This window comes from Dipteris shenzhenensis, chromosome 15 (genome assembly GCF_047967505.1).
Source record: "Dipteris shenzhenensis isolate YYH24624 ecotype China chromosome 15, Dip_SZ_1.0, whole genome shotgun sequence".
Taxonomy (NCBI): Eukaryota; Viridiplantae; Streptophyta; class Polypodiopsida; order Gleicheniales; family Dipteridaceae; genus Dipteris; species Dipteris shenzhenensis.
In genome coordinates this window covers 5,517,652-5,661,830 of record NC_141610.1, presented here as the reverse complement: position 1 = coordinate 5,661,830, position 144,179 = coordinate 5,517,652, and the positions used below count along the sequence as shown (strand labels likewise).

Sequence of the window (144,179 nt, the reverse complement as noted above, 5' to 3'; positions counted from 1 at the left end):
TATGCATCCATATGAGCAAATCTGGCCCAAAAGAAAATGCCAATAAGTGCCAAATGACTCAAGCATAAACACCATCCACTGGCATATGCATCAATAATATCTCATCCAAGAGAGCATAGCACTATAAGTGCATCACCTGCAATGTGTCAAAGCTGTCCCTCAGCATAAAATAGCATCCATGTGCAAAGCGTCCATAAAAAATAGCATCCCATAAGGCAATTTGGGCCTATCAGCGCATCCAACAAGGACCGCAATGCATCCAAATGGCCTATAAATCACCCACTGCAACCCAATGCATACCACGAATGAGTGCACACTGCTCAAACTGCAACCAGAGTGATCTGCATAAGGTATGCTCAAGAAATCATAGTCCCACGGTAATGACTGCTACTGAAAATAGAACCTGAGATGCCTCAAAACATGGGCGCCATTGCATAATCGGACTCAGCAAGAAAATCTGCAAATATCTCTCTTCTGCCGGAACTCCAAAATCCCAACCGATGAGTGAGAAATGGGAGTCAACAGTTATCCACTGCCATGTGGCATAAATCTAAGGTTTCAAAACCTTAGAATGAAAAATGCATAACAGAGAGACGAAATCGAATACATAGAGATCTATAACTATGAAAATCCTCCACCAAATCGCACAAGAACTGATAGGTAGGGGTTTTTGGGCATCCGGAACGCAATGGGACAGACGGTTTTGGAAACCGTGGTCTCAATCACTAGGTCCAACACACGGACTGAAAAACGTTTTTGGAAACAGAGCTATTTGTAAACTCCACCGGAGTGCGAATGATGAGCAAGATAGAAGTTTTAGGACCTCCTGAGTCCATCGGAAGTGACAAATCTGCAAATGGTTGCTCCAAACTTGAGTTCCAACACCCGAGCAAAAAATGCAGAAACTGACACAGTGAGTCAGAAATCCAATGAAATGATCCCAGATTCAAGAATGAAGGTGTTTCCAAGCTCCTGAAGTGAAGTGGACACCAAAAGCAAGCAATAGTTGCCTCTACAGGTCAATATGGAGTCTCTGTCATCGAACGGAACAGGGAAAAGCTCAAAAAACTACTTTTTCTTTGAAAACACTTAACAGGCTCTCAAAAACCACTTTGCAAAACCAAAGTGACTTTTCCAAAGGTTCCTCCAAGGTCTCTGCACACTCGAATGCAAGTAAAGTCACCCGCAAAGCTTCCCACAGAGCTGCTGAGCTTCAAGCATTCACGCACGCTCAGCTAGATCACCCGGGCTCTGATACCAGTTGAGAGTGCTCTCAACGGAAGCAAGAATGGAAGAAGGAGAGAGAGAGAGAGAGAGAGAGAGAGACAGAGAGACAGAGACAGAGAGAGAGAGAGACAAAGAGAGAGAGAGCCACAAGTTTTGGTGGGTGCAAAACCACCCTAATCTTCTTTTTCATTCATTTATATATGTGTTTGAGTATTGTACATAACCGAGGTAAAGGCACAGTGACCTTTAACCCCCACAGTATTCACATCTTGGCCAATCACCCTAGATATTCCCATGGTATGGGACGTGGGAATGGAGGCCAAGAATGCAAATGATTAGTCATGATTTGACTAATCAACTATGAAATGGTAGGTCACATCAATTTAGTGATGGTGATAGGAACAGTGTGTGGTTAGCTACCCCATTGTTCAAGAAATCCATGGGAAGTCATGTAGTTGTGCAAACAAAGCCTAGGGCCTTCACCTGATGACATTACTATGTCATTTGGGTAAACCTTTCAATCATCTAGGTTATCCTGGAGTGGGAACTCACTCAGATGATAGCTGAGTTGAAAGGAAACTTCTTAAACTCAGTTTATCCAATGCTTTAGATTAAGCATAGGATTGAAACATTGAGTACCATTCAATTTTGAAATCTTGTTCCCTTTAGTTGGATTTGGCAGGAAGGATACATGGAATTTTCGCCACACAAAGGATCAAGTCATCACATCTGGCTAGACCTGGGTATACTTTCCTATTGTAGAAGCAAGTTAAGAAGAGGCTTCCTAGCTAAGGATCTCTTCGGGTGGCACAAAGGTAACTCTAGCAAGAGTAAACCTTATGGATAGAGTCACTCATCTCTGAAGGACGTGAAAAGAAGTTGAGTCTCCCTTCATGGCCATGGTATGTTGATACAAGTTTGGGATCCCTTATGTTTATCTTTAAGTGAGGGAGAGAGGATAAAATTTGAAGTCATTTTCTAGAATCTAATAATAGATTCACTAATCTTGGAAAGGATTTCTATAGACCTTGATTTGGACTTGGACCCTACGAAGGTCTACGCTTGATGATCCAATAGGTCAATCTGAGGAATGGTCTGTATTGTACTATTTTTGGATGCATCATAATTCCTTAGTGCCAAAAAATTAGAACCATCACCAATGGTCCTAATAATTAGTATAAGTTTCAAACTTTGACCAGCACGAGTGAAGATGATCACTTTAGTAACAGCTAATGAAGTTATGGTTGAGAACTTGTACTACCTTTACATGTACCACCACGCCTACCAATGCTTGGGCAGGAGAATGAGCAACCAATGGTAACAAACAAGTGGGGCCATATTTAATGCCATAGGCTTGGTGTGTAACAAGCTATGGACAATTTCCCCTGGCTGCTCTACAAATTTACACTAACAAAACTGGCGGTGTGTAAAGAGTGTGTCCCAAACTAGGTGCCCCATTTTTCCCTGTGCACTTGTACATGTGTAAGGGTTGTGAACATGTGCCAACACACCGCACAAAAAGTGCATGCCCATCAAATAGGCACACACGAGGCATGCCCATTCGCGGTGTGTACCCAGTCGTAGTAGACCCATATAAATATAAATATTGGAAAAATTTTATCAATATGTTTTTGTAAGTTTCACAATATTGGTAGAATGTAGTGCATTTTCATATATTTTCTTTTTAATTATGAAGAAAAAATAGTAAATCCTATGAAAACTTTAAAATTTTGCATAAAACTTTCAAATCCTGGGCGAATGTTTTAAACATCTGTTTTTATTAGGGCATACAAACTTTTGACACCAATAAGAAAGTTTAGCTTCTTAACAAAACTAACTTGAAAAAATCATCCATGCTTGATAGGCAATGCATCACTCAAAATGAAAACCGTAAAGGACTAGCCATGCCTAAGATATGTCAATCAAAGCCCATATTTAATAGCAACACATTAAAAAAATTCTTGATTTTCATATGCAAAATGGCATGTTCACCTTTTGGTTTCTATTTATGTATACAATATCTTTGCAATTACTAGTAAACTCAAATTTTCTTACATGCACGTTGAGAAATGGAAAGAATATTCAACAACAATGGAAGAAAACATTTCCTAGGCATTGTTACCCCATATGAATCAGAGATTTTCAAAATTTATTTGATGATGTGGGTTCATCATTCAAATCAGGAACACATTTCTATTGGACACCCCTTTCATGCCTGCCTATGTAGTCAGTTTGCATCCATCAAACATCCTTTGTTACACGTCTGATTGCCTTCCTGCTTCAACCTTTCCAAAATGCCTAGGGTGAGAGGAAGAGAGCGCTTTCCATGCATATGTAGTTAGATATATGGTTTCATCTATAAGATATATTCTATGAGAGCATATAATATGTCCCTCTCAAGCTCACCTCACTTAAACATCACTTTTGAGTCTTCCCTCCATTTAACGGTTTCAAATCGCTATGCAGCATAGAGGGAGATAAATGTCAAAGAAAATCTCATCCATGGAGTCATAGTAGAGAGATTTTCAGCTTTCAACAAAAATGAGTGTGGTGTTCTCAGGTGCTGATTCTGATGTTGCAGTTGCAGGGGGCATCAATAGACCTCGAAGGAGGTATGCAATCTCATGTAAAGGAAATATTAGGCAAACTCTTGAAACGGTCAGAGCTCGATGAGAACGAGCAAGATGATTATGCTTTTAATTTTCTCATTTGAGGTGGACTTTCGCCTGAAGAAGCAGAATGGGTATTTGTTATTTGGCCTTTTGTTTTTTCGTATTGTTGATTTAGGCCCTTTACACACCAAAGAGTGCCTACCTATCATAAATGGGGGGAGCCAATCGGGATGCTCCATTGGTGTGGATGGGTGCCCCCCCCTTTACACACAGCAAAAATTTAGGGGAGTCCAAAAGCTGAGTCAGCTCTGCCACCTCGTGCCCATGATAAGAGATTTCTTGGGTAGGCAACTTTGGCTACCCAAGTTTGGGCACCCATTTTTCAACCAATCAGATTCAAGTACATGATCATTTCCCATTAAATGCTCCCTTTTTATCAGGATTCTTGCTTGGGCAGTGTGTAACCCCCCTGCCCATTGAGACTCTCCAAAGCTTTTCTTGGCTGCCCACAAGTTGGGCAACTTTAGGGCACCCTTTGGCTGTGTGTAACCACCCTTATTTCTCACATTTCCCATATTGTTTATCATCTGTGATGTGGGAGTCTTCTTGACAAAATATGAAGAGGGGGCCAAATTAGCAAAATACTTGTCAATTCTGCTATACCAAATTCTGGGTGCTTGCTTTAAGCTGTAGAGACTTTTCTTGAGATGGCAAACCTTTTTCTCCTTTCCTGGTTCAACATAACCTGCTGGTTGTTGCATGTAGACTTCCTCGTCTAGATAACCATTGAGAAATGCATTCTTAACATCAAGCTGATACACATTCCATCTACTGAGTGTCGCTAGGGATATCAAGAACCGTATGGAATCCATCTTTGCTACTGGAGCATAAGTCTCATCATAGTCCTGACCATATTGTTGTGCAAATCCTTTTGCAACTAGTTTGGCTTTGTATCTTTGAATATTGCCATTTGGATTGTACCTCATTTTGTATACCCATTTGTTTGCTATGGCCTTCTTTCCTAGTGGAAGATCGCATAATTCCTAAGTATTATTCTTATACAAAGCATCCATTTCTTCATTCATAGCAGTTTGCCATTCTGGCTTGTCTACTGCGTCTTCTACACTGGCTCTTCTGTAGCCATGATGGTAGTCATAAGAGCATAGTTGGTGGTTTCCACCTGAATTGCTTTGCCTTTCTGAGCATATGTCAATCTCGCTAGAGGTATGCTTTCCCTAGTAGACCGTCTGAGCTGTTGTGGCTCTACTTGGGGTGTTGCTGTGGCAATTCTTGCTCTTCTTCATCAACCTGTTCTGTAGATGACTATAAAGTCGATGCTTCTATCTCCTGTGTAGGTGAGGTTTTCCATTCTGATTCCTCATCAAAGATTACATCTCTGGAGATAATGACCTTGCGGTTGATGGGATCATACAACTTGTATGCTTTGCTTTCTTCACTGTAGCTAACCATGATGCATTTGCGTGACTTCGCATCCAATTTTCTGCGATGATCATCATGTATGTGGGCACATGCTATGCAACCAAATATGCAAAGATGCCCAATGTGTGGCTTGTGTCTAGTGAATGCTTCATAAGGAGTCATACCCTGCATCAGTTCGGTAGGAAGCCGATTAAGCAAATAGTTTGTAGTGGCTATTGCTTCTGCCCAATACTGATTTGGAAGATGCTTTTCACTAAGCATTTCTCTAGCACTGTCTGCTAAAGTCCCATTCTTCCTTTCAGCTCTTGCATTCTGCTGAGGAGTATCTGCACATGTCAATTGTCTTCCTATGCCATGACTTTTGCAAAAGTTCATGAATGCTGAAGACAGGTATTCACCTCCTCGATCTGATCTCATGACTTTGATCTTTCTGCCTGTCTAGTTTTCTACCATGGCTTTGAATTCTTGAAATCTAGAAAACACTTCAGATTTCTCTTTCAAAAAGTAGACCCAACAATATCTCTTGTAGTCATCGAAAAGTCAAGTAGTAAAGTGAACCATTGATGCTTCGACTCTGGGCATAACCCCATACATCTGTATGTATCAAATCAAGAATACCTCGTGCACGAGAGGTACTTCTAACAAAGTTGGTTCGCTTTTGTTTGCCAAAGCAGCATGCTTCACAAACTTTTCCAAGAAACTGTAGCTTCAGAATCCTAATTGCCATATTCTGATTCCTGAGATCTAACAAGTACTTGAAGTTGACATGACCATATCTCTTGTGCCATTTTGCAGATAGTGGCACCTGTTGTGGTTGATCTGACATGGCATGCTTATCTGCAAGTACTGTAGCTATCATTCTGTGTAAGCGTCCTTCCTTGACACCTTTTGCTACTAGCTGACACCTTTTGGATTTGTCTTTGATAGTGCATTCATCATCGTTGAAGATGACTCGATAATTGTGTTCTGTCATTTGACCTACTGATGACAAGAGGTTCTTGCTGAGCTTCGGAACATAGAGCACATCTTTCACCAATCCTTTCATACTAGTGAAATTGTTCATAGGGATAACACCTGTCCCTTGAACTAGATTCGGTGTATTGTGTCTGTTGTGTAGATGACATTTTTCTGACCTTCTAATGGCTTCATTTTTGTGCACCATTCTTGATGATTTGTCATGTGAGATGATGCACCACTATCGATGTACCAAGGATCCTATTCCACTTTGTCGACTTGATAGCTAAAATCCTCTTTGGGATTGTAATCAGTGTCTGGGTACACAGTATCAGTATGATGCATTTCCTCGCTTGCAAGAAACATATTCCCATGTTCATTTGCAAAATGAATGTGACTAGAATGTCCACCACAATGATTTCCTCTACCTCAAAAATTTCCTCGATTACTACTGGATTGACTACCTTGGTCGTACTGCTTCTTGCAGCAATCTCTTTCATAGTGTCCAAACTTGTGACAGTAGTTGCACTGAATGTTTGACATGTTGGTGGATGCATTCCCTCATCCTTGAAATCTTCCTCGGTTGGAATGAGTTCCTCTTTTGCTAATTCTAATGCTGCTGAGGATGATGCTAATGTTGATGTTGATTTTGATTTTGTTGTTGATGATGACCATTTTTTTTATATGACCAAGTAGGACTGACTGAAGTTCTTCCAGTGTCGCAATTTGCCGTTGGATGGCAATACCTCGGACTAGATTCTCGTATCCCTCTCTTAGTCCATTCAGGATTACTTGAACCATTTCTGCGAGGTTCATAGTTTCTCATGCTGCTACTGCAAGTTGATTGTTGTAGTCTTTTATGCGGAGTACATAAGCATGACCGGTTTCGCTGCTATTGTGGAAACTTTGGTTGATCCCGTTTCTCAGGGTGAGAATCCTGGATCTGTTCTTTAACTCGTAGAGAGCTGCGAACATATCCCATGCTTCTTTCGATGTCTTGACTGTGTTGAGCTGTCATAGCATGACATCTTGCACATTCTGCTTGATCAAATAATAGGCATACTTGTCTCTTTCTTATACCATTCTGCCTGACGGGCAATGGCAGGATCTGCTACTGGTGCGAAAACTATTTGTGGAGCTGTAGTTCCCATTGTAGATCCCGTTGCTAGTGCTGTGACAACAGATGGAGTAGAGCTACTTGTGGCTGGATCGTCCAATGATCTAGGTGTAGACCCATCGACATACTCCCATTTGTCCTGAAGTACAAGAATGGTCTCCATTCGGTATTTCCATGCACCATAATTAGAGTTGTCTAACTTAGCAGATGCCTCTAGATTGAGGTTGCTAGTCATAGACATGGTGTAAGAAATGTACTCAAAAGTGTCGTGAAAATCTCTATTTGAATCAACTGCAAATACACTGACTATGCCAAGTGAAATCTCTGAACCGTCGGAGAAGATAGAACTGCAATATATAAAATCTGATTTGTATTACAAGGCTTGTGGCAATGTTGCCGAGAATAGCCAAGAGGCTTTACAAGGCTAAAATGATGTACACGATGCCGTGAGAGAGCCGAAAAAGCTTTACAATGGTGGCATGTGTGTGTGAAATCAAATGCTATCTGCCCACTGAAACAATCTGCAATGCCTCTGTACTCTCTGAAGTCTACTCACTGAACTGATGAACGTATGGTTTCAGGTAATGTAATGATGTGAAACCGTATGTGAGCATATGGATTGACTCCGAGTAGGTCCTAGTTGAGAATTTCGGGCATGGCTTAGATTGGCAACTTGAAGAAATTCAAAGTGTCCCCTCTATGGCGATCTAGTCTACTGTGATCTAGATCTATACCAACCGTTGATCGATGAAAGAATAGCAAATAATTCCTTTTCTTTTGTTCTTTTTAAGTGCTGGGTCAGATGCATCGATGTAGAGGTGAATGTGTGTGAAGGAAGTGGTTTTGTCAGTGGGCGAAGCTCAAATGTGAGTGTAACTTGTTCCAAAATGTGCGCGTGATATGATGAGCACGTAGAGCATAAAAAATTGAGTGACTTTCCTTTTTGGAGGGCCCTCAAATTCTTCCTGGATCAAGAGATACGACTTTATCTAGGTGGAGGGGCAAAAGGAGTGCAAATGGTGCTCAATGATGATGTGTCACTGTGGGTCACATGCAGTGATGATGTGGCACTGTGCCTAACAAGAGGTGTGCCAATGGAGCCCTATGCTGAGGTGGCAAGAGTGGTCACATGCAGTGATTGTGAAGAGGTAACTGTGCCTGTAGGGGTCAGTGCTGACTGGACAACTGAGGTGGCATAGATGATGATGTCAGCAAATGACATGGTAATGATGATGTGGCACTGATGATGTGTCATTGATGACATGGCATAGGTGATGTGGTAGATGACATGGCATAGGTGACATGGTAGATAAGGTATTGATGTGGCAACAAGATAGGGTTTGCTGACTTGGAAGTCGACTGACATGGTAGATAAGGTGTCACGTGGCCAGATAGGAGTGCTTGATGATGTGGCCAGTGGATAAGTGACACGTGGCTGATTGTAGTGTACCAGAATCTAGGATGATTCCGATGAAATCTTTGAGATTTCATCGTCTTCTCTGTCGATTGAGGAATTGGAGAGGCTTGGAAATGATGCCTTGGAGCTTGTTGCTTGTAGAAGACTATTGGAGGTCGAGAGCGTCGGTTGGCTTGCTCATGGAGATAGCTGCCGCTGAGAGGCTTGTGTCTTGGAGCTCGTAGGAGGTGGTGCCATTTGTAGATGGTTGAAGATGTGCAGCTGCTGCACATGTTGACTGCTTTGGAGCATCGACGGCCTTGGAGAAGCTCAACGTACAGGGTGAACCGTCATTGCGTATGAAGAGCAGGCTGAAGGGAAGCTCGTGTCGCATCGTCTACTAGTTGTAGAGCTAGAAGAAGGCCGAGAGAGAGGTTTTCTAGCCCATAGCTTTGGAGCTACGTTGCATGGGCATTTGGATGTCTTAGGCCTTTGGAGCCTTCGGGGGTGCATTGCTCCTAACAGCGAGCCTTCCTTGGTTTATGCAAGGGCTCATAGAAGTCTTCCGGTGAGCTGCAAGGTGGAGCTAGGAGGGCTCTAGTCAGAGACGAAGCTTGGAGCCTATAGGGATGCATTGTGGTTGGAGGCTGGTTGTTTGAAGAGGTCGCCCAGCCGCTTTGAGGTCACAACCAAGTCGTGAGCCCTTGGTGCTTGCTATGTTTTGGTTGGAGTAGCGCTATTTGAGGGAGCTTTGATAGGCATCTATTTGAAGAAGGCAGTTGAGCAGCTTTTGTCATTGAAGGAGTCGAGCTTCGTTGAAGGATAAGTGCGGTTATGGAGCTATCACACGAGAATTGTGAGGCAGCCGTTTGGTGAGCTTGCATCTTCATTCGGGTCACCTTTGCTGTAGATGGGCGCTGCTTGGAACTTGGCATGCCTTAGTCCATTTCTTCTATTGGAAATGGCCCATCGGTCATTGTAGGTGCGCCGTTGCAGAGTTGAGTGAGCTTGCAAATTTGCCCTTGACTGAAGGTTGTGGATGGAGTCTTTGAGCCAGCGGGCTGGATTCATTGTTGAAGGCGGCTATATGGAGCCTGGAGCTTGCAATTGAGTGAGCTCTCTCTCTATTCTCTCTCATAGATGAGGGATATCTTTCTCAAGATAACTTGCTCTCAATGAAGCCTATCTTTCTCTCACACAATGAAATCTCTCAAAGAAGAAATGAAATGAACAGAATTCTCAAATGAATTGGATGGAAATCTCTCAAGAACAATGATGGAGACTTCTTTCAATGGACAGAATTTTCTCTCAACGGAAGAGAAAACTCGATCTCAATCTCTCAATCACTATCTCATTCTCACAAGGAGGATGGTGCCTCAACGGAAGGCAGAAATATGCTCTGATACCATGACAAAATATGAAGAGGGGAGAGGAGAAGAGTGGAGATGAGGAGAGAGGGCACAGCTAGAGAGCACACCACAAATGACTAACTGTACACTAGATTTAGTTGAAAAAATAGAATATATACAAACCCATTTAGGGTTAGGGTTAGGGGATCTAACCCTTTCCTTTATAGCACTCTATAAGGTTAGTGCTATGCACATATGATCACATGATGGTGCTATGCACACATGATCACATGATGTTGAGCGTGAACTCTCAACACCTCTCTTTTTGTATCTCCAATTGCAGAGAGACTTGTATAACCACCACATTCCCACACTTCTCATCTTTTGATCATTCGATGCAAATATGGTGTTCCTCCACCTTATGCTTCAAGTGTTCTTGCAGTAAAGTCTGTATTCTTGTAAACAATGTGTTGCTAACATAATCGAGCATGTAGATTTTTCCCATTGTGAGTCTCAAGCATCCGTCTCCTATGACTGAGAACAACCCAAATTTATGTGACCATATATCAAGAGATTGTAATCAAATTTTTTCCTTCTCAACTTCCAATCTGACAAATTCTATAATGAAAAGTACCTACTCATGCCTACGAACTCCCTCACTATGTCAATGTAATTGCATGCCACGATTGGGGCTCATTACTAGCCGGCCAGGGGCTAGGCGAGGTTTTATCTACCCCCCATCACCTCATATCTATTGATGATGCCAGGCTCATTGCCTACTAGCCTAACTGCCAACTGGCTAAAGCAAACCCTTGCTGCTCTATTGCCTCACCTACATGCCCTCAAAATTGCCCTCCCCTACATGTTGCTCCTTCTTTGCCCCCACTGATTGCGTTTCAGGGACAATAGTCTACGTTTTGCCTTTGCCTCCTTTGACTTGCAGCCTACCACTGTTGCATCTTAGCCTACCTTACTAGCCCATTCAAAGCCCTATTGGTTATCTACATCTGGCTATTGAGGTGCTATCTCTCAGGTACCATTGCTACCATCTACAACCACTTCACGCCATTGACCTACTACCCCGACTACTACCCATTTCGGAGTGCCACCATTGTCATTGATGTGAGCCTCTGTACTACACTGAGCTACTGATTCAACATCCATCTTTGCACTACTTTGACATCAGTCTTTGCCCTCCTCCTACCTACCACTCAAGGTTGCCTTTGGGCTTACATTAGTCTCACACCAACTCGTTGTACTCAATCTCTACATAACATTATCATTGGGTCATCATGCACCTACACCGCCCTCTATGCTATACTTTGGCTTTGATCGCTCTGTTAGGCTTCTTTCATCCTTGTGTTCTCACATGTATCAAAGCAATTGCAAGTATGGGATTGAAGACCTCTAGAGTTACACATACAATAGAGCACCAAGCACCTCCATGCTTCTATAATACAATGAGGATAAACCCTCTTCACTAATCATCAAGGGTTTCCCACTTACCAAGAAAAACCAGATGATGGCTCTGCCTATAAGTTCCATGGCCCAGTATGTGGCTTGACCTTGGCAAGTTACTAGCTTGTCCACACAAACTTGGAGTCTACTCTGACAAGTGTCTACTTTGAGTCAAATAGACTAGCCTATCAAAAGATACTCTTGTACAGCTCTAAATTGGGGCTGAAGATGGGGTCCATCATGGCCTTCTTTTGGGAAGCTCGCTACAAGTATTCAAGTTTTCTAAGGAGGTGTCAGGGGTATATTTACCCCCCACCTCAATCATCCCATGTAGATAGTGGAGGATTACCCCAAGTAGATCATGGAGGGTTACAAGAGGATTACAAGCAAATCATCCTCATTCAGGCACAACACAATCCAAAAAAATAGATCATGTTCTAATCTAGGCATCAAATCACACACATCTCTAGGCATAGCTCAGCCCCACATCAGATTGCATCCTAATTTGGGCATCAGATCGCATCCATCTCCATACAATGGGGCAGTGCATCCCTCATCACCTCTTTACTATAGATTGTAGCCTTCTTGCATCAGTGATTGCTTAGGCCTCTGATCGTTCTCTATAAGAGTTAGTGAACACACGCATAAAATGCACAATTGGTGCTCTATCGTCATTTTGTTCCCATGCTTGATAGCTTGAAGTAGCTTCAAGCATTTATGGATGCATGCAAACTTTTCAGGGAGCTTTACATGTGAGATATGTCCATCTTTGATTGGCTCACCCATCAACCTTCATACCTCTGTAGGAGCATTCAAGCAGCTACAACCCATTGTTAGCGTCAGATGTCCTTGTTGGATTGGTCGCTGCTACTACAGGTGAAACAAAGCACTGGTGCTTGAAATGGCACATTTTAAAACTTAGGTGCAAAAATATGCCACCAGAGGTGCTTCACCCTTGCCTCAATTTTTGTGAAGGCCTCAAAATCATGTGACCAATGCCGCATGGAGACTTAAGATTGAATTCTATTGTATGCACATGGGATTTAATGAATCCATGGCAAAATTTGTCAACAAAATCAAAAGCATTATGACCCAACTAGAAGGCATTAATGCAAAAGTAGGGGAAAAAGATGCACTTGCAATTATCCTTAAAAGCATGCCTGCAGAGTATAACTCACTGATAGCCACTTTGAAGAATTTGCCAGATCCAAAGTTTGATGAATGTGTATCATCTCTTCTTGAAAAAGAAAGAGAGTTGAAGGCATCAACTTTGACATCGACATCGACATCTACATCAACACACAACAGCTATAATGAAGAACAAGCATTGTTCAGTAAAACATCAACGAAATGCTACCATCGTGGAAGGATGGGTCACTATCAAAGTGACTGCAGGCAGACTGAAGAACAAACTAAAGTGTCACCATTGCAAGAAGTTGGGACACAAGGAAGAAGATTACAGATTGAAGAAGTAACAGGTCAACTACATGGAGTCATCATCAAGCCATGAGCAGAATGACAAGAACAACATGTATTGAGAAGCAACATCCTTGCCACCTTTAACCCATATGTTTGTAAATCAAACCTGACCACCTGAGAGTAGCCATGTATGCACCCAGGGGAAGATTTGATCTTGTAACTCACATCTAACCACCTTGCAGTAGCCAAAGGATCATGGCACCAAGGGGAGGTGTTGAGAGTTATGATGCCATGAGCACATAATTAGAGGGCTAAGGTTTGGTATAGGAAAGAATCAAAGTAGCCACCCTAGGATCATAGGATGTGGACTACATGATGTGGAGATGTGGATTGAGGATATCCACAAGGAGAGATGTGGATGAGAGGATCCCACACGGTTTGACTATTCTAAAGGCTCTCTCTATATAAGAAGCCTATCACGTATTGTTGATTACAGACATTGCAATAGATTGAGTGTTTGCTACCCTATGTCTCTCTTGTGGTGGTTTGATCCTCCTTGATCCCTCACTTTTCATTGTCAATGAATGATTACTTTGCATTTGACTACTATAACATTGCTTTCTATCTATATTGTGACTACTACAACACTACTTTCTATCTTCATTGTGAAGCCACAACTTGTGCCTCTATGCATGCTTTCTACATGCTTTATGATTGCCTTGCATGTTGTTTGTGACTACTTTTGCAATGCTTTTGTGGTAGAGGCTAGTGGGCTCCAAGCTGTTGAGATAGCCAAGAAGCTGGAACTAGAGCTGCAGTAGACCCAAGAGGCACTGGCTATAGAGTGATCTTGCAGAGACACCCTCTATGAAGATTTTGAGGCATTGCAGAGACAAGCCACAATGGATGAACAACATGCCCAAGTCACAGAGAAGAAAAGAGTGCTCAAATTTCAAGTGCAACAGCAGGCTGCACTGATTGAGCAGCTGCATGCAGCCACCCAACAATGGTAACAACAAGTCTTGGCACTCCAGGTGGACCTGCAAGCAACCAGATCTTCATCCCCTCTAGAACAAGCACCAAATCTTCTCCATGAGAGGTTGTAGGATATGTCATCCTCATGTGCCTCCACACTCTATTTCACGTCACTCATCATGATTCATGACACCTACACTTACTTCTTGTACACACACTAGCCACCACCCTTCTTCCACACAATATCCTTTTTTAAAACACTCTCACACTATATGACCTCAATGAGGCCTTCTACCACACAACCATCCAAGCCCATCCACTCATAGTAATGGTGTATTTTCATGAAGATATAGTTTTGGAAGTCGACATGGATATCCTGAACCTCTATTACCACCCCATTACATATAATTTCATGGCATGGACTAGAGTGCTTCAAGAATCCATCAACTTCTGAATGACTACGCCTCTCCTCAAGCTTATCAAGCCCTTTGCCTTATAGGACCTACCTTGCAATCTTGAAATTCTCTAGTGCAGTCTTGAATGGATGCAAGGGTACGATCAAAATGATGCCGAGCTCATTTTCCATCGACTATTTAGGGCAGCAAGTGAGAGATATCCCCCTATCGGCATCATTGTATTATATAGTTATATAGTCCAAGCCCTACAAAACATGATTCAAACTGGCATAAGTTAGTTTGATGATTCACATGTGTGCTACCGTACCAAAGTCTAGCCTAATGATATGGACCTGGCCTAGGATATTTTTTCTACTTTCCCACAACCACCCCCATCCACACACCCCGACTTAGCACCTACCAAGCTCCATAATCACAGGCACCCACATGAGCACACATCCAACTGCATAGCCTTCCACCTCATAGCATGGCACCATAGACATGTATCAATAACCTATTGAAGGAGAGGGGCACAAAGACATGGGCACCAAGCAATGGTACATCCTTAAACCCATGCTCTTCTCCGGACCTAGAGGGACCCTATGAAGAGGAGCTTGAAGAAGAAGTAGCCTAACACCCACCAAATGAAGAAGATCAGCAACTGCTAGAATCCACTCTCGCCAACCATGATACCTGGTATAAAGCAATCACTTCATTCAGGATGTAAATAGATGGAAAGGAAAGCTACAAAGCTTCATCTCACCCGCAAGGACATAATGCAGGAGAGAGCTCTCATTGAGCTCATATGATGTAGCTTCTGTAAATGGCCATGGGAGCATGATCGGCAAACATGGGGTGGATATAGCGGGCCTGCATACAACTATGTACCCCGAGCAATGGTGATGCTTGGTCTCCAACCTCAATGTGGCGGGTTACATTTTTGAAACATGCAGCATTTTGGAGATCCTACTACTATGTGGGGCTTGAACAGCAAATTTACCCTACATACATGCCACTATGCCAACGTTGGACTTGGCCAAATTTTGATAAGCTGAGGGAAGCAGACCCAAATATTGCATACAACTTCCCTCATTTTTGACTTCCTAGAACTGGACACGTTCGTAGCTCTGGCCACCCAAATGGAGGAGTTATATGCTACATTCGCCAAACAGTCCCTAATCAAGCAGTTGTGGCCACTATGCATTTTTTTCGATTGCTTATCATTTTGCTTCAGGACCTAACCACTCTTGATCTACTGGTGGAAGAACATTACCAATGACTGCACACTGAAATTGAATTTGACTTAAATGAGGGCCCTTTATTCCCTCAAGTGATGCACTTGTATGTGTGTGACCAAAATCTTTACGATCATCTCACCTAGACCTTCAAGGACATATTTGAGACACATTTTTAGAAGCTGCTACATTCATTTTGTCACATCTCCCATAGAACATTTGACCACTACATAATCATGAACAATACCCTCAAATCAAACATCATGCACTGAACACAATCCATGGATGGATTGTGAACAAGAAGGGGGCATGTTAATGGCCACAATGGTTAATAGTTCATGTACCATGATAAGAATGTGAAAATGTAGAGAGAACGCGAGGAGTAGTAGATGATAATTCCCTTGGAACTGGTCCCAAGTTGGTTGTAAAATGAGGAATGAGAGGTACATGAGAGTACAAGGGTTAGCCCTCCCTTCAAAATGTGTATATGTATATAAGGCCAAAAGTGTGACTTTGGTCTTCATTGTGTACTTACAAGATGGAATAGAAGTTCTCTTCTTCTCCTCGTTCTCTTGCATTGAGTCTTCTGGCTCTCTCTTGTTAAGTTTCCTTGTGATCGCCACTCATCCCTTCCCTTGATCTTCTCTCCCTCCTGCTCTCATTTCCCTCTCCCTCCTTCCTTCCTTCTCTTCTCTTCCTTCATTGAATCTTGCACGGTAGAGAGTAGCAACAAACTTTTGAAGAGAATCCTAAAGTTCACAGTTTCCAAATTTAGGAAAGATTGAGACACAAAATTGGATTCTTTGTTGTGGGTGTAGCATTCAAACTTCATTCATCCATGACTCCACTCCAATTAGTGTATGGATTAGAAGTAATGGTTCCAATGGGTTTCATTTCATCCAATATTATGGATTGCATTGAAAAATATATGTCTAGAAGAGTTGGTAGAATTCTAATAACAAGTAGATGAAGATCGATAGTTGTAGCAAAGGACTCTAGAGTCGGTGAAATTATGATGATATCTAGATGAAGACCGATTGTTTAGTCAATACACAACTAGGAGAAAATGAAGGCTTGGGTGAGCCAAAATATTAATCTTAAAAATTCCAAGGAAAGCAAATAGACTAGGAAGATTTTTGGGCAAACTAGAAATTTGATACAATGGACCATTTTAGATTATGCAAAATTTTGGATAGGTAACATTCTAGGTCATGGGTCTTCATGCAAATATGTCGAAAAAGCCAATTAGTAGGTGTTTCTTGAAACCATACATTGAGATACAAGGAAACATAATCTAGTTGGCTCCAATAGTTGAATGTGTGTTTGGGATTAAACAAGGTGATTTTTGCTAGATTTTGTTGAATGACCACTTACACATCTGGATATTTCAAATCAGACACTTGAGTTCTCATGTCACTCAAATCTATCATCAGCTTTAATTTTTTAATGTCCTTGCCTCTAAACTCCCTATGCAAGCTTTTGCTTCTACTTTCCCTCAATCCAACATGAGAGGCACAATCAATCAAGTACCAATTGAAGAGAACCTATGAGAGGGGACTACTAGTATCAGTTTGTCTAGTATCCAACTTGTTTCCTACTCCAAAGTAGAGTCTACCATGATGGGAAAGAGAAAGGTTTCCTTCTTTGCTCACAAGAGTCTCCATAGTCAAACCGATCAACTACACAGTGATGAGAAATATTCTATAGAGTTGGCTGAGCAATCATCTAAAACGTTGGAACATGACATCTCTACTCAATTTTATGTAGCACTTGGAAGAATCTATCACACAAAAAGAATTTGGCTAGAAAAATTGGGTCTTTATGAGTACCAAAAGTAGCCTTGGTGGATGTGGGCTATGAATATGCATGTAGTGGAACAATTCCATTATTTGTAGGAGAGACAATGTTTTTTGACACCATAGATGCCTATTACAATCCAATTAGTGTCACATATGTTTAAATTATGTTTAAATCCTTACTCCATTTAAAGCCCCATCTCATTGCCCTGATGGGTTAATGATCTAGGAGTTTGCAAAGTCAATGCACAAGATAGGTATTTCATGATCAAACATTGTAGAAAGGATCAATGTAATTAGTATCTTTAGTTTTTGGAGAGAGTATTGTTGTTGGATAGAATATGACTGTATGTCCAAAGACAATTAATCACTCTTGTATTTTGTAGAGCAAGTGAAAATTTCTACTAGGAAGGTCTTGTACATGACAAAATCATGGATGAAATTTTAGGCATAGACAAAAGATGCAATCTCCACCATTCCAAGATGAAATCTATTCTATTTGTCTTATTCTCTTTAGTATAGACTATCAATCAATGCAAGAAAGGGTTGATAATTTCATAGAATGAAGATATTGAAGATAAAGATGCTTTGGTTGAGGGGTATAACAGAGCTAAAACTATAAGAGCTCTTATGGACTATGGATCCTAAAGAGCTCTTTTTTTAAAAGTAGAGAAAGAAAAGTGTTAATGCACCAATCGTACCCATGGAAATAGACACACATCGAACTAAGTCTACGCCTAAGAAAAGCATTAAGATAAGATTGAAAAAGAGGAGCTTCCTCTAAAATTGTTGAGGAAGAGAAACCAAAGCTGTAGGTCACTAAAAAGGTGGGATCCAATGCCTATCACTGAAAAAGAAGTTGAATTGGTAAATTGCATAGATCCAATGCCTAGCTTAGATATAGTATAAGACAGAGAGCCCTGAAATAGAGTAGGCTAAAATAGAGCATGTATTACAATTAAAGAAAATTGAAGAAACTTATTTCTCAAATGCTGCTAGAGCTATTCAACTTCTTAGAAAACTCAAAGATCAGCAAAATAGTAAGCAACTATAGATATATATATATAAATTCATATGGAGTGGCAAGTATTGAAATAGAAGAATAAGCAAAAGAACAAATCACTTAGTAGGAGTTAGAATTAAAGATGTAGAAAACAAGAGTTGTAGTACAACAATCAAAAGCATAGAAGTAAGGGATAGAATCGCATGCCTTGAAATTGAAAGAGACTTGAACAAAGGAAAAATATGGAATCATAGACCCATCATAGATTACTACATGGCTATCTAAAACGAAGAAGGATTTCTTTCGTTAGCTAGAAGAAATTGCATTGACAAATGGCAAAGTAGTAGGGGAGAATGTTTTTAAAAAGAAAAAGGAGTAGATTTGTCAATTATTGAATAGCAAATTAGATCCATGGTGGATAAGGATTCAATTGACCTTGTTGGAAGTTTTGTTAGCAACACAGAGCTAGTTGAGATGCGAGGTCAATTGTTTGAATATATCTAGCAACTGTGCCTAAATTGCAAGACAAATTGTTGCATTTTTAAAATAATCAATTTTAGATGTATGCATCAAGTATACCATATGATGGACGAGTGGATGGGGCCACAGGGCATGGAAATGTGGCTCGCTCATGGTGCTTCTACATATTTTCAACTTGGCTTCTCTCCACCAGTGAAGCTAGAATCAACACTATCAGTGATCCGCTTGCCACCAGATTGTATTCACACAGCCCCACGACTGGACACTTCAGTAGTAGGCCAATAGTTTTGGCATATGCATTTACTTTGTGTAGTATTGAGCATGGAGGGTCAGGATTGAGCCAGTGGTGACCCTGGTTCGTTGATGCATGGATATAGACTACTCTCCCTCCAAACCTCTGGCAAAGTCACTGAAGTTTGATTTTCTAGAGTGGGCTCCCAGCATAGGTGAGCCCTATTCGTTGTTGCAGCCCCTTCCCCATGAGCTTGATAGTGGTAAGTTGGAACATGCATGGGCTTCGTGACCGTGCACATAGTCAGCTGTAATATTTGATTCTCTGTCAAGAATTGCAGCAGCGAGCTTTGGTAATTAGACTAGTTGACTTCCTCTTGATTTAAGAGCACATGTTCTAAATAGCAGACATCACACACCGACACCATCCCCTTTCTGGGAGGGCCTCATAGGTTTGGTCCCCCACAATTGGTAGGAGCAGAGGGGTATGATATCAGCATCCCAGGCAGTGGCCCTAGAGGTACTTGCACAAGGCAGGCTCATACTAGTTCATGTAGGATGGATGGATCTTCCGGTAGGAGTGGCCTAAATTGTTATCATGAATGTGTATGCACCCACTTGCAGGCAGCACCAGCCAGCTTTTTGGCGGCAGCTCACAAATTGCCTACCGAAGATGGACTCATGGATTGTGACGGTGACCAACAACCTTGAGTTCATGGAGGATAAGCAAGGAGGAGCCTCTTTCGCAGAGATGCCAATTGGGGAGAGTAGTACCTGGGAGCATTTTATTTTTGCGATCAATGAGACAGGTATCCATGGCACAAGCCTAAGTTTACTAGGCTTTCAGGCAGCCTGCATACTCCTTTGGATAGCACCACCATGACGGGACCACCTAGGTAGATTCTACATAGGGGACTGGGCTCTACCTTGAGGCACTCCACTAGCATTCTAGTAGGTACCACAATGTTGGACCACTCTTTAGCAGTCCTTCACCTGGAGAAACCCCATCGCAGACCCCTTAAAAGGGGGTCCACATACTAGATGATCTTCTATAGGAGGTGGAGGTACAACATGCAATAATGGAGCTCTAGAAACAAGACCCCTTAAGGAGTGGGCAGTATGGGTGGATGAAAGGATTCAGCTTAGCAGTCAAGAGCTGCAGTGCTAGGCTTTTAGATGGAGAGCTACACTTCAGAAGCGGGAGAGAGCATTTCGGTGAGACCTAGCATCTATCAAGCAACTCGGGGAGCAGGATATAGGCTCCTAGTGGCTTAGGGACCGCTTAGAGTGCGTACGATGGGAGCTATAAGATTTGGAGGTCTACAGAGCAAAGTTCTCTCATCACTCTTCCTGGGTTAGATGGGTCCACCAGGGTGACAGGATGACCAAACAGCTCTTCCCGATCAAAGGAATGGCTTGCAGGGATCTAGCTCTAGCGACTCAGAGACTCACAGGAGCATACACACACTAACCCTTAAGAGATCCTCTAGATAACCATGGTCTATTATTGTCAACTCTTTCAATCAAAGGAGGCTTCGCCACCACTCTTCTGGCTAGAGAGGCGGTATGGGAGAAGGGCCCCCTCAGTTGTTTGCGGAGAGTCTTAGCAAATGTTTGGAGGCTCCCTTTACTGATGAGGAGCTTTGGGAGACCACTCTTTTGGCTAGAGAGGCGGTATGGGAGAACGGCCCCCTTGCTTATTACGGAGAGTCTTAGCAAATGTTTGGAGGCGCCCTTTACTAATGAGGAGCTTTGGGAGGCCTTAGAGGCTCTTCTAGTCCAAAAGTACCTCGGAGAGGACGGCCTCACTCTAAGCTTTTTTTGGTGCTTTTGGGAGTATATCTCTACCCCACTCAAGTTAGCATGCTAGGAGATCTTCAACTCTGAATCCCTCCCATATTCCTTGAGTAGGATATGGATATGCCTAATTCTGAAGGGCGGAGATAGGTCAAACATCTACTAGTGAAGGGTCGATCATCGTTCTTGATGCGACTTAGAAGATTTTGGCCAAGGTCTTGAGCTTGCGTTTGAGACCCCACTTACCAGACATCATTCACAAGACGTAGACCAAATTTGTCCAGGAACGTAGCATCTTGGATAACATCAAGTCACTTTATGGGAGGCATTGGATTGTGGTCCAGGGAGGGGTCGCAACCTGTCACCATCCTTCTGGATTTTGAGAAGGCATATGATGGAGTGGAGTGGTCCTTTTTGGAGCATACCATGTAGAGACTTGGCTTCTCGGAGAGATGGATCGGCTCTTTATGCAAGCAGCTCCACCTAAGGGTTTCAGCTCTTTATGTGAGTAGCTCTAGCTAGGTGACTATTGAGGGACACATAGGAAAGGCCTTCCCTCTTTCTTGTTCAGTGAGATAGGGTTGTCCTTTGGGCCCCTATCTATTCCTTTTTGTAGTGGAGGCCCTCAGTTACTTTCTACACTCTCAAGCACTTGGCCTTACGAGGATGAGGCTTCAGATCCAGCAAGAGGAGGAGCTAGCAAATGATACAGCTCTCTATGTGGACAGCTCAGCATCTAGTCCAGAGAGGACTTGAGGCGCCATGTCCATTTATTGTGAGGCCTTGGGCGCTTGCATAAATTAGACCAAATCTATTGGTTTCTTCACAAGCCCACAGGAGATCCAAGAGGTGTTAGATTGGGGAGCTGGCTTTGGCTTTGGGTGGATCTCAAGAGGGATCTTAAGAGGGAAGACAAAGACGTACCTAGGCTTTGGCTTTGGGTGGGATCTCAAGAGGGGAGACAAAGAGGTACCTGGGCTGCCAGGGTGGCATTGACATCTCAGCAGAGCAGTAATTCAGCCCAGTCCTAGAGAGTGTTCGGCGTAAGCTATTGTACTGGAGCTCAACCAAACTCTCGCTTGTAGGTTGGGCATTAGTGGTTAACCAAGTCCTTCTTGGCACAACCTAGTATATTGCCTCTTGCTAGTTTTTCCATTGGTTACATGGGATAGCTACAATGCTTGGTGTGGAACTTCCTTTGGTTAGGATCGAATGGAACGCGGAACATCAGAGCCAGAGTGGTTTGGCAAACTATGATTTTACCTCAGGCATAGGGTGGACTAGGCATTATTGATCCAGAGATGCAGAGCAGAGCCCTCTTGGGCAAGCTGGTAGTGAGAGGCCTCACCCTAGGAGCTGAACCCTAGAAGCTCCTCCTACAGCGAGGGCGTCTTGGGAACACTCCTCGCACATGAGGTTAATTGCAGTAGTCCTACAGGTGGATCTTCTCCGAGGCTCCCTTGGCAGAGAAGGGTTCTCCATTGATGAGGAGTCCTTACAGAGTGTGCCAGAGATTGGCGAGAGGACTCGTTTGGGCTAGGCTCTCATGCACAAAGGATTTTGAGAGATAGCCACTCATTTGGCACCTGAAGGTCAGAGATTCGAAGGGGCGCATGTTAGGTTAGCTGACTCACATTGGTTGGGCATAGTGGGACAGTGGCCTTAGGATAATCTCCATCGGGTAGATTTTGTCTTTTGTGCAAAGCTCTTGAGCTGGACGTGGAGATGGGGTCCATCATCAGGCCCTCTCCTTCCCAACGATGCTTGAGCATCATACCCCATTTTCCATATCCCACTCAAGGTGATCGAATTCCATTCACCTTGGCCCCTCGCACTACTCCCTGACATCGCGGACCCTACGCCAGTTCCAACAATGAATGCATAGGCTTGCAAACACCTTCCTCCAAAAGAAAAACGCTCCACGCTCGACCTGCACTGAGAGAACTACGCTTAGAAATATAGGTACCACACAGTCTTTGGTTCATACTTGAAACAACAGCTGGCTATGAAAGGTTCGTAACTTGCCTAGGGCGTAGCCTCCATACAAGGATACAAAGCCTCCATAAACGATGCACTACATTGTGCGACACCTTGCACGCGAAAACCTGCAGCAGCTCTAGTTTTCAGCCGTTCTCCAAAATAGCTAAGCTTCTTGTAGCTTCCAAATACCTCCTGCTTCGCCCCCATTTTGCAAAAAATTCATGCGCTTTTTCCTACGCCTCCACGCGAGGGGCTACAATAGCTGGCCATGGGACGGGGGCTACAACAGCACCTACATTGAGTGCAAGAGCTACTCTTGTGCAGCTTTTGTGTTTGAAGACAATACAAGAGCGTGCTTTGGCATTCCCAAGCCCCCTTATGGAAGCAAGCTGACGTTCGTGAGATTGGATGATGCCTAATCAAAACGTGTATGTGAGAACAAGCTCAAGAAGCTCCAGCTCGTTGTCGGGCATGGCGCAGTCTCCAATCCCTTACCTTGTTCCTTAAGGACAGAAGGTGATATCTTAGTCCGTTGCTCCAACGCAAGTGAAGGTGCTCAACGGTGCTATACTCCAACGAAGGATCTTGCACCTGGTGGAACAGCTCACCACAGAGCTGGAGCAACCACGCAGCTTGAGGAAGAGACAAAAGACCTGGAGCGTGGAGGAAGTGGAATTGGAGAATATCGAAGGTATTGAAGGTACTCGATGGCATCAGGGAGGAGCTTCTAGGGTAGAAAGTTGAAACAAAATGTTGTTAACGTGAAAACGATAAACGTTATGGGGAAGGTTTCGTTCCTGACTCCGTAGAGTCTATGAGGGTCCCATGCAAAGCTACAAGTCCACGTTGGAAGGTAGGAGGAAGAGGCAAAGGGGGGTCGATGGAGCATATCGTGAGGCCGCCATGACAAGATACAGACGGATACAAGTCGACAGAGAAAACGGGTATAATTGTAGATGCAACTTGTCGACTTCCAAAATTTACGATCCTGATCCCGACACGGGTCAACTTGTTGTCAAGCTCAAAGAACATGATCATTTGTCATTTTTTTGGAGACCATTTTTTTGCAGATTACGCGTTTACGTTTTGTTGTTTGATTTGGCATTCCACACGCGTTATAAACACGTATCAACTACGCGTTTGCCTTTATCCTTTTGTTTCTCTCTCTCTCGATATATCATGTAAAGTATGCCCCTCCTAATAGGCTACTAGTAGGGGACCCGCCCCGCGCGTTGTTGCGGCACATTATAACAATTCACGATAACGGGGGGTTGAATTTGTAGAGTATGCATACAAACATGGGTTGTGTGTGCAGCACATTCTGATAATGTGAGGCGAGGACTAAATGATGAGGCAGCAACAAGCAACAGATTATTAGGACAACGTGATGAGGAAACAAATGCAACCTTGGCGTAGAAGGTTTCTTCCGATTTGGAAGAGTCCTCCATTCGGGTCCGCGCATCTTGCTTTTCGAATCGTCTCCAATTTCAATTCCCTACCTTCAAATTATCCCCTAGTTGCACCACAGTCTTCCTGCATTCGACGTAAGCATCGATTTTTGTTGATACCTTGATATAAATCCGAAATCGTTGCAGTTCATCGATTTCTATCGACCTACATGAAGAAATCGGAAACCGTTGCAGCTCACCAAAATCCCACGTCCTATCAGTAATTTGATCGTTTTCTATAATTTACGTTGATCAATTTTTGTAAGCATCCATTTTCGTCGATCATGAAATCGACTTTTGTCGATCGTACATTTTCTCTTTAATCCATCACTAGTGTTAAACCCGTGGCTTTGCCACGAGACACACAGCTATGAAGCATCAATGCTCAATCTCGAGATACCGATGTTTATGAATGAAAAATACATGAAAGCAGATGCAGACTTGGACTGAAAAGGTTCGATCAGATAGTACATCTTGTGGAGCATTCAAACTAATATAAGGCGTAGCCAACAACGACCAACGTCCAGGGTTCGGACCTGGACACAAAACACAAACAAATCAAAAAATTTAGCAACGACCATCGTCCGAGGCTCGTACCTGGATGCAAAACACAAACAAAGCCAAAAATTTAGCAACAACCATATGAAACTCTACGTTTAGAACCTGTTGATCAGACCTGGCACTGGCGATTCCGGAATTCGGACTACGAACTCTGCCCAAACATTCAGTTTGCAACAGGCAATAATTCGTCATGGATGATGGATGATGGGCTTTTGCATTTGTGCGGCGTGCCACTTCTATGGCTCTCTTCTACTCGTCAGTCCTGCAGTCTTGCGACATCAGTTTTGATGAGTGGCGATTCATAAGTCGCAACTGAAAGTTTCGACAATCCAAGGAGATATATAGATCATAGGAGCATTTGGACATTGGAGACTTAGAGATCACGCCCTCCAAGCCGTCATCCTTCACCATTCCCACGCACACACGATGCAAACTGCAGTGTGCCTGGTGGTGACGAAATGTAGTGTGCCTAGTGGTGGCTATGAGGGAGGAGACGGAAATTGATTGCGAGGAGGGAAGAGACGTGAAGGAGATTGGACATTGAGACAAAGGTGGAAGTTGGAACTGACTTGTGCTTATCCAACACTCCATATTTCTTCTATGATCCAATGTACACAATCTCTCCAATCGTCCTCCCAAACCTCTCCTTAATAAGAGAAGTTTGATCCAATGTACACAATATCTCCAATCGTCCTCCCAAACCTCTCCTTAGTAGAGACAAGATATATGATAGCGATCCTTTGATGAAGAGATCCCCATCATTGTCGCCCCTTCAAAGTATGTCCCCCTCACATTGAAAAATGGGAAATTCCTATCAACTAGTTGTGGAAAAAATAGGAGGCATGAAAAGAAAGAGGGCAAGGCCATGATTGAACTAAGGGATACAGGGGAGGGAAGGAGTTCCAATTGAAGAATAATGGTCCAAGGTACCGAGCATTAAAGAGGAAGCTTCTTTAGATTGGGGGAGGGGGGAGAGGGATCGCTTATGAAGGGGGCATTAAAGAGAAACTCATAGCCTATTACCATGGTAGCTCAGGACGTTTCCACTCCTCTAGCTACTAGCTCAGTCTCTTTCGACTCTGCCATTGCAAATTGCCATAATGCAAGGATTGTAACTCCAAAACATAATCCAATAGCCACAGCAAACACACAAACCGACTCTACCATTGCAAACTGCCATTGCATAATGAGGCTATGCAAGGACCGTAACTCTAAAACCTAGTCAAGTAGCCACGACAGATGTTTGAATTCAACTTTTCCATTTTTTTTCTCCTATCCAATTGATGATAGCTTTGCATGACTTGGGTGTGCTCTCATTGATCAAATGTGGCATATAAAATGTTATGAAAAGCATTCATCTATCCATTATGTTGCATACTTCTCATAATGCAATAGCACACCAAAGAAGTAGTCCTATGCTCATCAAGGTTCGCTAAATTCAGCCCATTAGGTTCGCTAAATTTTTAAATGAATCTAGCATGGCAAGCTCGGGTGAAATGCTCCTTGAGAGCTCATTCTAAAAGAGTATAAAAGTAGAGCATTTACCCAAGCTCCTAGGGATGGCAACACTAAAAAAATTATTGGAAAGGTTTAGGTTCCGCAATCCATTTAGAAGTCCAATCTCAGTTGGGATGTTTCCAACAAGTTGATTGGAGTCAATATCCAAGAGCTATAATTGAAAGTATTCACCAACTTAGATGGAAAAACACTTGACAACTTAGTGTTGACAATGTTTACTAGAATGTCCAATTGTGATCATGCTACAGCTCAGCCTTTCTTTGGCATTCTCCCTTATAAGTAGGCTAGTAGGGGCAAAATGTAGAACTTGTGAGTTATGGATTGCAATGCGTAGGATTAACAAAATTATTGGGAAACCTCCCTCATGCATAGGCTCATTTTTTTCTAAGGTTATAGAGGGATAAATGGTCCTTTAAGGTTAATGGCTACTGGCTAACTATGATGTAAATTCTAAATCCTGAAGATTTCGGCTATCCTCCCGTTGACATGTGGCACACCCTCTCCATCTTATCACTAGGGTCACCACACACAAAGTTGTGGTCAACAATCTACCACGTGGCGACCTTATCTCAAAAGTGCCACATCATCGGCTGCCTCTATCCTGCCACCTCAGCACCTTGTCCCTTTTGCCATGTCATTTACCAGTCGCCTACTAGGTCATCACTACTGATTATATTGCCAAATCATCATGACACGTGGGCACATGCCACCTCAGTAGGCTACATCACGTCCACATGTGACACCACCTCAACGCATGCCACATAAGCAATGCCATGTCAGCACCCCTATGCCACCTCAACTGTGTCTACTAAGCATTGTGACCCCCTGCAAGGCACACACAGTCACTGCATGTACACCCAATTGCCACATCATCACTGCTCCACTGGCACATCCCTTGGTAGGCACACCCTTCATGTGACCCTAAGTGCCACATCATCATTGAGCACTTTGCATCCTTTTTTTGCCCCTCCGCCTAGATCAAGTCGTATCTCTCTATCCAGGAAGAATTTGAGGGCGCTTTAAAAAGAAAAATCGCTCAATTTTTTGTGCTCTACGTGCTCATCACATCACACATACATTTAGGCGCAAGTATCACTCACTTTTGAGCCTTGCTGGCAAATCCACTTCCTACACGCACATTAGCCTCTACATCGATGCATCTGACCCAGCACATATAAAAAAACCAAAGAAAAGAAATTATTTGTTGTTCTTTCATTAATTGACAGTTGGTATAGATCTACATCAGAGTAGACTAGAGCGCCATAGAGGACACGATTTGAATTTCTTTGAGTTACCAATCTAAGCCATGCTGAAATTCCTAACTAGTTCCTACTCGGAGTCAGCAGTCCCTATGCTCACATACAGTTTCACATCATCACATTCCTAACTAGTTCCTACTCGGAGTCAGTACCTATGCTCATATACGATTTCACATCATCACATTACCTGAAACCTGATGTTCATCAGTTCAATGAGCAGTCTTCAGTGGTATTGGCACATTGTTAAGTGGGTAGATAGCACATTATTTGATTTCACACACACATGCCATCATTGTAAGGACTATTTGGCTATTCAAGCCCTATAAAGCCTCTTCGCTATTCCTGGCATCATTTGCCATAAGCCTTATAATTCAAATCAAATTATATATTGCACTTCTACGTTCACCAACAGTTCATATTTCACTTGCCAAAGTCAGTGTTTTGCAGTTGATTCAGACAGTGATTTTCATGACACTTTGAGTACATTTCTTGCACCATGTCTACTAACGACTAGTAACCTCAATCTGGAGGCATATGCTAAGCTAGATAACTCCAATTATGGCACATGGAAATACCAAATGGAGACCATTCTTGTTCTTCAGGACAAATGGGCGTATGTCGATGGATCTACACCTAGACCATTGGACGATCCAGCCAGCAGTAGCTCTACTCCACCTGTTGTCACAGCACCAACAACGAGATCTACAGCGGGACCTTTAGCTACACAAGCAATTTTTGCACCTGTAGCAGATCCTGCCATTGCCCAAGCACATGAAGAATGGAATAAGAAAGACAAGTATGCATATTATTTGATCAAGCAGAATGTGCAAGATGTCATGCTAGTACAACTCAACACCGTCAAGACATCAAAAGAAGCATGGGATATGCTTGCAGCTTTCTATGAGTCCAAGAACACTTCCAAGATTCTCACACTGAGAAACCAAATCAACCAGAGTTTTTGCAATAGTAGTGAAACCGGTCATGCTTACATACTCAAGATCAAATACTATAACAATAAACTCGCAGCAATAGGAGAGACCATGAATCCAGCAGAAATGGTTCAAGTCATCTTGAATGGACTAGGAGAGGGATACGATAATCTAGTCCATAGTATTGTCATTCAACGGAAAATACCAACACTAGAAGAACTTCAGTCAGTGTTACTTGGTGAAGAACTCAGGACGCAAGCCATTCATGCACGTAAAGGTCATTCTAATGATCTGGCATTCACAGCTTCAAACAGAAGTAGAGGCAGAGGTAGAGGCAAAGGCAGAGGTAGATAAAGAGGAAATCATTCTAACCGAGAAAGATTCCAAGGACAAGGGAATGCATCCACCAACGTGTCAAACATTCAGTGCAACTATTATCATAAGTTTAGACACTATAAAAGAGATTGCCATAAGAAGCAGTCCAACCAAGGCGGGCAATCCAGTAGCAATCGAGGGAATTTCCGCGGAAGAGGAAATCATCATGGTGGACATTCTAGTCATAGTCATTATGCAAATGAACACATGGGAATATGTTTCTTGCAAACAAGGAAATGTAGAAGACTGATACAGTGTATCTAGACATTGATTGCAATTTAAAAGATGATTTTAGTTATCAAGTCGACCAAGCAAATCAGGATCCTTGGTACATCGACAGCGGTACATCATCTCATATAACAAATCATCATGAATGGACTGCACCTTTAGGTGCAATCATTTGTAGAATTGACTTCAAGGATATTTAGCAAAATTCACAACTACAAGGAGTACTACTATTCTTTGGTGTAATGAAAATTTGCAACTATAAGGAGAACTACTATTCTCTAGTGTAATGAAAACTTCCTACTATAAGGAGTAATACTATTCTATAGAGTAATGAAAAATGATTGATGTTTTGATCATTAAACCTACTAATGTCTTACAATTACAAGACAAGAATGCATCACTTCAAATCTGCACATAAAATGAATCCAAACAAAATTCTTTTGCTACATTTTGCACTTTGACGTGTAGTCTAGCTATAGACTACAGCGTACCTAGCACATAAAATGAATCCAGATAAAATTATTTTGCTACATTTTGTGCTTTGACGTGGAGTCTAGCTATAGACTACAGCGTACCTAGCACATAAAATGAATCCAGATAAAATTATTTTGCTACATTTTGCGCTTTGATGTGCAGTCTAGCTATAGACTATAGCACATCCCTAGAGGAGATCCATTATCACATTACTCGATTAGTTCCCACCAATGTCAGTCCCATCGGATCTATCATCAATGTACACACTCACACATCTGACACCAGTTCAGTTCTCTTGGCATTTGGTAGTTCATCAGGATTGGTGACACTTGGTAGAGTTCTCCTCCTTGGATTTAGGATGGTTGCATTCTTCTTGCACACACACATGCCATCCATGTACAGTCATATTTATTGACTATTTTTGGCTTTGGTTTCTACACACATATGTGAACCTTGTCCAGCCTCTTTCCTATGCCCAACACTCAGTTGTCATCATCATTTCACTATATGCTTAATCCTTTGCACACAGTTGTTCTTCCATCACATGACTTGGTTTTTACAGTTCAACATAAGCCCCCCAGTGTGGCATCCTTCATTCAATGTTCTCATGGGTAGACACTCTCACCACCGGTACATGGGTAATCCTCTTGCACATAGTACCAGACTGCCTCCAACATGGAGTTATTCACATCACTCAGCTGATGATACACCAATCATGACTCCGGACGCGAGATCCATGAGTGGAAATAAAACCTTCTTATACCATTGGTATGTACCAGTTTATGATGCAGACTCAAGCCTCATTGGTCTTGAGCGATTAGATACATATTTCACATATTATCATGGATCAACCCATGCATTCTGATCATGCATATTTAATGAGAAGCCCTCAGCATGAGGTAGTCTCATATCTACATCAGCACAATGTGATTCTAGATGTATAGTCATCACTTTTATTCATGGATCTGACTCCATCTACAATCACATCTAATGTAGATACTCAACAGGAGTTCACAGTGAGCATATAATTATTCAGCAAGTAAGTCCTCAGTACAAGGCACTCACATCTTCTGCTGCATGCAAAGATACATGCCACAGTGCATTCAGCTCTTCACATGATTCCATTCTAGCATCCATCACTGATGCTTTCACCTCTGACATAGGGCATACCTTGGACACAATTTTCATGAGTAGTACAGATCAGCAGATCAATATTCAGGATAGTCTAGCATTGTCTTAGTCATGCCGCATTGCACCACCCTTGATCCAGCTATCACCACCTCCGATCAGCAAATCATTCCTCAGCATGAGGACATTAATGCATCAGTGTGGTCCTGCCCCAGTGTAGTGGACATCATTAGGTCCAACCATAGCACAAGCTGGGGAACATCAATGTTTCAGCATGCACTTGTGGTTGTAGTATATATAGTCCTTACATGATTAGTGGTTGGATCTAGGAATACCTAAAAATGTATCACCCTATAATTTTCTATAGTCAAATCATCTACCTGCTAAGTCATATTACTATTGAATGGAGAGGTTATGCCTTGCAATCATTTATCTTACTTGGAATCTGCATCATTATTTTAGGAGTTTGATCATGAGCTATGAACAAAGCTACCTCGATTACATTTAGTACTAAAATGTAGGTAATAGGTGACGATCCCACAATTATTGGAGATGAGGAGACATATTTTTTAAGAATCAATCAAAGAGGAAACAATTAGCTCCATGAGGAATCTTTTTTTAGGATTGATACAATCCCACATTAGTATTCAATGATTGGTAGGTACATTCAAATTCATAAGGATTATGGTCAAGGTCAAAACCTTAGATACTAGAAAAGGAAATACCATGCTAATAACTACATGGAAAAATGCCTTCTTTACCTTCCAATTAGAACACTCAAGAATACATGAAGTAGCATACCTTTAAAACATAAAATAAAATATTTACTGATCTACTTTGAATACTAGCAATGCTTGCATGAAACCAAAAGTACAAATCTCCAATACACAAAAGCACCACTTGAAAATTTGAGAGGTATAACCAACACACAAAGAGACAGCCAACGAAAACCAACTAGGTGCAATCTCCCCATGTAGATGAGTGGCTCATACTTCCTCATCTAAACTAGTTAAGATATTCCATTAAAGAATAAGGAGCCAAAACTATTCTCTCTCCTCCAAAATAAGGCATGCTTTTTACATAGCGTATTTGGGCTTGATTTATCCAAAATGATTTATGTCCTATAACAAAAAATTTGCTCAAGGTGTACAATATCAAAGAAATACAAAATTGGCCCATGGCTACATAGCATGCATTGTGTGACACCTCAATCAAATAACCTCGCTCTAGCTACAATATTCATCATTAGTCTCCATCACTTGTACTCAAGTTGCAATCACATTAGTTATTAACAATAGTTTGAGCAATCAGTGAATCAATCAATCACAATATAATTATCTCAAAGTACTATAATCAAACACAATACCAATAACTCTAGCAACATCATATTAACATCGAATCACCCACAATATTAACATCAAGCATCATCAAAACATAGGTTAGTTAGGCTACCTCAACTAAACCATGAAAGCTAGAACCCCACTACATTCGATGCGGTTCTATGGTATACTTTGCCATAGTCAACATGACTAAAAATAAACAATATCCATAGAGTGCAATGTAGAAAATACAACTGTGTATCATCCCTCTTGCTTGGATTTCAATTGATCTCAATTGTTCATTTGATTAGAGGAATTAATGAGGTTTGGACATCAAAATAACCATTCAACAATCCACTTAGCATCATCTCTTGGATGGTTCTTAAACTTGAGAAAATACTTGACATGAACATTCCCCTTTTGGTTTGTGATCTGTTTATGATCAATGATGCAATCAAGTTCAAGTATTTCTTCTTTGTCAATAATAAATGGGGCCTCTTGATACATATGATTTGTAGGAAGAGGTCCCTTGAATGGATTTAATAAGCTAATGTGAAAGCAGCTATGGATTTTCCAATGATCTAATAATTCAGGCCTATATGCAAGGTCACTGATTTTTAAAACCACTTTAATGGCTTTAATAGGCTAATGTGAAAGCAGCTATAGATTTTCCAATGATCTAGCAATTCAAGCCTATATGCAAGGTCATGGATTTTTAAACCACTTTAAATAGTCCATAGAATTGTGGAGACAATTTGATGATTGGCCATCAATAGGAACAAGACCAAATCTACAAGGCATCATGCAACACCTCAATTGGTACCCTCTCGCTAACATCAATCCTCATCGTCATTAGTTCCATCACCTATACTCAAGCCACAATCACCTTAGTTGTTAATGATCAACTAAACAAACCACCATAGGCCTATGAACTTTGAGAAAGTGTTTTGACTAACCTTCGTGCAAATAACTCAACGTTAGCATTATACTTTGATCTTACTACATAAGCAATTGTGAAATGCTAGAAATTATGTTGTGGACCCAATGTTTTCTTGAATTTAGGTTTTACTAAGTTTACCAAGGAGAAAAAATAGCATTACTAGGTGTAAGTTTTCCATGTAGATCAAAGCCTTAGCATACAAATAAGAGAAATGCAAAGGAAAATAAATAGCATCACTAGGTGTAAGTTTTTACATGGATCAAAGCCTTAGCAAACCACAAGCGAAATACAACAAGACCATGACAACCACTACATTGGCTTTAATGATCATAGTGTCAAATTAGATCATTTTGACATTTTAACAATTTTTCATTCACAACACCCCTCCCTTCATAATCCTAAAAACCTAGAAACCAAAAAAACACAAGAAAAATGCTTGTTCTTTATCTTCACAAAGTTTGAAAAGGGACCTCACCCCCACAATCTTGTGATTATTATCATGCATAGTATATCTCTAAATGCATGTAGATATAAGTGTTTTAATTTACATCTAAGCTCTTCTATATGTTGTTTTGTACCTTATCCTTTTTAGTTTTTCTCCTTTCTTTCTTCTTGCAATGTTACGTGCACTAAATCATGGCAAACGAGCCCAATATAGATGGGAGAATCCTAATATCCAATTTTCATTCATTGATTTCTCCCTCTGTAATAGTTTCCCAAGTGCACATTGAAAAATCCCCAATTGTCTTGTGCTTACATAGTTTTTTTCAGTAAAACATCTTATCATTGGACATGCAATTCATGAGTTATTCCCTTTCATTGCCTTGCATTGTCTACTACCCAATGTCTTGTAGCAAGTATGGTGTTGCAGTGTAGCTAGGGTTTTACTTTTGGTTATTTCTCAAGATATCCGGCCGTTTTTGTTGTGGTGCCCTAGCCTTGCCTCTATTTACTACAACTTCTAGCTCTTGGAAGCTAATGTAGGATTTTAGTTGATTGCTTTTGTACTTGAGGAACATGCAGCTTTTCTATGCACACCAGCTTAATGGAAACTTTTTTGTGGCTCCACTCTGAATACTACAAGGATTTTGTGTTTTTGGTTTTAACTAGCTCGCGACAAAATGAAAACCTTTGTTTTGCTCCCAAGCATTGAATCTATTCTACCCTTTCTTTGCATGGCCATGTAAATCTCTTTCTTTGCTAAGTTTTGACCCAAGTGCACTTTCATAGGCAATTGTTCATAGCTTATTATTCAAATCTACTCTTATGACTTTCTTCTTTAATTTGTTTCAAATGTAGTCTTCGTTTAGCATACACTTGAAAAATCACCACAAAGTTTTGTCATATAGTTTTCTGAAGAGTTATACACTCTCTTTTCTTTTGTGGACTTCTTTCTTCCTCTTTGTTGGAGAATTTTATGTATGTGAAAACCTATATGCATGGCATGCTTACTTTTTAGAAAGATAGTGTCTCTAACATGGCAATGTTGCTACATTTTATTAATTTATTTAATTACTTTTTGCCTTCTTCTATTGTATCCTTAATCTTTTCAAAAACATCTTCAACATTTCTTTGTTGACACCAATAATTGTTACATGTTATCACCTTGAAGATTACATTTGGACTTCAAGAAATAATTGCTAAAGTCTTTGATATGGTTTTTTCTTATTCTAAGGGTAAGAAGTTTTTTTCGGAGCTTCCCACTTGAAGTTCAAGAAGGTTCATGGAAAAATGTTAAACCATCCTTTGGCTTGTCCTTGCATGAATCCAAAGTTAAAAAAGTTATATATTTTGGTTGACTAAGATTATGCATGTTCAAATGGTGGAGGACAATGGGAACCTCTTTTGCATCAAATTCCCACCAAGTGTGATGGTTTCTCCTTCTAGAGGTACCATGCATGGTTTAGAAGTTCACTATGATCCTCTCTCATAAAGCCATGATTAACCATACTTTCAAAATGTACATAGGAAATTATTGCTTTTGGCTCATTAGTCCATGTGGAAACATTGTATGCATTGTGTGTAATAATATTGTGCTATATAGCTTTAAGATGCTCCAGATGATGGTGCTCTCTTGTCTCAAATGGGGTAATCCCTACACTCCTCATAGTCTCACACTCAGAGAGTTTGTAATGAGATACTTTTATAGACGGGTCCTTTTATTTTATCACCTACACTGACAGATCTTGAAAATATGGATAGTTGAGGTGGATAGGTATAGGTACATTAAGTCTCATGCATACTCTCTCACTGGTCTCTATGTTATTGTGCATTGGGTTGGTAAGTCTAGTCCATCGTGTGTGCAAGTTGTGGCTTTTTTTCGTGCTCATATGTGTACTTTTCATGTGTCTACATAAATATGTATATATATTTTTGGTGTTTGGATCATATGGTGTGTGCTTTGTTTCTCCCATTTCTTACATGCCTTTGTTGTGCTTGTGGATCTATTTTGCTAGTTGAGAGCATGCTACTACTTTTCTTTTGTGGTGTTGTGCTATTGTGCTATTGTGTTAGCCACTTGGGTGAGTGCACTCTATATGGCACTTCTATGTGCTTTGCATTTCATGTGTGTGACTTGTTTATTATAGGTGCATGTGTTCGTTATACATGGTGTTGTGTAGCAATGGTTTCTTAATTTTTCACTATGTGCTTTTGTTATTATCTTGGATTTTTTTACTGTGAATGCATGATTTTAAGTCTGGGGTTTGATTATGGGTGCATGATCTTATGCTTGGGGTTTGATTTTATTACTTAGTTTGGTGTGGGGTTTGTTGGGTCATGCTTGGGATATGTTGCATGTATTTATGCATGTTTTGGTTCTTGTTTTTGTGTGCGCTATAGTGTTTATATCATAAGTCAATGCTTTTGTTTGCTTGGTTTGCTATTTTTATCATCACTTTATGTTTTTTTATTGATGGAACAGCAAGAAGGATTCAGTGAATGAAGCAAATAGATATGTTTTATTCAACAGAGGAGAGGCCCTTATAAGGGCAACTGATACAATGCATGTGCCCCAAAGGAGAGCATCTCCAGATCCACAAATCACTCCACTGATCTCTTAATCAAGCCCATGAATCTCTCAATCACCCTAATAGAACCTTCTACCACCAAACCTAGTCACACTAACCAACACACAACCCTTGTACCCCTTGGTACACCCCATTACATCAATTTCCCCTTCACACACCCCCATAAATTGATGATCTCACCCCAGCAGTAGTACATGGGAAGCTTCATGGTTTGTTCACACCTAGTAACAACACTCATGACCCCAACCCATTGTGACTCACTCTGGTTATGGCTCTTGGTTTACAACTGGGAGATTGGACAATGACTATGTATGGAAATCCTCATGGGTCCAACAAGGTAAAACCTCAAACATAAGACTAACAATCATTTAAGGGGGACATCCGAGGGCAGAGAATCCTTATTGACCACACACACAAACAACTTAGAAAATATATGGGTCATCACCCTTGTCAGGATTGACTTGGGTGGTGAAAGCAATGAGAGCTTTAACATCTTTTGGTTGTTCTTCTTCTTCTCTCTTTGCTTCTTCCACACGGTTTGCTGAAAATTTCTTCTTTGTATAGCACTCTTTCTCAAAATGTCCAGGCTTTCCACAAAAGTTGCACTTCATCTTGCTCTTGTTGGTGGATCCCTTGAAGTTGCTTTTGACCAAATATGCCCCATGTTCTTTGTAGTCATTCCTGTGTTTAATTTTTCTTTCCTCATCCAAAAGGGATGCCTCTATTTCCACCAAACTAATGTCTAGTATATTGGTGAGAGTAGTGACAATGGTACCATATTCCTCAGTTAGGCTTTTGAGTAAGATATCAATTACAATGTCATCATTAAGATCAAACTTGATGCTAGGTAATTGAGTCAGTATGCTTTTCATAGAGTTTAAGTGTGAAGAGATTGATTCTCCTCTATCCAATTTCAGATCAAGAATTTGATGAGCAAACTAAACTTGGAACACTTCACCTGTGCTCCAAAGACAAGCTCAAGATGACTCCACACAACATGAGCAGTATCACAACCATCAATGGCTAGTGCCTTTTCATCCTTAGGGAGCCATAAAGCCTCTCCTTCCCTAGTGATTGGTTTCTTTTCTTTCCCATTAGCCTCTTTCCAGATCCCCTTCTTCATAAGAATAAATTTATGTTTAGTCTGCTAAGTATGAGAACCCTCTCCCTCAAACTTATCTATCTTGGTTTTAGAGGCCATAGGGAAGTTCTTACCAATACTGGTAGTATCTAATCCCTTTACAATTCAAAAATCCATCACCATATAGATGCATGTTACAAGCAATGAAATCTGAAAAGCGAAGGTCCTTTACATATTGATAATAGTGAGGGACTTGGGATTTGCCTTGGAGTTTAGTGACCTTATTATTGGTATATCTTGGAATTTTCTTCTTCTTTATCTTCCTAGCACATGGAGTGTTGCTAGAACCAAAAGAAGAAGGCATGTTCAAAAACTATCTTTCCATGAATACAAAGCTATGAAGGAAAGATTGTCGATATACCAAGTAGAATGTTTGTAGGTAAATGAGACTTCCACAAGTCCAATGGCTAAACTCTAGCACTCTAGCATAGTCAGTACTAAAAATTCTTGCAATCAAACTAAGAAGCCCCAAATCTTACTTGACTTGGTCAACCCTCCAATTCACAAAACTATCAAAATGTGAACTCAGAGATGAGCAGAGATTGGAGGCTAAAATTCAAGCTGTAGAAGCAATAATTGAAGGGGGTTTTGCTATGGAATGAAATTTCTTTTACCAAAGAGGATCCCCTAGAGAATAATTGCACAATGTTGCATCAAGTCGCCTGAGAGAGATGTGCCTTTTGTAACTATTTTTTTCTCGTTTTCTCCTCAAGTACTGAAGCATTGGTGCTCATACTTCAACAGTAGACTCCTCATAGGTCACCCAACTCTAGCTAAGAGAAATTAGAAAGATATGATGTGTTGATGAGAGTTCGCAAAAACTTCATCAAGCGAACATGTTGGCGGCACATGCAGAAAACGCTGCCATTGTCTAATTCCTCCTAGCTAGGGATTCACCCCAACACAAGGACGCTTTAGCTCCAGAGGATGGGAGAAATGGCTCAAAGAATGGAGAAAACAAGCCTAAGCAAAGTTTGTGGGAAGAGAAAGAAGAAAAGCTCCATTTGGGGAAGATGATGACATGGCATTCAAAGAGGGCTCAGGACGGCGAGCATGGCTTTGATACCACATGATGGAACAACAAGAAGGATTCAACAAATGAAGCAAATAGAGACTTTTATTCAAGAGAGGAGAGGCTCTTATAAGGGCCCTAAAGTAGACCATATTCAGATCCACAAATCACTCCACTAATCTCTCAATCAAGCCGATGAATCTCTCAATCACACCTAATAGAACCTTCTACCCACCAAACTTGGTCACACTAATGAACACACAACCCTTGTACCCCTTGGTACACCCAATTACATCAATTTGTCCTTCAGTTGTGAGTGTGCTTGTGTAGTGGCCTTGTTGTTTGGTGTTGCTACTATTTTGTTAGTTTTGCATTATTCTGGGAGTGTTGTCTTTTGTGTTTGTTGTCTATGTTTGCATTTTTGTGTTTGTACCATCTTTGTGTGTTTATCTTTGTTCATGTTGTGTATTTATCTTTGTTCATATGTTTGCCTCTATGTGTTTGGTTGATATTTCATATGTCTATGTGTTGTTTGATGTGTTTGATTTTTCTTATATGTTTGGTTTGTAGCATGTGTCTATGATTGGGCATTTGGTCACATATGACTATAGTTGGGTGTTTTTTGTTGGAAATGTGTACCCTTTTTTGAGAAGCTTTCACGTGTTTGGTATTCATAACCCTTGCTCAAACCCTTTTTGGCTTTTATTATCCTATTCTCTTACTCCATATTCTCCAACTAATTAGCATTTTCCAGGAAGTTAATAGGAAATAAAGAAGCACTCATTATTTTCTAGACTAGATTATTAATATGTCTTTAAGGTCATTACTCCATGTTATTCACAATTTTAATTTGAGCGCTTTGAGTCTGCAAAGACCCAAAAATTTTAAGCTAATTACTCTTTTAAAAACAAGGCTTGTTTTATTTTTGTAGACTATTGTAATTGCTATTGGCATGTTTTTTGTAAAACCTGGGTCGCGGGCTTATGAGAGCTCACCATATCTTTGAAAGCTATAAACTAACAATTCCTTAAAGGATGGACATTACTCTTATCTTAAAATTATTCTCTTTTTTTTTGGCAAATAAGAGTTTGATTATATTATGATCATAAGCTTTGTACACAGAAGTTCCATAAGAATAAAAGACCCCCTCTAGAGAGGAATAACTAGGATGTAAACAAAATATTTCTTGCTTAGAGGAAAAAACGAAAATCTCCTTCCCCTAGTGACATAACAGCTTCCTGATAACTCTTGGTAGAAGGAAAAAGTGAACAGTCAGCTTGTAGGTTCATCATTGACCGAGAACAAAGAAGGTAAGAGCTGGGCTTGTAGGTCCATGCTAAAGTTGCTACATCTCCTAACATCTCTGATATGATTATCCAATTCAACCTGTAATTGAGAGATCTGCTCATTAAAGTTATGAATTTCATGATCCAACAAAAATTTGGCTTGGACCACAAAAGGTAGTAATCAGTTTTTAGTAAGAATAGCAGCATTCTTTTCATACCAATTCAAAAATAGTAGTTCAACACAAATGAACTCATGATTAAACTAATATTTTTTTTCTGGCAATCCATATAAACCATAGTGCATGTGCTCTAATGTTGACCCATGTGGCATAAGGTAGCTTGAGTGCATTCTCCTAGAAGAAGTGATTCCAATTGATTAGTTCCCCTAGCATTAGCTGAATCACCTTCCAAATTTTTATTGCCCTGGGGCAGGCAATAAATAGGTGGAATATGTCTTCTTTGATTCCCAAACAAAATTTATAGGTGCCATCTCCCTGGCCAATCCTCAAGCTTCTGCAGTTGGTCCAGATAGCTTTATGGAGAATTAGCCACAGAATTGTGGACATTTTTTCTTGTATCTTTCTGATATCCCATTTCCTTTCAGTATCAGATAGTTTTGATCTAGCATTGAGGATGAAACTGCCTCTTCTATGCCTTCAGAAGGAGTAGGTATGGGTGTAAAAAATGAGCTGCCAACCCAACTAAATTCTCTAGTGAGGTTTAAGAGCCTGGCCCCTTTCCAAGTAATTTCTCCCTCCCACAGTTTTATTCTACTCATAAGTAGCTCTTGATCTGCATTTTTGAGTCTAAATTCCCTTCTGATATCCAACCATGTCTTCCATTTAAAATTGGCCTTGTCCCACAAGTCTCCCCAAGTGACTAGCCCTTTCTTTGATAGTTGCCAAGCTTTTAGGAACTCATCATCACTTAGCTGTTGTTTAGTAAAGAAAACAGAAACCCAAATTGAGTCCAAAGTCATGAAACTTCCTTTAACGGAGAGGACTATGTGGCTCTTGATTTGTTCAAAAGCCCCCCATAGAGTTTTCCAGAGTTGACTCCCCTTAGTCATACAAGGCTCAGGGTTGCCAATAGCAAAAAGGAGAGGAAAATCTTTCCATTTAGGAGCCCTATAAGGTCTAACAAATTTAAAATTTAAAAGCAAAAGGTTGGCCTAGTCAGGAGAGGTGATAGCTTTTATAATCTAAGTGGCAGCAAGTTTGTATAGGCAGCCGATTGGATAGTGACTACTCCCAATCCTCCTTCCTTTCTAGTTTTGATGCAGAAGGACCATTTAACCTTTGAAATTATCCTTTTTGTACCACTTCCCCCCATAAGAAAGATCTGCAGACTCTGATGAATTTTTCTAAGCCTGTTTTAGAGGGGCACCAACAAGAGAGATAAAAAATAGCAATTGGGTAAATGCAATGGTTTAAGACAACTCTTCTCTTTGCAAGATTGGCCGGTAGCCCTCTGAGTCTATCTGTTTTTTTTTTTTGAATCTGTCTAAGAACCACTCCCATCTGTCCTTGATTTTAACATTAAAGCCCATAGGATACCCAACAGCCTAAAAATTTGACCATGTGGTGTTTTTTTGCATCCCATTTGATCCAAAAGCATTTGAGAGCCACCTGAGAGCAAAGCATACCCTATTTTAGTATGATTATCTTAGACCTTGATGCCATACAAAATATATCCATACATTCCATTGCCCCTTGAATGTCTACATCTATATTTCTGATAGTTAGTGTTGTGTCATCTGGAGATTGTTGATTTACTAAATGTTTTCCTGAGGGGAGCTCAATACCTCTAATTGCACTCATGGGCACTTGCTCTTTTATTAACCACCCCAAAGCATCAGTAGCCATAGAAAATAATAGAGGATATCAACAATGCCATTAAACACCATGCAAAAGAACAAATGAAGCATTGCATTGCTGATAAGAGAAAGCCACCTGGAGAGGGCCAAAGGGCACCCTTGTCTTATTGATCTCTTCAAAAAGAAACTTTGAGACATTTCTCCATTTACATAGACCTTTGTTGATGCATTGGAAAGTAGTAAAGCAACAAATGATGTGAACTTTGTCCCTATTCCTAGATTCTTAAGGGATTGCAAAAGAAAATCCCAATTAAGTCTGTCAAAAGCTTTATCAAAGTCAATCTTTATTAAACACACATCTTGTTTAGTTTCCTCAGCGTGGGTGCATCCTTCCCATAAGTTAATGATTGCCTCCAATAAGTGTCTACCTTTGATAAACCTTTTTGTTCCTGTAGGATCCAATTATCCATCTTGTTTCTCATTCTCAATGCAAGAGATTTGGAAAATATCTTGTAAGAGCAGTTTAACATAGTTAGAGGTCTCCAATTTTTTAACGCTGTCTTGTCCCCATCTTTATAACTCCTCCATTTAGGTGATTGGGTACAAATCCCTGTTCAACACTCTCTCTCCAAACTGCCATTAGAGAAGGGCCAATTATGTCCTAGATAAACTTGTAAAATTTCTACTAGAAGACTATCCTCCGCTGAAGTTTTGCCATCAGCCATAGAGAAGGCATCCTCTTTAAGTTCTTACAAAGAAAGGTCATTCTCTAGCTGCACTCTGTCCAAGCTAGAAACTTTACATTGTCTGACTGTTTGGCATCTATTTCTAGCCTCCAGAACCTGTTCATCACTTGGGTCAACTGTCCTGAGTAAATCCTTGAAATGATTAACAATAATCTCCATATTTTCTTCCTCTATTCTAACCATAGCACCATCCTCCTACAAAAGAGGGATTTCCTACTGGTTTCTCTTTTTTTTAATTCTCATAAAGTTTTCTTTAGTTGGTCTGTCAACTTTTCCTGCCCACCAATGCCTGAAATACATTTTAGCATTTTGGATCTTGATTTGTTCCTGGATTTTCATTTCCTTTCTTTATTCTAACAAATGTTGTTGGGCATTGCTATCCTTTAGTCTCGCCCTCTGTTCTAGTTGTTTCAGCTCATTCTTCAACTTATCCATCCTCCTTGCCCTAATAGCAACTCCACTTTTTCTAGACTCTTTTAAAATTGCTTACACGCTTGAAACAACATCTTGCCATCTCTGGGAGCAAGAGTCTACATTAAAAAAAGCCATATTCCATCTCTCAATGATCTATTTCTGCATAGTCTGAAGTTTGAATAGAGAGGGGTCTGCTTTAAACCATGAATTGCCTCAAGGAAATCTTCAAGTTATGGACATAGATTCAACTAGCATATACACATAGTGCAACTGAATAACTTTTTCCTCTCTCACTCTTTAAGCCAAGCTTCGATCTTAAAATTATTCTTACACACTTGCTTTAATGGTTAATGCAATTTCCTAGAATTTGAGGCATTACTGCACTAATTTACTAGATATTCTTTTTGTGCTGAAGGGTAGCATATGCCACTTGAGCCCCAAGGGTAGTTATTACTTCCCTTCTTGTCTTGTTGGATTACTCAATCATTTATATGTTTATCAATAGGTAAACCCATAGATGATTGAGGGCAACATGTCAACCAAACACAAGAGTGGAGTGCTTCCATTCTTTTGTTTTGGGTGTTCCTTGAACTTTTATGGGTTAGCCCATAGGCAAAATTTTTTAAATGAAGATGCTTCTTATTGTCTTCATGAGTTTTTGGCTAGAGTTATCATGTCCTTTTCAATTGAGCTTCCTTTTTTCTTTTATATTGATTTTTATTTTTTATGCTCTATGTTTGCTTCCACTTCAAAATTAACACTTGTGTGATAATATTAAGATTAAGATTTTGCATGTCAGGATCATATGGTGAAATTTCCATGTGGTTGTGGGTAGTAATTACATCTCAAAAACACATGTTCATGTTGATATTCATGATGCCTAACTTGGTTGAGGCAAACTAGGTTGTATTGACAATTACAAGCTCTTACATGGTTTGACGTTAGGCTTGGCTACATTGGGGCTTGAGTAGACATAAAGGAGAGTTTTGATATACTTTCTCTTTCATAGGATATCGTTTTACTTAGGCTCTTTATACAAAAGGAGGATTTTTGGGTTCTAGTTATTATTGCAATCATGGCTACATCGAGCTTTGAGCCATCATTAATAGCTCAAAGTAGCTATGTCAAAATCTATTTTTTGTTTAGCAAAGGTTTGACAACATATAAGATCACTCATGGTGGTTAAAGGTGTTGTTCATTGCTCTTTTGAAGTATAGAATTATAGGTGCCTCTTGGAACTCCCAGCATCAACCATTAAAATTCATTTCTCATTGAAGTCAAATCAATAATATGTACGTGACCCCATCCTTTGGGGGCCATATCCAAAACAACATTGCAGCATGCGTCACATGAATCTAGCCATGCTCATGCGATGTTGCAAGCCCAAACCAAAGCATGGGCAATGTGTAGTCTTGAGGGTGACTCACGTGTGTTGCTGATATGTCAATGAGATCTACTCCACTCTACTACCGGTTGGGAGCAATGCAAGTGTTTGTCAACTGCTAGTGTCACTCTAGAAAAGGAGAGAAAGAGGGAGTGGCAATCACAAAAGCACTACAAGGAAACAATAAAACACTCAAAACAACTCATTGAGAGAAAAGAGAGCTTGTATTCCATCTTGTGCAAAAAACAAGTGTAGACCAAAGTCAGACTTTTGGTCTTATATACATCTCACCTTTTGAAGGGAGGCCCAACCCTATGTTGTCACTTCCACTCTCTCTCTTATCTCTTTGTACAAATAACTTGGGTCTATGTAGCTCCAAGGCATAGTCACTTAAACATCCTACTCTATGATCCTTATGAGATCTGCAAAAATGTCCTAATGTCAAAATGGCACATTTTTTAACCAATGTGGTTAACATGTCCCCCCTTCTAGTTTGTGACCCCTCCATGGATCACACTCGTTGAAGAATGTTGGAGCTGATGGATGATGGCTTGCATAAGAGAGTAGAGATCGAGTTGCCATGGCAAGATCTTGGAAAATTGGGACTGAGGCTTCCAAAAGTGGGTGTCATGCATATCCTCGTGTGTTTGAATATGATAGTGGAGATTGTGAACTCGGAGGTACATGTGGATGTCCAAGCCTTATGACAGTCGAAGCAAAGATGGAGGTGTTGCTCCTCTATTGTGCTTTCTCGGTTTGGCATATCCTGAAGTAAAATAATAAGAAGCCAGAAGAAGTGGACCGTTGCCATGAGAGAAGGATCTGGGACCATGCCGTACATGCGTCATTGAAAGTTTATAGTTGATAAAAACGAGACCGGAAGTGGTGCACACTAGAGGAAATTTGAAGTGAGGAAAATTTAACAAAACATCAGGCCCTCTCACTTGGAGTGCTCAAAATTCTAGCCATGTCCACCGATATTACATGGGCATGTAAGTCAGGTAGACCCTACGGTCTTGGTTGGCTCCCCAATAGATGGCCCAAAATTTTGGCTATTTCAAGAAAGGTATTCTTCAGGCTGGTTGTATCCCTACATTGGTATCCTGTACTAGAGGCTTGGAGGGGTCTAGTCTTGGTAGTAGCCACTGTGGGTCCTACATGGATGCTATGCCCACCACTTTCTATAGCTCTTCTCAATGAATGTAGTGAGTGGCTTTACCTCCATCACATCAACCAACCGGAGGGGGGACCCTTCCACTTGTGCCTTCTAGTTATGGATAGTCTCCAGATCTATCGGGGGGCCTGGAAAGGCTCAAGCAACTCATGCAAATCTGGAGCCGAGGGAGAAGGCTCTAATAGAGGTTGGTCTTCTTCGTTTATCATATTTTGCTCTTCCTCTTCAATGGATGGATTGGTTTGAGGAGCAACTTGAGGAGCATCAATGCTCAAGAAAGCACGGCCAAGTACCTGTTGGATGAGAGTATGATCCACAGGTACATTCAAATTTATATTTGTCAGCTCTAGCAGGATGTTTTGCATCTCAATGTGCATGTTAGTGGGCTTTTGTGAGGTGGAGGGCTTTGTGGTGTTAGAGGCATGAGAATATGTTCCCGGAGATGGAGGATGTGTGTGTATGTGATCGGCATTCCATGGCCGAAGGCCTTGGGTAGTTGTAGCACCAAGGACACCAATAGGCCATGAGAACACTGAATTATTATCTTTAATAATGTACAACAATACCACCCCATTGGAATTATCATCTTGTAAAATCATGTCCTCGAGGCCATGCAATAGCTCTTTAGATGCTCCTACCTTCCATTCCTGACCCGATTGGTTTAGGAGACTAGTGGCTAGAGCTCTTCCATAGTCATACCCTTGGAAGGCACGCTTGACTCCTTGGTTGCTTCTGAGTTTGAAGCCTTCGCCGTTTGTGACACATCAAAGGAAGCAAAATATTTAATTGTTTGAGTTTTCTCCATCATGTTATCACTTAGGAGTATCATCGTCTTGCTGCATAACTCAAACAACGTGGGCTTCATGGCAAACAAGTGGTCATGGAGCTTAGGATTCCATAGCCCAATGAGGAAGCGTGCTAGCAGCTACACATCTCATGCGGCTTACATCATGAGCTCAAGTTTTTAATCATGGCGATATAGTCCCTTAAGGACATTGTTTCCTTCTGCTTTCCCTCTAAAGTTGATTGATGAGAGTCCATTTAGGGCCACTGGGGGAAAACCCCACTATAAAAGATTTATGCAATGTATCCCAGTTTAGTTTCTCTTCAGGGTTTAAGGCCCTGAACCATCTTACCATCCAGAATTAATCCAAAAGCATTGACCTTGTCCAAATCTTCATGATCACAAAATGTCTCACAAATCTACTCAAAGCGCTTGACATGGGAGATTGGGTCTCAGTCTCTAAAGAACTTGGCGGTTAATTTTGAGATTATAGCAAGTTTACTTTTGGAAGGATTAATATCCCTTTCTAGAAATAATAGAAGCCGAGCAGCCCCCCTTCCTAGTGCTTGCACTGGGATCCTCATGGCCTCGTATGTTAGGACCATTTGCGATGCTTTGGGGGGGGGGGGGGAGTGGGACTGTGTTCCCATCATTCTACACATAGCCTTGTCGATGGTGCCCACTAATTCAATGGAACAAAGGTAGGATTTGCACATCCTAATCCATTTGGGCACTAGAATGTTGACATGGGGCTAGGTAGGCCTCGTCTATTGGACTGCTGGGGATTGGCATATTCACCCCAAAGGTCTATATGGGGTGGTTGTTGGGTATGGCATACTTCCCCTGTATTGGGTCCAAGACAAGAATGTTGGTGCTTCAACGGTAAAGGGCCTCACAAGTGGACCTCCTAGAAAACTACAGTACCCACTTGGATCCCAGCACTTGGAAGTCTTGCGATGTTCATGAACCAAAATCAATTCCAAATGACTAGCTATCATCGTCAAGTGGGTACACCGGGGGTTGATTTCCCATGAACACAGTGGGATCTAGTTCTTGAACATGGACCCTGACACCATAGATGGGGTGGTGATTGAGGGTTGCTGGGGCTCATCCTAATCCCTCCTCTACCAAGCAAATGTATTTACCATGTCTGAGGATTTTGATAGTCCAAACCCTCCCATCATATTGGCAAAGGTGCCCCTAATTCGGGCTACTGTGGAGGGAGTAGGGGATCTAGGTGGTATTGAGTAAGAGTTTGGGGCCTTTGAGGCTCTCAAGTTGGAAGGATCACCCATGTCCCCGTATACACTCACTAATTCTTCATAGTAGATGTGTCCTCTTGGGGTGGTATGTGCACATAATAGGTGCTAAGGACTAAAGCTTCAAAACACATGGATGCAAAACTAGGTAGATAGCTAGATAGATGTCTGGTGCATGTAGTTCAAACAACCGAGCAACCCCGATGATTTCCTATAGTAGCCTCTACTAGCAGCCTGAACAAGACGCTACGATAAGGATGATGCGGACGTGCATTATAATGCAATACGATTAATGTGACGTGCCGCCCTTAGATGTTGTATAAAGGTTATTGCTACAAGTGTAGCATGATGGTATTGCCCAAATGTTGCATTATGATAGAGTTATGATATCGCATTGGGCGCTGCATTAAGGATATTCCAATGTGAATTGACTATTTATTGCAATGTGGGTAGGGTCATAAAATGTAGGGTTCACCTATCAATTCATGCATTTATAATATTTCATGCTTGTACATAAATTGCATCTTTTCCATGCAAAGCTTTGATTCATGAAATGTCGTATACAGCAATCTCATTCATATTTAGTGCAAAAATTTGATTTATGAATATGTAAGTTTACATGGTTCTACATTTAACAATAATGTAAACCGTAAAATATGTGAATGCAACAAGTAATACATCAATGAATGTTCATCATGCATGCAATGTTTGAATAGAAACAATCAATCCTCAAGTGAAGTTAAGAATTACACGAATACAAAAATTTAACATAAGCAATCAATCACATATCGATGCATGTGTGCAAAAAATAAAAAGAATCAATTCAAAATTTTGTGGATTTATCATTTATGCAACTCTCTCCTTTATTTCATAACCTGTCATCATATATGATACCCTATACCCTTAAACATGCTACATACTATGGGATTGTCTCATCTCTCCCCTCCTCCAAATCTTATGCTTGAAGGGACCATTTTCATTGGATTTTATGCTCCTAGAAAGATCAAGTTTGCTTTAATGATCCCTTTACCCACTTTCTATAAGACAAATTTGCTACAACATGTTTCTACCCTTAGGGCCAAGGAGATAAGTAGTGTTGCAACATGCTTCTTTCATCCTAAACTTGCATACACATAATAACAAAAGTGCAATCATGATGCTTTTCATACCCAACCCAATCCAAAGATCTTGAACAAGTGGGGGTGGTACTTGAGCCCACTATTGTAGTTTGGAAAGTACACAGAAAAGGTGTGATAGAGAAGTTATTGCTCCACCTTGAAATGATTTCCCCATGGTACCACTTATAGAGCTATGCCTTTTGCTCCATTTGATGAGTCAAGTACATCTCTCCTCTTTTTTCTCTTTCATGCTAGCGATATCAAGCACCTGCTAAATGCTCATTAAGATCAGAGGTGTATTCTATAGTATGTTCTCTTGAAACAAAAGAGTTTGTACCCTTGAGCCTTTATGGAAGACATTGAAGGCATTCAATCAATCGAGGTTTAGCACCAGCAAAGATATAACCTAACAAGGGAAATATCCTAAAGGCCAAAGACTAAGGGATAAAAACCTTGGAAAAGACCAAACTGGTAAAATAAATGTAAAGATTCTAACGAGTCTTTTTATATCGAAAGAAACCAAGCTATGGAATTATATGATCATAGACACGTGGCATTTTGTATGTCGGAACATCAAAATTTAAAAGATATAAGAAATTAAATCCATGTAAAAGAGGAGATCCAATTTTGTGTTAATTTTATGATGGAAGCATTTTCATGAAAGATTCCTAAAGCAAGTACAAAGGGGAACTCAATGGAAGTACCCATTGTACTATCCTCTCCTCACTAGCACACATGGAGGTATGAATACATGTAAAAGAATGTGCAAGTCCACTAAATTGTTGTATTATAACCTTTGATTTAAGGGTGAGTGTGTTCTAGACATAAGGTCTTAGTTCATATCAATGAAACTTATCACTTGAGTACCTTCTCTTTGTAACCACATGGTGATACAAAAGTATCCAAGAGGATATGAACGTGCCTTTCAAAAATGTCCTTATTTCTTTCATAATTTATGCAATCCTTATTGAAAGGCAATGTTTTTTTCCTTGCTTAGTGCCATCCTTGATACACATGTGATATGTCTTTGGTCATTTGATGCAATCCTTGATGTAAAAGTGACTTTTTTGCTACCATAAAGATGAAGTTATGGCATGTTCCAACTATAACATGAGCTTTACAATCTTGATGTTAAAGGTTTGGAAACATCGATGCTTTCATGTATGCTACTTGCATATTATTTAACTTCACTTGTTCACTATCTATTTGGGAGCACAAGGTCGATGCGTAACTTGTATATGTGGTAAATGCTGGTCAATAGATGAAGCAGGCAGTTGGCTCAAATATGAATGTTTGTACTTGTGCATATTGATATCACATTCATACATGGGATTATCTCTTTGCCAAGTGGTGCAACATATTTGAAAAGCAAGCCCATCAAAGATACAAAATTAAAAAGCAACCATACCATAAACATGATTTTCTCTCGACCTTTAGTAACAAAAATTTTAAAAATTGAGAAGCGTTTGGGTCTCTATTTGAATAACTAGTTAAAAAATCCCAAGAGAGATGTGACGAGGGAATGAGAGTGATAGGGACCCCAAAGCCCCCCAACATAGAACTTATAGAGGATTAAGGGTAGAGAGATCAAGGGATAATAAAGTATAAGGTCTTTCTCCTTTGTGATATTTAAGGCTAAGCAATTTTTTTGGGGTGGGCCTCCTTAACGGTTGGCAAAAAATAAATTCCATATATAAAACATGGTAACAAAATCTTAAGGGATCAAATCTTGATAGCAATCAAGTTCAAAGTGGAAAGCATGAGAGCTTGCTCACTAACTTTTGAACCTACATTTTAATGAGAACTCTATAATAATTTATTATTTCTAGAAAGAAAAAAGATCCACATACTATGATGGAAGATGGACTGTCAAGAAAGAAAGAAAATGAGACCACAAGGATTATTACGCATTTTGGAGGGGTTAAGTCTAAAAAATGTTGTCAATTTGCCATTATGGTAAAAGTGTGTGTGTGAAAAAGACATTATCTATCGAGCTTGTATTTGAAAAAAGAAAAACTCACACACCCATTTGAGCCTATCTAGGGACACCCACCCTAGCTCTACCCTACAAGTAAGAGGGCTTGAACACGGGTCGTTGTCCAGGTAGGTAGGCAACCCTACCAATGGGGGCAGCTGCAACTTCCGCCGAACTTGTATTTTAAACAAGTAGCAAACAAGTAACCTAGCCACATTAAGAAAGCTACGAAAAATAGGAGATCTATAATGAGAGCTAAAGAAAGGTAGAGCATGTGGATGCTTAAGAGGGGGGACATCTTTTAACAATTAGCTAAACACATGTTAGAATAGCTAACAACTTAGTAAAGAATAAAATCCCTTGATCTGACGTAGGACATACACAAGGTGGTGGAACCTCTAGGAGGGCATTCCCACGATGATTAGTTTAAGGTCTCAGATTTTTCAGGCTGCACATTGGTAGCTGCATGAGAACACATGAAATTTTCAGCATTGGAAAACGTTTAACAGTGGTGGTTGCATTTGCAATGAAACTTGATCGTTTTATTGGTTGCAATGTCTCGAAAGAGGAGGAGAAGCGAATTTTATTCTTAAGTCTCCTCAAATCTGCGATGTTAAAACAAGTGGTCTTAAAACTATGGTGCAAAAGGTTACAAAGTACAGTTTTGAGAGGATTTTAGATTTTGGAACAATGGTTTCGGCAACACGGGAATGCTCTATAAGGCCTTGACATGTGTTGATAGTCAAGCATGCTTGCTTCACCAATGAAAAAGGTGAAAATTTCACAAGGCGTGCCAAAGGCCATGAGATGTGGCAACCCCGTCACCCTTAGATGACAAAAACCCTTAAAGCCTCTTTCGGGTTACCCTTCTATGATAGCAATTCTTTGAAGGGCCTTGCACAATTCCCATAATAAGAGAACCCTCTAAGGCTTTGTTTTTGGCATGCCAAAGAGAGCCCAAATAGAGATCCTTGTATCACCAACATGAACCCTTGGAATGAGCCAAGTTGTGGTGAGTGGTGAGCAAATTAATAATTATTTGGTTGGAAGATGATTCTGACATTTCAACGACCCAACCAGTGTTCACAGAAAACCTGCAAACTATATACAATGAATCTGTAACATTTTCATTTTCACTTGTAAAAAATATTTTCTCAATTTTGTAAAATCTGCAAAATTTTAGGCAATTTAGTTACATTTTAGCTAAAAGGTCGGCAAATTCTCAAGAAAAACCTTCAAAATTTGAAACCCCAGGTTTTGTGATTTGCTGAGAAAAATGTTTTCTGTGAACAGTGGACCCAACTATGATTTGATTTCCAAGTCTCTTCCAAGTGAAGGTGATGTCATCGGCGAAAGTGGAAGGATTCAAGGAGCCATCGTGATTGGCAAATCCCATGCGGAGTCCTGATTGATTTGGATTCTCGAGTAAGGAAAAATTGGAACATTTTCATGGCGATGTTTCATAGGAAGCTGATTTGTTGTGATGCCGGAGGAGTGAAGAGTTTCTTTGGGATCAAAGTTTTGAGGAAGAGACGGTGAAATCTTCCTCATGCATTCACCAGGACCAGGTATAGGATCACAGGTAGAGCTCCGATCTGAGATTAGCAGAGTGAGAAATTGTCGCAGGATTTTTGATCCATAGAGGAAGGAGAGCAGGTCTCTAGAAGAGCTCCGATTTGAGATAGCAGAGTGCACAATTGTCGCAGGGTTTTTGAACCTGCCGGCAGAGCTCCGGTTTGAGATAGCAAGGATTTTTGATCCGTGGAGGAAGGAGAGCAGGTAGAGCTCTAGCAGAGTGCAAGAATTGTCGCAGGAATTTTTGATCTTTTGCGCCAGGCATTGTTTGTCCGAGCACTCGTTGTCAGATTTTGACCGGCAGAAAGAAAAAGACACTGTTGACTCGCTGCTCCGGTTGAACTCCCACGGCATCGAGGGAAAAGCTATACCATCGCCACAGACCAATTCTTCACCCAATTTTTGCTTTATCGGCGCACCACGCCACAATTCGCTGCACCATTCCTTGCTTCCCAGCCTTTTCGCGCGGGATCCGAGCACAGCTTCCCATTTTGAAGGCTTGCCACATCCGGCTTCTGCGATTCTTCATCCCAGACAAGGGAAAACCCCGCTTTCTCCAAGAAGGAAATTGAGTTTGTTTGGCTCCCGACTGTCTGTCGGAGCTTGTATCTGGTCCTCCCACTTCCCGCACGTAGGAGATCAGACATTAACGACAGTACATTAATCTACATGTGCCGTCTGTCACTGAAATAAATCGCTCTTGGTGCTCGCTGCCTGGAGCGAACGCGAGAAATTCCTCAATTCACGATTGATCTGTCTCAAATACGAGCCCTTTTCGTTTCGAACAATGGCGAGGCAAAGATCATCGAATGGCTTCATGCGTTATTTGCATCCATCGTACTATCTCAGGCGGCCGCGTCGCCTCGCTTATATGTGCATCCTCTTTATCTGCGTAACTTTCGCGGTTTGGGATCGACAGACCCTTGTTCGTGAGCATCAGGTAAAGATCCAACCACCCGAGTTTAGCTGAAACGGCTAATTTTGACAGTAATCGTCAGGTCCTGTTCGTGACTCTCCTGGTTTTGAGCTTGTTTGGAGGATTTACATGAGTATGAAGTAGTTAAGCAATGCCATCCAGGCCTATTAAGGAATGCTCTCTCTGTATCGGACAGGCATATTTTTGCAGAGGCTTCAAGCTCATTGCTTTTGTTTTGTTTTGTTTTGTTTTGAGAGCCGGCTTTGCTGTGTGAGGCACTTATACCCACCAGACATCTCATGGAGAACTCATTGTCTCTGTTTTTAGCACTTCATTTATTGAAGGGACTGTGTTATTGTTATCTTGTTTCGATCAAAGTAGATAAGAACGCCAAAGCATGAAATCTGTAAGGCAGTCGAGATAGTATTGAGCTGACACAGATCGTCCATGAACTCGTGGTCACCTTAAGCTTCTAGGAGGAGGCCTTTTGTTAAGCACTCCTGTGCTGACAGTAGTTTTCAGTTTTGACATCAGGCAGTTGCAGGTTTACTCAGCCAAGAGGAGTCTTAGTAACCACTCTTTGGGATTGGATCACCATGAGGGACTCAACTGGGCATTCTAGGTGCCAGGACTTGTTTACCGAGAACGTACTTGTATTCCATCGAGACATTCTCAAGATCCTCTTGTTCTTCCATGAGTTCTATCCAACTCATAAGTGAGAGGATCAGATTGTTATCTAACCAAGGGGTCACCAGTCACGTCCTTTTAGTTCCTATTCACAGAGGTTAGCAGGTGCAGGTGCTCAGTTGAGCAGGTGACTCACTTTGTCAAGACCATCAGTGATCGTCAAAGTAGGCCCAGTATCTCAGTCAGAGCACCGGCCTAGTGATGGTGGGAATTCCCCATTATATATATAAGGTGATGGAAGGGGACGTCACATGCATCCAGTATTGAAACGTGGGCCAACAACTACATCATCTATAAGCTTTCATTGATACCAGCACGTAGCAAGCCATATAGAAGTTCCCAATGTGCTATGGTTGTCTGGCTTCATTACCAGGCCAGTGTCCAGGATCAAGAAGATAATTTGTGGTGTCATCTCATGCAGCTCTTTGATGCGTTTCATGATGATGGAGCATGTGCGTTAGTCTTCCATTGCGAGTAAATTCAAGTATTCCATGCCAGCAGGCTATGGCCTGCCCATACCTGTATTTCGAGGTTCTCTTGGAGATGGAGTGTCTCATGTGCTGTCTACAAGATGACCTGAGCATCTGCCTCCTTGCCCGCATCATTCTGTATCAATACGTCATCTTCAAGTGGCACCATGGGACAGCAGCAGATGTTAGGAGAAGTCAAACAGTAGGTGACTGCGATGTGGCAGGTATACAGCCACCTATTAGCCTTGCAGGTAGGCCACCAGGTCCTGCCAATCACCACACTCCCTTGCCCGGAATATGCTTGCACATTGTCTGAGGATCGGGTACATGGCATTCAGGAGGATCATATGCAGAATTTGAGGGTTTCAGCCATACTTTCAGTGGGAATGTTGTAGTAGCTAGTCTTTGCTATGGATGATGGAGTTTATGGTTTTCAAATTTATGAGGAAAAATATGAGATTGAAACTATGTGTTGTGTTTTCAGAGGATGAGTTTGGGCATATTCCTAGATTTATCTACCTGCCATATTAGCGGACATGCAATTTTCACCTGGTGAAGTTTTCGTACATGCTGGATCTTGGTGATATTGTGATAAACTCTTTCTATCATAAGTGGTGTGTTACCCTATCATTTTTTGCTTAGAAATGCTCGTTTGGGAAAGACTAAAATGAAATGGTATAGTCTCACAACCAGTTTAGCTTGAATGAAGAGAATGTGGATTACTTTTTTATTAGCCTTCTCCTTGAGTGCTAGCCTTTGTCAGGGCTGAGTCTGCCCTTCGTCTCCGGAGTGCTGATACGACCTTTGTATAAATGGATGCTCAAGGATGTGTGAGTGTGTGGATATGTATTTGTGAGAGCATGTATTTATACTGTGGTCTACACCCACCCTTGGGCACTGATGATGTTGGGATGCCCATGCCCTTCATCTCCGGAGTGCTGACAGAAACTTAGTACGAAGACCTTTTGTATAAATGGATGCTCAAGTATGTGTGTGTTTGTGGATTTGCATGTGTGAGAGCATATGTTTATACTATGGTCTACACTTACTGTTGCGGATGGCGCTGATGACGTCATACTAGCTAGTCCTTGCTATGCGTGATGGAGTTTATGGTTTCCAACCTTGTGGCTGTCATGAGATTGAAACTGCATTTCATGTTGTGTTTTCAGAGGATGAGGTTGAGCATGTACCTGGATTCATCTCATTATGTAGCAGCCATACTTTCAGATTTGCAGGATCTGTCATGCAAGAATCATCCCTTTTCTAAAACTCCTTGCTGACATGGTTTTTCCCCGTTTCAGCTCTCCCAGAAATCCCAAAATGTTTCTGTTTCCGTTTCCATTTCTCGTTCCCCTGTTTTCGTTTCCCCTTGCTATGGCTTGAATATCATACGAGTGCTTTACATCAACTCCAACATCTCTGATATGGCAAAATATGGAGAGGTCACTGGTTACTTCCCAATTCTATAGGTTCTCTTGTCTTTGCACAAGTGCGAGTGCCTTTATCTCTCAACTTAGTAATCAATCATAGTACTTCTCCGAAAGGGCTATAATACAAGAATAGTAATGAACGAACTTGGCTTTGTTCTATGTTTGTAATTGTTACATCTTTGGAATGTGGGCTTCGGTATGTTTAGGATCCTTGAACGTAGAATCAAATTCCAAAGTGGGGAGCTTCAAAGGCATTTTTTTAAAGCGCTTAGGTTTGTACTATTTGTGCAGGTCATGAGATCTTAGGTAATGTTTTTCTAAAATATATCTCCTTCCCTCTTATTCCATATATAATTAAAATTAAGTACCCTTAAAAAAAAAAAGAAAAAAATATTTCCTTGTGTTTGTGTTGGTATTTCATAATCCCCCCTACATTAGTTCTGATTTGTTATCTTGCTTTTACCATCGTAGTTTTTGTTGTTGGGTTTACCCAAGAGATTCCAGAATCTTTTGAATACTAGATGGCAGCTGATGCTTGGGTACTGATGAGAACATAAGTTTAGCTTTGCTTACTAAGTTATTGTTATTATTATTATTATAAAATTTCTTCTGTTTTACTCTTAGTTTTATTTTATCTCTCACAATCCCCCTTCTTCCTTTGTCTAAGCTTCTCTCCCCTTTGTTCTTTCGGTCCTTTTACAACTTCAATTTCATTTGTAGGATTGGATATATTGTAGTCTTATGAAGGTATATGTTTTCATATTACAACTGCTGCAGGAACCTTGGGATTATTTTTATGGGTATTTGTGAACTATGGAGGTTTTTTTCTTGTCAGCATGAATAGGTTACAAATTATGCTGCAAGCAGGAGGGTCAGTGTTCAGAAGTTTACTTTCTTAGGCTGAACTTGGTTTTGTATATGGCGTGCCTCATTACAGGAAGAAATCTTGAAGCTCGGCGAAATGAATCAAGAATTATCAGAGCAGGCAAGTAATGTGCATTCAACCCTCTCTGTCTGCCTTATATGGTTGTGCTTCAATTAATTAATAATTTCTCAGGTGAACAATGCATAATCATACTGTACTGTATGCAGCTTTGGTTAGCCTATCTGCTCAGCATGTGTGTGTGTGAGAGAGAGAGAGAGCTCCTTGTGGGGGACGCTACTGTGTAATATAAAGCAACAAAATCATTAAAAAAAAAGTGTGTGTGTGTGTGTGAGACACACACAAAAAAAAAAGTGTGTGTGTGAGTTGTTTTCCATTTGGGTTCGTTATTGGGCACTTTGGACTCTATGGAAGGATAGAAATCATAGAGTCTTTGGTGATCCTACTTTTTCCCCTTTCCCTTTCTTCCAACGCTCTCTTCAGCAATCTTTCTTTGATTGACTGCAGATTCGTTACATAGATTACAATGTGCTGATGTACTTTTGAGCTCCCCATTCAGGGGAAGCTACTGTGTAATATAAAGCATAAAAAATTTCACCCCAGAATAAAAAGTGTGTTATTACTAAAGTGTGTGTGTGTGTGTGTGTTGCTATGAGTAGTAGCTGTCCCACTCTGGTACAGCTATGAATGTAAATGCTTTCTTAATGCAAAATTTCTTTTACCAAAAAAAGAGTGTGTGTATTGTTTGGCTTTCATCCTATGCAGCAGGGATTTTCATCTTCTGTTTTATTGGGCACTATGGAATGGCCGCAATCGTCTGATCTTTGGTGATCCTTCTCTTGCCAAATCTCAGTTCTTCCGAGCATCTCTGAGACAATCGTTTAATGATTGCTTACATGCTTGGGATCTTGATTATACAGCCTTCTTGTCATATAATGACCTCTTGTGATGCTTGTAGCTGATAGTCCCCTTCTTCGGGACTGTTTCTTGTAATATAATGACAACTAGATTTCACCCAAAAAAAAAAAGAGAGTGTGTGTGTGTGTGTGTGATTCCACTAGAGAAAAAGAAAGTGCTTCTTACCAAAGAAAAAAAGGTGTGATTCCACTGTTTACCTGTCAAATATTGAGGTTTTCTAATACTGTAATTGCAAGTTCCCTTGTTGGGAATTGCCTCTTGTAATATAAATTTCCATGGATTTCAAAAGTGTGTGCGCGCATATGTGTGTGTGTGTGTGTGTGTACGTGCCCGTACGCACCTTGAACTCATTGTTACTCATTTTTTGCAGGTTGATGATCTTAGAAGACTTCTGGGTGATAAAGGCGAGCAACTTCCCATGAAAACATTGAAGCAAGATGACAGTAGACACAATTTTCCTGAAAGTAGGAATTCTGAAGATGCAGATCCTGTTGCGAGAATGAGAAGGGACAAAGTAAAGGCTGCCATGGTTCATGCATGGAGCTCATATGAGAAATATGCTTGGGGTATGGATGAGCTCCTGGTATGGATCTAGATGCATACATTTTGAAATCATATGGAAAATTCTTTGAATGACTACAGAATATATCTAATCATGGGAAGTTTGTGATGCCTGTAGCCTCAATCACAAAGAGGGTCAAATGATTTTGGGGGCCTTGGGGCAACAATTGTTGACTCTCTGGATACGCTTTACATTATGGGTCTGCACGATCAATTTCAGAAGGCTAAAGAGTATGTTTATCTTCCTTTTACCAACCCTGGCATGTGACTTTTGGACATGTATTTAAATTAATGATCATTCATTGTTATTCTTTCTGTAGGACTTTTATGGAACATTAGAGTTATTAATATTAATATTAATATTATGTTCAATATTATAAAGTTGCTTTTTACCCTGGAAAGACTCAAGAGTCCTATTAAGCGAGAGACAATTGCTGGTAAGCCTGGCATACGATTTTTGGTGTGATACTTTGTGTATATAATTTAAGGATCATCCAGTGTGATTCCTTCTGTAAGCCTTTTCTGGAAGATAGAGTAATAATTTTAAAAAAAATATCTTTATTTTTTTTTTGCCGAAAAAACAGTGCTAATTATATTACTTCGAAAACAAGATACAAGAGGTCAGCATTGCAGCTGACGGGCTGCGTTCACAAATCGGACGCAGCCCAAAAAGATAACAAAAGTAAAGCTCTCTCTCACGGAGGGATAAGGTGAGTGTGAATGAACAGCCAGAGAGGTGGTGAGTAGCGTCACCGAAGGCCCTACGAAGCCTGCTCGAAGAAGAGGCCCTGTGTGTCCCAAACCCGGAGGAAGCGTCTCCGCTTCTCCCGACCGGCCCGGGAGTCCCCCTGTATCTGGTCCCACTGGCCTCTGAGGGTATGTATAATCTCACTCCAGATGTCAGTCATGATCTGGGCAGTCGATAAGGAGGTGCCACCGAGGATTTGCGCGCAGCGCGAGGTCCAGATGTGCCAACCTGCGATGCTGCTGATAATCTCCCAGACTGGCTGCCTTTCCTGAGCTCCTGTGCCGGCCTGCCAGGTGCTGCGGGATACTCTCGAGCGGCCCCCACGTCCCCTGTGTAATAAGGAATGTGGGGTCCTGCTGACAGGTCTCGAATAAATGATGAAAACCAGGTGCGGTGCTGCACCAACAGAACGCGCCCCAAGTGATCATTCCTAGCTCCGGTGCTGCGCGAGTAAGGATCCCGAAAGTCCACCTCCACACTTCCTGGGCGCGAGCGCAGCTCCATAGGCAGTGTTTTGGTGACTCCTCGTCCTCATGACAGATCTGGCAACGTCCATCTTGGCCAATCTGCCGCAACCAGCTCCCCACTGGAAGACCTTTGTGGGCAAGAAGCCACAGGAAGTAGGAGATCTTCCGTGGCTGCCAGCTCTCCCACAAGGCCTTCCAGAAGGCTTGCAAAAAGAACCTGGAAATACCCTGTGCATACCAACTGGGCCGCTGGGTGGGAGGGCGGCTCTGCATCCTCCCTAGAACTCGCCTGCCCAAAGTCGTGCTGTAGGCAAAGAAGGAGGTCGGCCCTTGACCTGTCGCAATCTCTGGCCATCTCCACTCTCCTGGGTCCTAATCAAGCTCTGACAAGGCCCGCTCCTCCCAGAGCCAGAGACGCCAAAGCTGCAGCTGATCCTGCTCTATGCAAGGGTCGGTCCGCCAAACCTTCCCCACAAGGCCTACGACCCGAACCCTCTGCCTCTCCTGAGTTGCCCATCCCCCAAAACCGCGAAGAAGGAAACAGAGGAGTCGTCCATCCGCCCTGCGACCACCAGTGGGATGCCACGGGGGGTGAACTGTCCCAGCCAACGATCATCACCTGGCATGAGGATCTGAAGCTCAGGTGGAACCAACCAATCAGCTGGAATCGCGCCGTCGATCTCCGTACGTATAAAGTTGGTTTTTTCATGAAAATTGTGCTTCTATCAAGTGAGAGACAAGTGCAGGTCAAACATCTTCCCTGACTTGTACAACTCTTATAGTAAAATATCGGATGCAGCTGCAAACCCGACAAATAACAAGCAAAGCTGAGGAGTCCCCTTTTCTGCACCAAGAATATACAGGCTATCAGGATAAAGTAGTTAGTATAGAGCAAGTAAACTTGTCAGGCAAACAATGGAAACACTCACTCAAAACACGATTGTTGAGACAGCAGAAGCTATGTGGTAGCCAATGCTCAGCCATAGGATGAGCTATGACTGATAGGAGAAATATTAGATTCAACGATCCATCCATTGCTGAAGCTGATTTGATCGTACGCCAGCTGGATACTGACCAAACCTTCCAATTGGATCTCCCAGACTCGTAATTTTGATGGTTTGATTCAATGGGTCCTACTAGTATCCCTGGAAATTGCTAGTAGCTTCCAGAAGAACCATTCCTTCCAAAGAAAACCTGGAGGCTGGAGCAGCCAATCAAAGCAGGAAAAAATGCACTCGAAAGATGATCCCCTGCAACGTAGACAAGCACTTAGTTGGAAGGGTGACCTGCTTGCATCAGAGGCTGTAAAGTACATGGAAAGTCCACAAGGTGGTTTTGAAAGGGCTTGATGTGGGCGAAAAAGGGGAAGGGAGGGAAAAGGGAAAATGGTGGGATGAGAAGCCCTAGCTTTGATGCTGTCGCCCACTGTTTTGTTAGCTCATTCTAACCGTGGCAGGGGGGCAATATGATATATATCATAGTGTGCTCTTGTAGTCCCAAATTTTCTTGTAGTAGTGCTTTCCACTCTCCTTTCCATTCTAGTCCCTTGTTTTTTTTGGCTATCGTGTGGCTGCCCATTGTGGATACCGCAGCCAAGAGTGGGTGCATGCATTGCCGACATGGCAACATGCATAAGTCCCTAAAATAAACCGGAGATAATCCTAGTGTCAAGCCATGATGTCCTCTTGGTAGGGTCCACACATGTGAGGCATTGATGCTATACTTCTGACATTTTTTCCACCTTCCATAGAGCTGTCTCTAATTCACCATATCATGGCATGAGCATCTGGGGTCCTACAAACAAACCAGCTCCATGAAACATGGTTGACCCCAAAATACTGCAACAAAATCGTTTGTATCCTAGCAGTCACAAGCAAGGGTGACATTGGAATGGGTTTTGACACTCAAGGCGATGCCATGGATGAAGAAGAGAAGATATCCAAGAATCTTTGATTACTTAGTCAAAGAGGACTATAGAAGTGCATGGATTGGCATATTTAACATGTGTCATCCAAACATTACAGACCACAATCCTAGAGAAACTCTTCAAAGTAAAGATGAGATGAAAGATAACGAAAATCTTGAAACAATTGGCTGCCACATGGGCAGCACCAAGGCTGCCATGTGGGCCTTATATAGGAGTATATGACCCGACCAGGGTTGGAATACTTAATAGGGCTTAAGCTATGGTTACATCTTGTTGAGTCTAGCGTAGACTCATGGCAAATTTTTCAGATATCTAGACTTAGTGTGAGTTAGGTTTTTGGGGCAAAGTGCAAGCATTTTCATAAATTTTCTTCTTTATTATTATTATTATGTAAAAAGTGGGCTTTTACTTTTTGTTTTTTTTTTTTGCGCAAAAAGTAGTGCTAGTTATATTGCTTGAAAACGAGAGTACAAGAGGGCCTAAAGGCCAACGGGCTGTAATCACAAAACGGATACAGCCCGTGGTAACAAAATACTAATTACAAGCCTCTCAGGGCATAATCATCGGAGTGTGGACAAACAGCCATGGTGGGGGGGAGTAATGCCACTGAAGACTCTGAGCAGAGTGCTGGAAGAACAGCTCTCGATGGTCCCAGTCGCGAGAGAAGCACCGTCTCTTCTCCTTTCCTGCCCGGGACTCCCCCTGAATCTGATCCCACTGGCCCTTGAGCGTGTGAATGATCGTGCTCCAAATGTCCGCTAGGGTCTGGGTAGCAGAAGAAGCTTGATCTCCTAAGGTCTGCGCGCATCTGGAAGTCCAGATATGCCAGCCTACAATACTCCCTATGATCTCCCAAACTGGGTGCCGAGTCATCGCTCCTGCATCTATCTCTGTCAGATGCCAAGGGAAGCTGTCCATGTATGCCCAGGTGGCCTGCGTGATGAAGAAAATTGGATCCTGCCTAGAGAACTCATAAGCCAAGTGATGTCCCATCTCGGTGCTGCACCAGCAAACGGCTCCCCAAGTGACCGGTCCTAGCTCGGGTGCAGCCCTTGCTAAGATCCCCATGACTCCCTTCCACACTATCTGAGCATGTGAGCAGCTCCAAAGGCAGTGCTTCAGGGACTCCTCCTGGGTTGGAGAAGTACGGGGAAGCGGGGGGAGGAGAGGTGGTGGAGAGGGAGCGAATGGCGAAGGGGGAAGGAAAGGAGGAGGGAGGGGGGGGGAGCGCAGCGCAGGGCGGGAAAGAGGAGGGAGGAGAGGGGGGGTGTGGCAGCGCAGCACGAGAGGGGGCGAGGAAGAAAGGAGAGGAGGGAGGGGAAGGGGGGGTGGTGGCAGCGTTGCGCAACGGCGGGGAGGGGAAGGAAGGGGGTGGGGGGGTGGTAGCGCAACGCGAGGGGGGGGAGGCGGGGAGAGGACGGAGGGGCGGAGAAGGAAGGAGAGAGGGGGGGGGTGGGCGGGCGGAGAAGGAGGAGAGGGGGATGGAGGAGGCGCGGTGGGCGGCTGCGAGCTGGGAGGCGGCGAAGAGAGAGGAGGGGGAGGGGAGAGGGGGCTGCGCAGCGCGAGGGGGGGTAGACGGGAGCGGGGGAGGGGTGGGAGCATTCGCAGGAGCGTGTGCTTTTACTTTTTGTTTTAGTTGCTCTCAACAGCTTTTTGTGTTTCTTTTGTTTATTTAAACATTCTTTTCTTAGTTCTCGTCTTTGGTAGAGTTATTTCTCTTCTCCTCTTTTATTTTATTTTATTCTCTCTTAGTAACTTTCCTCTTCTCTTTTTCTCTTTTGGTCCTTCTAGGATCAAAAGGCTCTTACAGTGGCTTTGGGGCCCTGGCTAACCCTAATTGTAATCGCCCGTTTGGGGGGTATATTGGCTTAGCGATACACACTATGATGATCTGCCTGTGGAAACCAACAAGGCGATCACCTAGGATGTCATCTGGCTCCTGTGACGTACCCTTGTAGTAATAAGGGAGGAGTTACCTTGGGACGAGCTATGGTTGTGCAAGCAAGCACCCCACCCCTAAATACTAGTCTCGCTCCTGCTAGAGTTAGGGGATACAGTAAGGGAGAAACTGCCTTGGGATGGGTAGGGAGAATGCAAGCAAGTTCCCCACTGTTGGATTGCTTGACCTCACCAAACAAGCATATAGAGGGCCATTTTAATAATTTCAAGGATATTTACAAGGGTGCTCGACCTCGTGAATTGTTTTGGATGAGAACTTTACATAACTTTCTTCCCAAGAGGTTTAGGAAAATCAACTTGTCGTAAGAATAGAAGAACCTCTAAAAAGAACCCTATGATATGGAGAACTCATACCAAGCCCTTTAACATTTCTCTTTTCCAACATAGTCATATACCTACCCTTTATGAAACCAAAAGTTATGTTGCTGGATTGTCCTGGCTCTCTTGCAATCTCACATGTTGATCGTGATTTGCTTCCCTCACTTTCTCTTCCTCCTCTTTCTTCTCATTTTATTCCTTTAACTTCCTCAGTTCCAAGAGTTTTTACTTGTTGAGACTATAAAAGAAGACTTCTTTACCCAAATAGACTAATGTCTCTGGGTCTTTTTTCTCCAATGTCAATGGTCGGTGGTCAAGGTCAATGGTCAGTGGTCAATCCACCACCCGTTTGTGGCCTCTCCCCTCTATTATATAAAGCCCCCTTCCCCCTCACTATTACATAGCACTCAAGCCTTCAGCCTCTCAGCACTCAAGCTGATCCAGCAGCGCGCATTTAGTAGGGAGAAGGCGACTTGTCTAGCCCACCGTTGGTGGAAGAAGATTGCAGCAACTGCTGCCCTTTGTAGCTGCTCCTCTTGCATCCTTTTGCCCTTCATTATAGAAGGAAGAACTTGTTCAGTTTTGCCATCTCCTTTGTTGCTTTGTTGCTGCACTTTTGTTGAGTTGTGTCCCCTCAAGTATTCATCCTCAAGTATTCATCCCTTTTGCTTCCGCTGTACTGTGATTTCTAACATGGTATCAGAGCCCATGTTCTAGGGCTCACCTGGGAGCTTGAAGGAAGGGACTTCCATGCGAGAATCTTCGCCGAAGACGGTCCCGGTTCAAGTATTACTTGCTGCCCTTGCTGTCCGAACAGTAAGAAAGAAGATTTCTGTTTCCAGACATGTCAACAAAAGCCTCATCCACGACAGCCCCCTCTCCCTCTTCTTTTCATCTTCCTTCCTCCTTCATCCCCAACTTCGGAGAAAGTGGGAAGCTCGATGGTACCAACTACCCGATATGGAAGGTGAAGTACTGGAGTCACCTCGTGGCCCGGAAACTATGGAGGCTGGTCACGGGAGGTGATCCAAGGCCGGTAGACACCTTGGACAGCAAGGCGGATCCGGATGATCTCGAGTATGGGAAGATCGAGATGCTCAAGCTCTTGCCATGCTTATTGGGACGACGGCAGACACGGTCATCCCGCATATCCAGATGGCAGAGACTTTCGTAGAGGCATGGGCCATTTTGAAAGACCTCTACGAGAGGGACAACACGGCTCGCATCCTCACTCCCCAGCATCAACTTCACAACATGGATATGAGTGAGGGAGACAAAGTACACGACCATCTGATGAAGGTGAAGGTTGTGAGAGACCAACTTGTGGCAGTTGGTCAAAAGGTGGATTCAAGCCAGTTGGCATTGACGGTGCTACATAAGCTACCCAGGAGCTTCAAAGGTTTCGTGACGACGGTCACATCAGGTCAAAGAACAAAGCCCGTGACTTTTGAAGAGCTTTGCCCTCTTCTCATCTAGGAGGAGGCTAGAGAGGATTTGTACTCCAAGGCGGACGAGAAAGCCTAACTATGATGGCAAGGGTAAGTCCAAGGACTTCCACAAGAAGACTGACGATCAGGAGCGCAAGAAGAACATGAAATGCTGCTATTGCGAGAAGCCTGGTCTTATGGCGAAGGAATGCCGCAAGAAGAAGGCAGACCTAAAGCGAAAGAAGCAGAACAAGGGCAAGGAGGAGTCAAGTGGGGAGGCGGCAAATGCTACCACAGAGAAGCTCTTCATGATCTCAGAAACATGCTTTGCTCTCTTGGCAGGACAGAACGACAATGGCTGGTTCGTGGACAGCTACGGATTTTTGGTTCTAACGCCTATGTTCATGTGCACAAGGATGAACAGAAGAAGCTTGATCCCAAAAGCCAGCAGTGCATCTTTGTTGGCGTGAAGAGTCTAAGGCATACAGACTTTTTGACCCCAAGAAGAAGCATATCATTATCAGCCGAGATGTGGTGTTTGAGGAGACACTGCCAGAGATTGTTGATGATGATTAGGAATTCAAAGCTCTTCTCCCTCCCCCACCCAAAGTTGTCATTGAGGAGGTCCCTGAAGCCAAAGATGAGGAGGAGGAGCAACCAGCTCCAGTACCCACTTCAGAGGATCCTCAGCCAGCGAGGAAACTCCCAAAGTGGTATGTCAGGACTTTACAGGAGTCCCGTTTGACAGATATACTTGAGAGCAGTTCTGGCCTTCGGAGGTCCCTGCGGCATGCTTTGGCTTCATTTGCTCATTGTGCGTTGGTGACTCAAGTCACATAACCCATGTCCTTTGAGGACGCCAAGGACATCCCAGAGTGGCAGGCGGCCATGCAGACAGAGATGGACGCCATCCATAAGAACCACACATGGGACTTGGTGGATCGACCTCACAAGAGGAAGGTCATCGGAACCAAGTGGGTCTACAAGTAGAAGTTCAAGTCCGACGGGAGCTTGGACAAATACAAAGCTAGATTGGTGGTGAAGGGATATGCTCAATCAAAGGATCTTGAATTTCGGATGACATCGATCCGGACAATCATAGCTTTGGCTGCACATCACAGTTGGTCCATCTTTCAGATGGATGTCAAATCTGCGTTCCTTAATGGAACCCTGGAGGAGGAGGTTTATGTTGAGCAACCCCCAGGGTTTCATGTTCCAGGGTCCACATCACAGGTTTGCAGATTGAGGAAGGCACTATACGGGCTGAAACAGGCCCCCAAAGCATGGTACCAGCGGGTAGATGAGTTCTTTGACAGGATTGGGTTCAAGAGGAGTCCTTCTGATCCCAACCTCTACTTCTTCATTGCCCCCAGAGCATGGTACCAGCGGATAGATGAGTTCTTTGATAGGATTGGGCTCGAGAGGAGTCCTTCTGATCCCAACCTCTACTTCTTCATTGCCCCCAGAGCATGGTACCAGCGGATAGATGAGTTCTTTGATAGGATTGGGCTCGAGAGGAGTCCTTCTGATCCCAACCTCTACTTCTTCATTGAGGGAGGGATGATGCTGGTTATCATTTTGTATGTGGATGATCTCGTGCTCATAGGGAATCACAAGGACAGAATAGCCCAAGTCAAGAAGCTGTTTATGACAGAGTTCGAGATGTCAGACTTGGGGCTGCTCCACTACTTCCTTGGTATTGAGGTACGGCAGAGCAGTGACAATATTTTCATTTGTCATGAGAAATATTGTCATGAGCTGCTTAGGAGGTTCCAGATGAAGAACTGCAAGCCTGCAGTTACACCGATGGTGGCTAGGCTGAAATTCAGCATCCATGATTTATCAACATTGGTGGATGTTGGACGTTACCACCAACACTCGGCCTGACATCTCTTTCTCCGTTGGAGTCTTATGCAAGTTCTCTGCCAAACCGAGGGAGGCACACTGGAGAGCAGGATTAAGAGTACTATGGTACCTACAGGGTACTAGTACCTATGGCATTACCTACACCTCAGGCTTGGACCTTGGGGGTTTCCGTGATTTCGACTAGGCCGGGGACTTCGACACTCAGAGATCCACTACAGGCTATTGTTTTGTGCTTTCTTCAGGAGCTATCTCATGGCTCAGCAAGAAGCAACCTTCCGTTGCCCTCTCATTGATGGAGGCGGAATACAAGGCTGTATGTACCGCAGCATGTGAATCTTTATGGCTCAGATGGATGATCTGGACCAGACATAGATGGAGGCGACTGTGATCTTGTGTGACAACTAGAGTTGCATGTTGATTGCAAAGAATCTGGTGTTTCATGCCAGAACCAAGCACATCGAGGTTCACTACCATTTTGTTCGAGAGCTCATCATCGATGGCATTGTTGAGCTGATGTACGTCCCCACCGCCGACAACCTTGCTGATGTTTTTACGAAGGCTCTCCCTCGAGAGCAACTGGAGCATCTGATCACACGCATGGGTATCGGCCCACCATTGGGTCATTAAGAGGGGGTGTTAGAATTCGTGGTTAATGCCCCACATGTTTTGCCTCCCCCCATTTATGAGAAAAAGGGCAAGGGGCTTAGGCGGCTAGAAGGGGGAGTGATTGAGAGGGGGTCGTCGATTGGTCAAAGTCAATGGTCGGTGATCAATGGCCGGTGGTCATTGTTAAGGTCAATGGTTGGTGGGCAAGGTCAATGGCCGATGGTCAAGGTCAATGGTCAGTGGTCAAGGTCAATGGTCGGTGGCCAATGTCAATGGTCGGTGGTCAAGGTCAATGGTCGGTGGTCAATCCACCAGCCCTTTGTGGCCTCTCCTCTCTATTATATAAATCCCCCTTCCCCCTCACTATCACATAGCACTCAAGCCTTCAACCTCTCAGCACTGAAGCTGATCCAGCAGCGCGCACTTAGTAGGGAGAAGGCGACTTGTCTAGCACACCGTTGATGGAAGAAGATTTGTTTGGCCTGTTATCTAGAGAGAGTTTTGACATTCTTTGGCAGCAATTTACTCTCTTGGATGGAGGAGTGGAAGCCCTAAGATGTGTTTGTGGAGAGGAGGTTGCAGCCCTCCCTTATGGCCACCAAGGCCCTAGCTTTGGCCAAGGAGATGATTGACTAGAGGCTGACCTGGCAGAGGGATCAGCTGACGTGCCACGTGTAGAAATATAATAGAAACTAGAAGACTAGAAGTGAAATAAGAACAAGATTGAAGGACAAAAAGTTACCTTGAGATGAGTGTAGACAAGACACAAGCTAGATAGATTGCAATGATGTGACCCATGAATATATGGGCCAAAGTACAAGACATAGAGAAAGAGTGCTTATGGGATAATTGTAGAGGTGCCACATGGCACACACTCAAGACACAAAGACTAAACTGAGATTAGACAAATGTAGACTAGGGAAATAGTACACCTAGTGTGCAGTTATCTCCAACACCCTCCTTAAGTGGACACTAGGAGGAAGATAGAAAGACAAGACTAGAAGACAGACATAAAGACCGATAGACTGAGAGACAAGACAGAAGACATGACAGACAAAGATCCTGAGACACCCCTCCTCAAGTGATATCCTCATATGGGTCCACAAGGGTAGGGACAAGATGGATCTAAAACAAAACACAGTCAGATTGATAGACAAATAGACAGACAGACAAGGCTAGATAGATAGAAGACTGACCGTAGACAAACAGATAGACCTTGAAGACATTCCCTCCTCAAGGGCAAACTCTTCCTCTTGGGTAGGGACAAGAGAGAGGTCCAAAAGCAGAATGAGTAAGACACTAGAACCTCTTGACCTACATCATCGGTGGTCAAAGTGGTAGACAAGAAAGATGAAGTAATCAGAAAGCCCACTTCTCATCATATGAGGAATGAACAGCAAGATCTGCTGATGGAGATGCTGCAGCAACATGGGCTGAGGTAGATGCAGGGGCTGATGTAGAGGGTCTGGAGTAGCAGTCCTTCTCCCGGTGATTATCACGGCCACAAATGGTGCATAGATGAGCCTTGAAGCAGTCCTTCTCCATATTAGTTTTGCCACAATGGGTGCAAGGCTTTCTTACCTTAGAACTTCCTTTCTTTGCTAAAAATGCAGTGTCAGTTACCTTTTGTTGTTGAGTTCTTTCTTCTTCTTGGAGAGCATTGATGATATTTTCAAGAGTAGGATTATTGTGATACTTGAAGGTAGTGACAAGAGTAGCATAGGTGTCAGGTAAGCTTTTGAGAAGCACAGCAATAGCAATATCTTCGGAGATGGGGGACTTCACTAATGCAAGCTGAACCATAAGACTGCGAAGATAATTGACATGAGAGGCTATAGTGGCTCCCTCCTGCATATGTAGATCAAAGAATGAGATCATAAGTGCAATCTTAGAGTTTTTAGATTGGGGTCCAAAAAGGGTATCCAAAGTGATCCATGCTTGAGAAGCAGACTGTATGTCGGAGATGTGATGAATGTAATCATCTCCAAGACCGAGCAAGATGATAGCATAGGCTTTGTCGTTCTTGGCAGTGGAAACATAAGTGACAACTTGCTCAATGTCGGAATCTTCGGGAGCAGCACGGTGAACAACGTCCCAAAGACCTTCTTTCATAAGATGGCACTTGTTTTTGATTTGCCAAGTATGAAAGTTGGACCCATTGAATTTGTCGATAGACATGAGAGAATGAGTAGAAGAGGCCATGTGGGAAGGTCTTACCTCTTGCTAAGATGCAAGGGCAGTGTCTATTCCCTTACAAGATTGCAGAAATGAATGAAAGAAGAGATCAAAGAAGCCGGCTCTCTCACCACTTGTCAAGGCCATAGCATGTGACAGCCCATCGAAGCATGAGGAACCAGCAGTTTGCAGATATGAGGATAACAAAAAGGACTGCTCAGCAAACTGAAAGAGACAATGCACAGTACCTTGTAGACTCTTCAAGAGGAGGCGATGGCAGAACTGAAGTGAGTAGAGCAAGTGGCAGCAGATTCAGCAGGCGGATGATTGTAGACGGATGAACAGGGACAGAAATAGGGCGGCAGCCAGAGGTAAACAGCAGCGGCTGTTTGCAGGGATAGGCGGCAGCCTGTTGCAGGGCTGCTACAGCAGCATATATGAAGATGGCCGTAGCTGGAGCAGGAATGCGTGCAGCATCAGGAGCAGAAATGAGCGGCCAGATTAGGAGCAAGTGTCGGGGCAGAGAAGGGCGACCAGCAGCTGGAGAAAAACGTGCAGAAAATGGTGGGCAGATTCCGAGGAGAGGCGGCCTGATGTAGAGGAAGATGACAGGAAAGGAAGCTGGCTCTGATACCATGTAGAAATATAAAAGCAAGAGCTAGAAACTAGAAGACTAGAAGTGAAATAAGAACAAGATTGAAGGACAAAGAGTTACCTTGAGATGAGTGTAGACAAGACACAAGCTAGATAGATTGCAATGATGTGACCCATGAATATATGGGCCAAAGTACAAGACATAGAGCAAGAGTGCTTATGGGATAATTGTAGAGGTGCCACATGGCACACACTCAAGACACAAAGACTAAACTGAGATTAGACAAATGTAGACTAGGGAAATAGTACACCTAGTGTGCACTTATCTCCAACACCACGTAGCTGGCTGCCACATCAACATCCGATTGCTACATGACTGAACACCATGTTAGTAGGCGATCTTGTGTGACCCTGACATGAAGCTATTTGCCACGTCACCTGCCTCTTGCCACATGTTTGTTTGCCATGTCATTTGCTGCGCATTTGCAGCTTACATGCCAGTCATCACATGTGCATTATCATTTTAGCCCTGATATAGGGCTGTTTGATGGCGAATGTTGCTGTCCACATACCAGCGATTTATATCTCGCTGACAGAGGGCGTGAACCTGGTGCTTGGGGCATCAATCCACCACCTATTTTGTTGCTCCTGCTTCTCAGTATGTGGATGTCCGGCGGTTGGAACATCGATTTCCAACATTCTATGTGAAGTAAAAGAGAGGAAGGGGTGCAGGGGGCGGGGGGAAGAGGTAGTTGATAATTGCATGGTTTGCTCTGCTTTGCTAGTTTCATCTTTAGATGATTACATAGTATCCTCTTTCGTGGATAATGTGAAGGGGATCTCTAAGTAGCAATGCGACATAACCTGTGGGACATTTTCTTTTGATGTATGTTTTGTTTCATTCTTTGAAAATGGTATGTTCGTAGTTTTGTGGACTTGAATGTCAATGGTCAGAATTTCTGAAAAATTTGTTTTGAGGTGAATCAAGGCTTCATTCTTGGAGTTCAATTGGTCCATCTTTTACTAGATTGGAATACGAGGATGAGTGGTGCCATGCCTTTTGCTTGGTGAAGGATCCTCTACTGCTTTTGTGGTTTAGGGAGTGTATGTATGCCTTTTGGTCTCTCCCGCTTTAATTAATATGTAGGGACACCTCATCACTAAGACCTTTGTTTTTGTAGTGTGTGGACAAGCCATAATATAAATAGCTATATCGATGTGTTAGAAAATATTTTAAGCATGCTACTTCTAGTGGTGTGTATTTGTAAAGAAAGCTACTTAATTTCCTACAAGGAGGGGAAAGTTGTACACTTCTAGAAATGCCTTCATGCCCTACTTGCGAAGGCTGTGCAGACTGGCTACAGTAGGAGTATGATTTTGTTGCTGGATGCATATTTTGTGACTGTTTTCATTGAGCGAGTAGAAGCTATGGTGTTGGCCTTCCATATGGTATTTAATTTACTCTTTTCAGGGTCTATGTCGAGGGTGAGAATGAAACATAAATAATATAGAGCAGCCATTTTTTCTTGCCTTGTAGCTTGAGCTGGCGTTGACTCCTTTGATGTGGCATTATGATGGACGTGCTCATGGTTGTGGCTTTTAGGCACATGTACTTGAAACAAAACTAGTATGGCAAGGTGCTCCTTTTTTTAGTGTTTTTAACTTACTGTTTGCAATGATGCAGGTGGGTTTCAACCAAACTGACTTTCAATAAGTATTATGATGCGAGTGTGTTTGAGACAACCATCAGGTTTGGGTTCCCTTCCATCTGAAGCTTGTTTTATGTGAAAGCTTCTAGGTTGCTATGTTTACATAATATCACATAAAATGGTTTAAGGAATCATATGCATGGGATTTGTTCAGCTTAAGTACGCATGGATGCGTACATTAGTTGAAAGATCAAGGATTCAATTATCTTTTATACAATTTTTTGGGGTATAGTTGAATATGCTTTCTCCCCTTTAGCTCTCTCCTTCGCTGACAAACATTTTTTGAACAGCAAGACCTTCATTTGTTTCAAAATTACTTTGGTTTTCCCTTTATTAACAAGTGCAATACACGTTGCTGCTAACACAGACCACTGTTTTATCACTTAAGGGCCAAGCTAAACCTCAACTTTTGTGTTAGAAGGCTTGTTTTGGGCTTGCCAGATCAAGTTTCGTTAGTAGTTGCTCAAAGGAATGCCTCATCCCTTGACTCTGGTTCTGTTTTGAGCTAGGTAGCCTAGGGTAGCTCGTTTCAAATGTTCTCCTGGGGAAATGAGGAGGGAGAGGCTACAAACAAGAGTTCTAGAAGGTTGCAAGGCAGCTATGTTGGAATAAGGATGGGAGTTAGTGAATTGTGTTTAAACTTTAACCACAGTGTTATGGCCAAGAGCCTTAACTAAAAATATGGGTTTGAAATGTCCTTTGCTGATTAGTTTGAACTTTGGGCCAATATTTGGTGAAGAACCAAGGTATCGTGAGTCATAATGTTTCATTTATGTAGTTTTTCATCCATTTATTTTTTAAAAAGAAGCATACATGTAAGATCTGTTGAGCCCTTGTGGGCATGTGTACTTGGTGGGCCCTGGTAGCGGTGAAAAGAGTGCTACATGCGACGGGTGAGCACACTCGTGACACATGGTGAAGAGGCATATGATATATCTCACATAAAGTGGGATCATCATCAGATGAAGGAATACATGAGCTGGTGGTCACGAATACGATGCCCTTATCATTGTGCTTGTTTTGGGAAATGACCTTGGGTGGTGGCTAGATGGCTTTGGATGAGCATACAAATGACACATGGTGAAGAGGCATATGATATATCTCACATGGAGGCATTATCAGAGGAAGAGACATGGGCTGGTGGTTCATGATTTTCTGATCATTGTGCTTGTTTTGGGAACATGACCTGTGGTGGCTAGGCAGCTTGGAGCGTTGTATCCCCTTGTGTGTAGTTGAACCACATTGTCATGTGCTCCCAGATGGTGTTAGCGCGGGGTTGGTGCTGGTGCATGTCTGTGAACTGATAGGTTGTGGCAGGTCGAGAAAGATTCAGACATGTACGTAGTAGATACATGCCGCTTTCCAAATGTAAGGCAGCGTCCAGGACAATTATGATGATGCGGGCAGACTTCCTGAGTTTTGTTTAATGTGCTTGCGTGATGCATGATTCTGATATGGCATCTGTCATTCCAACAAGGTGGGCTGGCTGCATGTGGAACATGATGATAGGCGTGATCTCAATTCTGTGGCCCATTCCTTATGCAAGGACTTTATAGCTATCACAAATTGCTCAATCTATTACAAGGCTGTTTAATACAATTTGAACTAATCTTTCTACCTTGATTTCCTGGTTTTTTTAGAGCTACTTCTTTTTGCCTCCTTGTTAACACAAGTACTACTGGGACACCACAATTTGGGTTTGCCAATGATCCCAGGAGGCACATATGGTTTTGCTTCATTGGGCTATTGAGGTTTGTTCTTAGTGGACAATCCATGCATGCATGTGACATGTCCAACTCCACAATCCCTGCACCACACAGATTGAAATGTGTAGGTGTTGGGGCTAATTTTGTGAGGGCTAACATTTTTTATGTTTACGGGCATAATGGCCATGACTCTGATGATGATTTCCTCTCACTTTGAAGTTTCATCAGATGTTCTTGTATCGACCACCTTGTCATAATGCTTCTTTCGACATCCTCGACATTAAAATTAATCAGATTTAGAGCAAGTCCTGCTCTTCCTTATCTGATTTATCTGATCCAAGGTCACTGTAGATGTGTTGATAAAATCTCTTGCTGGTATTTTAGGTCTCTTTTCTTTTTATGATGATATTTCACAGTTTCTTCATTTGGAAGCTGTTTACAAGCTTAAGCTTCCAATTGCCGTACTTATTATCATCCAAATTACTGTTCTAGTCCAAAAGATAATATCATCTTGTGATTTGTCATAATTACACAAGTGATGCTAAACAAGTGCCAATTAAGGCTTTGATCTTCCAAATTTGCTGCTTTATGCAAAAGAAGTCTGTTGGTGAGACAAACTAAAAACAGGTAAAATTGACCAAGATATGGCCAAATCTACAAAAACTAATATCCAAACTATTCACAAATAGTGTATGAAATCACAATTTCAACAGTTTTCTCTTCAAGGAGTAAGAATTCACTGTTAAATTTAAATACGACATTAAAGATCATGATTTTGGCTAGAGAGATAGACCAAAATTCAACTATATGATCATCATGGGGATTTTTATCAATCAGTTGTATACACGCAGTTCTAGCATTAAGCATCTGGCCTTCTGCTGTTAGTACAGCATTTTGTTTGAAGTGTTGTTTCCAGCTTAAAGACATTGATATTGTCATTCAAACTTTAAATTTCTTTGTTGTCTCTAAGGCTCTTTGCTACTTGGAACTGTGGATTAAAAGTGACCTAGGATATTAAGAGCAATTATTTTTCAACGCACTAGCTTCCATAATTGAGGCCTCCCATATAGCTGCCTTAGCTTTGGGAACAAGTGTATTGTTGGACATTATATGGAGCCTTGTTGGCTTGCCAAGGAAATCCAGTTTGGTGCAGGTGACTGCTTCAGGTCACTCCCTTTGTGTTCTGTCTTGGGTTTTGTGGTTGATAGTCAGAAGATCATGTCTAAAATATGTGAGTCTTTGCCCTGTTCAAACCATATAGGTTGATATGACATTACATTCAAACATGTTATACCTTCCTACCTGATTTGTGCACGGTGGGATTTTTAAGGGCATGACCACCTAAGGGCGAAAGCTTGTGGCTAAAAGCTAAGACCTAGGAGGTACCTTACCTTGAAGCTGGGGCATGGGATCTTCAGCAACTTAGGAAGTCTAAAGCTTGCAACTTGTGACCTCAAGAATTAAGTTGGAGCTGCAAAGCTTGAATACCTCTTCAATCAAGCTCTCCTCCTTGGGCCTACAAGTGTCCTTGTGGTGTAGTCTTGTGACTTGATACCTTTAGGTAACTTGGGTAGTCTTGTGTAGTCCTTGTGGCGTAGTCTTGTGTGACTTGATACCTTTAGGCAACTTGGGCTTTTGGCAATGGGCACTGTGAGTATTTGTGTGTCCAAGAGGGGAAGATAGGGAGGGGAGAAGGCTCGAGCATTAGTATTGCTTGCAAAATACCCAGGAGAGGGGTGAGATAAAAGTCATGAGAGAGAACGGAAGACATATGCAACACGAGGACCTGATGTGTTTGGGGAAATATGGGTCTGGTGAAGCTTGTAGGGATGTGACTGTCTCAAAAGAGGTGAAGCAAGCAATGGGCTATTGAGTAGTAGCATTGAGTGAGAACTATCTCACACTGTAATGGCGGATGGTTTCTCTTTTGGTCTTACTGAATATTTGCGACACGTTTTGCTGTATAACAGGGTGGTTGGAGGCCTCCTTAGTGCATATGATCTATCTGGAGAGAGCATATTCCTTGATAAGGCCAAGGATATAGCAGATAGGTTGTTGCCAGCATGGAATACTTCAACGGGGATACCATTCAGCACCATCAACTTGGCAACCGGACGCGCAATTAATCCAGGCTGGACTGGGGTATGCATTTCTTATGTCTTTTGATTTGGGCTCTGGCATTGTAATATGCTCGTTTTCCGCTGAAGTATATAGACTTTGCTCGATGTGCTCAATGGTGTAATTCTTCTGGGAAATCCTAGACAGTTTGATGCTCTAGGCTTAACATATCTAAAGGAGGGTGTGGGGTAGTCAGCTGCAGAAGATGACAGCAATGTGATCAATGTAATACATTGACTCAGCAGGGAATGCAAAGCGATTTAAGTCTCAATTAGGTCCAGTTGATCCGAATGTAGTTTCATCTCAAGCGTTTCAAATTGTTTTGGGTCAAGACCAAATCCTGTTACGATCGCTCTAAATGTTATAGCTGGCTGTCCTGTAACGTGAGTGCAATGTTGATGTGTCTTTATGCTTGACGGCATATCGGTGGCTAGGATATGGACATAACTCCCTCTGAAGAAGACCTCATGGAGGAGTTATAGGATGCTCTTTTGTGTAGACATTATTTGGCAGGACATAATGGGGATCAAGGTCTTGGTTTTGAGCTTCGGCTCCAAGAGTGGAGGCTCACCAATTTGAAGGTAGCATTTAAGCCATGATAAATCAGCACCCTTGTCGATTCAAGTGGTACACTGGTATTGCTTTGCTGTTGTCAGATGCCTTCAGGCTAAAACTGACATCCCTGCTTAACTGTAGACTATTGTATAGTTCTAATGCCAGATTGGAGTGTCTAAATGTCAACTTCTGTAGATATTCAGTCTGCTAAAATTCACTCCAGAATGAGAGGGACGATGGCTTGAATGTTTGATTAAAGGACTTCATTCTGGATATTTGTAAGCTTCATGAGTTTTCAATGTTGATTTTCAATCTTTGTTGTGCTTAGGATTTAAATTTTACTGTACGAAATTATTAATAAAGGAATCTACATTGATGCGCTTCTGGCACAATTCACAACAGGGATCGAGTGTACTAGCAGATTTGGGCACTGAACAAATAGAGCTGATTGGACTGTCACAAAGGACAGGGAATCCTGTGTATATGGAAAAGGTACTGAACAGTATAAATGTCCCCCAGCATTTGTTGTAGATGTTTTTGGTGGATGCTTGCTGGGCTTTGGGATATCTGAGGAAGTGCATTTGAGTATCTTCCATTCTGTCTCTGTAATGGAATAAATAAGAAATTTAAAACAGGATTGCATGTCCCTCATAAGCAAATCATGTCGATACTGACTTTTGTGTTTCAACTATACTTTCCTCTGCGGTAATGTAAAAGAAAGTGGAAGGATTAAGATTATTTGTTGCTTTTATGGCAACTACTCTTCTACTTCCAGATTTCATTTTTGTGATACTGTGTCGAACAACCATTGCATGTCACCCCATGAGCAAACCTTCCACATGCTAACTTGTGTGTCTGAAATGTATGCATTTTACTTTTTTGCAGTCCAATTTTTCCTAGCATGAAACCTTTTTTGGTTCGATATTGCAGGGCCAGTCCTCTTAGTGGGTACTGTAGCTTCCTGTTGCTGGAAATATAGATTGTTTCTTGGTTTATGGTATTACAGTTCTGTCATTTAGAAACTCCTGAATTTGTTTTAAAGCTCGTGCTCTACTCTTTTTGTATATTTGAATACTTCCAAGTTCCATTTTGATGCTGTGTGTTTTGCATCGTCAGTATTTCATCCAGTCTGCTTGCTTTCTTTTATGACATACAAAATATCGACTGGAATTTCTACATTTTTCCTATGCTGGAAAGCGTACATGCCAATTATTGTTGGTCTTCTGTAGCACCTGCTCATGTACGTTCTCTTATGCAGTGTCAAGTAAGCATTGCATGTCACCCCATTACCAAACTTTACACATGCTGACTTGTGTGTTGAAAGTGTATGCGTTTTGCTTTATTGAAGTCGAATGTTTTTCTTGCATGAAAACCTTTTTTTCGCAACAGTTATGGCTTCCAGTCCAGTTTATTGACTACTGTGCTTGGATATATCAACAGTGTTTCTGGGTTTGTGATATTACCATTCTGTCAGTTGGGCATTCTGCATATGTTTTAAAGCTCTTGGTCTGCTCTTTTTGGGTATTCTGATGCTTCTTTTTTTATGCTCTGTGGTTTGCATCGTAAGTATTTCAACTGGTCTCCTTACTGTCTTGTATGACACACAAAATATCTAATGTCTACACATGTGTGGCATTGTGCTTGAGCTCACATTAGCCTTTTCTGCTCTCAGGCTGAAAATGTCATCAAGAAGCTTAAAGAGGTCTTTCCAGCTGATGGACTGCTACCGATGTTCATAAGTCCAGATAGTGGAAGGCCTACCACTTCAAAGGTCACTTTTGGTGCTATGGGTGACAGGTAACATATTCTGCTTATCTTTTTATGGAGAAAAGATGATTTGGGTGGTATTTAAGGTGTGGTGGTTCTTTGACAGCTTTTTCGAGTATCTTCTGAAGGTTTGGATCCAAGGAAATAAGACAGAAGCTGTGAAACATTACAGGTTTGCAGATTCTACACATGATCTTTTTGCAAGTGCGCAATTGATCTCTTTTCGGTTTCCATTTTCATTGTCTAAAAGTCTGGTGAGTAAGGTTTGATAGATTCCAGGTGGTTCAATTCTAGTTAGGTGATCATCTGCATTTGGTGGCGGCTTGCACAGTCGGTGGCCTTTGTCATTTTTGAATCCTCTCTTCATATTTTGGAGAAAACCGGTTGGAAGTTTGTTCTATAACTCCAAGTTGTAGTGCTAGGTTTCCCAAAGTGCCAGTCGTTGCTCTTCTGAGGTTTGTCTTAAGCAGGCCCTCCTCCCCCCAACAACCCCCCCTTTCCCCCCAAACTGTCTTCCTATCCCTTGCCCTTGGCCCTTTTTCCTTTTTCTGCAGTCGTGGAGTACATGAACACCTAGATGAGTGAATCCCCTTTCCCAAGCTAGAGAAAGGTAGGGTACCAAGGATAGTTCAAAGGGACGTCCATACAGTTCCACAGTCCCAGCCACCAAAACTTCTAGGGAAGCTGCTAACCCGGATGAGACAAGGAACAACCCCCTGTCAAGGAGGCTTTGAGGGGGAGGGGACGGTCGGGCGTAGGTAAGGAGTCAAGAACTTCTTGGAGCTGACACCAAGGAAGGGCTGGTGGAGTCGGGACTAGAGTGGTTCTCAAGGACGAGCATGGATGATGGAACTTGGAGGAGGAAGGATCCAATTGGGTGTGGGCAAGGGGGGATAGCAAGTGTGGAGAAATCGTAGGCATCTAGCGAGCTCTATCCTCCACTCAAGGAGAAGTGGACCTGTGAAGCTGGGGCATGCCTTGGCTGGTGGCCAAGCTCTCTCTTCATCTGAGACATAGTCACCGGCTGGAGGAGTTCTTTGCTACTCAAGATCTCTATTATGAACTCAAGGGAAGCGAGTTTGGGTACTCCACAATTATGCAAACCATTGGCACACCATTCTTCATGAAGGTCAAGGATACAGGTGTGGGTGTCTTTAAAATGATGCCTGCATGCTAACCGAGAGTAGAATGTCATACTCTTTGGCCAATTCGAGAATTTTAAGTTGACTCAGATATGTGGCACATGATGCTTGGTCTCTATATCACTCACACTAAAACCCATGGTACCAAGGAATGGTAGAATGGATTCCAATGAAGCAAGAGCTATGCAATCTTTGTTGAGATGCACTAGAGTACAATTATCCTTCTTGAATGTGGTCTCCCTCCAAAGTGAGGCTCGCCTAAGATTAGTTCGAACGTGTCGACGTGTGGGGTAAGGACAACCATAGGACCTATAACTGATTTATCCTCGACCTCCTCCATAGTGTTGCTTTGTCCTTGGGAGATTAAATTTCTACATATGATGGGTGTCGAAGATGCTTCCGGCCAACCATGAGGCCACCTTCACAACTATTGCTCAAAGCAACAAAAGTTCTCTCAAAAACCTTCCAGGGATGAAGCCCAAGTCAAAAGTGGGAGGTGAGTAAATGTCCAGAAGGAACATAGTGACGAGGTAGGGGCGAGAATGTTTAGGATGCTAAAGGAGCTTCAATGGGAGTTGTGCACTTCTTTGATTTCTAGTTACGAGAGTAGGTGATGCACCTTTAGTATAGTGGATGGGACCCTTTGGCTTTACCCTTTGGAGTATGCATGGATTATCAACTTCTGTTCATAGATGATATGCCCATAGTTGGGTGCTTGTTAATATCCGTGCACCTAGAGCAGCGTGATACACTAGTTGAGTCACCTACGTTTTGGCCTTTGGTCCAACTAGCTTTGAAAATTGGTGTGGCTTCATCGATTTTGATGGCTTGGGATTTCAAGGTGTATTGGAGTTATTTCACTTCTGCACAGATATTGACTACTTGCCTTCCAAATCCTCCATGCAGTCCAATTGATTCGCAGTTTTGTCACGAGCCTCAAGATCTTGAAGAGTCTTGCTTGAATCTCCTAGCTGTTCGCATGAGGTCGAGCTGTTATGTGCATTGAATTCATGCTTGTGATTGGCAGCAATATCAGAGATTGATTTTTCAATAGACTTATGACATGACCTTATTGCCATCCTAGAGGACACCTTGATGCTTCAAGAGCACACACTTGTGTGTAGAGAAGTTCCCTTCTCCAAGGACAAGGCCCCACAATCAATGCCTTGGCAGTGCACTGGAGCAAGGGAATGGGGATCGCTGCCGAGAGAGAGTCGATTATGGTCTGAGTATTATGGGTGGCCTTAGGTTTGGGGAGCTCAAGATCGGCAACCTAAATGTGTGCACCTGATCTTGTTGACGGAAGAGGGGACACTTTTGAAATAACTTACAAACCGCTTGCTTAAAGTGGAATCGTGGATTGTTGGACGTCTCTTGGAGCAGCTTGATCGATTTCATGTTGGGTATTAGGATTGCAGCGAGATGGTTCTAATGGCATTTTGATACAGACTATGTTTGATCACTATGGTTCTACGGATTACGTTTGATCACATCCCTACAGTCCATTCCTTGAGCAGCCATGAGAGAGTGCATCAGCAGGGAGACTACTTCATGAGAGAGACTTCTTCAGCAGGGAGTGAAGATGCAAGACTCATTGTGCCAGGAGGACGAGGTCTAGGACTTCATCACTTGGATTTGGAATTTGGAGGATCAAGTTAGCTGGGCATTGTGGACAACAAACCATTCAAAGGAGTAGTACAGTTTGTCAAGAGTAGGTGCTATATGCGGGGCTCTCAAGGAGAGGGTGAGAGCACTTGTGATGAGAGAGTGAGCCTTCTCTCTTTCCCAATTGGTTTGAGAGGGATGCTTTTTGGCACCCTCCCCTGGGATACTACCCGGGGTTTGGGTTGGTTGATAGGAGTAGGACTTATTGAGTGTTGAGTTCACAGACGACAGTCACTCTTCATGGAGGGGACTACTGTTTGTTTAGAGATGGCAAGATGCCTTTTGGATTGTTATTGCATAGCCTAAGATGCTCGAATGAACTGACATAAGTCAGTTGGCTTTCAGTTCATAGGTTAGTTAGCTTTCTTGCGAAGGTGGAGTTCTGTTAGTTAGGGAGCAGATTTTAGGTGAATTCCACGAGGCGAAACAGGAATGCCAGGTGGCGATGGACAGCGTGGCGAAGCATATGCAGCTCTAGTTTTAGAGAGTATTTGCCTCAAGCTCTTATATTTGTCATGCCTAGACACGCAGATGGTTTTCAGGGCTGGGACTCCATATGGATAGACTACCACCATTTTAGTATAGCCTTGAGGCTCCATCTACTCCACTCACCTATCGTGAGGTGAACCAGATTGTCAGAGAGTAATTTATTAGTTCCACATGTACAGGAGTTGGCTAGCACCTCGAGATTTCGGTAAAACTCAGCTTCTATAGAGAATGAAGATCACTGCTTGCAGAATTCAGAGGAGGGATTTACCAAACCACCACTCAGGATCTCGACTGGGCAGTTCCAGGTATCCTCTCACACTACGGATTGAGTTTGGATGGTCGGAGGGCATTCCACGTGAGAGAATGGATCTGCACTTAGGTGACATGCAAGCGACTAAGACAGGGAGCACTTTGCATTTTATACTATGAGACCCCGTGGGACGACACCACTGTCAATTCAGAAACAGTCGACATAGATCAGCTCATGCAAGCGCAGAGGAGAGCACAAGAGGGGCTGTCAGAGCCCAGCCAGAGGACTATCACCGATTTTTTCTCTGGTGATCCGAGCTAGGGGCAGCAAGGGACGAGACATAGTAGAGACCCAGAGTGCAAGACTCGACAGACCCGAACTCGGGTAGACTCTCACATGAGGACTGCAGACATCTCCTCTCTACTATTTGCTGTAGACCACTGGAGTGATGTTAGCTTTGTTGAAGACGAGCTACCTTCTGGAGATTACAGAGGAGGGAGGGACCGGACAGACTGATCATATTGGGCCCAGCAGCGCTCCATTGCCAATGACTAGGAGCCCCCCATAATGTTTTGAGGCACCTTTTTGCATGTCTTCCAATCCAGCTCACAAGGCAGCGAGGAGCTAGAGAGGCAGATGTCTGCTGGCACCTCAGAGAAAGAGGCACTGCCCTGCTTGTCCTCCCCAAACTCCAGGTTGCTGAAGGAGGTATACCCTAACAACTCACATTTGAGGTTGCCACACATCTGGAAAACTGCAGATTGAGCTTTGTTGTCAACACCCATTCTCAAAGAAAGCATGCCATAATCTCCTTTTTTTCACTATGCTTGCCTACATATGCTTCTCTAAAACGTCAGCATGACTAAATTATGTATTTCAAATTCCAAGTGAATATACAAGAAAAAATGCATCACTTGTAAGATGAAGACATTTACTCAAGGCCACACATATATCTCGCTTAGAAGGCAAAAAAATTTACATTATGAAGCCATAAGGACATTGTTTTTATATATGCCTTGAGCATCAAAACAAAGGTGTAGAAAGTTATGGAGAAAACATAAATCACCACGTGAATAGCCATATAGCACTTGTGAGGGTTGGGTGAGGTAGCTCATCGGCCTAAGAGTTGCAAGCAGCTCATGGACAGATCTATGGCAATTCATATTCATTGTATGTTACTTTGTTTGATACCTGGCATTTCATTAGATTTGCTATGTTTATCAGTTCCTTCTACAAGATATATATACATTAAGGAATGGAATGTTGAAATTTGCTACTGTCTACTATCAATGTTTTGTGTAGACAGGTAAAAAAGATGTGCAGCCAAACTCACTCGCAGATAAGGGTGTAGCTTTCCTGCAGAACCAGCACCAAATTTGTCTTTCTTGAAGAGACCCAAGGAGTAATGTCATCCTGCAAAGAAAAGCAGAATCACAATTTCTCATGTACCTAAAAATTACTTCAAAGTGGAGTAGAAGGAATTCGAACCAAGCAATGCAAAGAATCATAACAGGTCGCATGATCATCAATGGCTCACGATTTCCTTGTACTTTTTCATAAAGCCATCCTTGCACTTCGTTTCGTTCCAAGAAAAATAAATAAAATACCTTCAGAAAAGCAGCCAACCTAAAAATTAAGTGAAAGTGGAGTAGAAGGGATTCCAAACAAGCAATGCAAAGGGACAGATCAAGAGTATCAAAAATGTCGGAGAGTCGACAATATCTTGAGCAATATCCATTTAAAACCAAGGTGGAGGGTACGTAATGCCACCTCAAGCCATACTCGAATGAATGGAAGAAAAAGCCTCAATCCCACTCTGAAAGTATTGCCTTCCCTGTCAGTCGCGGCCTGGGAGTCGCGGGAACATCTGTCACAGTGGCACTCTAGAGAGTTTGCAATCTTCAGTAAATATATGAAAACATTTCTCTACCTGAGGCTGATCACCATCATTGGGATGCATACATCTCACGCACCAAATCCTTCCAATTATTCTCAAGATTCGTTTATAACTTCCATCACTTGCATCTTTTGTCCCTTTCTTGTATGATGAACATATCTGAATTTCAGGGTTTTGGTCCAGCTAGGATTGAGGAGCCTATTTCTGTGCTATCCTTCTGTTTTAATCTGCCCCTCCCTTATCCGCAAAAAAAAAACTCTACATGCATTTGTTTTTCGACCTATTTGCCAAAAGGCACGCATCACCATGTTTGTACTCCAGCGTTTTCTGTTTGTTTACCGTCTTCTTATGATACCTCATAATTATTATGTCAGCTGATCTGCTGTGTTAATTGTTTGTTTAGAGAGATGTGGGAGCAGTCAATGGAAGGGCTCATGTCATTGACCAGGAGATCGAGTCCATCTTCCTTCTTGTATATTGCAGAACGTACTGGCAGTAACTCCTTCATAGATAAGGTGTGCTCTATCTTGAAGTAAAGTGCTATATGTTTCTTTGTTTTGCAGCAAATCTTCAGTAAGTCAATAACTGTAAGGGTCTTGTTCGATGAATGATCTTTTAACACAGGAATCTCAACATGCCTTACAACATGAATGTTTGAAGTGTTTTGCAGATGGATGAGCTTGCATGTTTTGCACCAGGCATGCTTGCACTTGGCTCAGAGGATGCAACTGCTGAGAAGGCAGCTCGATATTTGAATGCTGCAAAAGAGGTAATGATGGATTATGTCATTATGCGGAATCACATCAAAATGTTTACACTAACTGTGTTGGTTTAAGTAGTTTGAAGGCACTTTCAATGTTAAGGCTGCATTATCGTACTAATTTATGACATTTAGTTTGGGAAACAGACTAAGCTGGTCATTCGTGTGTTTTATATGGATGATTACTTCCAAACTTCTAGCACAAAGGGAGAGGGAACTCTGTCAATCATTTACTTTTGGAAGCTAGGTGCATGTCCTCTCCAAAATGGTGTGAGAATGATAATGAGGAGAAAGAAAATATGAATAGGAATATTCAATAAGGTGTCCACTGAAGAGCTCATAGGCTCTAGTGGACAGTCCAAAGGATCTGAAGTATTTCATTGTAATAGAAGTCATTTATAGAGTGTGCAGGCGATAAGGGCTTAGATCTAGCAAAAGGATTGGTAGAAGCTTGGTAAAGATTAGGGTTAAAGTTCTGCTGTCTACGTGGTTACCTAGGATGACTATAATGTGGGTGCCTTCGGTGTAATGAAGTGTTTTATGAAGTCTGCAGATGATGGGGTGGTGTGCACTTGGAAAAACATATCTTGACATCAGAAGCTCTTTTCGCATTTCCCACTGAAGGTAACAGGCTCAGATCTAGCAAAAGGATTGCTAGAAGCTTGGAAGGATGCTATAAGTATATGCAGATGAAGAGGTAGGAAGGGATTGAGATGTGATGCTAGCTTGGTGATTCATTCTGTTGTCTACCATTAAGGATAGGTGAACCTCTGGAAAACCTGAGGAGTGCAGGGAACCTCCATAGTTGGGAGCAACTTAGCAGGAGACATGGATTGAAGGTGCAGGATAGGGGGACGGTATGACATGTTAGTCTCCAAGCTGGATGAGAGATGACCCACCATAACTATAAATTGTATGGACTGGTGGTCAATCAATGGGAACTCCCAAATGAGTCTGCTGTTAGAGAATCATAGTGGCAAAAGCATATAGATTTCTAATGGGTCAGAGGTCCTTATTGTAGAGGGTCAACGTGAATGCTGGAGAAAAGGATCTATCAAGATATGGAAAGGCAGCATTCCTTCTGAACTTTCTTTCTTCCTTTGGAGGACGATGCAGGGTTGGCTGGCAAGCATGGACAAGATTGTAAAGTGGAGCGATATAGATAACAGATGCACATTGTGCAAATCAGCGAGGGAAAAGCATGCTGCATCTTTTTGGGAATGCCAGTATGCTCACCAGGGCTGATATCATTTGAGCAGGGCTGCTACTGGAACATTCAGCTCTCACTAAAAACTAGATGGAGTATGTGCCATCTGGCGATGACAGAGATTTCTCATCCAACGTTAGACTACCTTGGCCTATGTTAAGGTATATTTTGGAAAATGAGGAACCTTGCCATTTTTTCGAAGGAGTCTATTTGTGGGGGGGGGGGGTGACTAGAAGGTCATTCAGCATGCGCAAGGATGGCCTGAGACCTTGATTATAGGAAACCTTGGTCCTTGTCCAAGGATTGACCTGAGGTCTTTGACCAACTGGGCTGGTGGGAGGGACACGATGCCTCCAAATGTAGGTATCTCAAAGGGGTTGAGAATGCTTTTGCCAGAGTTTCCAACTGGGGAACCTTCTTTGCCACTGTCCAAAGAGACACACTGACCACTCCTGTGATTGTATCTTTACCCTATACAACTGCTCTTGTGAGTGCATTAAAGCCACCTCTAGCTCTTGCTGTTCCACCTCCGATTCTTCCTAATCTCCCTTTGCTTCAAGCTCTTGCACCCAATCAGACTGGGTCCCCATACAGCCACACTACCCACCGTACCAAGTGCAAGATGTGGATATGGACTGTATTACATGAGGTTGATGGGGTGATTGGACTTATTCTAGTCTTACAAAGGTATATATATATATATATGATTTTTGGGGAGGACCAGTCCAACCTTCAAACGTCAGTGATGTGCTACAGATATGGGGAGTACGGCCACTACCAGCATGAAAGTACACAGCCCTTTGGTGTTCCGTGAACATGGTCTAACACCAATGATAACTATAGTAGAGACTGCTCCAATGGAGTGGAGGAACCAGCATCTAAGTTAGTATGGTCAAGAGGTAGGCAGGGGAGTAGGTGGCAAACATATGATTGGGCCAATATATATTCGGAGCAGTGACAAAATCCAAAACCAAGGGTGGCACGTCCTTGGACAACTCGGTGTCAAAGGCCTCGTTGCCAATTAAGACCCCCATCACCACAAAAGTTGGCACCAGTACACTAGGAGATGTGTCTCCAAAGAAGTTGTTCTCCACTTCTTCAGCCCACAATGTGCCTAAGAAGATTTTATCGCTCGTCTTGTACTTCACACCTTAGAAAGGATATCTAAGGGTGCACAGGTGTGAATGCCTAACATATAACTCTCAAAGGTGGTACTTCGAAGAGTGACCGAAATACGCCTTCACGATCGATACCAGACTGTGGTCAAGGGTCACACCCGGGACCTACATTCCAGTTTTTTTTGAAGCACTCCTTATTTGTCGTCTTGGAAGTTCAGAACATATGATTCGTAGCAGTTCAAGAGGCGTACAAACAAGGGGACAGAGCATAGAAGACTGACCAGCACCTTCCCCTTTTCCCATAGTGGCCTGGCCATCAACGAGGGGAAGGAAAAGCTAGACAGCCTATGTACTTCAGTAGCCTAGAGGAAGAAGGTGATGGATCAAACTTTATAGGAGATAATGGCAGACCGCCACCTCGATCTCAGATTTTGGGTCTGTTTTGACTCTTAGGTGGAATCAAAGATTTCTAGGTCTCAGAAGACCACCACACAACCTTACTCTGTGATGGAAGACCTGATGGAATTTTGACCCAAAGTCACTCTATGGTATGTCGGTTGTCCTTGCAAATTAAGGATCAAACCATTGCATTCTTATAACGAATGCCTGGAGGGCATCAGAAGGTGCAAGTTTCAAAAGAGGATGGTGAAGATGGACCCATGATGGACAACTGTACAGCCTACAGTCGCAGTCCCTTATGAGCAAAGCCCATGGGCAGTAGGTGATGGCAAGGCATTGATCAAGACTTCAAAGCTAAACCAACAGACTCTCATCACCATTTGGTTTCTTTGTTCTTAGTCTTTGATTTATCAGTTGTGCTAGTTGAACCAGTTGTTATTATCTTATGTTTATGACATAATACCTCCAAAAAAATTCTGACCCCATTTTTGGGGTCTAAGCTGCAAGAATCTTGTCATGGATGGAGGTAAGAGTACCGTTGTGCAATTGGGTTTGAGTGTCACCAGTTCAGTCCACTTGAAGGTCATAATGGTTGATCAACATATGGTTATGCCCCTAGGAGCTATTAAAGGAGTTCCCATGTAGATTGGAGGGGGTCAACTTTTTCACTAACTTTGTTGTGCTTGACATGACCCCATGTACCTGCTCTTTAGGCAGACCATAGTTGAGGCCAGCCAAGAGGACTGGTTTGCCTAAGGCCCTTGGGTCTACATCCTTGTCCCTTGACATGATGATAATGGGCAACTCTTGCCATAGGCAAATAGAAATGAGGAAGTTGGCACAAAAGAAGATGCTGGGCACTTGCAGATTGGCCTATTCATGAGTAGTAGTTGACCTTCATCCGAGACTCTAGAGGGTGGTGAGACCTTTACTTATTGGATTAGGCTAGCCCAAAAAAAGTAGGAGAATGACACGACCCCGCAGGATCAGACCCTATCACTGCCCTAGAATCTCGTCCTCGATACAACCAGAATCATAGCGCAGGTGCCTCGATCCTCCCGACCACCCCCGAGCATGTGGGCTACAGCTCGACTCATTCATAGGCCCGTATCTAACCCAGGCGTCCCATACCACCTGAGCCCGTTTAGAGGACCTTCGATACACCACCTATGATCTGCCATGTAAATGGCCAGAGTCCCGGCCTGGGTCCAAGCCCCATCCATCAGTTGAGGAGCGCTCAACTGATCTGCACAATAGCACTGGCCCTCCCTGTATATAGAAGGAAACCCGCTATAGATAGCACAATGCTATGAATAGCTCCCTCCATATAAAGCGAGCACTATATATGAATCAATCTCTATATATAGCAATCTCGGCTAAAAATAGCCATCCAGCCCTATGCTATCCCGTAACCCACGTTAACCTGCTATCCAACCCTAGGTACACCATGCACATGACATACTCCCCTTCCTCTAAGAACTCACTCCTGAGTTCACCAGAAAGCCCGAAAACTCTCTGTGAAGATGAGTCCATGCCAATAACTATACTCTGACTATCAGTTTGAGTGTGCTATACTTTCCATGAGATTCAAATCAAAGAAAATGTAAGGCCAAAGCCACAATCTTTGATAACTAACCCAAGGAAAGTAAATCTCTCAATCTGAACAAGGTTACATATCGTCGATTATTCTTCTCGAGAAATCAAGTAACGCCTAAATCCAGAGAGTTAATTCCGTAGACATATCCGTACACAAGCATGGTAAAATCCGTACCTGAAGGTAAATGATTCTATCAACCTTATCTATTGAGTATCCTTGAACTCAAAATCTTAGGTTGAGATTGAGGAATCATTGTTCGAACATCCCCATCAATTGAACCCCTCGAGGCCAATTTTTGGGTTGCAATTTCTATCAACCCTAATTCTTGAATTACTTAGTATTCAGAAAATCCCTCAAGGGAATACCCTTGTAATTCAAATTCTTGGGTTGAAATACATGACAGACTTTCCATCGCAGAACAATTAGTTATTAGTTCATAACTCATGATGGAAGAATCTTGGAAGTATCAATGGGCAAAATCCTGACCAAAGATATGGTCCCCTTGATCTATCCTCAAAATGCCTCTACATGAGGATAATCAGCAAAAATTCAGTTGGCTATATCCAGTCAATGGTACTGTTCTAGACATGTATATAGTCAACCATCATAGGAATAGCATCCTATGTGATCCAAAGACTACGGAACATACAATCCGAAATCTCTAAAAATAAGATCCACTACCGAATATCCTGTATAAACTTGTGCACAATAAACCCGCTCCAATCACAGGATCATCCAGTTCTTAGGACCTCTTATCTAGGAACATCAATTTCCAAGCAAGGCACTGACATACCATCATCAGAAGAGATGCGGTAACCCTCCCTGAGATTGAGTCTAGACTATGGAGCTTCAGGGTTGAACCCAAAAAAGACATGGCTTCTCTCAGGGTAAAGAATCTTAGTCAGCCCTTGTAAAAAAAAAATCTAATTAGGTTGCCCCCAATTCAATTTAGCCTACTTGTACTTCACCCTAGAGGTCCTTGGGTATTATTTCACGCTGGATTATACCACCACATTAGAGAATCTTAAATGTAACATACCTAAGTGTCCCATACCACCAATACTACAAATAAAAAACTCAGTGGACAATATGAGTAAATCAGGTAGCCAATCCCTCTTCAACTCAGATGATCCTAGATTGAGTCAGGGTGGCAAATCCGTTCTCAATTCTTTTCTTAATGTGATTATATCACTCCCTTGTGTTACAATACCCTAACCAATAGGTCAAAGAAGAAAACCAGTAGGTAGCATCCTTAACAACTCTTGAATCCTGACTATCCATGACATCGGGCTAAAAGAGTGAGAATCAGAATGACCCCGCCTTTGGACATGATTCAAAGAAGGTATCCGACAAGACGCATCCTGGTCTAATCAATAAGAACCTTCATATGTCCAAACGGTAACTCGAAGAAACGTCATAACTCTCAATCACATCGAGATCAAAACTTCAAATAGAAACCAAACAGGAATCTACGCACCAAGATTCGAGAAAGGGAAATCCAATTGTCTTAGTTAAGTCCAGTTTAAGATGTAACAAAGTCTCAGGCATCCTCAATGTACCATATATCTAAAAAACTTCAAGATAGATGGAACAAAAGTACACGTTATATAATTTGAAAAAAACCCATCAAATTATAGATGCCACTAGTTACAAATCATAACCAAATTAACCAAAACGTGGTCAATTTAAGAACAAGACAATTTATAATTCATACAAAATTGGGGAGCTTCTTGAACCAAACGTGGTTCAAAAGATCCAGTCGAGCCAAAAATAATTGGGTGTCGGTTAAAACTGAGGATTTCAACCTCTTCATCGCTTCTCAATAGCACGGAAGCAGTATAAAGAGTCTAAACAAGCTGTCTACATTTAGAACAGCATGAGCCTTCTTCAATATATTTCTGGTACTGAGGGGTTTTATAGTAGTGAAGAGCTGCCCAGAGTTCATCCATCAAGGAATCCATCTCTCGTAGCAAGTCAGGAGGTCTACGAGGAATAACCTCTGATGTAGCCTCGTCCTCCATCTCAATAAAACAGTAATCCAACGTAGGTGTCTCATTACTTTGATGTCCTTCCATGGCTGGGAAATATCTCGCACGGGAGAGGGACTAGAAGAAAAACAGCTACGTCCAAACGTGTGCTCTTCACACTAAAAGAGAATCTGGTGCTGTGTGGAATCAAGGAAGAAGTAAGGACAGCAAGAAAGATGGCAGAATCTGATAGGCTGATCTCAGACTGAAAGAGGGTGGGAAATTCGCCTTCATGCACTGAAGTGCTGAAGTGAGAAAGAGTGAGTCATATCTCTTGCTGAAAGCATCGAGTCCAAATGACACGACCCCGTAGGATCAGACCCTATCACTGCCCTAGAATCTCGTCCTCGATACAACCAGAATCATAGCGCAGGTGCCTCGACCACCCTCGAGCATGCGGGCTACAGCTCGACTCATCCATAGGCCCGTATCTAATTGTTACACTCAAGTTGAGGTAACATGACCTCGGAAGGGTCAGTCGACATTTTCCTTTAAAAGATCAATGTTTGTATTATATTTGTTTGGGCTTCATGTAAATGATAAAAAAGGAATCAAGGTCAAGGTCCTTGGTGAGGGTGACATGGCACTAGACTAGGTGGATCTAAGGCTAAGGGACCTAAATGCATGAAATGTGCCAAGGGGCAAATGGTTTTAATGATATCCCAAGAGAGGGGTAAATGATGCATTAAGGAAGGACCCTAAAATGAAGACATGTGGCATACTAGATCCATCTAGGGAATTTTGGGGCTCGTTGGGAATAAGCAAGCTGAAGCTTTCATGAAATCTGAATTTGATTTTGATTTTTCGGAGAAGCTTGCTACCACCAAGGTTAGCTGGGAGGAAAAAGCAAGTGCCTGTGCCCGTGACTTGACGTAACAGTTAGGAGTAAGCAGGTTTTCGTGTGTCATTTGGTATCAGAGCCGTAGGTGATTGGAAAAGGGGGAGCAGATAATTGGTATGGGCTGTTTGCGTCATCTGGTTCACATTATCTGCAGTAGTTCGTCAACCTTGGAGTTGTGTGTGAAAGGATGGCAGGATCGCGTACAGTCGCAGGTTACCTTTAATAGTGAAGCTGAGAAAGTTGGCGTCGTTTAGTTCAGTTCATCAGTTTGGATAAGCGTTGACGAGCAGCGCACGACGGAGCCACTTACGCGATAACTCAGACTTCCTAGTAACTCTTTTCAAAAGTGAGGTTGCTGGAGTTACGACCACCTGTAGAGAGCTACTGTGCTGTCACGGGACTTTCTTGTGATAAATTTGGTGCTACATGAGAAAAGCCACGTGGATGGGACTGGGTTTCCATCATCTCACATCCCGCACAGCTAGGCTTTCGTTAGTTGCGCATGATCGTGAGCTTGTGTGAAGGGGTAGATACTACAGTATGTTTGTGGTCACAAGGCAGGTCATAAATGCAGATTTGGAGTGGACTACAGGTACTAGTTGATCTCTTCATGCAGCAAGAATTATAACCATGGATCTCTCTATGCCTTCTAAGTTTATTTGTTTCCGTGTTTGAGTTAATTTGGATTGCAGGAGTTTTCCCTAGTATAGGGAAAAGTGGTTTTTGGTTACAGTGTGATATATGCTTTGTTAGCTGTAAATTTGGAAGTTGGACTTTCGAATTGTAATTACAGTTTCAAGCGGTGTTTTATTATTAAAAAAAAAAAAAACCACCCATTGACCTAAATGGAAGTAGAAGAAGAAGCTTCCAGGATGGATCCTGTAGAGTCGGGAGTCTGGCCGACCCCGCAAGTGTCGCGCCCAACAGGTCATACACTATTTGGCAGAATTGCAATGTTAGAGGATGCCTTGCAACAGATTTTAGCGCAACAGCTACAAGCAAATGTAGGGCAATCTGAGCTCAGGAAAATGGTGCATAGTATGTCTACCAGACCATCTCGTGAGGAGAAAGGTAAATCTCCGATGGGACCGGAGTCCAGTGTTCGTACGGTTGAGCCTAGGAGGGCTAAGGTGCCTAATATTGCCAATTATAGGCCAGAAAAGTATTCTGGTCGGATGTTTGACCGTAGTTCCGATATCATTGAGACCTGGCTACACAAATGGGACGAGGCATTCGCCATTTGTGAAATCAGGAATGATATGAAGAAAATCCGCGAGGCCACTTATATGTTTAATGAGGCAGCGGACAGGTGGTCGATAAAACAACAGAAAGATGGAGTGGCATCCACTACTTGGGAGGGGTTTAAAAGGGAATTTAGAAAACACTTCCTACCTCCTGACGAAGCATCCCGAGCTTGGGATCAGTATCGAAACCTTCGTCACAGAAATTTATCAGTGGCATAATACACTGATAAGTTCAGAGAAAGTGTAATGAAGGTTGATGAACCCCTATCTCAATCAATCCAAGTAAAAGATTTTATCTTTGGATTGAATGATCGGATAAAGATGGAAGTTCGGGCTAAGTATGTGAACACGCTAGATGAAGCAATTGCCATAGCCCTGAAGGATGCAAAAGGGAACAGACCAAGTGGGTTTGTGCAGGTTGGGGCTCAGTATGCGTACCCGAAGAAAACTGGGTTTAAGAAGAAGTGGATTAGCAAAGGGAGTGCCTCACAGCCTAGTGGTCAAGCCAAGTAGGCAAAACCAGTTGAGACTCCTAAATCAAGCACCACCATTGGAATGAAAAGAAAAGTAACACCAATGGCAGCCCGGGCTTGGTCGAAGTCTTCTTTGAACCCAGAGAAAAGGGAAAAAGCGAGGAGAGAAGGCTTGTGTTTTGGTTGCCTTCAGCCTCATCAGTGGAAAGATTGTCCACGAAACAAAGATCGTCGGATGGCTGAGATGGTGGTCTCAGAATGCGACGTGGAAATGAAGGGAAGTCCCAGAGCAGAATAGATGCAGATTCAGCTAGCGGAATCTTCTGAAAGATCAGTACCTTTTTTGTTATGTGTGTCTGTTGCTAAGTTAGTAACTAGTGCACCTGATAATATCTTGTCAAAGCCCGCAGCAACGGGGTATACAGCCTTTAATTGTACGGAGTTAATTAAGATGAAAGGGCAAGTAGCTAATCATGATGTCATTGTGTTGTTTGACTCAGCGTCAACGCACAATGTAATTAACTCCAAGCTTATAAAGAGGCTGAAACTACAGACTAGCCCATCTGACTATGCATATACAGTCAGGATGGCAGACGGAAGTTCAACTGAAGTATGGGACCAAAGGGTTACCCAGTTGGAGCTTCGGATTCAGGACTATGCTGAGAAGCTTGATTTTGAAATGACTAAGCTTGCTCATGCAGACATAGCCCTGGGTAAGGCTTGGCATTCTAGGAAGAATCTAGCCATAGATTGGAAAAAGCACATTTATCAGTTAAAGATGAATGATGTGCTGTATGTCTTACGAGGTGAAAAAGATATACTTTAAGGACCGTTGGTTTCCGTGATGGAAATTTGAAAAGCTCAAGACGAGTTTTTGTTTCTTTGTACAGCATTGGTAGAGCCGATTGATGATTCTTCGGCTAGCACTGATGTTGCTCAAAATGGAGAGATGGCCAAGCTGGCTGATCAAATAACAGAGGAGTTCTCTGATTGTTTTAGGGATGAGTTACCTTATGGGTTACCCCTAGAGCGGAATGTTCAGCATAATATTGAACTAATCCTGGGGGCAAAACCTGTAAATAGACCTCCCTATAGGCTGAGTTTTACCGAAGAAGTGGAGATACGAAGACAACTGGAAGAATACCTCAAGTTGGGGCAGATTCAATCAAGTTTCTCACCTTTTGCTTCGCCAGTGATATTAAAGAAGAAGAAAGATGATACTTTTCGCCTCTGTATAGATTACAGAGCATTGAATAATATCACTATTCAGCACAGGTATCCGATGGCTCGGATCAATGATTTGCTAGATGCATTACATGGGGCCGTAATTTTCAGTAAGATAGATCTTAAATGTGGCTACCATCAGATCCGTATTAGAGCCGAGGATGTGCATAAAACCGCTTTTAGAAGCAGGTTTGGACATTATGACTTTTTGGTAATGCCGTTTGGACTTACCAATGCTCCAGCTACATTCGTCATGCTTATGAACGATTTACTACGTCCGTATATCGGAAAGTTTATAGTACACTTTATTGACGATATTCTGGTATTCAGTAAAAGTATTACTGAGCATCATAAACACTTAAGAATAGTGTTCAGTACTTTGAGGAAAGCCAGTCTTTATGTAAATAAAAAGAAAACTATACTGTGTATGGTAAGACTTGAATATTTAGGATTCATAATTACTCCTGAGGGGGTAGAAATGGATCCAAAGAAAGTGGCTGCGATACTGATTTGGCCAATCCCTCAGAGTTTGACCGCTTTGCGATCATTCTTGGGATTTGTCCAATTTTATCGAAGGCATATCAAAGGATATTCCGAAATAGTATCGCGATTGACTGATCTGACCTCAGTTAAAGTACCTTTTATATGGGGACAGAATCAACAGGAAAGTTTTAATACCATAAAACAAGCTGTGGTCTCAGGACCGGTGTTAAAAATAGTTGATCCCCAGAAACCATTTTTCCTTGAAACCGATGCAAGTGGCATTGCGGTAGGAGCAGTTCTCCTCCAAGAGGGAAGGCCAGTAGCCTTTGAAGGCAAGAAGCTTTCTCCCTCTTAACGAAATTGGCCAACTCATGAACTAGAGTTGTATGCTGTTGTCCATGCTATGAAAACATGGAGACATTATTTGTATGGGTCAGAGTTTTATGTTGATGTTGATCACGATACTCTGAAACATTTTTGTAATCAACCTGACTTGAGAGGCCGCCAAGCTAGGTGGACAGAACTCATGTAGGAGTTTAACTTGACGATTCGGTACCGAAGAGGGAAGGATAATAAAATTGCTGATGCGTTGTCACGCATTATGCATAATATGAGTTTCATGGTATTAGAGAGTGCTCTAAAGATCGAGATTAGAGAAACTCAAAAGGTGGACGAGTTCATCTAGAGCCTTTGGCCTAAGGCTCATGTATTCAAACCCGGTGAAAAGGATGACCTGGCATCCAGAAAAGGCTAAACTTATGCAAGATATGCCATAAGGGATGGTGTGCTGAAAAGAAATGGCAAGGTAGTAGTACCTAATCAGAATGATCTCAGGCAGAGAGTCATTCAACAATGCCATGATAGCCCATGTGCAGGACATCCAGGAGTCGAGAAGACATATGATCTCGTGAAGCGAGATTTCTTTTAGCCAAAGATGAAAAAGCATATTCATGAATATGTGACACGTTGTTTTTCGTGTCAGGTAAGTAAGGAAGAGCGGGTGAAGCCACCCAGACTTTTACAGCCCTTGGAAGTACCACTAGGTAGGTGGGAGAGCATTTCCATGGACTTTATTGTAAGTCTGCCTACGACACAAGGTGGATATGATTCTATCCTTGTGGTGGTTGATCGTCTTGCCAAGATGGCTCACTTCATTCTAACTTGAGAGTCTGTTAGTGCCCCGCAAGTGGCGGATTTGTTTATTAGACATATATTTCGTTTGCATGGATTACCCAAATCCATAGTGTCAGACAGAGATGTCAAATTTACCGGTCATTTTTGGAGTGCGGTATTTGAGACACTAAGGATTGAGTTGGGAATGAGTAGTGGGGATCATCCAGAAACGGATGGTCAGACGGAAAGAATTAACCAAATTTTAGAGGATATGCTTAGAGCATATGTGTCATTGAGGCAACATACATGGGACAAGTGGTTGCTATTGTTAGAAATTGCCTACAATGATAGAAAACATTCCTCTACAGGTTTAGTCCTTTTGAGCTGAACTATGGTTATAGACCACAACGAATCCAACTATAGTTGGAATACCTCAGAAAGTACCTAGTGCCGCGAACTTTGTGGTTCAGATGCGGGAGATGCTAGCACTTGCGAGAGCTAACATCCGCCAAGCTATGGATAGAGCTAAGGCGTATGCGGATGAAAACCGATCCGCTAGAGAATTTAAGGAAGGAGAAAAAGTTTTTCTCAGAGTTCCTTCGCACTAAGTCTTTGACTGCAGGAGAGTGTGCTAAGTTATCACCTCGATATTGTGGGCCATGGTTAATTCTAAAAAGAATAGGCAAGGTAGCCTATAAATTAGAATTGCCACAGGGTTGTAAGGTGCACCCAGTGTTTCATGTTTAAATTTTTGCATATAGGTGACTCACTAATCGAGGGTGTTGTTTTGTTTCAGGAGATAGAGGATAATGCAAGACACAAACCAACAGAAATCCTGGACCGAGGAACAATGCAAGTACGCAATCGGAAGATACCCACGATGTTGGTTGCATGGCATGGTTTACCTCTATTAGAAGCTACCTGGGAATCCGTATACCAGTTACGGAGAGTGTTCCCAGACTTTATCATCGAGGACGTTGATGCCTGAAGAGGAAAGGAATGCTACGCTCAAGTTGAGGTAACATGACCTCGGAAGGGTCAGTCAACACTTTCCTTTAAAGGATCAATGTTTGTATGATATTTATTTGGGCTTCATGTAAATGATAAAAAAGGAATCAAGGTCAAGGTCCTTGGTGAGGGTGACATGGCACTAGACTAGGTGGATCTAAGGCTAAGGGACCTAAATGCATGAAATGTGCCAAGGGGCAAATGGTTTTAATGATATCCCAAGAGAGGGGTAAATGATGCATTAAGAAAGGACCCTAAATGAAGACATGTGGCATATTAGATCCATCTAGGGAATTTTAGGGCTCGCTGGGAATAAGCAAGCTGAAGCTTTCATGAAATCTGAATTTGATTTTGATTTTTCGGAGAACCTTGCTACCACCGAGGTTGGCTGGGAGGAAAAAGCAAGTGCCTGTGCTCGTGATTCAACGTAACAGTTAGGAGTAAGCAGGTTTTCGTGTGTCACTAACCCAGGCATCGCATACCACCTGAACCCGTCCAAAGGACCTTCGATACACCACCTATGATCCGTCATGTAGATGGCCAGAGTCCCGGCCTAGGTCCAAGCCCCATCCATCAGTTGAGGAGCGCTCAACTGATCTGCACAATAGCACTGGCCCTCCCTCTATATAGAAGGAAACCTGCTATAGATAGCACAATGCTATGAATAGCTCCCTCCATATAAAGCGAGCACTATATATGAATCAATCTCTATATATAGCAATCTTGGCTAAAAATAGCCATCCAGCCCTATGCTATGCCGTAACCCACGTTAACCTGCTATCCAACCCTAGGTACACCATGCACATGACAGAGTCGTCGTCTTGGAGTGGAAGCGAGCTTTGGGCTCCTTGTGAACCAACATGGTGGAACTACATTCTCTAGATGACTTTGAAGTGCATCTTGTCAATTCAAGAATGACACGACACAACCCATGAAGACTTCTCTTCAATTAGTCTAGGTCAAGTATTTTATGATAGGGTGACCTTTGATCTTTGCAATGATCCACATATGGATCCGATGATGGTGTCTTGATGACAAAGCAAACGAGGATAAGGTTGATTAACACATGACAGCAAGAACATTGGGCACTAGTGTGTTTGAGGGGAGGGATGACCATTATGAGACTATAGAGACATGTATGGATGGTACTGAAGAAGCTCCCGATCGTCCTGGGTGACATACGAGGTCGAAGTTACCCTATTGAGGAAAGCTCAAACAATATCAAAGGGTAAGATAAAGATACAACGCTATGTGTTGAGCTAGCCTCTAGACCGTTTCATGATCAGTAGGAATCAAAATTTCCACACACTCGAATGGAGGAGGTGGTAGGCGACTTTTCCCTAGAAATCATGGGAGGATAAGGTAGCTCCATGGCGTCCAACATCAATCCATTGGACCAAGCCAGAGAGTGGCATTTACCTCACAAACACATTAAGGTGGCAAGTTAGATTGGGAGCGTTATTATCTTTTGGAGGCACTCACATACTTTTTTCGAGAATACTTGGATGTTGTTGCTTGGTAATATAAGGATATGAAGGGAGTCCTTTCAGGCATTATTGATGCATTGACTTGTTTCTGGATACCAATTTATTGATCAAAGGATCGTACTACTTGAATCCATATAATGGTAAGGCCGTTGAAGCTAATAGTGAGAAGATGGAGCAAGTGCCAAGCAGGGTTGATCTACGCAGTAGACTATTCTGATTGGGTAAGTGGAACTGTCGTTGTTCCAAAAAGGGAGACATGCAAACTTTGTGTGTCTTGATCTAGAGGAGTTTGAATATGGCCACAATGTGATATTGGTTTTTTCTCCCCCTCAATGATAGAGTGCTAGAGATGGTGGTAGGGCATGCTCTGTACTTCTCATGGATGGGTATAGCGGGTACAACCAAGCGGAAGACCACTTTTGTGACCTAGTGGGGAACCTATGCTTATAAGATGATGCTTTTGGGTTGTGCAATGCCCCTCAATTTTGCAACGTCTGTTTATACAGTCTGTTTATACAAAAAACTTAATGACAACCTGGGAAAATTCATCAAAGTCTTCCTGGATGACTTCTTGGTCTTTATGGCAAGGATGCCTCACACCTCAATGCGACGGTACAAATGGACCGTTTGCTGAAATTGATGTAGGTGTTTGTTAAATGCAGGGAAGCCCGTCTATGCTTGAATCCAGACAATTGCTTCTTCTTGGCATTAAAAGGAGTTCGCTTGTGTCATATTGACTTGGACCTTGGTGGATAGAATGGACATTGATCCAACCAAATTGGAGGTCATTCTCAGTTTTAAGTCCTAGGGAAGTGAAATCCTTCTTGGGACATGACGGGTTGACATGCACATGTTTGGTGTAAGTGGTGGCATGCTTCCTTTATGGTTAGATCATTTCATTGTTTGGGAGTCTAATAGAGTTAATGATCGATTGGGGGACTCGCTTTTAAAACGATATCATTGAGGCATTGGTGCAACAATTGTAGAAGCTCCCACTCCTTATTAATTCACTTGGTTCTACAACCCTCTCTCCCCATTGACCAATCTCTCTCTGACCATTCTCCTTTGACCTCCGGACAAGCCCATACTCTCTAGAACACCCTCACTTCCTCTCCAGCCCTTCTCTCGTTTCTTTCAACTCCCCCTCTCTCTACTCCCTCCCTACTGTGGAAAACAACCCTCTCCACTCCTCCTCCTCAAACTAATTCACAATCCCCCTCCTACCGTGGCAAACAATCTCTCCTCCCTCTCTTCATGTTTCGCCCTCCCCTACTGCCTACCCCCTCACAAACCCTCCGTCTTATCCGTCTTCCCACCCTCCCTATCCAGCCATGACAGTGTTGCATAGATTCCATCTTCGCAGCCCACTGTGTGGCATTTATTATAATTATTGTGGTTGACTTTCCTCAGCTCGGTCTGAATTTGAGTTTGTGTGTGGATTCTACCTCTATCTTAATTAGGCACCCAATTGCGAGCCCCGCCATCTCCTTTTGTTTCGGGTTCTTCTCACATGCTTCAGCTCAGGGATATGTAGCAGCCTTTCCTGGCAGCCTCCACTTCTAGGGTTCTTTCAGGATGATGCCTTAGAGAAGCCACAGTATGGTAGAGGTTTCACAAATACATGGGGTGCAGCAGGCCGCCTGCCTGACACATGGCTTGGGAAAATTATTTTGGAGGGAGGATCATTGGGTTTGTGGAGTGCGCCCCACTTCATGATGTTAGAATTATAGATATAATTCAGCAGTGACCAATGTAATATAATAAGCTAGTTAGGGGCACTTTTCCCTCTTTAAGAGGTTTTTCCCCCTAACCGCAGTTAGTTCACTAACTATGGTTAGTGACTACTAAGGTTTTGTCACTAGGACAAAACCTTATCTTTCTCACTTTGAGTTGTACTCTCTTACTCTATTCTATTGCAACTACGTCTTCAGCTTCCAAGCTTCCTGCTCTCTCAATCTCTCTTGCTCTCACTCACTCCCTTTCCTTCATTTGGTATCAGAGCAGGTTCAAGAGCTTTGAGCTCCCTGCTCCCTTCAGTTCCAGAGCTTTGCCTCAAGCTTTAGCCTGCTCCAACCTGTCCGTACAGTCCGTACGACTGTACGGAATCCCGATGCACAGTGCCGTACAACTCCCGTACAGCCTTCGCACTACCTCCGTACAGCTCCCGTAAAGTATCCGTACAGTTCCCGTACAGATCGCCGTACTTGCGTCGTTGCTCCCGTACAGATCGCCGTACAGCGCCGTACATGCGTAGGAGCATCCGTACTATTTGGCCGTACAGATCGCCGTACAGGTCGTCGTACATGCGTAGGAGCATCCGTACTATTTGGCCGTACAGTTGGTTTTTGTACTGACGCTGACAGTCTCGTACTTGTCGTACAATCCGTACATACTGTACCGTTCAGTTCGTACTGTACCGTACCACCTGTACCCTTCACAGATTTGTGTGCATTTCTGTATTTTCAGATCTGTACTTGCAGATTTACACAGGTTGCCTTCAGCCACAGGTGTTCTTTGGCAGGCACATCTTGCAGAAAACCATAGTTTGGTTCAGTTGTTTGGGAGTACATTTGGGGCATTTTGTATATTGCAGACATTGCAATCATTGTGCAAGTTTGGAGCTACATCTGGAGCAAAATTGCAGATCTAGTCTGAAATTTGGGGCTTTTGTTTAAAAATTGCAGATTTGGGGCTTTTAGTAATTTTGCCCCTTTCTGGCTGCAATTTCTAGCCACAAATTGGGGCTTTTGTGTTGAGAGAGCATTTTTTGGAGTATTCAGTACATACTGCCTTTCTTGGAGTGTTTGGAACACTTTTGGCAGATTTTGGAGAGTGTTTGATGCTTGGACAGATTTCTGACAGCTCAAGTACAGAAATCTAAGTTGCATATACAGCCCGTGCTTGGCTGTGTTTTTGGGAGTTGTGCATTTTATTCCCAGTAAGGGAATTCAGCTTTGTATCTGCTTCAATCTCTTTCTCAGATATGGCCCATCAAAATCAGAATGAGTTCCAGTTCGGTGGTCTTTCACAGGAAGACAAGTTGGATGGTACCAACTACTCCCTCTGGAGTTTCATGGTACGTAATATTCTGATTTCTCGCAATTTATGGGATTATGTCAATGGGGATGAAATCCGACCAGCAGATATTGCACCTGCTACCCCTCCTCAGCAAGGAGGTGGAAGAGGTCGTGCACAGGGTGCAGCTGCAGGATAAGTTGTTGGTGCAGCTACAGTCAATACTCCAGAGCAGAAGAGATGGGATTCACGGGATGCCTTAGCCTTGTCATGCATCTCTCTTTCAGTGAAAAGATCAATCATTCCGCATATCCGGTCGTGTAAGACCTCCAGGGCAGCGTGGGATATTTTGGAAAGCATGTATGCAGCACGGAATGATGCCAGGGTATCTTTCTTAAAAAGAGAGTTGAGCAATACACATATGGAGGAGGGTGACTCCATGTCAGTCCACCTCACAAAGCTACAGGATCTCAGAGAGCAATTGTTAAACATAGATGAAATTATTCCTGATTCAGAGATGATTACAACCACTCTGAATTCTCTTCCTGAGTCTTATCTCAGCTTTCACACTTCGCTGAATTTATCATTGAGGGGGGGTGCAAATCCTCTCACTTTTCATGAGTTGATAGGACTTCTGCTTCAGGAAGAGCAGACCAGGAAAAATTTGGCTTCACGTGCAGGTGAACAAGCCATGCTCTCAAAATTTAAATAAAAAACAAAGGGACAGGCAAAGACAGCAGCAAATCAGCCTTCCAGTGGGTCAGGACAGCCTTCACAAAAGGCTAAAAGTGATGCAAGTAAGCCCAAAAAGAAGGGTTTTTGTCACTACTGCAAAAAGCCAGGTCATCACATAGCAGAATGCAGGAAAAGGATTGCAAAAGAAAAGAAAAACAGCTCAGGAATGGCTGTTTCAGATTCAGCCCCTTGTGCATCTGACAGTGGGGATGCTACAGCCAACTTTGTTGGTCAAGATTATGCCTTTTTATCTTGCATTTCAGATTCTAGGTTGGCTGTTCCAGATGCTCGGGATAGTACAGCCTCTTGCAGTGATGATACATATGCATTTTTGACTTGCAGCTTTGACTCTTCTACAGATGCATTTGCTTTCAGTGTTAATGAAACACTGAACACATGGTATTTTGACAGCGGTGCATCCAAGCACATCACTTCTAGGAAGTGTCTTTTTACTTCCTTGCATCCACCTCCTGTTGGTAAGAAAGTCACTTGTGCCAACAACTCCTCATATTCAGTACGTGGCACAGGAGAGGTTGAGCTCATTGCAATTGATGGCTCAATTTTCAGACTTTCAGATGTCTTATATGTGCCTGGCATAACCAAAAATCTTCTTTCAGTGTCCACTCTTAACAGAGGGGGATTTCAGGTCATCTTTGAGGATGACAAATGTGCTGTTCGAGACAGGGAAGCTAACTATGCCTTAAGGTTATCTGGTACTTTGCTGCGTGGGCTTTTTCAGCTTGATATTTTTGAGAAAAGAGCAGCCCATGCTCTGGCAGTTTCTACCCCTACAGCTGCCATGCAAAATGCAGAATTATGGCATGCCAGATATGGCCACATGCATTACAACAGCTTAATGACACTTCAGAAATTTTCAATGGTTGATGCATTGCCACCTCTTGAGATACCTCCTCCACATGCCTGTGAAGGGTGCATTTTAGGTAAAATGCATAGATTCCCCTTCAAGAAGGATGGTTCAGTTAAAGCTGTTCGCAAATTGCAGCTTATACACAGTGATGTCTGTGGTCCCATGAGGACTCCGTCATTGGGTGGTCATCTCTACTTTGTCACATTTATTGATGACTACTCCAATTTTACTTGGGTTTATGGGCTGAAAAAGAAATCTGAAGTGTTCACAGTGTTTAAACACTTTTCAGCCATGGTTGAAAATGAAACTGGACTCAAGATACAGACATTACGCACGGATAGAGGTGGGGAATACCTATCTGCAGAATTTGATGCTTTTCTCAAGCAAAAGGGTATTGTGCATCAGCTCACAGTCAGGCTGATCCCTCAGCAAAATGGCAAAGCTGAGAGGAAAAATAGAACTCTCATGGAGATGGACAGATGTATGCTGAAAAGCAAACACATGCCTCATAAATTCTGGCTAGAGGGTTTGATGTGTGCCAATTACATTTTGAACAGGGCTCCCACTAAGGCTTTAAAAACAAAAACTCCTTTTGAGGTCTGGAATGACAGGAAGCCTTCAGTGGATCACTTTCGAGTCTTTGGATGCCTTGCCTATGCACATGTGCCAGTTGAATTTAGGCACAAATTGTCAGATAAAGCCATCAAATGCATATTTGTTGGATACAGTGCATAAAGCAAGGGGTATCGTCTCTACAATCCTGCTACACGCAAAATCATTGTAAGTAGAGATGTGATATTTTCTGAAAATTCAGCTCACACTCAGGCTGAATTTCAAATGCCTTCATCTTCAGAGAATGTCTTTCAAGGGTTGCTACCCATTGCTTTGGGTTCCTCTGCTGATTTTTCTGATCCAAATCAGAATTTACAGCAACCTTCAAATGCTTCAGTTCCGCCACAGGATGTCTTGCCTCCTCCACAGGCAGTGGAACAAGTGGTGCAGACATACATGCATCAAAAACAGTCCCAAACTGGCTGTTACAGACTCTCAGGGAGAGTAAACTTGATGCTCCGTTACCTGGCAGGACTCGCAGTGCAGCAAGGCACATGGAAGGTGCTAATTCAGTTGAATCAGCATAATCAGGTACTCTCCTTGATGAGGAGGAGCCTGCCACATTTGAAGAGGCAAAAGGTAATGTGCATTGGATGAATGCCATGCACGATCAGTTGCAGTCCATTGCAAAAAATCAGACTTGGGATGTTGTGGACTTGCCACAGGGTAAACATGCTATTGGCACACGATGGGTATTTAAAGTCAAACGGAAGCCAGATGGCTCCATTGACAGATATAAGGCCAGGCTGGTTGCTAAGGGCTATGCTCAGAAAAAGGGCATAGAATATGAGGAGACATTTGCTCCTACATCCCGGATGACCACCATCCGATCAGTAATTGCAATGGCTGCACATTTTGAGTGGAATGTTCATCAGTTCGATATAAAAACAGCCTTCTTAAATGGGGACTTGCTGGAAGAGGTGTATGTCAAACCACCTCCGGGCTTTGAAATTACAGCAAATGCACTTCAAGTATGCAAGCTCAATAAAGCTTTATATGGGCTGAAACAGGCCCCTCGTGCATGGTATGCTAAGATACATGCCTTTTTGACCAGCAAGGGGCTGCACAATAGTCCTACTGAGAGCACCCTCTACATCAAGATGGATGGGGGGGAAATCTTAGTCATCCTTCTTTATGTCGATGACTTACTGCTCACAGGGTCCAATGAAGAAAAAATTGCAGATTTCAAAGCTGATTTGCAGACCAACTTTGACATGTCAGATCTGGGGCTGCTTCACTTTTATTTGGGGATCCAGTTCTCTCATGAGAGACGTGGCACTGTTATGTCTCAGTCCAAGTATGTTCAGAAACTCTTGGACAGATTTAACATGCAAGAGTGTAAGCCCATAGCCACTCCTATGGAGTCGGGGCTGAAACTCACAATGCATGATGCAGGAGAATCAGTTGATGCCACACTTTACAGTCAAGCTGTTGGATGCCTCATATATCTCTGCAACACTAGACCTGATATTCAGTTTGCAGTATCTCAGGTGAGCAGGTACATGCACAGCCCCAAAACTATGCATTGGCAGGCAGTTAAGCGCATCTTCCGTTATTTGCAGGGCACCAAGTCTTTTGGCTTACTATTTCCCAGGGGGGGTGACTTGCAGATGCATGCCTACAGTGATTCAGATTGGGCTGGTGATTATGACACTAGGCAGTCCACTAGTGGCAATTGTTTCTTTTTGGGTAAATCTTGCATTTCATGGCTGAGCAAGAAACAATCTACAGTGGCTACCTCATCATGTGAAGCTGAGTACAGGGCAGCTTTCACAGCAACAGTTGAATGTGTCTGGCTGAGACGTTTATTTGCTGATCTTCATCTGTCTTTGGAGGGTCCTTCTCCAATTCTCACTGATAGTCAGAGTGCCATTGCAGTGGCAAAGAATCCAGTGTTTCATGCTCGCACGAAGCACATTGAGGTTCACTATCACTACGTCAGAGAGAAGTTGCATGCAGGAGAGATCAGTATGATCTTTGTGTCCACACATGACAACGTTGCAGATATTTTCACCAAAGCGCTACCACGTGAGAAGTTTGAGGCATTTCGTAGTGCCCTGAACTTATATCCGTTTGGTGATTGATCAGCCTTGTACATGACATTGGCACTGCAGGGGGGTGTTAGAATTATAGATATAATTCAGCAGTGACCAATGTAATATAATAAGCTAGTTAGGGGCACTTTTCCCTCTTTAAGAGGTTTTTCCCCCTAACCGCAGTTAGTTCACTAACTATGGTTAGTGACTACTAAGGTTTTGTCACTAGGACAAAACCTTATCTTTCTCACTTTGAGTTGTACTCTCTTACTCTATTCTATTGCAACTACGTCTTCAGCTTCCAAGCTTCCTGCTCTCTCAATCTCTCTTGCTCTCACTCACTCCCTTTCCTTCACATGAGAATGATATGCTGGCTTCTTTTGGCCAATCATTCTCCAATGTCGCACAAATACAGCTGAAAAATCAAGATTATCAGCACCTCCTTTTTAATATTAAAGAAAAGAGATCTTCAGTGTGTTTGGAGGAGGACTTAAGTAACATTTCCACTGTCACCCTGCAAGAGGCCCCTGAAGCTAGCTCCCGCACAACCAGGGCTTTGGAATCACTAGAGGATTGAGGGATGGCAGCAGTGCTTGAAGAGTATGGCGAGCTCATTGACATGGCTGACATAAGCTACAGTGACAGATGTGTGGTCCAATAGGTCCATAGACATGGCACAGTGGGTCATGATGGATGACACCTTTGCACAGTTAGGTGCAGCCCTATTCAACTCCACAGGTCACACGCAGCACATGCTGTCCTAAAAACAGCATATGAAGATGGATTTCGAGGTCTAAAAAAATCGGTTGCATGCAAAGGAACAGGAATGAAAAACACAATGGGCTGGACTGTAGCAGCAAATTCACATTCACAAGTATGCCTGGGTCATAGAAAAGGGGATATAGACCATTGTCAGGAGGATCAATAGGCTAGGCTGCAGCATGAGCTGACACTGCTGCTAGAAAAACACACCTCTGTTGTATGATAATGCCAAAGATGAGCTGCATTTGGCTGAGCTGAAGTCAGCTTGCAGCCATGGAGTAGAAACACGCACAGGAGCTCTCCTAGCTTCGAGAGCAAAATTTCATGCAGCTTACAAATGCCTAGATTAAACATACAGACCTGAAGAAGTCCAATGAGGTTCTACAAGCGGAGATGCCATCCCTTGGAGCTGAACTCTCTCCTGATGACAAATAAAAATCTGGTTACCATCGCTTCACAGACAAGGCCATGGATACTATTGAGGAGAAGGACAATGCATAGCCTAGTGCCAATGCAGCTCTGTGACATTGTTTTTCTTTGATGTATTCAGGGTTTGGTGTACTCAGGATTTTCTTTCGCTTTGTTCTAGCAATCTTTTGCTCCCGGACAGTTTTCAGCTTTCATGCTTTGGTTTCCCTACAGGGATAAGGCTGAAATTTGAGTAGTGCTTATGTTTTGGCAAATAATCTTGAGTAAGCCACTTGGCATCTATATTGGGATAATATTTTTTTTTTTTTTGGCAAAAAGAGACTTCTATAGTGGGATAATACTGAAACTTTAGTAAGTACTTATCTCATAGCGTCCACCATGAATGTGTGGATAATTATTCCAAAGATCTGCTCAAGTATAACACTATCATACTCATCCTCAGCGTCTGGTTGCTCTTCATCCATAGCAATAGATGGAATTGGTCCCTCATAATGCTTAAGTGTTATGAATCTTCCGATGCAGTGGAAGACACAAAGATAATTGATTTTACTAAGATATGGAGCGGACCAAAATAATGCAAGGCAAGATTCACATATACCACATGGTTTCCAATTTGGAGCATCATTGAAACATGATCCAACCCTGCCTGCCATTGCTTATTAGCTGAGTTTTTGGTGTTTCCGAGCTTGGATAACGTGCTTTTTGACATATTCAAAAGCTGATATTTAGTGAACTGATCTGCAGCATACACTTTGTCTGTTGTGAACACAACTGAAAGAGTAAAGGCTTTTCGTATGTGGATGATCATGCACATAGCTCCGTAATAGGTCTGGAAAGGTTTTATTAACTAGCTTACTCTATCCATTCGTCTTCGATAAAAAGAAGATGTAAATTTGAAGTCAGTAGTGAGCCTACTAGCCTGATTGAAAACAATAGATTGGGGGAATACCATGATGAAACGAAGATGTGCTTTATGAAAAGTGATCCGTCTTTGTTTAAAGTCTTCCTATAGGGAATAAAATGCATGTGCTTTTTGAATTTGTCAATAGCCCTCTAGATCATGTCATATCCTTCAGGTGACTTGGAAGCCCCAAACAAACTCCATAGCAATATGTTTCCATGGTGCCTCAGGAAATGGCAAAAGTTCTAATAACCCTTGTGTCTCTAAATGATCATACTTTACTTTTTGGCAAATTCTACGCATATTTGTGTATTTGAGATCAATAATAGTACCTCTCAAGCTGTTGTAGTACTGGAGACATACATGGGTTACACAAATCTTTTTTTGGTTCCATAAATTCCCATCTCATAGATAGTCTTTTGTGACCTCCTCCTTTGCTTAACTCGGGCCACATAATAGAGAAATGTGGCATCACTAGAACTGGAACTGAAGCTACATCTTCTTTATTTGTTCAAGGCTACATTTCCTTTATACTCTTCCTGGTCAATCATGAAGAAGGGCTGTTTATGAGCAAATTGATAAGTGAAATTCCTTTAGAAAAAATATAACCCTAGGAATGACCTCACCTCATGCATTGTGTTCAAATCGGGCCACTCCAAAATTACTTAAGCTTGTCAGGATAATCTTTATCTCACTGTTATAAATTATGTGTTCAAAAACTCTATCCATGGGACTAAGGGTTCACTTTTCCTTTATACTCTTCCTGGTCAATCATGAAGAAGGGCTGTTTATGAGCAAAATGATAAATGAAATTCCTTTAGAAAAAACATAACCCTAGGAATGAACTTACCTCATGCATTGTGTTCGAATTGGGCCACTCCAAAATTACTTAAGCTTGTCAGGATAATCTTTATCTCACCGTTGTAAACTATGTGTTTAAAAACTCTATCCATGGGACTAAGGGTTCACTTTTCTTGGCATTTATAAATAATTGATGCTCCTTCAACAAGCTAAACACAACTCTAAGATGCCTTTTATGCTCTTCCTCATCTTGATTTTCTTTATTGAAAATTTTTATCTCATCGAAGAAAGCATGAAAGATCTTTGGAAAACATGACTAATCATTCGATTGAGTGGTGGGAGCATCGCTTAACCCAAAAGGGAATACCCATAAAGACGTATGCTATTTGAAAGGCACCTTTGTGTTGTCATCTCATTGAAGAAAGTTCCCATGAAAGGTCTCTGCCTCTGGAAAATACCACTCGTTATTCGATTGAAAGTGGGTGGTGAAAGTTTCTGGTTTCTAAATTCACAGCTCTCCAATAAAACTCGCCGCAACTTTAGTTGACTTGCACTTCAAGATCAGGTTAGAACTCATTACTGGGACCTCGAATCAGAGAATTGAACTGGCAAGGAATCCGCAATTGAAGGAGACAGAAGGAGAGAAGAGCACACCACACTAGGGGTAAGGACTGCCCCCCTGGAGATTTTTATTTCAAAAGAGAAACTTGATACAAGATTGGCTCATAGGGGACCAAGAGATCTGACAAACTTGCATTCTACAAGAGAGCATTGAAGCTCTGAATTTATAGACTAAGCAGGCAGCCAGAAAGCAGAGGCTTTAAAAAAGCTGGCACTTTCTTTTAGCCAAAATAGGCCGACTTTCTGTGAGAAGTGCAGCGGATCTGGACAGAAATGGAGAGAGAGAGAGCGCACCGCACATGAACTGAACAAGAGAGGAGAGAGAGAGAGAGACCAAAAGAAATGCAAGGGATCTCAAGACAAAGTGCCCAAAGGGTGGGGAAAACCTCTGCTCTATAAATAGGCAACTGCTCCACAATGAGATGCAAAGGGGGGCTATATATAGGCAGCCCCCCCCTCCCCCTTCTTTCCCCTCTAGCATGTTGGTTTGTGGACCCTGCTGTAGGTGGGCCGACCCTCTACCTACCCATGGGGGCTGCCACACAAAGCCCTATAAGGGGCTGCTCCCCTGCCATGCTTTGGCCGACCAGGCTGCCTCAGCCTGCACCCCTATAAGGGGCTGCCAAGCAGCCTATAGGGGCTGCTCCCTGCCCTACACAGCCCGACCATCAGGCCTAGGTGGCCAGCCAGAAAGTCGGCCCACCTCTGCCTACAGATAGGCTCCCCGGGCAGGCTGGACACCTGCAAATATGCTGCCCTAAGGGTGGCCACATAGGCCTACCTGCCTAGGCGCCTCCAAGGGAGCTACCATGTGGCACAAGACTGCTCCTGCCCAGCCGATAGCCTGTCTGCATGGCACCATAGACAGCGTGTCATCATGGGCTGCCAAGGTGGCAAGCCATCAGATCTGCCCTACTCTACCTACCCTCACAGGGGGTGAGCACACCCACAACACATACCCTCACTCATCCTATCATAAAGTCTCATGGGGAGGGCACACCCACAAGCAGGGTCCTCACTCTCTACCAGATCCATTAACTTCAGGAGATGCTGACCTCCAACACCCCCTCTCAGCTCCTGGATGGAACATGATCCCCAGGGAGCTGCTGGAACAACTGGAAGAATTGTTGTGTGATGCTCCATCACTGAAGACCGCCACAGGTACTATCTTTGTAAAGCCACTAAATTTTAACTGCATTGTATGCAATCCAAAGCAACACAAATTTGTAAGTATTGTTTCCTATCTATCGTAAGAGTTTTTTTTTGGGGATAATGCACAAAGTAGGCAAATACTTATCCATCCGCAGAAATGGGTTGACAGCACAGCCGCAAACACTTGGCAGTACTAAAGCGAATCCAGCTCGCCCTGAATCCTATTAACCTTCTTCATTGGTTTCTTATGGTGTAACTTTTTGATCTTTTCACTTAATTCATGTGCCGTATTTCTTATTGTGAGAGTAAGATACTTAATTTTTATTATTGTGACAGTAAGATACTTTTAGGGAGTGCATGGGATTAGAAGAGTTTCATAAAAGATTCACTCTGTTAGTCCAAGGTGGGGAGAATTGTCAGCACAAAATGCAAGCATTACTAGGTAGCAAAAATGCATACATTGGTAGCCAGTATGTCCCCCCAACGACTAAAAACTCAAAAATCGATTTGCATTAGTTTGCCAGCGCCCCCTGGAATTATTAATGCACATATGATAATGTAACACGCCCCCCCAGGCCGGTTAATCTGTGCCGAATTGCATCTAATGAGCCCACAACCTCGAGTGTTGACAGCCTCTTCCCTTGAATCCTCCTCTCTGCGAAGTCTTGACCTTCCCTCAACCCCTTTATCTCTTGCTGTTCCCCCCTTGTTGGCCTCACCCCCTTCCCTTTCTCCCTGGCCACCTCCCTCTCTCCCTCCTTTTCTCCCTCCTTGCCTCGCCCCCTTCCTCACCTCTGTCCCTCGCTGCCTCCTTGCTCGTGTCTCACCTTCCGGGACATTTGCCCCTGCATACATTGGGTTAGCTGCATCCGGAGACGGCTCTCCTTCCTCCCCCCTTCAGGTTCATGTATGGCCATGCACCACCTCTTCCACCGCTCTTCCACTGCCCTTCTGCTTGGCTCTCCATCATCACATTGTTTTGCGGCACTATGTTCTGAAACAATCTTTAGTAAAATGGAGAATTAGTTGGACTTATTCTAGTCTTACAAAGGTAAAAATTAGTTGGCTTCACTTCTTTGTTGCCCTCTTCACTTCTTGTCATTTACGAAAAATTCTGTGGGAGTATTGAATCAAGGAGACTTGTAGGGTTGCGGGTCTGCCAAGGCCTGCGTGGATGTCCTCCCTGGAGTGCCCTTGCCATACATCCCTCGTTCAATTGTTCAGGTTAGATCTGGTTAGTTCAGGTTACGTTAGCTCTGCTTAGTTCAAGTTAGGGTCATAGAAGCTAACATTACCTTATGATAATGCAAATTTACAAAAATTTAATGAGAATTGAGTTTTTGGCATGTGAATTTTCTAGGCTACAAATAAAAAATTTTGGTCTTTGAATCATGTTCGTATGATTAGTATTAAGAAAGTAATGATTTTTAAGCAAATGGTACCCATGCAAGGTGGTAGCCAAAATGCATGGGATTACAAGAGTTTCATAAAAGATATACTCTGTTAGTCAAGTTGGTAGCCAAAGATCCGAGCAATAAAATGGTAGCCTTGACACAACAGCTGTTCTCTAATTGAGCTCTTAAAGCTGCAGCACTTCACGACTGTTGAGTTGAGCATAAGGCGTTGACTGGAGGAATTTTATATATGATGGATTCCCTTCACATTGAGAATCTGTCATTGGTCCATTTGTTGCAGTTTATCTGTGCCAATTAACCTGAGTTCAAACAGATCTTGAATTATTAATTGACATTATGACAGATTTTCTGTGAGTTGAATTGTTTTATACATGAAACGGCTTCCATGGTAACTTAGGGTTGGTGTCACATTATTTGGACACATTGCAGTGTTTCCAACAACCAGAATTTATGTGCATCCCTTTCATAGCTAATTTTATTTCCTTTATTTCATAAAAATGCAAAAAGTTAAATGTTCAACATGGGCATAGGTTTGATCTGTGAATCTTTGTTGTTACAGCTAGTGAAAACTTGCTACTATTTTTATCAGCGGACGCCTACAAAGCTTGCAGGGGAGAATTACTATTTCAGCGAGGGCCAGGTTTGTATTAGAACTGAGATGCCTTGGTATTAGGATTTTATTCCTCACTCTGAATTAAATCAAGGAAAATTCAATGTTCGTGTAAATGCAAGCCGGTTTTTGGAATGCTTGTGATATTGTGTACAGATCCACATTTGCAGGAAGGCTTCTCCATGGCCAAGTATTTCACGATTGGAGGATTGCAATATGTGCCTTACTGGAACAAAGTCCAAGGAGAAGAAGATTCTGGTTGGATTTCTTGTAAATAGGGAGATAACATTTCAGGAAGCTTTTAGCCAAGGGTTTACAAAGGAGAGGGGCTATTTTTCGATAGCTTGCAGACCAAAGTACTGCTTGGCAACCTTTGCATTCTTTCACAGGCTGGATGCTACATTCCCCTATAAGTCTGCTGCTAAAATTGGAAGCAATTGTTCTTGCAAAGTCTCTGTAGTATCTCCTGTTTTGTGGACCCATAGGCTATTTAGACTTTGTAGAGTAGGTATCTAGACTATGTTGAAGTATGGTCATCGGATGGCCAGTTTCCATGTACATATGGTGAGACATATGTGTGTGTATCACTGTACTGTATTGTATACATGGGGTAGATGATTAGGAACACACAGAACTCTAGAAGGGACCTAAGTGTGGGCGTATTTGATGGGATATCTCAAGTTGTATGCCCCAGGCACACCTTGGTTTCTATGTGTGTGTGCTAGAGGCACAGTTAGGTGCCCATAAGCACTGTTAGGTGGTGGTAGATGCCACATAGGATGATTGAGAGAATCTAGGAGCAGATTGAGGAGATGATTGTGGAGCTCAGAGGTCATCAGTGATGTCAGTGATCATGTAAGAGGTGCCTACATAAGGACCTCACCTTTCTTCATTCTATAAGCAAGCATTCTCATTTTGTGTTCACTTCATGCTTTCCCTTCAGTTCCCCACCATGGTATCAGAGCCCTTTGATCCTCCTTGAGCCCATTTGTGCCACATCATCTTCTTCTTCTCCATCTTCTTCTTCTTCATCTTCACCATTTCTTCCCTTTCTTCCCAAATCTTGCTAGAGCTTGTTCTCCCTTGTTTCTCCGCCATTCTCTAAGCCCTTCCTACTGGAGATACCTCTCGAATGGGCGAACCTTCACCTGCAAGGAATTGAAGAAAAGACGTCGCTGCTGGTCGCCATTCCCCAAATAGCGCATTTTTTCGTCATTTTTCTGTTGCAGAATACTCCCTGCGTGCTGCACCATTGCTCGAGCCCTCTTAGGAGTAGATGGGCGACCTCAAGACGAACATTTTGAGTCACTTTGCAGCCCATTTGGTTCAGTAACGAAGGAGAAAACGTCAAAACACAGACTCAGCCTGCAGCAACTCCCCCGGACAAAGCAGCACACCATTTCGCCCAACCTCTGTGCTGGATCTTCTCTGGTATATGAGCTTTATTTTGCTTTAGAAAGCCCTGTTTTCTTTGCTTTGAAGAGTGAGATACAAGCCCTCCAAGTTCAGGCCTCTGTTTTGGACAGTTTTGACAAGGTTGTGTGTTTGATGCTACATTAGATGCTACTTTAGCATTTCTGATGTTTTAAAGTGTTGAATAGCATCAGTATAACTGTGGCTACAGCTTTGCTTTAAGTTGCTACACCTGGATTTGCTTGGAATGCTTTCATTTAGCCACCTCTATGAAGCATGCAAATGAAAACATCATTTCCATTATGTTTTGTAGCATGGAATTTGGTTGCAAGCCTTTGCTACTCTAAATGCTTGTATTTTGAAGCTTTTCAACTCTTTCTAGCCTTGTAAGAGAGTAGACACTGCCCATTCTGGGTTAGATCTTCTCATGGCTACCATCTTGAATATGGATAAGTTCAATGGTAAAGGCTTTCACACATGGCAGATGAAGGTTAAATTTGCATTGATGAGGGAAAACCTGTGGGGGCTTGTCAAACCGGCTTCAACTTCTTCTTCAACAGTCTCTAATGCTGGAGAATCGTCAGCTCCAACACACCCGGCAAGAGATCCTGCTAGAGAGGAGAAAGCCTATGGCATCATTGCTCTTGCCTTAGGAGATGACTATATTCATCACATTTCTGATTTGGAGTCTCCTTCTGGCAGAAGCTTGATATTATTTTTGGTGCTAGCTTTCACATCTCAAAATTGTCACTTAAGATTGCTTTCTTTGAATTGAAGATGGCTAGTGGCACTCCTTTGGCTGCCCATGTCAATCATATGCGGAGTCTCATGACTCAACTTGCTTCTATCAACTCTCCAATCACTACAGATGATGCAATGACAGTGTTGCTCAAGAGTATGCCTGAAGATTATGATCATGTTGTTACCACTTTGAAAAACCTTCTTAATCCTAATCTTGAAGGTCCTATTTCTGCTCTTCAAGAAGAAGAAAGGCACATGGAACTTCGGAGAGGCAATGACACAGCCTATGCCATAAAAATCCAGAAGGGCAAGTTTTCACCTTGCAAACATTGTGGGAAGACTAATCACCTCTCAAAAGACTGCTTCAAGATCAATCCATGCAAACACTGTGGCAAAAACAATCACAATGAAAAGTTTTGTAGAGCCAAAAAGGAAGCAACTACAAAGTCAGAAACTGCCAATCTACTTTCAGTTGATGTGCCTCCACAAGATGAGGCATCCTATGAAGATTATGCTTTTTGAATCATCTCCATATATGCTCCAGATCTCCCTCTTTTATGTTGAGTCAAGGTACTCAGCCTGGATAGTCCTCCAAAATGAATGAAATAAACTATTGTGTTCTTTGTAAACACCTCTGGTCACCATATGATGTAGGCCATGTGTATGTGTTTTGCTCCATGGTACCTCCTGCAGAGATTGTGTTCATGTACATGCAGGGGAGATAACCATTGGAAGGTCTTTTATATCCCTTTTGTTTACTTCACACCCTTGGGAACCCCTTGCTAGCATGAGAACCTAGCCATAGATTTATCCTTGACCACCATGAGATGGCATGAGAAACTATGAGACTAGATGTATCCTTGACATAGCCTGAGGCATTTCCTTGAGGGGGGGTATGATGGGATATCTCAAGGATATCTCAAGGTGTATGCCCCAGGCACACCTTGGTTTCTATGTGTATGTGCTAGAGGCACAATTAGGTGCCCATAAGCACTGTTAGGTGGTGGTAGATGCCACATAGGATGATTGAGAGAATCTAGGAGCAGATTGAGGAGATGATTGTGCAGCTCAGAGGTCATCAGTGATGTCAGTGATCATGTAAGAAAGCATACATAAGGACCTCACCTTTCTTCATTCTATAAGCAAGCATTCTCATTTTGTGTTCACTTCATGCTTTCCCTTCAGTTCCCCAACAGTATTTACATTTGTATGGCCAATAGGCTGTCTCTTCTCCCCTCGTCATGGTGTGTGGTCAGTATGTGAGCTGTGTATTCACTTTAACATGGTATTAGAGCTACTGGCTCAACGTGATAGGTGAGAGTAGAGATCTTGTGTCATCCCCCTCAGCTTCCATCTTTGGAATGTGTGAGGGTGAAGGTTGAGGATCTCGTTTTTTGTGCCAACTCTCAGATGGACTGACTATGTATCAGTCCCTCCCTCTCTTGACCGTGTGTCAGTTCCCTGTATGGATTCTGTAGTTTCCTTCAAGTGCGTGTCGTTGGTGGGTGTACGTGGGAGAGGTGAGTGTCAAATTTCCAAACTATGTGAGTTTCAGCGTTTGCTAGATTATATGTCTCGTGAACGTGCTTTCCTTACTACTTTAGTTCTGAATTTTCTCTTAATGAGAACTACTTTCAGGTCTGTGTTTGCCCAGGTATTTGTAAGGGATGTTTGCTGTTGTTGAGGGTGTGTCCCTCTTGTGAAAGAGTCTTTTGTTCCTTTTCATTTTGGAGTTCTCTAAAGAGCCTAGTGGCCTGGGCAAACCTTCAAAAGAGCCCACATAGGAATTGTGACTTCAAGCTTCATAGGAAGCTTGTGGATGCAGAAAAGTTAAAGCTTGTAGAGGCAATGTCGACCCAGCTGGGAAGAAAGCTTCAAAGCTTGCTTGAAAGACCTTGGGAAGGAACCACAACTGTAGTGTAAGCCAGAATGAGGCTTTGAGTCCCGTGAACCTGCAGTAGAGAAGAGAAGCAGCAGCTCAAAGCTTGCTGTAGAGACCTTGGAGAAAGTGGAAGAGGCGCGACCTACAGTAGCTTGTAGGTAGAGGACAGCTAGGCTCTCTATAGCTCTTTGCGAAGAATCAAACGTTGATTGCTGCCTCGGAAGATCAGGAAATCATTGCACTTTCCAGCTCACAACTGCCCAACTCCGGGGGTGGTGAACAAGGCCTTGTGATGGGTTGAGGCTTATCAGATTGGGAGGACTTTACGGCAACATGCAAGTCACATGACGGGCTTATCAGATTGGGAGGACTTTGCTGCAACATGCAAGTCACATGACGAGCTTCAGACCCAGCTAAGGACATGAAGGTCGGAGTAGTCACAGCCAATCTATTACAGAAGTTCAGCGACCAATGAGTGACTCCATGTAGCGACATGTTTGTCTCTAGTCAAATTACAACTAGGAGGCTTTCGAGTCTTGGCTTATCTTGTGGAAACAAGAGCTGAAAAGTAGCCTTATTCCATAATCGATGCATGGCCTTGATTTTGATGGCCCAACCATTTACCAACATAAGCGTCTTGTGGCCTTTCATCGTAAATCAAAGAGTATTGGAGTCCATTGCTTCATTCCAAGTTGATGGGCTGCTCTCCTTGGCATTTCCTTTCAATGGTTGTAGGATCATCAATGCTACCTCTTAGGAGAGAGGCTAAGCCTTTTTAACCTCCCAAGTAGATCCAGGGACCAAAATGACAGAACTTTGTCGAGATAGGCTAGTCGGATTGGGACTTGGGATCCATATTTTTGAAAGGCAAACATGCATCGAGGTTAGAGTCATTGTAAAGTCCAAGCTCATTAGGGCCTTGGGGCAGGTTGGGGTGCATCAAGTGAACAACGGTTGGTTGAAACTTGAAAGAGGGTTGGATGGAGGAGGGCGGGTAACCAATCTGAGAGGCCAGTCGTCGTTGAGGAGGGCTGAAAGGCTGGGCAAGCTCTGAAGGGGAAGGGGTGCGGTTTGGTTTTTTTTTGGGGGGCAATGATGGGAGAGGAGGCTGCGTGAGGGGTCGCTTGCAGGGGAGGGGAACAATGGTCTAGGCGAGAGGCGGAGCAAGGCGAGAATTAGGAGGGGAGGAGGTAAGGTAGGGGGTAGTAAGAGGGAGGGGCAACGTCTCCAGCTAGTCTGTTGTGTCCGCAATTGTAGGCTCTAAGGAAATAGAAGACATCTAATACACTAGAGTATCAAGTGATAGGGGATTTTTCTCTTTGTCGAGGGGTCGAACTCTCTATGGGCTTCTCCACCTCATGCTTCCGATCTAGTGCAGCAATAATCTTTATAGCTTGCCAATGTCTAGCTTTTTATTTCCCATGAGCCCTCGTTTTGGAATACTTTTCTGCCCCCTTTTCCTTCCTGTTCTCCCTAATCCAATGGGCCCAATTGTGGTAGCCGTTGTAGGGGTTTGGGACCATGGGGGAAGGGGACTTGTGCATGTGGGACTCAGGATTGCTATGTGAGGTAGGCAGTGTCCCCTCATGTCCCCCCCCTTTTCACCAAGAGGAGGGTGACCAATGAAGCCTGAGGTCTATCCCCCAGATATGATGGCCTCTATCATCCCCCCTTCATGTAGTAGGTTGTCCGGAGAAATGAGGACAAATCTTGGCTAGGTGGCCCGTCCCCCTACAACGTCTTGGTAAACTGAAGATCTCCATGCATGATTGGAACACACTTCTACAGAGGGTTTGCAGCATCACGTCTTCTAGAAAAAAAAAAAAAGGGGGGCCCTTGTCCTCTAGTCACGTGTATCTTTGGTACTCCATGTCATGTGATCGAGAATCTGGATACATGGTGTGCTGAGTCCATATCATCCATAGTGAACCCATGACTAAGGGATGAAGGACACCAAATGTGGGCCCATATACACATAACTCCATATGGTCAAGGACCTAGCGGTCTATCGTGAAGTGAGCTAGAGAAGGAAACCCCCTCCATAGATGGTGACCTCCAGGCTCCTATATGTGGTGACCTTTAAATGCTAAGCTGCCTTAGATTCAATCTTGAACATAGCATCCTAGGTATGACACCAACAATGCACCCACCACTGGGCTGTCTTGTAATTCTAGAACAGTTTGCTGAACTTTCTGTTTGACCTTGTGAGAAAGGGAGATCTGGATGGCGTGCGATTTGAGGGTGCTGCCATATGAGCTCCTGTAGCCAAACCAAGTGGTCACCGTCAGAAATTCCTTCCCACAATTGAACAACAGGTTTTTCACTCTGCTAGCAATGATGGGAAATAAAGACAGGCAGGAAAGGAGGGCATGAAAGAAAAGGAAGAGAAGGGGGGTAAGAGAGAGACTAGGTCTGCTTACGGGCAGCCAATAAAGGAAGGGGAGGGGGGGGGGGGTCTGGAATGGATGCAAATGGGGAACAAGGGGAGAGACTAGGGGAGTGGTAAAGTAGGGAAAAGAGGGGCTTAAGGGCTGGAGCAGCCTTGGAACGTGCCCTACAAGCAGCATGGCTTTCTGAGGGCAGCACAGAAGTCCCACGAAGGGCCTTGAAAGCAAAGACCTCCCCAGAGAGGGCTGCAAACAGGCCAAGGGGGAGGGAGAGCCCTTAGAAGAGCCATGGGCAGTTAAAATCCCCTGGTCTTTTGGTTGGGGGGGGGGGGGTGCGGGGAGGGGAGGGGAGTGTACAGGACAGCCAAAGGGCTGTCAGGGCAGCCCAAGGGCTGGTAGAAAGGGCACAGGGGAGGCTGGAGCAAAGCAGACACACGTAGGTAAGCTGCGAGTGGGAGAGGAGAGCAGGCCAGGAGGAGTTGGTCGCGGAGCAGCCGGTCAAGCATCCATTCTTTGTCCATACAGCTGTACTCTGTTCTACAAGTGTTCCGCCCTTCACCGCTTTCGTACCTCCTCTCCTTGCCTACACGGTATGAGCTATAACAGCTTTAAAAAGACGTCAAAGTAAAAGAAAGAAACAAAGTTTATTGAAGTGTTCAGAAGACTGATGGGTCTATGAGACTATAAGAAATTTGATACGACCAGCTGAAAGGGTAGAGCTACTACAGCGAGCGTCATTACCTATGCTAGATGCTAAATGCTACATAGTCATAAAAGCATCAGTGCATAGTCCTAACATCAACATCATCCTCATAAGCCAATGTCAAGTCTGGCTTAGTACAGTAGATACTGGATGTCTCTAGAAGGGCGTCGTGATGGACCCCGTGGCTGGTGGGGCTGTGGTGGTGCAAGATCAGAGATAGAATGCGGGCGGCTATCTAAGGGTGCGGTCCGGCGTGGCCTCCTAGCTGTGGCTCTGCGTCTAACAAGGGCCACGGTAACCCCTGTAGGTCGCGCTCTAGAATCTGAACACGGAAGGGATGTCTCCAAGCATGATCGTTTTGGGAGCCTCAAAATGGGCCAGCCATTGTGACCAAGACATTGGTATACTTCTTTTGGATTTTGAGAGAGCCTATGATAGAGAGTGTGTGGGTGTGTGGATTTGTATGTGAGAGAATATTTTTATAAAGTATACTATGTTCTACACCCACTGTTGGGCGCTGATGACGTCAGTGGGGATGTCATAGTAGCTAGTCCTTGCTATGCGTGATGGAGTTCATGGTTTTCAATCTTATGAGTGACTATCGTGAGATTGAAACTGCACTATGTTGTGTTTTTCGAGGATGAGTTTGGGAATGCTCCTGGATTCATTTAGGTAAATGATAGAGTAGATCAGAGTTTTTTGGAAGGTACTTTTTCCAAGTTCTCGGGTCAAAGGGGTTTCAACTTTATACAGGTCAGCCCACAGCCAGGTTCCTATAGGCGGAGTCAGAGGAGATAACGTTTCAGCTTTTCAGGTCAGCATGAATGTCCACTTGCCCCTCTTTGTATTATCTTATGGCTGAGGCAACGAGTCTCTTTCTTAAATCCCAGTCGTCGATTATCAGCCTGAGACTTCCCTCAGCAAGAGGAGGAATTGCTAGACAGTGAGCTGGCTGATGATGCAGCAGTTTACTTTGTTTCCTCACCTTGGACACTTCTTCTCTCTTTCAGGGTGGCCTTGGATACTTTTCTTCTTGCAGCAGGTGCCAAATTCAATGGATTTTGGTTCAGCAATGAGCCTCATCTTAATCGAGGAGAGATTTCGGTTTTACATGGATTGTGAGAGGTAACTCAGTCAAATATTTAGGCTGTCAAGTTGGCCTTGACAGTTCCCTTACGCAGCAGTTTGCTTCTGCTTTGGTTAGCATTCAGAGGAAGCTGTTGTTTTGGAGCTTAGCTATGTTGGATCTAGCATCTAGAGTGGTAGTAGATTATCAGGTGCTCCTAGACATTGCCTAGTTTGTTTCCTCGTGTTGGTGTCATTCACAGGACTGCATTGCACAGCTTAAGAGGCCCATTGGATTTTTTTTTCAGAGTAGACTAGATGGATGGGCGATACTAGAGCCAGAGTTGCTTGGGAAACATTGATTCTCCCAACACATGAGGGTGGAGTGATTATCATTGGGTTATCATTGATCTAGATATTTAGTGCAAAGCTTGTTTTGCAAAATGTTGTTAGGGGATTTATGCCTAGGTAGGAGCGGTGGAAGGATTTCTTTTTACGAAGCATTACTTCTTCCTTTGGGTGGGAATTTACATGACAGCATCTGGTGGATTTTCCCTTCGGCGTAGATCAAGATGCCTTCCTCAATGCTGATGCAGCTGTCGTCATCTTGGTGAAGTTTCATATGTTCATTGTTACAGACTCCTTCCACACAGGATGAGATGTTTAGGCAGCCTATTATGTGGAATACTTTTATTCGGGATGATCATGGCATGGCTAGGAGCTTCAGGGTATATGTAGTTGTCTAGGTGGGAGAGAGGTCCTGCATCCACAGTGGGTCTTGGAAGGCTAACCCTCCTGAAGATCATGGAGATGAGAAAGTATTCCATTTCTATCTTAAGTGGTGCGTTGCCCTATCAACTAGATTTAGATGCTTCTCTAGGAGAGACTAAAATGAAATCGTTAGTCTTGACAAGCAGTTGTAGCTTGAATGAAGAGATTTTGGACTACCTTTTGATTAGCCTTCTTCTCCTTTAGTGCTAGCGTTCGTCATGGCTGAGTCTGCCCTTCACCTCTGGAATGCCGACAGAAACTTAGTACAAAGTCTTTGTATAAATGGATGCTCAAGTATGTGTGGGTGTGTGGATTTGTATGTGTGAGATCACATGTTAATACTTTGGTCTACATCCACTGTTGGGTGCTGATGACGTCAGTGGGGATGCCATAGTAGCTAGTCCCTGCTATGTGTGATGGAGTTATGGTTTTCAACCTTATGAGTGACTATCATGAGATTGAAACTGCACTATGTTGTGTTTTTACAGGGTGAGTTTGGGCATGTTCCTGGACTCACCTAGGTATATGCAAATTTCAAATCCCGGCTAGTGGCTGGAGACCATCCAAAGCAGCCCATTGGGAGAGTTTCCGGATTAGCTTCGATTTACAGAGATGTTTTGGAGGCTGCTTTGGAAATATGAGAATAGAAGGCCTCCTTACATGGAGGGATTGCAGCGCACAATTGGAGGTAGAAATTTAGAGGTAATTGTTCTTGCCCATGGTGCATTTATGATACTAAGTCTATCCAGCTTTGGCCAGGGTAGGGATAGCTGGGCTTATGGGAAGAGTTATCTCCTCCACTTTGTTTTTTACTTGGGTTTCAGTTGCTTTTCTTTGAATGGACCTCAGCTTTTCTATGAAAGCCAGGTTTTATCTTTGGCTTTTAGGGTGCAGTTTCATCTTCTCTTGCTATGCAGCGTGGATGTTGCACCTTTCTCTTTGTACAGGCATACTTTTGTTTCCATCGACACTTGGGAGATCATTCCTAGTATTACTGCCTGGCACATATGGAGAGCCAGATGTATAGACACAATTGATAGGAAGCAGGTTCATCCAGCTCAGACTCCGGCCAGCATATCGACATGCATTGTGCATACCTTGGTGGCTATATGGTCTAGGTTGCAGGGGTCTTCCGGCAGTCTCAACCAGGAGAAGGTTGTTTCTCAAGGAATGGAGAGACAGCCCCTTCTTTGCTGAGTCTTCCTCTGGCATGTTTTGGCATTTCCAGTGAGAGTCTTGGCTCTTTCAGACTTTGCATGGTCTTTGATGCCATAAGTTTTGCATGCTCTGCATTGATATATTTCAACGTGGGGAAGTTTACTTTGGGTGGTTTCTCTCATACTTTATAAAGGTCTGTTTCTCAAAAAAAAAACAGAAAAAAAGAATACAAGACATGTTAGATGTTTTTTTTTTTTTTGGACTATGTTTTAATATATTTGTAAACATAGCCTGCGTCTAGGGAGTTGGACGTTGGCACAGCCCAATGAAGATAAGATGGCTGGCTAGTATGTGGGTGCACTCTTCTTAGTGCTCCCACTGCCCAGAAAGCATAGCTTCTTTGGAAGGAAGGCACAAGAAAGAGAGTGAAAGAAGCTGTTGATTTTCTTTGAAATACAGAAGGCAACATTAGCATATTATTTTAACCATAATTAAAGCTCATTCTTTTCTTCATTGCATAAGCATTGCTACCTCATCTCCAGACGTAGTATCAGATTGAAGACTAGATTTTATCTTTATTGACCATTTCACAGGTTCTAGACCTTATTTCATCTCATTTTGACACACCCCTTCAAACCTTGTGTTTTTAACCTTCAGCATTGTACTCTGACAATTGATTAAAAACTTCTTCTAAGCTGTGAATAATGCAACAGGAAGCTTGCAAATATCATTGATGATCCTGGAAAAAGGTTGTCAGACTTAAAGCTTATGCTATGTTTCTTGCAAACACTGCTTATAATCCTTAATAGTGTGGCAGACCAGAAAGCTTTCTTTGCAAATAGAATGGCTGAGGCCTATGCCATGGCCTAGTGTCAGGTCCGTACGCGTACAGACATTTTTTCCGTACTTCATCCATACATCCGTACGTTTGGTATTCCGTATGGCCTTCCGTACGAGTTTTTATTTTTTATTTTTTTTGGGGGGTGGGGGGGGGGTTGGGTGGTGGTGGTGGTTGGTTTGTTTTGTTGTTTTCCGTACTCCATCCATACGTCCGTACATTTGGTATTCCATACGGCCTTTCGTACGAGTATTTATTTTTTAATTTTTGTTTTGTTTTTTTTTGGGGGGGGGGGTGGGTGGGTGGTTGTTGTTGTTGGTTTGTTTTGTGGGGGGTGGGGGGATCGATTTTGTGCCTGGCCAAAACCTTGGAAAACACATTTTTTAGCACTATTCTAATCCGTACGCTTCTAATCCGTACTACATACGCTGTTGGCCAACTTTGGCTGTGTTGGCCTCAAGGATGGTCTCAAGGAGGAGGAGGATGGCACTGATGCAGATGATGATGAGGATGAGGATGAGCAAGAGAATGAGGATGAGGATGCAGCTTGAGGCTTGAGCCTCATCGGTTGTGAATCGTGATGCATTTCAATTTTTAGCTTTATTTTCGGGCTGTGGAAGCCTTTTCTTATATGATGTTTTGCGACTTGCCTTTGATGTTTTGGTGGTACCTACTTCCAAGTTGCTACTATCTACTACCTTTGATCATGATGTTTTGGTGTAGTATTGATCTATCATTGACACTATGTATCAGAATCCAGATTCCAGATGACTCTGGTCTCTAGAGGCTACACTCTTTGAACTTTTATGAATCATGACTTTAATATTAATACAAGTTTGAAGTTGAAAGTTTTATAGCTCTATGTCAATGTCAATGTAATGTGTACAATGTATATTTTTCTAAATGTTTTTGGGTAAAATTAGGGTCATGTATGTTTCAGCCCTAGGGGCTGAACCATACTCCAATCATACTTCCATACTCGTATGATGTATGCGTATGGTAATATATGGAAAAAACTATGCCATGGCCCATGTTTTTTACTTTCGGTTTCCTATTATGTTTGAGGTTTAATGCATTTCCTTTTGCTGTTTTTAAATATCAGGTTATATAGGGGGCGTTTTCTTGTATCTTTTTTCTCTTGGTTTTTTGAAAACCTTTATGCTGAGTCCTGCAATAATAAAAGCTATCATAGGCATTGAGTGTGCCATCCTATTTTCTTAATGTCTTTTTCCGAACTTGACAATGCTATTGAGAACAGTTTTATAGGGCACCTTCTTGCCTGTTACACATTGTTCATACAGGGAACCAGTTGGTTGGAGTGATAGACAAATCCATTAGCTTGCTCTATGTTTGATTCACTGTCCAATGAATGTCATATGCTGCTTTGTTATTTTCTAGTCATGAGAGAGTTGAATGTAACAAGGTAGAATAATATTCAAGCGTGGTGCACTTCTAGGATGAGATGAGTTGTACACAAATGTGTACGGGGTGATTTTGGCATTTAAGATTGCCATCCACCTTCTCTTGCCTTCATAGGGCATACTGTTTTTGTAGGGCTAGTTCTATGTGAATGAGTTTCTCTTTCTTGATACCTGCATGTGAGTGTCATCCTTTAGCTATTCAACATGAAGGAGGAGATGCTATTACCTATTAGACCAATCATAAAAGGTTGACAAGGCATGCTTACTGATTTCATTGTCACATGCATCATCTTAATATCTACATAGCCTGTTCACTTCCGTACGATATTATGGAGCAGATGTGAACAAAGTGCACAATCAGATGGTGTTCTTTTTTTGTAAGCCTGCTAGTCTACTTTAAAAAGACCATAGCATGTAGTCTATCTTCATGACTCATAAGGTTTACTCAACTGTGAAAACAGATTGTGATCCTTTATAATGTCTCGAGTTGTATGTGAGTCTACTTTTTCTTGTGGAGCTTCCATTTTCACCTTCAGGCAGTATCTCTGAAGCCGAAAGCAGATGGCTATATGAGTTCTTCTCCTCTCTCACATCATGCTGTTCTTCTTCTATTATGGAAGGGAAATAAGAGATTTGGATACTTGTTTGATGTATCCTTTTAATTGATGTTTACAGACCTTTCATTTCTAATGGAGATGATGGGAACTGTTCATGGGTTCATGGACTGATGTGATATAATGATACAGTTGTTGCTACGTAATGGAATATCTTTATGCACTTGTTCTTGCTTGATGGAAGTTAAAGAAGACAGAGTTATGCCTGAATTGTTATTCAGATGGTGGGAAATGTTTTTGATAATTTGAGTGATATGATGTAGGACATGGTCGTCGGCACATCATGGAACATCTTAAGGCCAGAGACAGTGGAGTCCTTGATGTATTTATGGCGTAGAACTGGAGACAAGGTGTACCGAGATTGGGGTTGGGACATCTTCCAGGCATTTGAGGCACAGTCTCGTATTGATACTGGATACGTGGGGCTGAGGGATGTAAGTGTCACATGTCACATTGTGTTTATTTGCCCCGTAGCTGTTTTAACGTTTGAAGATGTTTTTTTGGGGAGGTTACTTTGTGGTGTTTGGTTTGTATGCATGTATTCTTTGTTTGTGTAAGAAAATGCCACAAAACAAAGGTGTATTGACATCAAGTCCTAGGTAGGGCTTGCTTTGATACTGCCCCCCACCATATCCCTCCAAACAAAAAAAAAGTAAAAGAAAAAAGAAAAAAAAACATCCCTCTGACTTCTCTTCTTTCCTTGGGTTGTGGTATTTTGTTTGTTTTACAGACTCTATGTGTGTGTGGGGGGGGGAAGGGCGGGGTTCACCAAAAAAAAAAAAAAAACTGTGTGTGGGGGGAATGCAGAAATACCTCGGGGAAGACATTTCAAGATAGAAAAGGCATCTAATTTGCAAAGTCAGAACTAGTTCACATGATCTCTAGGTAGAGAGGGGTAGATGGGCAAGACCCACGATCCCGAGAGAGGAAAGAACCTGCAAAATTTCCCCACAGGGGAGGTGGAAAATGAACAGCATGTACTCCTGAGATGTAGAGCCTACACACACATTAGAGAAGGCTATGGGAGCAAAATTGCTTTTGGTGAGTTGAGCCAGGGGTAGCAGGGGTGTGACATAGCAGAGACCTAGAGAGCCTGACACGATAGACTCACCCTCCAGGGGGACCTCACATGAGCACTTGTCACACGATGAGCTATCTCTCGGAGACTAGAGAGGAGGAGAGAGGGGCCCAAACAGATGACTAGTCTGAGCACTAGTAGTGCTCTATTATTAATTTCCTTCCTTGATGGAGCCAACCCTCTTCATCATATGTAAGTATCATCACTCACATAGTCAGCTGATCGGATGACCGACTGACAGGGATCTCTCTTGGTTTGGATTCCTCGACCTCAAGCCGAGATAGGTGACCATGGCTGGCCTTATGCGCATCCATGACATTAGTAGCCGAGGGTGATCAGAGGTGTTGGTATGTTTGTACATACAGATGGTTTGCTAGCCTTGGATTCCACATGGACAGATTGCCCCTTTTTCAGCATAGCCTTGAGGCCCTCCTCTATTCCTCTCACTTATCACAAGGCTAACGAGGTCATTCATACATATACACACATACAAGACTTGGCTAGCCCCTAACGAGCTTCTTAGGCAACTCTGAGATCACTGCCTATAGCTTCGGCGACCGCTCTTTGAGGATTTCGATCGGGCAGTTCCGTGTTTCCTCACATTGATTATGCATTGAGATTGGATGTGCTAAGGGCATACCTAGAGAGGGACGCAACTACAACGTATGTGATCTATAGGGCATTGGGCCAGGGGAGCACTTCACCTTTAGATGTCCTATGTACTTTGAGATTTGAGGCCGTCACCAGAGATGGTTTTGGACCTCTCTCTAGCCTCTTGGCTCATCGGGATTAAGGACATTTATCGATCTTCATTCATGAGGCTGTACAATATAAAGATGAGGTGCTCAAGGTAGAGAGACGAGATGAGGGGGCTTAGCGTGATCATGGAGTTTTTCTAGTTGGATAGCATGGATGAGTAGTCCCCTGGGAGACAGCATAGCCAAGAACAAGAGCAAGATACACGGAATACCCGCTAGCGTGTCAATGCATGGATGAGGCTCGGAATTTCCTCCAGGTTTGCCAGACTAGGGACATAGGCGGACCCGGGTGACAATGGCACTTGTACGACAGAAAGCTAGCTGTGAGAGACCACAACAGACCACACAGGTTGACCACCATCATTAGTGCTCTATCACGGGTTTCATGTCCCTGCAGCACCATTCATTGCTGGGGCCTCTCTCTATCGAGACCCTCTTATCCATCCTCAGCCACCTAGTGGAGTTGGTTCCTCAGATAGCATACAGAGGACTGCCCCATTGATACCACACTAAAGATCTCTTCTTCTCCCCATGGTTTCAGATATTTAGTATACGTGTTTGTATATGTCTCAAGTGCAGATGCCTGCTTAGTGGCTCCACCCATTCAGCTCATTGTATTTGGTTTTTTGAATCTCATAGACTCTTTGGGCTTTCGAAGATTTGATCTATGTGTCTATCTATTAGTCAGTTAGTCTCTCTCTCTCTCTCTACGTCTCTTTCTTGCTTTGTGGATGGATGGCCTTTGATTTAGCACATGGGCTCGCATCCTTGCATGACTTTGAGCCCTAGGTATTGCACATGATGTTATTTGGGTGTTCATGGGTTTGTAGGTGCGTCACAAGAAGAGTGCGCACAACAGAGGGGTAGTACAAGGTGAGCAACACCATTGTGGGTTCTAAAGGGATGCTCCTTATCTCCTACCTCCTTTGGTCTCTACATTGATGAGGTAGGTTCCTTTGTATACACACTAGGCAGCCGTGGATGACCCTAGCATAGATCCTCATACCTATCTTGCTTTTATGCTGATGATGTGTTTTGATACGAACCCCAGATGCATTTGAAATCTTTGTAGACCTTTTGTGAGAGTTGGGACATGAAGGTCAATCTGGATGAAACCAAGGTAATGATTTGCAGTACCAATGATGCTTAGCTTTAGCGTAAGGCTTTTACTCTTGCAAGCAAACTGGTTGGGATAGTTTGATCTCATGCAAATATTGGGATGCATTTTTATCTGTGGCCAAGTTTACCATGACATTGGCAGCACAAGCATGCTTGACTATAGGGCATGCAACATTGTTGGGATTGGAGAGTCAGTCCTTCTAGGCACATTTTTTATGTGAACACAAAGCTCCTTATTTTTGTCTCTTCAGTCCGAGCAGCTGCTCTATATGTGGGTGCCTTTTGGACAATAGATATTAGAGAATAAGTGGCTGGATTTGAGAGATTAAAGGTCATGAAATGATTTGGGGGAAGAGATCTCCACATACTAGACCGAGTCAACCAATACATCATGATAGAACATGGGCAGGTAGTGACTATTTTGGAGAGCTCTCTCATGATCCATGTAGCTTGCATCTAAGGGGGACGGAGCAGTGTTGGGCTATTAGATGGTTCTAGTTGTAGGCCATGCCTATTGGTCATCTTTCCCCATATTAACACCCACAAGGCTTCCCCTTCTTGTGTTTGATAGAGCAAGAGGTCCATTAGGTCAAATGGGGTGACGGATGGCATGCATACATTCACAAGGCAGGGTATCCCCTTCATAGCAACGGTGACCAATGAGTGTTAATCTGCATTGGCAGTATTAGTTATTAGTTGAGCACGTTGGAATATGAAGTCAAAGTGAGTGTATTTGTGTGTCCTAGGTCCCTGCATTGGCAGTATTAGTTATTAGTTGAGCATGTTGGAATATGAAGTCAAAGTGAGTGTATTTGTGTGTCCTAGGTCCCTAGGACTTATTTTATAGTCTAGTGAGTCCTAGATAGTGCCACGTGCCATATGGGAGATTATCCCATATGCATTGTGTCTTTCTAGAGTCTAGAGGCTCACACTATATAGTCTTGTACTAGTCTTGAGTCTTTTCATATCAGTCAACATCAAGCTATCTACATGTGAGTATTTTGATTCATTACTATTGCCTACTTCCATTTGAGTTCATTTCCATTATGCTTGCATCTTTTCTTTCCTTTCCTAGAGAGAGCTTGCCACATGTTCCTTCATGTGGTATCAGAGCCATGTTCCTAGCCCTGCTCTCTCTTTCCCTTTCCCTTCCAAGAGGATGAGGTGAGGGGGCCATGTTCCTAGCCCTTCTCCTTCTTGGAAGGCACTCATTTCTCCTCCTTCCTTTCCACTTTCCCCTCTCTTAGCCTCACCATTGTTTGGGGCTTTTGGAGGAGGTGATCTACATCGACCACCGCCTCTCTTCACCACGCCATGATCTGCCACCTCTCTTCTCCTTCCTTCAGCTACAAAGACATCCTGGAGTGGTGTTGTTTCTGTTGCTCTTTCTGTGACCTGTAGACGCTGTGACGCTTTGTCCAGATCTGAAAGCAGAATCACGGCTTTGTGTCTTCAGTAAAGTTGTAGAGGACCTTAAGTACTACAAATTTCGTTTTACATCATTGCACTCCGAATTTTCTGTGAAAAGTTATAGCTCCTGCAAGAAGTGACGAAATTTGTTTCTGCGAACGGATTTTGTTCTTGAGCTCAATGACTTGACAGCCTAAGCATGATGCAGCCAGCTCAACGTGGAGCTGTCCATTCTCTTCATCGTTGACCTCTGCTCCAGCCCGCCATTTGCTCCTTCTGCCCGCAAGATGGTGCCCGTATGCTACGGCCGGTCATTCTTTTGGAGCTGCTGTTGATTTTACAGTTTTTGCCAGCCATGTCCTTCTACTTCTGCCTGCAAATTTTTGCTCCACTTCTACATCTGTCTGCCATGAAGAAGCTCCAGACCTGCTCCAGCTCATGAAGAACTTACCAAGGTGATCTTTCCATAGTTACACTTGCATTTCAACTCTTTTCCAGCCATGGAGTCTTCCAAATCAACTATCATTTCGTTCAAGAAGTTTTCTGGTAAGAACATGGCAAACAAAGATGTGTCTTGTACTTATGAAAGATGGAGTGTGGCATATTGTCAGTGGCAAGGAGAAAAAGCCACAATTAGATGAAAAGAAAATTGTACACTGGGAGAATCTGAATGACAAAGCTCTTTCTCTCATTGGTTTGGGGTTGGGTGATGAAGTTATTCATTATTTTGATTTTGATTCCACTGCTCACGAATTATGGGCTAACATTGAAGGATTGTTCGGCAACAAAGTCATCAATTCAAAGGTATTCCTTAGACATGAATTCTTCAAGCTGCAAATGAAGCATGAAGACTCTCTTCTTGCTCACTTAAATCATATGGAATCCCTTGTCACTCAGCTTGCTAGTCTGAAGGCCCCTGTAGGGGAAGATGATCAAGTTGCTATGCTCCTCTCGAGCATTGAGGAAATTTCCAAGTACCGAGAGATAATACCAACATTTCGTGTGACACAAATGGGTTATGAGCCTATGGTTGCTATGCTCATTGATCATGAAAGATGGTATGCAGACACTCTGGGCTCTAGTGCACTGTACTCCAAGGGCAAAGGCAAATTCAAGCCTTTCAAATGCAATCACTGTGGGAAGCTTGGTCACATGAGGATCGTTGCTTCAAGAAGCTTGCAAAGCAACAAAACAAAGATCATGCCAACTTGGTTGGGGCTGCAACAAGTGAAGACGAAGAAGAAGATGATGCTTTGACACCGACTAATGCTCTCACTGCCGAGCTGAGCTACCACCTATGGATGAGGAGGGTCACATCCTCTATGTCCGGGAGCGCATCATGGGTTTCAGAGACCATGTGCTCCAAAATTGGGTCTACATAGAGTATCTTATCAAGTGGCAGGGACTCTCTGAGGATGAGAATTCATGGCAACCAAGAAGCATTGTCCAGGAGTACCCCGATCTCCTACCGGGCTGATAAGTAGTTGCTATTTGCCGCACCTTTTTGAGGGTGTAAAATTTTGAGGGCAAAATCCTATGGGAAGGGATGGCTGTAATGAAGAGGGAAAAAGGGCTATTTTAGAGGCCATTTAGAGTCCTTTTAGGTGGGAAAAGTGGAGGGACTATATAAGTCTCCATCCACCACTCATTGTACCCTTTTGATGTGACCCTCCTCCTTCCTCCTACATGCTGCCTACACTCTCTCCCCCAATCTCTCTCTATCTCTCTCTTCCCCTCATCCTTCTCTCTCTCTTCCTCTCCCCCCTTTCCTCACTCCTCACTCCTCCCCCTTCCTCTCTCTCCCTCCTACCAATTCTATCCCCTTCCTCCAATCTGTGGCCCTGCCTCCTTCATTGCATTGCCAGTGAATGATGTGCCGTTGCCTTTCAAAAGGTTTGTATTGGTGAACAATTCCTAATTACAGCACTACCCCTTCTCAGTCATGGTTAAGGGTCTCATTACCAGACTCACCTTGCACTCTTTGGTAGATTTGGATTGGGTATGGAATCAATTTTCTACGGGAATGCAGATTTTGATTATAGAGTATGGTAAGTGTTATCTGGGTGATTTACGGTCTAAAATGGCTGATGCAAATCTTTAGATTCAACATTTTACTACTGCGATGCAGCAACACAAATTGTCTTCCAGTGAGCAAGCTGATTTTCATGTTGCTCTTAATTGCTTGGCTCAAAAAAAGGAAATTAAGGAAATGGCAGCTCCGCTCCCGCCAAAAAGCCACCAATATACAAGCTGTTCATCTAAATTTATTCAAAAAATCCTCCATACTTCTTGTAGAATGCATTCCTTGCATCATGTTTTGCGTCTAGATGGTTCTTGGACAATAACTAATCAGCAGCTTGATGAGGTGGTTCAGCAATATTTTGCTGATTTATTTGTTGCTCCTTTGTGCTCTTCATTTGCTAAGCTTTGCTGCTCGAAATGTTTTTCTTCGACATGTCCACTCGATCCTCTCTTTTGAGGAGGCAAATTCATTGGAATTGCGATACACAGATGATGAACTTAAAGGGGCATTGGATAAATTGGGACGCTCTAAATCCCCAAGTTGGGATGGCCTCACGGTTGAATTTTTTGCTGAATTTTGGGACCAACAGAGTTCTCTTTTTTTACCCATGATCAATGGTGCTTGGCTTTCTAGTACTTTGCCTTCTTGGAAGAAAGGTCTTCTGCGTTTGGTTCCCAAGAAGCCTGTGTGTCAGCATCTATCGAATTGGAGGCCGATCACCTTCATGCCTGTGATATACAAGATCATCTCTAAAATGTTGGTGTTACGTATCGTGCAGATCTTATATAGAGGCTTGCATCCTGCGCAATATGGATTTGTGCCTCGCAGGCAAATCATGGATAATATCACAAATACTTATATCGGTATTGAATATGCCAAATACTCGCATTAGGATGTTTTGATCATGCAGATAGATATTGAAAAAGCATTTCATACGGTCAGATGGGATTTCATTGCAGAGGTCATGCAGAGATTGGCCTTGCAACTGGATTGAAAGTGAACTCTGCCAAATCCAAACTCCTTTCTCTCCATGCAATTGATTGGCACCGCATTTTATGTTCTGGATTGATTTTGCCTACTGATCAGATTATCTGTCATTTGGGCTATCCAATTGGTTGGCATATTTCTTTGCCACAGGAAAGACTATGGGTTTTGCAGAAGCTATTTCATAAGATAGATTATTGGAAGCTCTCCACATGGCCATTGCATGTTTGCCTTCGAATAGTGCAATCGATTATAATGGCCTATGTGCAATTTCATTTGCCATTGATTCCTTGGTCTTTTACAGACATTGAGAAATCCATATCTAGGGCAATGGAATGCCTCTGGCGCACTAAAACGGATTGTAAGGCGGTTTGCCTACTGAAGTACAGCTATGTCTATTCGCCCAATATGCATGGGGGTTTAAATATTTTGAATATTCATACTTATGTGATAGCTAGCAAGGCTACATTTTGGCTTACTTTTCTAGAGCAGCATTAGCCAAATGGATAGTTATGCTCTCTTGTATGTTTGCTCCTCTTCATTTTGATGCATTTGGATAGTGGATTTCGGTTCTATTGGATGTTATCTTTGGGCATCTACATGGTAGTATCTTGGTTGTCCATTCCCTACTAGCTTGCTTCAGGATTGAACACTTGCATTGGTCAGGCTGTCCATGGGATCCCGGAAATGCCCTCCTCCGTCTACAGAGTATTCATTGGAGCCGGGTCTTTGATCCGCCATTGGCTCATCTTCAGCCTAGGACAAAGAGAAATGTGTCCTGGCCTGTGGAAAAGAAAGAGTAAGGTCCTTGTGATCCTCCACATCATCCATTGTGGAGATACCCACTCGATGTAGAAAGTAGGCCTGGTATGCATCAAAGGCCTATCTGGCATATTGTCACTACCATGTCGCTTCCTTTCTACTTTCTCCTTTGCGGATCTCACTGCTAAGAAAGCTTATCATCTTCTACCGTAGCCCTAGATTCATGAGCGGGGTCTTTCTATCTGGCATCTTGACAAACCATTGCTTGGTGGAAGGTTTGTCTTGGCCGTATTTGGAACAGTAAGCTGCCGCTTAGACAAGGTCTTTTCTTATGGCGGTGTTTTGCTAGTGGGTTCTTTCTTGGTTGCTAGGCGCATTACTTCTGCCCATCTTGTTCACATCCGAGGCACTCCATCTACTCTGGACTTGCAGTGTTGCCCGTGACTTTCTTCTCATATATATATATATGGCAGTTTTGGTTGTTTGGGAGATGTACCACTATCCTTGACTACATTCAGTTTTCCAGTTGGTGTCGTTTTTGGGCTCTATGGTCATTATATCATGCCCGTACTACTCGGCTTTATGGATGCTCTGCTGTGGATGTTTATCATTTCTTCCGTTTCTCCCTGCTTTGCTCTCCACAGGACGCACATTGCATGGGAGATCTTTAGGCGGCCCAACTAGAAGTGCTTTTTAAGTGTTTTTAGTTCTTTTGTACTAGCTGTTCTTTACTAGAGCAGCTTTTACTGCTTTTAGTTGTTAGTATTTTGTTATGAGTAGTAGCTGTCTCACTCTGGGACAGCTATGAATGTTAACGCTTTCTTAATGCACAATTTCTTTTACCAAAAAATAAAATGTGTGTGTGTGTGTGTGTGTGTGTGTGTTCGATATTGGGGCCTTTGGACTCTTGGAGACTCCACTTTTTCCAACTTTTCCTATTTCCGGATATCACTAAGGCAATCCTTTTATGATTGCCTCAGTGGTCGTCAGATACATTCCTCTATCTATTTGTCCTATATTGAAATCTTCTGATGTTTGGTAACCAAAAAAGTATAACACTGTGTGTGTGTGTATGTGAGTGATTGTTTGCAAACTCACTACATAGATAATGATTTACATTTGTCCTACATGGAGATTTTCTCTTGATGTACTTTTTCAGCTTCCCAGTTTTGGGATAGCTTTCTTGTAATATAAAGCATTCAAAGATTTCACAAAAAAAAAAAGAGTGTGAGTGATTTTCACCCAAAACAAAAAGGGGTGTGTGTGTGTGAAAGAATGGATGCCAAATATCAAGCGCAGTCCCTCACAGAGTTATCACAGGTTCAGAATTTATCTCCAGTCCAACAACAGAGTTTATTGCATTATCGATCATTGTTACAAGAAAACAATCAAAAGAAACTTAACAAGTGGCAAGTCCGTGCACGATGACACCATTCATGGATAAAGGATGCTCTTCCAAATCTTTTTTCCAGGGGTTACATTCTCATCGGAGGAAGAGCTCCTGTCTAAGTGTAAGGAAGATTGATGGCACCTGGACTCATTCTCTCTCTAATCTTGATCATGAATGTTATGATCAATTTCAGAAGCTATTTGCAGCCCCCTCAGCTCCCTCAGCCAATGATAGATGCACGGCAAGCTCTTTTGAGACATGTCCAACCAATCATGCTTCAGCAAGATGCCTTATCCCTAGATCAGTCATTCACAGCAGAAGAATTACATAATGCCTTGCTCCATCTTGGCAAAGGGAAATCTCCAGGATGGGATAGTGGAATTCTATTTGGCATTCTGGGATGACCATAAAGATGTCATGCTACAAATGATTAATGATGCCTGGAACAACAATTGTATGCCTAATTCATGGAAACGTGGGCTGGTCAAGCTTATTCCGAAGAAAAATATTTCTGAAACTTTATCAGATTGGAGGCCCATTACTCTCATGCTAGTGCAATATAAGCTCATCACCAAAATGCTGGTGCATAGAGTACATACCTTTTTGCATGATGGGCTACATCCTTTTCAATATGGATTTGTGCCTAGAAGGCAGATATATGATAACATTGCCAATGCCATGACTGCCATTGAGTATGCCAAATACACTGAACAAGATGTTTTAATCTTACAGATAGACATAGCTAAAGCTTTCGACACTGTTCAGTGGGATTTCATTGCACAAACAATGCACAAGCTGGGATTTGGGCCAAAAATGGTGCAGGTTATCTATTGGCTATATAAAGACTCTTCAGCCCAATGTATTTTGGCCAATCATTTGTCTACATCTTGGACATTGGGTAAGTCAGTGAGGCAAGGTTGCCCTCTCAGTGCGCTACTTTATGCCATTGCCACTCACCCCCCGCTAATCTATATGGATCATCTTACCTCACAGGGGAAATTAAAAGGTTTACAGTTGCCAGGAGTATCTAGCTTTGTGGCCCAGGCATATGCAGATGACTCCTTTTTTATGCCTCAAAATACACAGCAAGAACTGAACACTTTAATGGATGCTTTATCTTTGTTTGGACTAGCAGCGGGACTGCATGTTAATTTTGAGAAATCCAAACTCATACCCTTAAAGAGTCGCGATTGGCATGCCATACTTTGGCCAGGAGAGATTTTAGATCCTCGTGTTCTGATCAGGCACCTGGGATATCCTATTGGCTGGCTGGTCACTAGAAAACAACAGCTTAATTGGATATTAGATAAGCTAAATGCAAAGCTAAATTATTGGAAAACTGCCACTTGGCCACTTCATGTCCGCCTCAGGATTGTGCAGTCCATTGTTATGGCATACATACAATTCTTTCTGCCACTCTTACATTGGACAGATCAAGAAATTGCAGCCTATATGTCAAAAGCCGTGGACATGCTATGGAAGAATAAGGCCTCCAAGAAGGCATTCCGTTTGTTGAAAATGGAATTTATCTGTTCTCCTCGAAAATGTGGCGGTTTGAATGTGCTTAATATTCGCTATCATGCACTCTCACGAAAGGTATCAATGCTGCTCACCTTCTTTAAGCAAACACAACCATGGACAAGAATGCTTTCCTATATGTGTCAAACTATGTAGACACTTTTTTATGGTAAATGGGAAGTGGATGTCTGGGAGCTTTTACTTGGAAAACTTATGGGGAAGATCCCAAACTGCCCCTTTGCCTCAGCACTCATTCATGATTGGAAAGAGGTCCTCTCTAATATCAAATGGGATTCTGCAAACCCCCATAACAACTCTTTGCGGAGTGAGAGCATATATTGGAGTGCAGTTTTTGATCCTCCCCTTGCTTGTCAGGAGCCTGTTAGATCATATAATTTGAGCAAAATGGGTGTCAGATGCATTGCAGATGTGATAGATGATCAGGGGCAACTTCTTACTTTTCCTCAGATCATGGCCAAATACCATCTTGGAATGCACCACAGGCCTATCTGGAAGAAAATAAAAGATCTTCTGTAGCCTTTATTGCCTATTCCCCAGTTCTCACATGATAACAAGTTAGCTGACTGGAAGTTATGTCCCAAAGGGCAGAATATGCGCCCTGTGCCTATCAGCAAACTCACCTCTATGACAACATACAGACTTTTGCAGCCCATGCCGTGGATACACACTCATGCAAATTATTTGTGGCATATGCAAAAACCCCTCTCTTGGTGGTCAAGGAACTTGAGTATTTTATGGAAGGCCAAGCTGCCTCTCAAACAAAGACTATTTCTTTGGCGTTGCATTACTGGAACATTGCGAGTTGGAAGATAGCTACTGCCACTACTACCTGATTATGATGCCAGGCACAAGCAGAGACAGTACCACACTTATTATGGTTTTGTCAATGCTCCAGGCTTTTGACTGCAAAGATTTCAAGGTTCTTATGTCTTCGATTCCCGAATACCAGATTTGGAAATTTTTTTTGGCTTTTTGGCAGATGTCCTACTCCATTGAGACCTTATTCTCTACTCCTTCACTGGATTAGATTTTGGGCTCTATGGACCTTCTGGACTGAACATAATATGGCATACTTGCACAAACACTTCCATCAGCCCTATGAATTCTTCAGAGCTTCCTTAAGGCAATCTGTTTATGATGCCTGTAAGGAAGGAGATCTAGACTGGTCCTGCATGGAGATAGTTTATTTGTGTTTTTGATTTGGGCTCTCCCCTTTTAGGAGAGTCTCTTTGTACAATATTAATCTTCTAATACAAGTCCATGGAATTACCCCAAAAAAAAAAAGTGTGTGTGAAAGAGAGAGAGAGAGAGAGGGAGAGAGAGAGAGAGAGATGTTTTGACCGGAGTTTATATACTTCTTGTAATGCAGGTGAACAGTGGCGTGAAAGATGATAAAATGCAGACATTTTTTCTGGCAGAAACCTTGAAATATTTGTATCTTCTGTTTTCCCCCTCTGATGTGATTTCTCTTGATCAGTGGGTTTTCAATACCGAAGCTCATCCCATTCGCATCATAAGCAGGCACGGAGAAGGTCTCAGCACTGGTGAGCAAGATGATCAACAGGGAACCCTCTCAATTCATAAAGCAGGATCAAGACATGACAAGTTTTCTAACATTGATCGAATAAAAAGTAACATTTTAGAAAGGACCAGATTTCGCAATAGGCTGTCTGGTAGGAGAGAAGGAAGGGACTCTTGGAACACATGATTGAAAGAAGATGTATTTTTCAGCATCTACTGCGGAGAGAGAATATTCTCTCCCAGAGAGTTGTGGCTGATTCAGCTCTTATTTTTTCGAAATCCTACCTTTCTTCAATGTATTTTTTGACCTTTTTCTTGAAACGAGTTTTCTAATATATGCGATCATCTGATTTACAAGTTCAAGTACCTTTTTGCAAGACCTTGAATTTTCCTGTGCTACAATACTTCATCCCATCTTATCTCAGGTGCGTATGCTGCAAAAGCCTGTTGATTGGCTTGAGTTCATATATTCTCCTCCTCCTAAACAAGGTAGATTAGAAGTTGGTTCGATTTAATGTCCACTTAGACACGCTTTTATAGTGTTATTTATTCTTTTACTAAAAAATCATTAACTACACTTAGCTGAAGAATCCTTGATAGCCTCTTGATAATGGCTCTCAGCATCAAACTTTGTATTGAGAGTACTCTTAAATGGTCTCGCTTCTTGGGGGTGTCATGTACCAAGGGCTTCTATGTTTGATGCAGGATCTATATTCCGAGTACAAGGGATGACAAACAATTATATTCAAATTGTTATATTCCGAGTAGAAGGGATGACAAATAATTATATTCAAATTGTTATATATACATATTTCTTCTCAAAGTTCAGCTTCTCTTCTTCCTCCGTGCTCCCACTCCTAGCTGGGCTGAACTACATTGCCCAGACTAGGGGGTTAGATTCTAGCTTGGAGTCGCCATCAAGCTGATCTTACTTAGGAAGAACTTTAGGAGCTCCCCCCTAGCCGTTTCTCACCTTCAGGCAAAGTTCTGCTAGGTTGCTACTCCAGACTAGTTTTTTCACAGACGAATCAAGCATAACTTTTCGAGGTTTGCTTGGATGACTTCTAAGTAAAAAGCAATTTTGTTCCTTAGAAGCTAAGCTATATTTTTTCCCTCTGGTCCTTCTCAAGAATGAGAATAGTGAGCTAAAAGACAGGTTCCAGAAGCTAGAAGAGAGAGTGAAAATTATTGAGCTCAAACTCAACAATCCTATCCCTAATGTAGTTTTAGATGAGGAGCTAGTCTCTACTAAGATGGAAGAGTTGCACATGAAGCTTAGGGGAGAGATTCAAGAGAATTTCAAAGGAGAGATAAAGAGCTCTTTAGGTACACAGGTCCATAAGGAAGTAAAGGAGCAAGCTGAAAGGCAACTCAACTCAAAGAAAATAAGGATTGGAGGACTACCAGACAACTGGAATGTAGCAGAAGACGGTGAGAGAGAGATCTTTGAAAAACTCAGCAAATCTCTACCAAGAATTGACTGGGGAGATGTAGAATTTGACATTGGACAGAAAGGATCTCACGCAATTCTCACTTTTGGAACAAGAGGAAAGAATACAGATCCTTAGACAATCTAACAAGTTGAAAGGACTTTCAGTGTGGATTGTAGAGGAACTTACAAAAACTCAGCTGAAGAGTAAAGCCTCAGAGCTTGCAAAGATGAAGGCGGCTAGAAAGGAAGGCAAATGGGCTGTCTATCGAGATGGCAAGGCATTGATCAAAGACTTCAAAGCAAAACCAATAGACCCTTAGTCTATAACGGATGTGATCTTCATTTCTCTCCCTTTTTCTATTTTGGTTTCTGAGATATACTGGTGGAACCAGTTGTAATTGGAACTTTATGTGATTATTAGTCTCTTGAGACATAATATAAAAACTACTTTTTTTGGTTAAAAAAATAAAATAAAAAATTGTTATATTCCATACCTCAGATTCTTTGTCCAAACGTGTATGGTTCCTTTATCAAAGAAGCTGAAGATTGTTCAAAGAGCACCTAAAGCAATGTAACTTGTCCATGTAGTGATTATTTAAGAATGGGTCATATGTGACTCTTCAGATTTAGCAAGACATCATACATTTAAAAAGTGATGGCTATTGTATATATCTCATTTGGGAATAGAGATGTAGGGGGAAAGGCATTCATTATGGGAGATTCGGACTCAAAAAGGGCCTTTCAATTAGTGATGTTAAGTAAGGCCTAACTTTGAGATTAGGCTCTAGACCAAGGAGGAGCCGAGCATTAAAAATTTAGAGGAAACCATTATCCTCATTGGTGGAGAAAAGGCCCCACTTGCATTTCACCCCTCTTTTGATGAGTTCACCAATGTATACGGGAATTTGAGCCCTCATAAAAAAATCATGGCAATTGGATTATCTAAGAAGACCAAGGGTCTTCATCGATGGGCGCCACAATTGTTGTCGACTCCATGTGGCATCATCTTGAAGGGGGTGTGCTTTGAGACATTGACCTTGAGCGTCCCGTGGGCAATGACACATGGCGTGCAAGGGTCAATTCAGCTCCATTATATTCAATGCTCCTTACACACCGTTGCAAGGTTCAAACCATTGGATCAAGTGCGGATCTAATCGTTGGAGATAGGCACCACTAATATGTCCTTAGATGGGATGTGACATCCAAAGGTGGGGAATAGGTGCCTTGTGAATGCCATTGGCTTGGATTAGAGATGCAATGGTGGGGACTTGGTGCTTGACACGAGCCCTTTGATCATTTTGCAATTCAATGATCACAATCACTTACATCATGCATCACTTGATTGAGGGACAAATGCATCTACACCATACAATAAAGAAAGAATCATAAAAAATAAAATTTTAATTCATGACATGTCCCAATCCTCTTGTTGCATAGTCAAAATCACTTACATCAGGCATCACTTGATTGAGGGACAAATGCATCTACACCATACAATAAAGAATCATAAAAAATAAAATTTTAATTCATGACATGTCCCAATCCTCTTATTGCATAGTCAAAACCTCGCATTGCATGTTGCTTACCACGACCTATTATGCTTTGTATTAAGAAAATCACCCATCCCTTAATCGAGTAAATTTTTTGAGCCCACAACTCCGTAATGTATGATGCATTGAACCTGCCTAAGGCTACATGTTGTCATGAAGGCTTGGGCCATTGTTGTCCATAGGAATCCAAGGCCCATTCAAGTTAGAGCAAGGGTTGAGGGAGAGGTAGGTCAAAGCACCCCATCATTAGTCAAGGAGTTGGCTTCCTTCTTTTCATAGTAAACAATTGGACAGGTGTGAGAAGATCGAGAGTTGGGTAGTTGGGCGGTTCGGAGGAGCGAAGAGCACTTGGGGAAAGATGGGTTCTTCTTGGCCTTCTGTGGGAGGTAACTCATTAACGAGCTAAAGGTCGGTAATATTGAGGGGATTCACTAAAGGCTCCAAAAAAGGAGAAAGAGATGAAGAAGCAAACATAGCACTGAGACGAGAGTGAAATTGTGTCGCCTAAGCTAATATGTATGTATCTGTCTCTACTGGCCACTATTGACTTGTTTTGATGTAGACGTGGACTTGCATGAATAGATGGAAAATTAAAAGAGAGTTTCTTGGAGTGTTTATGAAGAACATTGAAGGTATGAGGAAATTAGTTAAAGAGGCAGCACCAATCAAGATACATTTTGATGAGGGAAGTATTATTAAAGGCCAAAGGTAAGGGATATAAACCTTGGTACAAGGAAAAATCCAAATTAGTGAAGATAAATGCACGACTTGATGAGACCACCATACAAAAAGCAACTAGCTTTTCACAAAATACATGGATATCCTTAAATGGAATGATGTAGTAAGGAGGAGATATCTCCTACATTGTGTTAGCACAAAATTGCCTTAAAGTTAGTCGCAAAGTCGATCAATAATGTTAGAATGAATCCCAATTATGGGCTAAGTTGGTTAAGCAGGAGGTAGATTAACGATTAACAACATGTTTTGTTTATCCGGTGGATCACAGTGATTGGTTACTTTATACCTAAGAAAAGTGAAAAAATTAAGGATCTATGTTGATCACACAAAGCTGAATTATGAGATGATAATACATTCTTTGCCTTTTAGAGATAACATTTTGGATAAGAATGTAAGTGTATTGTTTCATAATGGGATGGGGGGCCAGTGCAAGTAGGTAACGTTATTCAGGTTGAAGAATGGACACTCAATCTCTTCGAAAGGCTAATCTTCAAAACCATCCAAGGATACTTTGATGAATTCGTAACAATCTTGTTGGATGATTTCTCAGTATAGGAGCAAAACAAGATTACACAAAGCTATGAACTATAGAGAACAACAAAGATCCTTAGTGTGTACATGTTCTTCAAGAGATGTTGAGCCCAATCTTTAGTTCGATTGCTAACTGATTTCAAAAGAACTAAGAGCCTAAGAGCTTGTAGGTTGCATTCTAAATATCTATAATTACATGTAATTTCTTTTTATTAATGGTATCACTCTAAGGCCTTGCACATTTCAGTATTGATTGTACACTAGTTAGGTGTAAAGTGGGTGCTTGCACACTAGTTATGTACTCAATAAGGTACTTGCATTCAGCATTCTAGTAATCTATCTAGTTACTTGAATGCTAAATGATCACAAAGTAACTAGCTATCTATAAACTAGTTTGTTGTTGCAAGCAAGCTTATGCATAGTACTTACCTAGCTACAAACTAGCTATCTGACTTTTAATGAATTGTACACTAGGCAATTGTATACCAACTAGGTACATTCATAGCTAGCTAGCTAGCTACATACTAGATAGATGTATACTAGATGGAATCTAGTGTGTTACTAGCTACACACCAGCTGGCTACACCTTGGCTTCCTGGCTTGCTGCATACTAACTAAGTGGATTCATGCTACCTACCTAGCTATCTGCAACTCCACTATTTGTAAACTTAGCTATCTGCAAATTAACTAGGTGCAAACTAGATGGATCATAGCTATCTACAAATTAGACAGCTACAAACTAGCTACCCACAAACTAGCTTGCGACACAGTAGTTAGCTAGGTGCAAACTATCTAGTTGCAAACTAGCTATGTACAAACTAGCTTCAATATAGTAGTTAGCCAGCTACAAAATAGTTACCTACAAACTAGTTATCTACAAACTAGCTGGCTCCAAACTTGTAGATTCTTGCTACCTACCTAGCTAGCTGCAAACTAGCTATCTACAAACTAGCTAACTAGAAACTACCTAGTTGTATAGTACTTTGTTGCATAGTAGTTAGCTGGTTGCAAAGCTGCTAGCTTCCACAAGTGTTAAGTAGCACTTACAACTCTATTGTTTGTGCAGACTAGCACTTGTTGCAGTTTTGTAATTATTGCATCTTGGTTATCATAGCAAGTATGTAATGACGTCTTATAAATGTTACTATTGAAAAAATACACATTTGGAGACATAAATCTGGTTTATTCTCCACTTTTCATGTTGATCTAATTCTAAGAAGGCAGATGCACCCATTCTAGTGATCCAGCTAGTGACTTGAATGCTTAAAACCCACATAGTGACTAGCTATAAACAACTAGTTATCTGCAAACTAGTTGGTTGTAAACTAGCTTAATACATAGTAGTTACCTAGCTACAAACCAGCTATGTGATTACTAACTAGTTGTACACTAGGCTATTGTATACTAGCTAGGTACATTCATAGCTAGCTAGCTAGCTATAGACTAGATAGACTAGATGCATATTAGATAGAAGCTAGTGTGTTACTAGTTAGCTGCAACTAGCTAGCTATACATTAGCTATACACTAGCTTTTTGTTAACTAGTTTGTTGTGCACTAACTAAATGGATTCATCCCACATACCTAGCTATTTGTAACTTAGTCATATTCAAACTAGTTATGTATAGTGAAGGCTACAAACTAGCTTGTTGCATAGTAGTTGGCTAGCTGCAAAGTAGTTACCTATATACAAGCTATCTACAAACCAAGTGGGTCCATGCTACGTACCTAGCCATCTACAAACTAGCTATTTACAAGCTAGCTAGATGCAAATGAGCTACCCATGAACTAGCTTGTTGTATAGTAGTTAGTTGGGTGGAAAATAACTATTTGCAAAATAGCTAGCTATAAACTAGCTATGTACAAACTTGTTAGCTACAAACTAGCAAATTAGTTGGCTAAAAACAAGGTGGATTCTCACTACCAACCTAACTATATGCAAACTAGCGATTTGCAAATTAGCTATCTACAAACGAGCGAGCTACAAACTACCTAGCTGTAAACAAGCTTGTTGCATAGTAGTTAGCTAGCTACAAAGTTGCTAGTTCTACCATGAGTGCTAAGTAGCAATTATACCTATATTCTTAGTGTATGGTAGCAATCGTTGCAATTTTGTAATTATGTATCTTGTATATCATAGAAAGTATGCATTGACAGAATATATATTTTTTATAATTTGAATGTACTTTTGGAGACATAGATGTTGTTGGTTATCCACTTTTCATGTTGATCTCTTCCAACAGGATGCCATGCTAGCCACATCCTCTATAGGATGAGATCAATATGAGAAGTGGATTTCTATGCGAGCTTTACGTCGCCATGCTAGTGAGTACACATATGATGCAAAAGCATTATGTATAGGTACATCTCATCTCAAACTTATTTTGTAGGAAACTAAGGAGCTACAAA

General features: G+C 42.5%; 1 protein-coding gene and 1 long non-coding RNA gene across 3 annotated transcripts; one reads left to right on the top strand and one right to left on the bottom strand.

The window, feature by feature from the left end:
- Positions 1-24,269: 24,269 nt before the first annotated feature.
- LOC147893246 (uncharacterized) lies at positions 24,270-25,396 on the bottom strand. 2 transcript variants are annotated; one of them, XR_015542181.1, is made up of 3 exons: positions 24,952-25,396; positions 24,784-24,848; positions 24,270-24,397 (listed from the first exon to the last, which is right to left on the bottom strand). It is a non-coding gene; the product is annotated as an uncharacterized LOC147893246 (long non-coding RNA). The 2 variants fall into 2 exon arrangements; XR_015542180.1 differs by lacking the exon at positions 24,270-24,397 and having other exon boundaries at positions 24,720-24,848.
- Positions 25,397-52,132: 26,736 nt separating this feature from the next.
- MNS1 (alpha-mannosidase 1) lies at positions 52,133-137,870 on the top strand. The gene is made up of 14 exons (XM_087385811.1): positions 52,133-52,696; positions 56,197-56,244; positions 57,431-57,643; positions 57,740-57,852; positions 71,393-71,458; positions 75,094-75,265; positions 76,199-76,288; positions 77,469-77,593; positions 77,670-77,735; positions 83,410-83,521; positions 83,677-83,775; positions 111,894-111,974; positions 125,201-125,371; positions 137,370-137,870. The coding sequence occupies exons 1-14, from the start codon at positions 52,544-52,546 to the stop codon at positions 137,706-137,708; spliced, it is 1,848 nt and encodes a 615-aa protein (XP_087241937.1). The 5' UTR covers positions 52,133-52,543; the 3' UTR covers positions 137,709-137,870.
- Positions 137,871-144,179: the final 6,309 nt, after the last annotated feature.

What these genes read in the sequence shown, in the direction of transcription:
- MNS1 (XM_087385811.1), top strand. Translation starts at nt 52,544, where the DNA reads ATGGCGAGGCAAAGATCATCGAATGGCTTCATGCGTTATTTGCATCCA. An exon ending in ATTTGAATGCTGCAAAAGAG is followed by an intron (nt 83,776 to 111,893) that starts GTAATGATGGAT and finishes TTGTTGTTACAG; the next exon opens with CTAGTGAAAACTTGCTACTA. An exon ending in GATACGTGGGGCTGAGGGAT is followed by an intron (nt 125,372 to 137,369) that starts GTAAGTGTCACA and finishes CTTGTAATGCAG; the next exon opens with GTGAACAGTGGCGTGAAAGA.